Source organism: Vulpes lagopus, chromosome 5 (assembly GCF_018345385.1).
Source record: "Vulpes lagopus strain Blue_001 chromosome 5, ASM1834538v1, whole genome shotgun sequence".
In the NCBI taxonomy this organism is placed as follows: domain Eukaryota; kingdom Metazoa; phylum Chordata; class Mammalia; order Carnivora; family Canidae; genus Vulpes; species Vulpes lagopus.
Genome location: NC_054828.1, coordinates 74,685,837 through 74,830,015, shown reverse-complemented (window position 1 = coordinate 74,830,015; position 144,179 = coordinate 74,685,837). Strand labels below are relative to the sequence as shown.

The following is a 144,179-nucleotide window of genomic DNA, read 5'->3' as shown; positions in this document are numbered from 1 at the left end:
CAAGTGCAAATGATGCTGGGGTCACTGCCCCTCTACCCAAAGGGTGGAATCTGCCACAAATCCTGAGAACAGTTCTGAAGGCCTTCTCCTCAGTAAAAAGAAAACATCATGTCTCTTCCCAAGACTTATTGCCACCCACACTCTTCTTTCACGACAGACCTCCCATGGGTAAGATTTGCTAATAAGAAAGGTCCCAGATAATTAGTGGAGGGAATTGGAATCAAAGAAATAATGGAAGACACCATCCTTGTGTCCTATTTAGTAAAACTAGTATCTGAGCAGAACAATAGGTAGCTTCTGTGTGTTCTGAGAGGATATAAGAGACCAGAAAAGAGACAAAAGAGAAGGACAGGGGATTAAATAGTAGCATAGAAATTATAAAGGGTGCTTCCCAAATGACAAATCATACCACCCTCAGGCTCATACAAGGGGCCTCTGTACTCTGAGCCCTGAATCTGAAATGGCACCATTCTGACCTTCTCCTGGCTGTATCTCTCCCCATGAGATGAGAAGTCTATAGATCTGGAGACTAGCACATCCGGAGGCCAGGAACCCTTTTGAGAGCACCCTCTGGGTACCTGGGAGTCTGGATTTCCTGGTCCAAATATTCTGAGCCAGCTTCCAGGGCCTGTGTAGGCCTCTTCCCTGGCTCTTGATTCCTGAGGGTGAACACAATCAGCAACGGGCCAGTTCACCCCACACTGCCATATTCCAGGCCACAAAGCCAGGAGTTCAGTAATTCTAAGTTTGAACTTAGCCTTCCAAGTTATTATGAAAATGTATTTTTCAAGATAGGATAAAAATATTTTATCTAACAACTTGTTAGCTTTTATTATTATTTCTTAAATATTTCATTTATTTATTCATGAGAGACCCAGAGAGGCAGAGACACAGGCAGAGGGAGAAGAAGGCCCACTACGGGGAGCCTGATGTGGGACTTGATCCCAGGACCCCAGATCACGACCTGAGCCAAAGGCAGACACTCAACCACTGAGCTACCCAGGCGTCCCACTTGTTAGCTTTTAAATATTTAGACATACAGTGTATAGGTTTCTATTTGTACTCTTGCCCCAGGCCCCACAAATATCAGAGATGGGTCTATTTAAAATAAAAATACTTGGAATTAGAGAACTATATATTTAAGTGAAAATATGTGGGAGCTCCCCTCTGCTTGCTAGATGGGATGCTGCCAGATTCATGAATTGCTTAATAAAACCAATTTGACCTTCAAATTGAAAGAAAGAAAGAAAGAAAGAAAGAAAGAAAGAAAGAAAGAAAGAAAGAAAGAAAGAGAAAGAAGAAAGAAAGAAAGAAAGAAAGAAAGAAAGAAAGAAAGAAAGAAAAGAAAAAGAAGATAAAAAACATTCTGATATTGATTAAAAGCCTTGACTACTAATCTAGATTTTTATTTATAGCTACTGATCTACCTGGAAATTTTTCTCCAAAACCAAGTAGACCCCAATCAAATAATTATCTGTATCTAAAGATCACACTTTTGGGGATCCCTGGGTGACTCAGCGGTTCAGCGCCTGCCTTTGGCCCAGGGCGCGATCCTGGAGTCCCGGGGGATTGAGTCCCGCCATCAGGCTCCCGGCATGGAGCCTGCTTCTCCCTCTGCCTGTGTCTCTGCCAATCTCTCTCTATCAGTGTCTGTCATAAATAAATCAATCTTTTTTTAAAAAAAATCACACTTTTTCTTAAAAATGTTTGGTGTAACAAAATAATTGTTGGCATTTGTTGATTTCCTAGATTCCAAAGGAGGGTGTGGATCCTGGCCTCTGGTTGGGCTTCTCTGGCAGAGCTCTGTTGTCTGCTGGGGCTGCTCCTCCCCACCTCTTCTCAGCTTGGCCTCAATCTCTCTCCTCCCACTTCCATTAGCCAGCCTTCTAGTAAATGAGAATTAATACAGCTTTTAAATACATGGTTCATTTTTTAAAATATTTATTTGAGTGAGAGAGTGCACGCAGTGGGAGGAGCAGCAGGAGAGCAGACAAAGGAACTCTCTATACTGAAGGTGGAGCCTGTCAGAGGCTCAATCCTAGGATCATGACCTGAGCTGAAATCAAGAGTCAGATACTCAACCGACTGAGCCACCCAGTTGCCCCAAGTACGCTGTTTAAAAGATTTTTTATTCAACAACAAATGAATTGACTCTTTTATATTCCTTTCTCTCAAAGTAGGGGGGACCCTAATACTTTTTTTTAAGTGATGCAGATTCCCCCACCCTTTGGGTCATATACTTTAATAGAAAACACGTTCCATTTTGCTATATCGAATAGTAGTGTTTTGTTAATGTTTCAGTGTCTGATTTTTTTTTCCAACGGGGGTGAGGAGGAAGGCAGGCCAGGCCCAGGAGGGTCCTAAGGGCAGGGAGGACCTAAGTGAGGTATTTACTCACAGCAGCTGGCAGGGAATGAAGCCAGAGGGTGAGTGTAAAACTATATTTGGGGAGGTATGGCAGGGGTTAAGTATTAATCTAGAGAAGCAAAATCTTGTCATCAAGTCCAAGGGTCAAATTCAGAGCCTGAAATAGAAGATGACATCAGAGGTCAGAATTCCTTTTATTTCACTCTGTAGCACTGGACCCTTTCACCTCATACCTGCCTAAATCATTATACTGGAGTTTACCAAGTCCCAGAGCTCCCTTTTATGGGATGAGCAAACATGAGCTAAGCCCAGGTCAGGTTTAGTGAAAGAGCACATGACGGCACCAGACTGGTGGAATTCAGACTCTGGTGCTCAATAAATACTTTTCAGATGATGAAATCAATCTATTAATTTGTCGACAATATTTATGAAAAATATGTAAGACTTATTAAAATATGCACATTGCCAGCAAACTCAGCTTTTCTCAAGAGAGGCAGAAGGAGAGAAAGGTGTGAATGTGGACATTTAAAATTCACCAACATTACAAGACACAGTGGTTTCTCTAGACCTTTCTCTTACCACCAAATAGACCATTTAGCAACAACAATAGTTTCTTATCAAAAAATGAAGGAAAAAGGGGCACCTGGGTGGCTCAGTTGGTTAAGCATCTTCCTTTGGCTCAGGTCATGATCCCAGATTCCGGGGATTGAGTCCTGCATTGGGCTCCCTGCTCAGCGGGGAATCTGCTTGTCCTTCTTCCTCTACCCCCTACCCCCACTCATGCATGCTTTTGCTCACATTCTCTCTCTCTCTCAGACAAATAAATAAAAATCTTTTTTTAAAAAATGAAGAAAAATCTAGCCTCTCTGTCCCCTCACCTCCGTCCCCCTCTGTATTACTCTTCTTATTTCCCAGCCTGAGTCTGGAACTCAGAGTGGAAGTAATGATCAGGATTAGTCCACAGACTTCACCCGTGACTGCTATAAAATTGTATGCCTGAGTCTGAAAAGCAGCTGATCTAGCTGAGGGAACAATTGCAGCCCTTGGTAACTAGGATGGTCTAAAAGAGCCACATCTACTTGGGCTCACATGAGCAGAGCAAGTACTTCATGTGGCTCTCAGACCAACAATAGTACATCACTTTGAAGCCCATTAGAAATGCAGACAGTAGACTTGTGGGCATAAAGAGAACCACAGGCCATATAATGACATCACCAGGCCTCTAAAACAGACTCCGGAAACCACTAACAACAGATGAGAGACTATCCTCTGGGCAAGTAGCTTAGGAGTCACTCTCCATTTACCCTTAGGTTTATTCACCTCTCTATATCTCATTAGAGTCATCTTATATCCAATCGTATGTGTGTGTATGTGTGTATATATATATATATATTTTTTTTTAAGATTTATGTATTTATTTGAGAGAGAGGGCAGGAGTGGGAGGATCAGAGAGAGAGAAAATCTCTGGTGGACTCTGTGCTGAGCGTGGAGCCTGATGCAGGGCTCGATCTCACAACCGAGACCACGACCTGAACCAAAATCAAGATTTGGCCACCCAACTGACTACACCACCCAGACGCCCCTTATGGTATATAATTTGAAGAACCCAAAAGAAAAAAAAAATCTCAAGGTGGCCTCTTATTAAAGAGTCTGAAGAGTCTCTTATCTGAAAGACCAGAACATTCTCACGCAGCCACAGCTAAGAACATTGCAGCCACAGCTAAGAACATTAGCATCTAATAAGATTTTATTGTTTGCCATTGTTGTGGCATGATGTTTATCACAATTAAATGATAGCCGGCAGTGGGGGACTAGAAAAGACAGAGAAACTCCTCTTTCCTGGTCTGTGTTCTGAAAGCAGAATCAGGAAGTATTGACTTCAAACACTAAAAGGTATAGTAACCTGACCGAGGGACGTCAACATTTCTTACTTCTTCCTCTGCGAGTTAATGAGTGAAGACAGAATTCAACTTCTTTAGCTGAGAGCAATACTACTCCTTCCTGATTTTAATTGATGTATAGATGACATATAATATTATATTAGTTTCTATTCTTTCCTAGCTTTGACACATCAGTTAGTGCTCAGTGCCAGGGATATGAAAAGCAATTATTTCTTGATGGAGCACCACTATGTAGCATAATCACAAAAGTACTTATCGTTTCTTTTCTTTATTTTTAAAGATTTTATTTATTTATTCATGAGAGACACAGAGAGAGGCAGAGACACAGACAGACGGAAAAACAGGCTTCTTGTGGGAAGCCTGACACAGAACTGGATCCCAGAACCCCGGGATTGCGACCTGAGCCAAACAAAGGCAGATGCTCAACAACTGAGTCACCCAGGTACCCCTAAAAGCACTTTTCAAGTTGTGGAATAAATATTCCATTCCACAGGTTACGTCTAGTCTCTGTTTAGCTTTTCTGAGCACCTGAGCCCCTTCAAATACAGCCATTTTCATTTTCGTTGTTAAGGATGAGACCAGGACAAGTTATAATGCCTGAGGTAACAGTCTTTCTGGCAGGAGCCTGTCCTGATTATTGCCTCTGCACCCTGGGGAATAAAGGATCTCCCAGGCTTATGAGAGGACATTAGCTTAAATAGGAAGAGAACAATAAAGAGGATAAAGGATTTGAGTACAGGGTGATAAAGCCTAGGAACAGATGGCTTGGTGAAGAACACTAAAGAGGTTAAAGACATTGATCTATATGCTGTTTTCCATGCTCTTCACAAAAGTTAGAAAAATTATCCTTGATCTTTTGGGAGTTTAGCCTAAATGACATTATATGACAAGAATTGTAAAGACATAAATAGATTTGAAAACAAATTTCTGTAATTGAGAGATATAAATCTCTACATATGAGTGCCCTGAGGAAGAAGTGACTGACTGAAACCAAAGACTGAAATGTTTCCAGAAATCTCTCCTGGCTTCATCATGACTTCTATCTACATTTGAGCTTTATTCTCACCCAATACTGGTATCTTTCACACAAGAGGTAATAGCAACTCCAGAGCCTCCTATCTCGCAATGCTCTCCACCAGAGAGCACCTGAGACCAGCTTTCCATGTCCAAATAAAAATCCCGAGGAAGGGCTCTAACTGAACTACATTGGGTCAAGTGACCATTGCCAGACCAATAGATTATGACTAGTGTGGGGGATGGTGAATTATTATGGTTAGGTCAGCTGTCTTGCCCTGACCAATGACTCTGGCCAGAGAAATAGAGTTATATAAGAACATGGAAGCCTCCTTAAAAATTATATGGTTGGATGGGGTGCCTGGGTGGCTCAGTCAGTTAAACGTCCAACTCTTGATTTCGGCTCAGTCATGGTCTCAGGGTCCTGAGATCCAGCCCCAGGTTGGGCTCCATGCTGGGCCTGGAGCCTGCTTAAGATTTTCTCCCTCCTCCCTTCACCCCTCCCCCACTGCACATGCTCTCTCTCCGTGTCTCTCTCTTAAAAAAAATTATATGGTTGGAGAAGGAAATGTGGTCAAGAGTTTGTGTTCATACTTGGGACAAAGCAGTATAGGGAAGCAAAGCTGAGCAAGTCTAGTTACAGGGCTGCAAAGGGATCTGGAGAGCTCTGAAGCAAGTGTGGCTTTGAGTGAGACTGGAGTAAGAGCCTTCCAGTATTCTTCAAAGGGAGGAGGAAAGAACGAAGAAGACATGTTCCGCCTTTTAGAACATCTCCTTGAAGTTGCACACATTTCTGTTTTTCACCATTGGTCCAAACTTGGTCACATGACCACATCCAACTGCAAAGAAAGCATATAAATGTATTATTTAATTCAGGTGGCCACTTGCCAAGTTAAAATGAGAGATTATTTTACTAATGAATATTTAGTGAATGAATTTAGTGCAATGAATATTTATTATTTTGTCTGACTACAACAGTACTTTTTTCTTTGGGGAAATTTCTCTTTCCTACTGCAACCCTGTGATTTTGGAGGGACTTGCCACAGTGTTATTGGCAAGTCCCAATTGGGGACAATAACAATAGTTATTGGCAATTTGATACTTCTCTAGTCAAAGATGAGCTTCTGACCCAGATTGTTTCAAACATAACATCTCATCCACCTTGACCTCAGTGATTAGTTCAAAGATGACACACAAAAAAAGTGGCACATAACCCATATTTGACCTCTCAGAGCTCCTCCCTGGGATTTTCTAACTGGATTTTTCTCAGATTATGAGGTCCCAAGGATATAAACTCAGGGCTACTTAAGCCTATAGATGAGATATGTTTACAGCAATTTAAAAGATTAAAGCCAACACAGAGAGGCAGAGGAGAGAAGTATTGAGAAAGAAATGAGATTCTAGATGATAGATACCAAAGCTCATAGAGCCAGTCATCTATGAAAACAACTCTACTCCCGCCCTTTCTGTAGTTTGACAAAATGAGCCAAATATATCCCCCTTTTTGCTGAGTTCATTCCACTGGGATTTCTGTCATTTGTAATCAAAAGCATATTAATATTTGAAATTTATTTAGATTTAAGGTATTAACATTTTAAAACTTCTAGACAAAGCTATACTATGTGCATAGCCAACGTATGCCATTAATCATGTGCTGTGCTCTTGCTTAAATAATCTTTGACTTTCAGGCTTCAGATAGGTAAACCAAATGCATTGTAAATCAAATGTATTGAGTACATTCTGTATCTGATAGGCACCCCATTAGCTAGGTTCTAGCAGTAAAGATTAGGTCATTATCCCTAATTGTAAGGTGTTCATTCTCTGAAGGGGAGGCAGAGAGGAAATAAATAATGACAATACCATAGATATATGTAATAGGTAAGCCATGGCACAAAAGTAGAGTGATCAGCTCAACATTTCCAACTTTATTTACCACAGAAATTTCCTTATAATAATTAATTGGCTACTCTACTAGTATCCGTTAGTGCTAAAAGGATAAATGCCAAGAAAAAGTACATTTTCTTAAAATTCCAAATTGGAAATATTTCTTTTCTTTATTACTTCCTTATGAAATATATAAATTCCATGATATTCTATTCAATCATGGGATATTTTGAGTAGAAAAGTAAAGAAACTTTTTCAATTGATTTGGTATGTTCAGATTATTAAGATGGTTAATTAGCTAACACACGAAAAGAATTTCTCAGATGCATTTCCATAAAATTTCCTGTATGGAAAGAAAAAGAGCTTTCTGAAGTAGCCAAAATAATATATCAATACCCAAGTCACAAAACCATAATATGACATTGAATTTCTTGAGATAAGAAAATATATTAATTTATTACATAGCAGGTACTCTCCAACAATATTCATATTCTCACTAAATCAGCTATCCATAACCATTTTGCCCCAAAGAGTTAACTGTTTTAAATCAAACAGGTTTGGCAAGGCCCTACGGTACAGCTGACAATGATATCCTTAATACAATAGACAGCATAAAATAAAGCACATGGATCCAAGCAAGCATTAGCAGCTCTATATACTCCTGCTTGAACTATAATAACTACTGGATTAAATTCTATCAAGATCATTTGGCCTAATGCAAGGTTTTGTGACTCCCAAGAAAACCTGGGCAAAGCCAGATCAGAAGAAAAGTCAAGTAAAAGAAAAATTTAGGACTATATTGTTTTTATTAATTAAATTATGTATTAATAATCTTTAGTATCAGTTTTATTCAATGAATATAGTGAATAATTAATAATGATGAGTTAGGAAACTCGACTTTCTTCTCAAGTCTCAAAAGATACAAGAGAATGTATTTCTTACACAGATCATTGAATCAGACAATTTTATCAAAATTGTAGCAAGAAGCTTTCATTGATAAATTCTATGGCATGTTGAGAAGGTGACCATCCACTCACAAAGTATTGATTGATTAAACCCATTTCTCCAAGTTCTGACACTGGCAGGCTCTGGAGTGCTAACAATTGTAACTATACTTGCACAGTGACTTGAATGATGTTATTCTCAATATTCTAAAGACTTATTTCCAGCAGATTAAATAAATGCAACAAATGACTGCAGATATGATCCTATAACTCAAGGCTGCTTTAGATTTGTACTACCAACAGCTTCAGAATGAACTCACTAAAGATTCCAGAAGTTTCAATAGTTTACCCCAAAGCAAATCTAGAAACATATTTATTTGCAGCTGCCTGCAGCAGAGGTTCTTCATTCTTTCAGCCTTCACAGTCTCTGGGGACAAGCAATTTGGTGGTAGCATTCTACTGGCTTCCCATTTCTCACATAAAGAAACAGGATCAGAGAGATTTAAGTAACTTATCCTCAACCATATAGCAAGGAAGCCGTAATGGGTTCTCCAAAGCTTATGTTCTTTTTACTATACCAAATTGTCATCTCTGGATTCTTTAAGTCTAGTAATCCACAACCTGCAGCAATCTCTCATCACTCCAGCTGTCTCATAGCTGTACTCTCACCACCTGTACTCTCCACACCCGTCCCTTGCCACCAGAACCATCTCATGTTCCTAATGTCTTCATTTCCTCTGAGTCCATCAGACATTTCTCAGCAACACTTTCTTCCAGGGAGCCTGGGTCCTTGAAGGAAACTGTTGGTTCACTGGCTCCCTCTTATCCTTATTTTATATGTAATCCCTAAGAGCTAGTTTCTCTACTACTGCATTCTAAGCACAGTGGGAGTAAATTACACCTGTGGACCGATGCCAACATAAAAATTTAAATATCAACTTAAAGTTATAATTCTTTTCTGATTCCTTCAGTCACTATCCTCAACACTCACCACCATCTTCCCTTTGTCACCATCACTTTGCTCCCTCTCAGATGACCAGACTACCCACTCCACAGAGAGAATTGAGGCCATGGTATGAGTGGAAGGCATTGCCCTAACCTCCAGGCCCTGCACTTTCAAACCTAGGTACAGCTGAATCTGTCCATCTTCCCCAAGTTTCTGGTTAAAAGCCTTTCCCTCTGGGCTTACAAGAAATGCCTCTTCTACTCAAGGTTAATCCCCCTAATTCCCACCCCTGTTATTATACAAAGTCCCATCCCCTGCTGACTCCTCAGGGAACTTTTACAATTAGGATCCCGTTTCTCTTGTCTTCCATACTTTTCATTTCTCTGTTTTTCCTGGATCCCTCTATGCAGCCCCTACCACCTTCATCTAAAAGCAAACAAAACTAAAACCAGCCTCAACAAACCTTCACTGGACCCTGCATCTCCCTCACAGCTAAGCCTCTCAAAGCGTACACCTCATCTTGTGTCCCTACTTCTTCAACCTCCATTCACCCTGGAACCCATTTAACTGTGGCTTCCATTCCCACCAGGTCATGGAAACTGCTCTACCAAAGGCCACCAATATTTGCAGCTCTGTAATTGTCACCCTAGCAATTCTTACTATTGTTAATTTATGTAGTTTTTTTTTCTTTAGTGGACATAGTGGTTACTGCTCATTTAATTATTAAATTATGTGAGTTAGACTATTAGACTAGATTATTATATTATACTTCTTTATGTCTGGTGGGAAAGGAATTTTTTTACTCTTTCATTTTCAAAGTGGTCACTATTGGTAAAGAGAAACATTATATTTGTACATTGATCTTGTCAACCTGCTCCGACTGGTTTCAATAGTTTGCCCATTTGTTTTCTTTTCTATGTGGATCATCACGTCATCTTCAGATAAAGACAATTCTCTTTTTCCAGTCTGTATACCTCTTATTGTTCTCATATTACTACATTGATTTGAATTATAATAATGTTGAATAGTGCTGATGGATTCCCTTGTCTGAGAATTCTTCTAAAGTTGCACCATTAAGTATATTGTCTGCTTCTACATTAAGAACTCTTTATCAAGTTAAGCGATTTTCTCTATATTCCTTTTTTTGCTAAGGATTTTTATTATTTTTTAAAGAGTTATCATTTATTTAGTTAGTTAAAATGAGTGTAAGAGAGAGTATGAGGCAGGGGGAAGGGGAGGGAAGAGAAAGAAGCAGACTCTCCGCTGAGCAGGAAACCCTACATGGGACTCTATTCCAGAACCCTGGGATCATGACCTGAGCCAAAGGCAGACACTTAACCAACTGAGCCACCCAGGCACCCCAGGATTTTTATTATTTATGGCATTGCATTTTATCAAACCCTTTTTATCCATCTCTTAAAATGATCTTTCCCTCTTTAGTATATTAATCTATTGAATTCTATCTATAGACTTTCCAAAATCAAACCATTCTATAAACCTGGAATAAATCTTATTGGTCATGATGACTGGTCTTTGAATACAACACTGATTTTATTTGCTAATATTTCAGACACATGTGTTAATAAGTGAAGAGTTACCTATAATGTTCTTTTATGGGGTAAATCAGTATGTTTTTTTGTATCCTGGCTTTGCCAGGTTATAATGTGAGTTGGAACATTTTCTTTCTTTCTGTGCTTTTATTTGAGGCTACATTATGATTATTTCTCTGTCTTCAGTGTTGAAACATAAACTCTCTGAGGGCAGGGACCGTGTTTGTCTCATCATTTGCTATCTTTCCAGTACCTAGAACAAGTATTTAAAACCTGGCAGAGGGTCAAAGCCTTTTGGGATAAATGAAGTTCTCCCTGGGGATCCAATGTATAGCATGGTGACTATAATCAACAATACTTATTATATAGTTGAAAGTCGTCAAGAGAGTAGATCTTCAATGTTCTTACCATATGTACAAACAAATGGTAATTAGGTAAAGGAGGTGTTAAATAACCTTACTGTGGTAAGTATTTTGCAACATATGTGTATCAAATTATCACTTCATAAACCTTAAATTTGCACAATGTTTTATATCAATTATATCTCAATAAAGCTGGAAAAAATAATTAAGCCCTATCAACTTTGACTTCTCAAGGTACACAGTATTTCTTTAGTGGTAATGATCATATTCTAGTAGTCCCATATCTCCCTTACTAAGTTACCGGTGCCTTATATGATTTTTTCATTGCACATTTATGCCTAGCAAGGAGGAACCTAATGAATATTTGTTAAAGAAATTTTTAGGTGACATGAAAGTGATATATTAAATAATATTACCATATTTTAAATGAGGTATAGGGCCAGGTCCAAATAAAACTTTTCTGCAGTGACAGCTATCCGCATTGCACTCATTAACCTAGTCTTGCTGTTTCTGGCTCAATGCTCTTCTGCTGTCCCACAGAGCCTGTTACTGACGCGCTCTTTCTTCCACCTCCATAAAATGTATCTGTCCTATTTTTTTATTTCCTCGGGGCCTAAGTTTTCAGGTAGCAAATCGGACAAACCAATTTTCATTAACAGAGAACAGTAATTGGAGAAGCCAAAGAGAACACGAGCCTAGGCAATAAATCTGTGCTTTTCATAAGACATGGTGGTTTTTCTGATTATAAAATACCTGCTCTGGGCACCTGGGTGACTCAGTCGGTTAAGCATTTGCCTTCAGCTTAGGTCATGATCTCAGGGTCCTGGAATCCAGCCCCACATCAAGGGTCCCTGCTCCACGAGGAGCCTTCTTCTCCCTCCTCCTCCTTTGCCCCTCCTCCTGCTTGTGCTCTTGTACTCTTTCTCTCAAATAAATACAATCTTTAAAAAAGTACACGCTCATTAGAGAAAAATTTTAACCACAAAAAAAAGTAAAGAAAATAAAAACTATAAAAAAACTCAAACAAGTTGAAACCTTTTGGTTTTATTTTTTTATTATTATTTTTTTTAACCTTTTGGTTTTAATATAACATGACTACTGCCTCAGTTTGAATCCCACCTCTACTGCTTTTAAGTGTGTGACCTCAGGCAGATTGTTTAACCTCTCTGTGTCTCTGCTTTAACAGTTGTAAAATGGGGGGAGTGGTAGTATCTATAATTGTCCTGAGGATTAAATGAGTTAACATGTGTAAGGTGCTTAAAACAATCCCTGGCACATAGTAAGGTTTATGTGAGCTTTTGCTATTATTGTTTTGACAAATGTACTTCCAGACAATTAAGACAGACCAACCAACAGACAGGAAAGAGATATGTCTATAAACGTGCCTGCTTTAAATAAAAAAAATACTGAAATCATCCTTTACCTGTACTTTTCTTATTTGCTTTTGTCATTTTATTTTTTTAAGATTTTATTTATTCATTTGAGAGAGAGAGCATGAGAGAGAGCGAGCAGAGAGCAAAAGTGGAAAGGGATGGAGGGAGAGGGGCAGAAGGAGAGGGAGAAGCAGATTCCCTGCTAAGCAGGGAGCCAGATGTGGGACCCTGAGATCATGACCTGAGCCAAAGGCAGGCACTTAACCTACTGAGCCACCCAGGCACCCCTGCTTTTGTCACTTTAAAGTATACCATGTAGGGGTGCCTGGGTGCCTCCTTCAGTTAAGTGTCCTACTCTTGATCACAACTCAGTTCTTGATCTCAGGGTCATGAGCTCAAGTCCTGTGTTGAGCTCCACCTTGGGAGCCTACTTAATATAAATAAATAAATAGAGGCACCTGGGTGGATCAGTGGTTGGGCGTCTGCCTTCGGCTCAGGTCATGATCCTGGGGTCCTGGGATTGAATTCCCCATCCTGCTCCCCACAGGGAGCTTGCTTCTTCCTCTGCCTATGTCTCTGCCTCTCTCTGTGTCTCTCATGAATATAAATAAATAAAATCTTCAAAATATATGTATATAGGGTAGCCCAAGTGGCTCAGTGGTTTAGCGCCACCTTCAACCCAGGGCCTGATCCTGGAGATTGGGGATCGAGTCCCACATCAGGCTCCCTGCATGGAACCTGCTTCTCCCTCTGCCTGTGTCTCTACCTCTGTGTGTGTGTGTGTGTGTGTGTGTGTCTCATGAATAAATAAATAAAGTCTTTAAAAATATATTAAAAAAATAAAATTAAATAAATAAAATATATGTATATATTAATTCATGATACATGATAATTCATGTATATTTCCCCACATTTTAATATTCTCCATTTGTAGCTGTTTCTTTTTTTTTTTTTTAAGATTTTATTTATTTATTCATGACAGAGAGACAGAGACAGAGAGACAGGCAGAGGGAGAAGCAGGCTCCATGCAGGGAGCCTGATGTGGGACTCGATCCCAGGTCTCCAGGATCACACCCCAGGCCAAAGGCGGCGCTTAAACCGCTGGGCCACCAGGGCTGCCCCATTTGTAGCTGTTTCAAGCTGATAAACATGTGGGCAGAATTCAGACTTTGACTTTTGTTGACCAAAGTGGTGTTTTATAATTTGAATTGTTGTTTTTTTTTTAAGATTTTATTTATTTATTCATGAGAGACACAGAAAGAGAGAGAGGCAGAGACACAGGCAGAGGAAAAAGCAGGCTCCCTGCAGGAAGCCTGATGAGGGAATCCATCCCGGGATCCCAGGATCACACCCTGAGCCAAAGGCAGACGCCCAACCACCAAGCCACCCAGGCATCCCTATATTTGAATTGTAATGCCTTTAGCTGGAGCATGAACTCTCCAGTTTAATACAGACCACTCACTAGTTTCTTAGACTCAGATACATCGCACATTTGATTTACTGACTAAGCACTTGAAGGCATTTCAGGTATTTACCCTCAGTATGACTTTTAGTAGTTACATATTCTTTCACTCTATGACTGGGCTATACTTTACTTAAGCAATTTCTATTATTACACGTTTAACTTGTTTCTAGCTCACTATTGTAAACAATGCTGTGAAGAACATCCATAAACACAAATCTTTCTTATATATCTCTTTTCCTTAGAAAAATTTCCCCAAGATAGAAACACTGGGCCAAATTTTGAATATTTTTAAGATCATTAACACGTATTGCTAAATTGCCTGACAAAATATTATACTGCTTTAAATTCCTGCCAGCTCATTTCCTTGAATAGTTATGGGTACTGGTATTATCACCTTTTAAGCTTTTGCCCAGAAAAGGTCTACTTAACAATAATATGCATCTTTTAAATATGGCCTTTTTGAGGACAAAATACTTTTTTCCTCTGGCCATCAAACCTCATTCTTTTCCCTGCTATCCAGACAAGTAAGTGCAATAGTTGGAGGGAAGATAAAAATACTAGTTATGTCCTCAAATGATATCCAATATTACCCAAGTGACTCTATGCCTCAAAGAACTTGCTCTTGGTAAATAACAGAATAAGATATGTGATATCTTTAGTCTCTGCTAACTCCTATCATTAAGGTATAAAATTAACATTAGTGTAATTATTCTTGTAGTTGATGATAACTGCAGGAGCTATCATTCGCTGTACGCATTATTATGATTAGGCACACTTACTATGTAAGCACCTTACTCCATTAATCCTCACAGAAACCCATGAGATAAGTAGTATTATAAGTATTATAATGGACAAAACTGAGGGTCACATGGGTTAAGAAACTTGTTTCAGGTTACATGATCATCAGTGGCAAAGCCAGAATTTAAGCCTGGGCTAGTCTAAGTACAAAACCACAGCATTAAAATGTCTCTAAGCATATTATTATTTTTAAAAATTTATTTATTCATGAGAAAAGAGAAATTTATTTATTCAGAGTGAGAGGCAGAGACATAGGCTGAGGGAGAAGCAGGCTCCCTGCTGGGAGCCCGATGCAGGACTCAATCCCAAGATCCCGGGATCATGCCCTGAGCCAAAGGCAGACACTCAACCACTGAATCACCCCGGTGTTCCTCTAAGCATATTATTATTAATAATAAATCGTTCATTTAACACTTTTCATTTCTCAAAAGGCCTTCATATACATACCTTGGGGCTGATGATACTATGTCAGTGGGATTTGACAAAGAAGTATGAACAATTAATTCATAGATTAGATAACTGAAAGAGTCTGTTGAAGTCTAACAATAAACACAAAATCTCACATATCCATTGCTATCCATTAAGGTCATAACCCATATCATACTTGCAGTTGAAACTTGAAAATTACTCACATAAGCACTTTGAGTTTGATGTAGATGACAGCCCTATAGATCTCCCACACACTTACACTTCTCCTAGCTGCAGCCGGAATGCCAATTACAGAATTAAAATGGGAGTTCTGGCCTACTCCAACCCATCCTCGTTCAGCAAGTTTGTTCTTTTTCTGTTCTCCAGCTGACAGGGCTACTTTTAAAAAAGAAATCATGGCTGCAAACATTTGAAGCAGCTCATCCCTCTGGCTTTACCATAATTGGACTCTGTTAGAATAATCTAGAAATCTGTTTTCCAATGCTTGAATGCGAGTTCCTGGGTTTCTATATAAGTTTTATGGGGTTGTTATAGCATTAGATCAGGCCAAAAATGTAGATATAAATGTAGGCTTTGACTTATCAGAAATAGTATATATTAAATACTGCAGTTTTGTTGTTTTATATTTACTTTACTGCCTTTAAAAATGTCAACATGATTTAAAGTATTAATAAGATTCATAGCATAACTCATTTTAGCACCTTTCATCATAAGATCAACATGAAATAAAAGCCTCTGTTCTGGTGGTTCTCAATCTTTTTGGTCTCAGGACCCCTTTACATTAAAAAATTATTGAGGACCTCAAAGAACTTTTGATTATGAGGATTGTATCTATTAATATATGGCTTAAGAGAAGATATCTGGATTCTCTCTCCTATCTGTTTCTACAATCAATTTGTTGCGATATGTTGTTTGAAAGGTTGAAATATTTGAAGAAAATCTGGCCTCACAAAGATATGTAGTTAGAAAGAGGAGAATATTTTAATGGAATTTTCAAATAATTGTGGATATGCTTCTTTGATACTACCACAAAACTTAATAAGCAGTAGTTTTTAAAATGTTATTGCAAAGTGGAATCTGAAAGCATATCAATGAACTTTTCATACTGTTACATTAAAACCCATTAGTCCGGGGCAGCCTGAGTGGCTGAGCAGTTTAGCTCTGCCTTCAGCCCAGTGTGTGATCCTGGAGAACCAGGATGGAGTCCCATGTCAGCCTCCCTGCGGGGAGCCTGCTTCTCCCTCTGCCTGTGTCTTTGCCTCTCTCTCTTCTCTCTCTCTGTTTCTCATGAATAAATAAATAAAATCTTAAAAAAAAAAATTAGCCCAGGGGCCCCTGGGTGGCTCAGGCATTTAAGTGTCCAACTCTTGATTTCAGATCAGGTCATGATCTCAGGATTATGAGATGGAGCCTTAGCAGGAAATCAGCTTGAGGATTCTCCCCCTCCTGCTGCTTTCTCTTTCTCTCTCTCTTTTGTTCAATCTCTCTCTAAAATAAATAAATCCAGGGACACCTGGGTGGCTCAGCGATTCAGCATCTGCTTCCAGCTCAGGGCATGATACTGGAGTTCCGGGATTGAGTCCCACATCGGGCTTCCTGCATGGAGCCTGCTTCTCCTCCCTCTGCCTATGTCTCTACCTCTCTGTGTGTCTCTGATGAATAAATACATGAAATATTTAAAAATAAATAAATAAATCTTAAAAATAAAAAAAAATCATTAGTCCATCCTGCTCTTGGAATGGATCTTTTACTCATGCTTGTTTTGTAACATCATACATTGGTCCTTTCAAAAATATTGGGTCACTGAATTATGCAGATCTTCGAAATATTAACACATTTCAGTATATAATAGCAATATATTACATTAATGAATCTGATCTAATTAGAAAATCTTTAAGTACTAGGAAGCCATCAAGTTCACAATAGCAGTATGATTTTTCCAAAATTCCTATGTTTGTTTGAAAGCCCAGATTTTATCATTGGCAACAGATTTGATTAGCTGTTTACCTTGAAGTGGCAGGCTCACTTTGTTCATTTCAAGAAAACATCCACCATATACCTGTCTCAACCACAGATTCATCAGTAGTCATTTTTTTTTTTTTTATGATGGTCACAGAGAGAGAGAGGCAGAGAGAGAAGCAGGCAGAGAGAGAAGCAGGCAGAGAAGCAGGCTCCATGCACCGGGAGCCCGACGTGGGATTCGATCCCGGGCCTCCAGGATCGTGCCCTGGGCCAAAGGCAAGCGCTAAACCGCTGTGCCACCCAGGGATCCCCAGTAGTCATTTTTTCAAGTAAAAACAGCGTCCATGGTCAAAAAAGCAGCTAGTTCAGTTCACAATCCAAGCAACTGCATAAATGTTCTTCCACAAGACAACCATTATACTTTAATACACAGCAGAAGTGTTTATGTTCTTGTTTCATCCCTCAGAATATCAAAAGCACACCTACTCAGGGATCAATAATAACATAATTTTTTCTGCTTCATCAATATGTCTTAAGTGAAACTTGCCTTTCTGTTTTTTATTCTCTTCCTTCCTCCTGTCTTTCTTTCTCTCCTTCTTTCTTCTTTTTTCTTTCTTTCTTTCCTTCCTTCCTTCTTTTTTTTCTCCTTCCCCCTCCCTTTCTTTCAGCAAGTGGCTGGCAGTGAATATAATGACCACTACATAGTATAGTTTGGTGCCAACGTTTAATTTGTGTTGTGTTAAGGGACTAGTGGTTTTAGCTACCATTGCTTTTGCACCAATAGTGTGTTTTGAAAATAGTTTTTACCCTTGCACCTCTCCCTAAAAGTCCCTTACCCTTCCAGGGACCATTACTCTATTTATTGCTCAGTTCAAAAGTATTTTGCTTAAGAAATCACACACTAAAAAAAAGAAAGAAAAAAGAAATCACACACTAACTCAACACATGCTAACTTTATTGGTTATTTCATCAGAATCATTCCTAAAATCTTTTCTGATAACTGGAATCTTTTCTTTAAAAAGCCACTTTTTAAAAAAATACCAGAATATTGTCTTAAGCAACTCTCTGACCCTGCCTACATTGTCATATCTTTCTCTGACCCTCTCTTCTACCTCTATTATCCACTTTTTTTTTTCCATTATCCACTTTTAAGGACACTTAGGATTACATTGGGTCCACCCCAATGGTATTCTTGCTATCTTTTTTTTTTTTATTTTTACTTTTTCCAATTTTATTGAGATGTATTTGACATATAACATTGTATATGACATATACATTGTAAAATGACTACACAATGTAAGTCAACTAATAGATTTAGTTAACATCCATCATCTCATATAATTCCACTTCTTCCTTGTAATAAGAACTTTTAAGATATTCTCTTAGGAACTTTCAAATATATAATACAATATTTTTATTATTTCTTAAGATTTTATTTATTTATTCATGATACACATAGAGAGAGAGAGAGGCAGAGACACAGGCAGAGGGAGAAGCAGGCTCCATGCCAGAAGCCCATCGCGGGACTCCATCCCGGGACTCCAGGATCGTGCCCTGGGCCAAAAGCAGGCGCCAAACCTGAGCCACCCAGGGATCCCTGATTTCATTTATTTATTCATGAGAGACACAGAAGGAGAGAGGCAGAGACTTAAGTAGAGGGAGAAGCAGGCTCCGTGCAAGGAGCCTGCTGTGGGACTCGATTCCAAGACCCCAGGATCAGGACCTGAGCCAAAGGCAGATGCTCAACCACTGAGACACACAGGTGCCCCTGCTCTTTTCTATCTTAAAGTCAGCTGATTAGCTACCTTAATTCCATCTGCAATCTTAATTATCCTTTGCCATCTAACACGACATATTCGCAGGTTCCAAGGATCCTATTCCTAATCTGGACATCTTTTGGGACAGGGGCATTATTCTGCCTACCACGGGGAGCTTCACCCTTGAGTTATCATGTCAAAAGGAGGCAGGAACCACAGCCCAAAGGCCACTTCTGTAAAACCTTCACATGTTTTGTAATTTCTCAGTGCTTATTCTTTGTCACTCCCTAAAGTGGTTTATATTAGCATCCTTAACATAAAAAAGGCTGAGAGGAGTGAGCAATGGGGGACACAGTGTTCCAGTCCAGAGCTAATTCAGGAGGGATCAAGCTCGAGGATGTAGCATCTGGGGAGAAAAAGGCAGCCTGAATCTTTGAAGCCTGACCCCCAGAGAGAAGAACACAGGGTACAAGTGTAAGTGACATGGGTACCCTCACCTACAAAATACATTTAGAACATCCAATATCCTCTAACACAGACCTGTCAGCTGCTGGGGCTTCAGTTTCTAGAAAAGAGAAAAACAACATGCTAACTATATCCTTAGCACTGGGGCTGCCATATGTGTATATTTCTATTGTCTTCCTTTAAGGGTTAAGTCTGGTTTATGGTTGTCATTGTGATAGGTACTCAATTAACATTATCACTGTGTGCCAAGGACTGTGTTAGTTAGGGGTTTAATTCACATCTTCACAATGCACTTGCAGAGTAGCTAACAATATGCCCATTGGACAGATAGGGACCTGAAGTCTAGGGAGTCAAGCCACACAATTGGTGCAGTAGCAAACCTGAGATTGAGAACTTGCTTGCTTTGGGTCCAAAGTTAGTGTCTTTGTATGACATCACACTGCCTCTCTCATGAAATACCTTTGCCTGATACTTGCCCATCTCTTGTTCTCTTGCAAGACTTTACCATGTAACTATGTTCTCCATCATTATAACAAAGTTATAATCAATAATATAATCAATCACTTTTGTTTCGATCATAAAGCTGTGGTGAATAAAAGAAAAATTGTTTTAATGGGATGGTGCACAAGAAAAATGAATCCAGAAAGAAAAAGTATGAAATTAAGATACGGTTTAGGTGATTTTTATATTGATTAAAGTCATTAACTCATCTTAACAAATATTTGTTCCACAACAATTTAGCAATATCCACAAAACTGAAAATTTTGAGCTCATATGTCTTTAATTCCTTCCTAGAATTGAATTATTCATCAGGTAAGATATAAATGGAAGCAACGTAAACAGTGCTGTCCAGGCCTTAAAAAATAAAGGTGACCTGCTTTTCTACTGCTCCTACCCATCCTATAGACACAAACCAGAATAGGTAATTTTTAAATTTTTTTAAAATTTATTTGAAAGAGACAGAAATAGTGAGAGAGAGCACAAGCAGGGAGAAGAGGGAGAAGCAGGCTCCCCACTGAGCGGCAGCCCAATGTGGGGCTTGATCCCAGGAACCTGGGATCATGACCTGAGCCGAAGGCAGACACTTAACCAATTGAACCACCCAGGTGCCCCAGAATAGTTAATTTTTAAATAAGACATTTTCTTTAGCTATGACTATTTTCAAAAATATAAGAGAAAATAAGGGCTAGCAAAGTTAGATCAGATATGGCCCAGTCCGGGATGCCTGGTGGCTCAATGGTTGGGCATCTGCCTTCAGCCCAGGGTGTGACCTTGGAGTCCTGGGATCGAGTCCCACATTGGGCTCCCTGAATGGAGCCTACTCCTCCCTCTGCCTGTGTCTCTGCCTCTCTCTCTCTCTGTGTGTGTCTCTCATGAATAAATAAATAAAATCTTAAAAAAAAAAAAAAAAAAGATATGGCCCAGTCAGCTCAACATTTTATTTTTTTATTTTTATTTTTTAATTTATTTATGATAGTCACAGAGAGAGAGAGAGAGAGAGAGAGAGAGGCAGAGGGAGAGAAGCAGGTTCCATGCACCGGGAGCCCGGCGTCGGATTCGATCCTGGGTCTCCAGGATTGCGGCCTGGGCCAAACGCAGGCGCCAAAGCGTTGAGGGATCCCTCAACATTTTAATAATGAAAATAATCCTGCAGATTAGTTCCTAAGAAAGTATGCTAGCTGTAACCTAATAGATCTCAAAATATTCAAGAAGTAGCATGAAATGCCACCCCTCTTTTTTTTTTTTTAATAAAAGTTTTTTTATCTTATAGCTTCATCCTTAACCTGGAGCAAAAAACTGTTTATAGATGGTGGATCGAACACAATTATTTACCTTGTGTAAACTCCACTAAAGTGACAATAAAGGCTTATACCTCCAAGAACAAAAAATGGGAGAAAAGATAACAGCAACAAAAATTTGGAAGTTGGATAACAAGTATTTATTTTTGCGGACACCTTGACACTTTATCACATCGATTTCAAACTTAATCATACATTTTCCTTTTTTTTAGTTAAAAAATTACATGAATATTTGCTAATTATGGAAAAAATATGTTGGTCATAATCTGGACAGAATAGAGTTCTGAACAGTGTTCTTCTCATACTGTGACTAAAGTTGGCATCTGTATCTCTTTTATGAGCCAGATCAAATTATTGCCTCATAGTTAAGCTTAGGGTCTTTACCTAAGTATTGCTCATAAATCAGTTATTCCCCCATCCTGAGCCAACTAAACTAAGCAGAGAATTCTATATATCTACCCATTTTAAATTTTATCTGTTTTTATAAGGTGCTTTAGGTATTCTGGATACTAACCCTTTAAGATGTAAACACATACACACACCCTCAAACACGGTCCATGCAAGTGTCTTCTAGTAATTTGGCTGTCTTTCCTCTGCTTATGGTGTTTTTGTTGTAGAGAAGGTGTGATTTTAATATAGTAAAGTTAATCGTTCCTTTTCTTTAAAGTTTGTGCTTTTGGTGTTTGGTTTAAGAACCCGTCTTTGTTTTAAAAACAGATCTTCCACATTTTGAACTCAAAATTTTAAGTTTTAAGTTTTTTTTTTTTTTTAAGATCTTATTCATTTATTCACAGAGACACAGAGAAAGACACAGAGAAAGAGGCAGAGACATAGGCAGAGGGAGAAGTAGGCTTCATGCAGGGAGCCCGGTGAGGGACTCAATACCAGGACCTGGGGAATAGGCCCTGACCAAGGCAGATGCTCAACCACTGATCCACCCAGATATCCCTTAAGTTTTACTTCTTATTTTTCACATTAGGGTCTTAATTCTTTTTGCCTTAGAATACGTTGTGTAGCTTTTAATTCAGTTAGTGTTTGCCTACTGTGGTTTTTCCTATAGTTTTCCTTTGAAACATTCTGTGCTATTATTTAACATAAAATCTTTATATTTTACATGTATCTATGGTAAACATTATATAGCTCTTTTAAAAAATCTAATAAGTTAATGTGCTTTTAAATATATTTAATAGTATAAATATAATATGAAAATAATGTTTTTAAACATATGAGTTTGATTTATTTATTTTGATTTTTGTAATCACTAGTATATTTTGGTTATTTTTCCATGACTTTTTTTTTGTGCTGTTTAGACTTTTTTTCATACCATTTTTCTTTCACTTCCTGTTCTCTATTGTATGGACTGGGTTTTCCTTATTTCTTTTATCTCCTGGTTTAGTTTCTAAGTTATACATTCTATTTCCATTTTTTAAAATTGTTTTACTTAACAATTATCATGCATATCTAACTTACAAAGTCTAAAATTACCAGTGCTTTATGGCTTTTTATTTTTAAGTTTTGCTTAGGGAGGCTATTACCAGTACAAGAATAAAAATACTCTTTATTTTCTTGTAGTACTTTTATAATTTTTGTACATTTTGATTGTTAGTTCATCTGTAATTCTTTTTATATAGGCTTTTGAAGTGGGAATCTACCTTTCTTTTCTAAATGAATAGCTAATGGTCTCAACACCTCTTCTACTGTCCATTTTCCCCCCATTTGATTTAAAATATAACCTTTATGGGGTACCTGGATGGCTCAGTGGTTGAGTGTCTCCCCTTGGCTCAGGTCTTTATCCCAGAGTCCTGGGATAAAATCCTGCATCAGGCTCCCCTCAGGGAGCGTGTTTCTGCCTCTGCCTTTGTCTCTGCCTCTCTCTGGGTGTCTCTCCTGAATAAATAAACAAATAATACTTGGGGCACCTGGGTAGCTCAGTGGTTGAGCGTCTGCCTTTGGCTTAGGGCATGATCCAGAGGTTCTGGGATGGAGTCCCACGTCTGGCTCCTCATGGGGAGCCTGCCTCTCTCTCTGTGTCTCTCATGAATAAATAAATTAAATCTTTTTTAAAAATCTTTTTTAAAAAATCTGTTATAAAAATAAAATATAAACTTTATCATAGAGTACATTCCCATTTATACATCGGTTTATTTCTGTACATTCTACTCTATTCCAATCTATATGTCTTTCCTTTGCCATTACCAAACTATCTTACTTATCCTTGACAGTCTAATATTTGACAGAGCAACACATTGGAGCTTCATCTGCTACTCATTACTCTCTAAAAGAAAAAAATTTTTTTCTTAATTGTCTATTCTTGTCTAGATTCTTTCTTCAAGTCCTTACCCTCCCAAAAACTCCAATCAAGGTTTTGATGGAGATTACATCAAATTTAGAGATTAATAGGAGAGATTGACATCATTATAAAATTGAATTTTCCCATTCAAGATTTTATTATCTCTTCATTTATTCAAAATGCCTTAAATTGTCTTTCAGGAAATATTTACAGTATCTTAAATAGAAGTCATATATTTCTTGTTGGGTTTTGCTCTTGTTATTCCTATAAATGAAATTTTTTCCCACTATATTTTTTCATTAGTTATTGCTAGCATACAGGAAGATGTGATTTATTTATCTTGTATGGAACCATTTTATTTCACTCATTAATTCTAATTAGTGTTTCATTAGTTGCCTTACATTATCTAAATAGGCAATTATATTGCCTGCATATAATGATTTTTGTTTCCTCTTTTCTAGTACTTATTTCTTTTATTTCTTTATTTTTTTTTACATTGGCTAAGACTTCTAGAACACTGTTGAATAGTATAGCAGGTATAGCAGCCATTCTTGTCTTATCCATGGAAAAACTTTTAATGTTTCATAATAAAGTGTGAAGTTTAAGTTTTTAACAAATGGCCCTCAATTAAGGTAATTTCCTTTCCCTAGGTTAGAACAATTTTTATCAGGAATGGGAGTTGAGATTTATCAAAAAATCTTTCAGCATCTTACAAGATTATCTTTTTATTTTTTATTCTTCCAGTATAATGAATGTATTCCCTAATATCAACCACATATTCCACATTGCATTCCTGGAATTAAATCTATTTGGTTAATTCAATTCATTCAATTCAACAAAAATGTATGTACCTAATATATGGCAAGCACTTGACATGTGTTAGGGAACCGGCAATGATTCCTCATTGAGCTTATGGTCTAGCAGATGTCTATGATCTATTTTCCTTTCAGCCCACTGCTGAATTTAAATTGCTAATACTTGATTTAGTATTTTTATTTTTATATTCATAAATAAGATTGATGTCAGTTTTTTTGTGTGTGCTATACTTTTTCCTTTCCTTGTCTTGTGGTTAGGTTAACCTTATAGAAATATTTTGCAAATGTTTCTTTATTTTCCATGCTATAGGAATGTGTAAGACACAGATGAATTAATACCTTTCTTACAGCTTTTCTATAACCTGCCCGTAAAATCACTGAGACTTGGGGTCTTTTCTTCTCCTTAAATTTTTTTTTCAATTGTGGTAAAAAATACACAAATAAAATTTACCATCTTAACCATCTTTAAGTGTACAGTTCAATGAAGTATATTCACATCATTGTGCTCTTTTCCTTTCAAATACATTTATTTTACTATTCCTTTCACTATTCTTGTTTTAAATACATTTCTTTTACTTTCTAACTGCTTCTATGGTTAGTGGGCTATTTTGATTCTCTAACTCTTTTTTGGGGTTACCTCTGGCTTGTATTTCCCAGAAATTCCCCGATTTTAAATGTATTGCTCTAAAGCAGTACACAGTAAATTCTTATGCTTTCTAAGTCTTCACTATTTCCGTGATTATGTCCTCTTTCCATCACCACTGTTGCTTTTTTGGTTTCCTCTCCTCCATCTTTTTTTCTCTTTTCATCAGACTTTTCTGTTTTGTTGGTCTTTCCAGGAAATCAGTTTGGATACACTAATCAAGTATATGTTTGACTGTTTGTTTAAGATTTTATTTATTTATTTATTTATTTATTTATTTATTTGAGAGAGAACACAAGCAGGGGGAATGGCAGAGGGAGAGGGAGAAGCAGACTTGCCACTGAGCAGGGAGCCAGACTGGACTAGTATTTCTTTCCTAAGACCCTGGATCAAGACATAAGCCAAAGGCAGATGCTTAACCGACTGAGCCACCCAGGCACTCCAATTGTTTTTTACTTCATCATCTCTTCATTCCATAGCTCTGCTTTTTTTAGGTTTATTGTTGATGTTCTTTGCCTAGCTTATTGAGTTCAATGTTTGGTTCATTGATTAACATCAATATTTCATGTTTTCTAAGTGCATTTCTAAAGTTGAATGTTTTCTTTATAATACTACTTCCTGTACGCTGTAGGCTTTGCTATGTAATATTCTCTGTGTTGTCTTCAATTTCAATTTTTACTTTCAACCCAAAAGTTACTTATTATAAGGGTTCTGTTTACCTTGCAAGCAGATAGTATTGTAGGGTATTTTTTAGCTACTTCTTTTTGGCTATATATATATATATATATATATATCCTTCCACCCTCTCCTCACACTCATTTCCACCCAGAGATCCATTCCCCCACTTTGGAGCAAACTACTCCCAACACCTGCCCCATCTGTTGGTCTAAAGATCTGCATACCCTCTCCAGCCTGTGGACCTCACATTAATTTCACCCTGCTCTGTCTTGTAAGGGTCATTCTAAACATTTGTCTTTCTCACCAGCTGAGGCCTTTTGGGAAGGATTTCAGAGATCTGTTATACAACGTTTTGAAACAGTATTTCTCAAAGGGAGGTCCAGAGGACTTTTGCATCAGAATTATCATGTGATACTAATTAAAAGTAGAGTTTCCAGAGCTTCATCTCAGATTTATTAAGTCAGAATCTCTATTTTTAACAAGCATCCCAAGTGCATCTATTCTAGCACATTAAAGTTTAACAACTATTGCTCTATATGATACCCTGCTAAGCTTCAGCAAGTTCAGAGTATGTCAGCCAGGTAGGAAGACTCTAAGAACCATGTCATATAAAGAATATTGAAGAAATCCAGGATGTTTAAAGCTAGAAAAAAGACTTGGTGGGGGGGGCAAATGGGTGGCTCAGTGGTTGAACATCTGCCTTTGGCTTTGGTGGTGATCCTAGGGACCTGGGATTGAGTCCCACATCAGGCTACCTGCAGGGAGCCTGCTTCTCCCTCTGCCTATGTCTCTGCCTCTCTCTGTGTCTCTCATGAATAGGTGAATAAAGTCTTCTTAAAAAAAGGACTTAATGGGAAGAACACAAGAGATGCTGCTCATATGGAAGATACTTTAATTGTATTCATATAGCTTTTATTTTTAAAGATTTATTTATTTTAGAGAGAGAGAATAGGGGAAGTGACATCAGGAGAGATAGAGAGAGAATCCTCAGGCAGACTCCCCATTGAGTATGGAGCCCATCACAAGGGTCTATCCCCTAAGATCATGACTCAAGCCAAAATCAGGAGTTGGCTACTTAACCTACTGACCCTCCCAGGCACTCCTCCATATAGCTTTTAAAGGGTAAGTCCAAAGGGTAAAAATTAGACAGAGACAGATTTTGGCTCTAACATAAGGAATAGATTTTTAACAATTTGAACTCTTCAAAAATGGAATAGCCTTCTTATGGATTAGTGAGTTCGCTCCGATTTGGACATATCTAAGCAGGTAATAAATGACTTTGTGCCAGAGATGAAAGAGACTTTTATATCAGACCAGATGACTTCTACACTCCCTTTCACTTCTTAGGATTCTTAAGATTCTCTAATTTTAGGTTCATGAGCTCAGTAAGAGTTATAATCATTATAACATTTCCAAATGATACAGCAAGCCTGTTTCTTCATAGTGAAGGATCCAGAAACATTTGGTGATTTAATACAACATATACAAAAATTGGTGTGAAAAAAGAAGTCTCACACAATTATGTTTTTTTCAAATTTGAGAGTTGTTAAAGGTTTAATTTAGATCATATTTCTGCACATATATGTGATGGCTAATCTCATTCTGAGAGTTAAAAACACAAAACTTATCAAAATCAGGTGTGCAGTGACCAAAAAAACTCATTCATTGCTTACCTGAAAGTCAAGGATGTGTGGCAAAGAAAACTACTTAGAACAACCCAATATTGGATTTACCCCAAAGATTCAGATGCAATGAAACGTCGGGACACCTGCACCCCGATGTTTCTATCAGCAATGGCCACAATAGCCAAACTGTGGAAGGAGCCGCGGTGTCCATCGAAAGATGAATGGATAAAGAAGATGTGGTTTATGTATACAATGGAATATTACTCAGCAATTAGAAACGACAAATACCCACCGTTTGCTTCAACGTGGATGGAACTGGAGGGTATTATGCTGAGTGAAATAAGTCAATCGGAGAAGGACAAACAGTGTATGTTCTCATTCATTTGGGGAATATGAATAATAGTGAAAGGGAATATAAAGGAAGGGAAAATAAATGTTGGGAAATATCAGGAAGGGAGACAGAACATAAAGACTCCTAACTCGGGGAAACGAACTAGGGGTGGTGGAAGGGGAGGAGGGCGGGTGTTGGAGGGGAATGGGTGACGGGCACTGAGGTGGACACTTGACGGGATGAGCACTGGGTGTTTTTCTGTATGTTGGTAAATTGAACACCAATAAAAGTTAATTAAAAAAAAAAAAGAGAGGAAAGCTTATTCATAAAAAAAAAAAAAAAGAACAACCCAATATTACTATCTGCCTATAAAATAACTCATCTATACTCATTCCATTTTCATAAAAGGGAAAAAATGTAAGTTTAAAATTTGAAGCAGACCGGGCCAGGCACCTGGGTGGCTCAGTCAGAAGAGCTTGGGACTCTTGAAATCAGGGTGGTGAATTTAAGCCCCATGATGGGTGTAGAGATTACTTAAATAAAACTTTTATTTTATTTTTTTTTAATAAGGATTGTTTTTCTTTTATTTATTTATTTATTTATGATAGTCACAGAGAGAGAGAGAGAGAGGCAGAGACACAGGCAGAGGGAGAAGCAGGCTCCAGGCACCGGGAGCCCAACGTGGGATTCGATCCCGAGTCTCCAGGATCGCGCCCTGGGCCAAAGGCAGGCGCTAAACCGCTGCGCCACTCAGGGATCCCTAAATAAAACTTTTAATAAATAAAATTTGAAGTAGAGACAAGATGTATTAATCTGTGAAAATGGTACTTCCATTGTGTGCCTTTAAAGTGATTTTTAAAAAAGATTTTATTTATTTATTCATGAAAGACACAGAGAGAGAGGCAGAGACACAAGCAGAGAAGCACAGAGAGAGAAGCTCCATGCAGGGAGCCTGGGTGGTACTCGATCCTGGCACTGCGGGATCATGCCCCAGAGCGAAGGCAGGCATTTAACCTCTGAGCCACCCAGGCGTCGGTCCCTAAAGTGATTTTTAAAAAGAAAAAAACTCAGTATTACAATAGATAAATTATATATCACTATATTTATGTGTAGTTGTAGCTATGATTCCTTAAACAAAAATTATCCAGCAGTGCCAAGGGATATCAGTAATAACATCAAGGATTTTTAGATTCAGATTTCAAATTCTTGTCGAAAGAAGTTAACACTTGTTTTTAAACTAGCTTCTCAAAATTAGAAATATTATTCAACAGATACATACCAAAGTTGAAGGAAAGTTTTGGGAAAAGGAGACAAAACGCATTGTGAATTTTCTAGAGAATTCTGCCAATATTAGATTTAAATGTTTTATTTTTTATTTTTTTTTAGATTTAAATGTTTTAATCAGATAGTAACTTAATCGCTTTCACCTTATACCTTATATCATCTCCAATTTGTCTTGTTACAGTTCTGCCTATGTTAAGTAACAAAAAAATCTAATTATATATCTTGCATAATCAGTATGTTGTAACATTAAGATCAGACTAATAATACAAATCCACTTCACTGCTAATTTTTAAACTTCCTGCAATCCTACAGTAAGTCTTCAAGAATATAAAAATGTAAACAAAAAAGCTTTCTAGTTATTTTACAGAAGGTATAAACACCAACTACAAAGAGATATAAGGTAATTTAATTAACATGATTATAAAAGCATTTCTAATAAAGCAGAGGAAATAATTGTGTTGCTTGTAGTTTTACTCTGAGTTACTCTAGAGGCAAATCCCTATTATGGAAAAACAATAAATGCAAAGCATGTTTACCTTTTGAATATTGTTCTAGCCTTCCCCTTTCCCCAATCCAAACAACCTGTTCTTAATTCCTATAGCACGCAGGATGGATTGGAAAAGAAAGAAGCTAAAAGTTGGCTATTGCAGTGTTTTAGATGTGTGGTATATGCATGATGTAGTCACAGATGAAATGAAGAAGCAAAGGCTACTTTTCCTCAGTTAATGGCAGCTTCATCCCACCAATTGTTAAGGCTAAGTCTTGCTGAGACTCCTCTCTCACATATCCTTTATTTTAACCTCAGCTAATACTGTCACAGTCTCCAGGACCCAACCACTCCCTCGGTATTTCCATCTCCCTGGCTAAAACCTCATACGGCTCAACTGGATTATTGTAAATGCTCCTAACTAGGCTCCCTGATTTTTACCTTCACCCTCTGCAGTTTATTCTCAACCCAATAGCCAAACTGATCCTCTCCTTAAAGCTCTCCAGGGAGTTCCATCACATTCAAAATAAAAGTCAATGCCCTGACAATAGAGTCCTGAACACACCATTTCCAATAATCTATCTTTGCCCCTCACCATCTCAGCCCCAGCTATACTGGCCACTTTGAGCTTTTATGAACAGGCCACATCTACCTCAAAAGTTTTGCAATTGCTCTTCCTTTTACTTGGAAGATTCTTTATTTAGAGATCACATAGCTTATTCCTTTAACCTCCTTCAGGTTTTTGCTCAACGTCTACTTTTTTTTTCAGTGAATGATTCTCTGACTATCCTATCTATAACTGCAAATCTTACACATCCCTATAGCCACCATCTCCCTTTTTAAACCTGTTTTGCTCTTCTCTGTAGAATTTATCATTATCTAATTACCATAAATTTTACTTATTTCTTTGTCTGACTGTCCTAAGATTGTAAACTTCATGAGGTTAGGAATTTTGTCTGTTTTATTCAATGCTGTATTTTCATAACTAGCACATAGTAGGTGTTCAGAAAATGTTAGTTTAAAGAACAAATACCCTCCACAAATCTTCGATAGTAACCAGTGTTGAGAATTAGCTGCTTCCACAGATGCATCTTTTGGTGGTGGGGCTTCGTACCAGTGCTAAAGCAGATGCATGACATCGTTAGATTTATATGAATATACTGCTCCCAGAAATTGAACAAGGCACGTACAGTATGTGTATATAAAACAAGAGAATTATTTCTGTATGCAAAATCTACAACACAAGGATTTATGAACTGACGTTTTCTAGTCCATTCCCTTCATTTGAAAGACAGAGGTCTAGTAAGCTTAAATCATTTCTGAAGCTCATTCAGATATTAGTAGTAAAATATACTATAAATCAGATTACCTGGTTCTCAATTCAGTGTTCTTTTTATTCTACCATGGCAAACTTGAGTTTTCTTCTGACCAGGAATTGAATCCATCTATAGCATCTGAATTCAAATTACTATATCACCAGTAAATAAAGAGTCTAATTTCCCAAAATTATTCCTAAATTAAGCCATGGTGAGTCTGGATGTTGTTGTATTCTTTCAATAATAATTGGAAATTAAAGGAGGGAAATCACAATTTCACCATTAATTGTATATTTTGTGCCACGAACAGAGGAAATTATCATTTGCAGTATAGTATTCTGTCTAGAAGTATGGATTCTGGCTGGTGTTCACACCTCCAGATTTAAATCCCAGTTTTGTCACTTATTAGTGGAAATCTTCTTATCTCCTTAGGCTTCAATTTTCTCCTTTTTAAAAAGAGGGTAACAGCCCTACTTAGTCATTGTTTGTAAGAATAATGCAGGGAAAGTACTCAGCACATAGCCTAACACTTACATATTCATATGGACAGATCTGTCAATTGCAATCAGACATGAATAGAAGTTATAGTCAGATTTCCACCCTTCAAATTTTAGATGTGACATTATATATATCAAACAAATCTTCCAAATTGAATTCTTGTTGATTTAAACCTTACAGCTTTTGTCTAGTTCCTTAAGAAATGAAAAAAGTGGAAAGCAATTTGTGCAACAATTCAATAAGATTTAAGGCAAAAACCAGCAACATTAAACTCAACATTAAACCATTTTCTAATCTATTTTGACCAAAACAATACATTTTCCCCCAATTTTGTAGGCATCACTCAATCTGCCAGCATCAAAAGTTAAAAAGTTATAACTTCATGGTGGTCCAAGGGCGCCCTCTCTCTGACTACTGAAAAAATTCAAAGCTAAATCAAATACTTTTAGAAAGCTGATGCTTTCTCAAGTAAATACTTAACAATTTTAGGAAGTTAATTCTCTCTAATCATGGCTAGCAGGTAGAAAGAAATAAAAGTCATGTCATTTGTTATGAGAGTGCCAGAACAGTTAAGTCTACATCCCCGTAAATTTACCTGGGAATTTGGAAAGAAAATCCATTATATTTTTCCCAGAATGTATCCAATATCATTCAATAAAACTACTGGCATAAATCATCTGGATACATATTTTGATCTCTTTGTTTATACTGTCCATGTAAAACTCCACATTTTATTTAACGTGCCATTGTAGAAGTTAGCTCAGTAATGAGTATCACCAACATCAAATATTTACTGGGTAACTTCTGTGTGAAAAGGATAGAAAAAAACAACAACAACAAATCACTATCCTCAAAGAAATGACAATTGTTTCTAAAAAAGGATGTGCAGAAGGGATATGTATAAAGAAACATGGTAAAATGCCCACTGAAAAAGTTATGCTTCTCTAGGGATTTCTGGCTGGCTCAGTCAGAAAAGGATGCAACTCTTGATCTCAGAGTTTGAGTCCCCATGTGGGATGTAGAAATTACTTGAATAAATAATTTTTTTAAAAAAGATATGCTTCTCTAAACTCGCTGCTGTGTCATCTTAGAGAGGTTATTCAACTTCTCTGAACCTCAGTTTCTCTGTAACATGGAGATGATACCTCAAAGGAAAGTTGCAAAAGCTGGGATATTTGTAAAGGGGGTCGGCTAAAAGCTCAGTAAAAGGTGGGTGCTTTTCTTTATTAATATTATTATGAGATAGGGTGCCTGGGTGGCTCAGTCACTTAAGCATCCAACTCTTGATTTTGGCTTAGATCATAATCTCAGGGTCATGGGATCAAGCCCCAGAGTTGGACTCCAGGGCTCAGCTGGAGTCTGCTTGTCCCTTTCCCTTTGCTCCTCCCTCTATTCTCTCTTTCAAAAAAATAAACAAAAATTAAAAATATATATATATATAAAGAGAAATCTTGAATATCCTCCTACGTTAAATTTGTTTCAAATAGGATATTTGAATATTTATCACTAAATATTCTTTCTAGTGAAGAAAAACAAGTAATCTTGATCAAATGCTTGATCAAGTCAATAATGAGCCATTTCTAAAGGGATTATTTCGATATTAAAAATATAATTAAAATTCCTTTACCACTAATGAAATGTAAGGATTTATAAAAATATGCATTTTCTGGTATTTACTTCATATGGCTTGCCTATTCTCTTGAAACATCTAAAATGTTAAAAATAATTTCATCACATTTCATGCTCATTTATGTTTCTGACACAGTAACCCAAGAACAGAATTATGATCATAAAAGCGATCTTAGCAAAATTCTAGTTCAATCTTTTTTTTTGAAATGACTTATTATGCATTTCATTAACATTACACTTCTAAATTGATTTTGTGAATTTTAATAATTTCTTGGGAAGGCAAGCATGTGAAAATGTATTTGTTTATTGCTATTTTTTTAAAGATATTATTTGAGAGAGAGTGAGAGAGAGCACAAGCAGTGGAGCAGGCAGAGGGAGAGGGAGAAGCAGGCTCCCCGCTGAGCAGGGAGCCCCTTGCAAATCAATTATGACCTGAGCCAAAGGCAGATGCTTAGCAGACTGAACCACCCAGACGTCCTTATTCCTTTTTTTTTTTTAATTGAGGTATTATCTATCACACATTATGTTAGTTTCAGGTGTATAACATAGTAAATCAACAAGTCTATATGCTATGCTCAGTATAAGCACAGTTACCATTTCTGTGTCAAGTATTTTTATATTCAGTTTGTAATTGGGGAAACTTAAAACAGTAAAATTTAACACCATTCAAAATATTTGCTAAGAAAAAAGTAACTAAAGCTAGGCTAACAACTACATGTATTATCTCACTTAATAATGTTCATCCCAACCTGAGGTAGGTGTTATTTTCTCCATCTACAAATGAGAAACTGAAACACTGAGTGGTTATGTAACTTGCCAAAGTCCCACTGGTATTCAGCAAAATCAAGTCCAGGTTGCCTGATTCAGAGCCTGCACTCTCAACCTCTATATATCCTTCCTATTACTTAAGATTAATCCTCTTAAATATCCATGGATCTGACATAAATAAATGATTAAATAAATACACGGGAGGAAGAGTATCACTCTTTTTTACAGAAGAATACCACACAATAACTGCAGAAGAAATGAGGAAAATAATTACTATCAGGTAAACACCAATGCTTTCAGGTAGAACTAATACTGGATTCCAGTTAAAATTTGCAGGTATAACAAGTGTGATGAGAACTGGGATATTTGCAATACATCAAGGCATCTCTCCATATGATATTTTTATTTTTGCTTTAAGTATACATTTTTTAATTGAAGTATAATTAACATACAATTTTGCATTCGGGTGTACAACATTTTGATTAGACAATTCTATACATTATTCAATGCTCATAACAGTAAGTCACGGTGATGTCTGGGTGGCTCAGCGGTTTAGCGCCTGCCTTCATTCAGCCCAGGGCGTGATCCTGGAGTTCTGGGATGGAGTCCCACGTTGGGCTCCCTGCATGGAGCCTGCTTCTCCCTCTGCCTGTGTCTCTGCCTCTCTCTTTCTCTCTCTCTCTCTCTCTCTCTGTGTCTCTCATGAATAAATAAAATCTTCAAAAAAAAACAAACAAACAAACAAAAAGAGTAAGTCACCACTCACCACCATATAACATTATTATTATATTGTTAACTATATCCCTTATGTTGTACTTTTCATTTCCATGACTTATTTTATAACTGAAAGTTTTTACCTCTTAATCCTCTTTATCTGTTTTTACATATTTATTAATTACAAGGAGAAAAATAATTTTACAGAGGAGAAACCCAACAGACACCACCTAACCAAACGATCAAAGTTAACATCACCATCAGAAAGATGAAACCACCCAAACTACTGAATGTGCAGGCAGAATCCTTCATGCAAATAATCTTTTTAAAAGATTTTATTTATTTACTCATGACAGACATAGAGAGAGAGAGGCAGAGACACAGGCAGAGGGAGAAGCAGGCCCCACTCAGGAAGCCCGATGTGGGACTTGACCCCAGGACGTCCTGAGTCAAAGGCAGACAGATGCTCAACCTCTGAGCCACCCAGGCACCCAGCAAATAATTTTTCCTTTATGTTTTAAGGTAATTGTTTTTGCTACCATAAAGTTCAGTACTAAACCACCAACTGTGACAAAAGCTTAACAAACCCTGTTTGATTTGAGGTTGGGTATTCACTAAGCCTCTGAAGTAGCTTGAAGCATATTTCTCCTAAGTTTTGTCTTGGTGAAAATCGTATGGTTCACAAATTATGAAGGAGCAGCCCAATTCTTCCCATCAATACTTCTATTATTGTATAGTAATGCAAGATAAACTTCTGGAAATTATATTGGGAAACTGTAGTTTACAAATTCTGAAATTAGATTATATTTAAAATTTTTCTTGTCGAAGGGGAATAAAATGTCATATGTAAAAAATAAGCTAAAAGTTATACCTACCTTTTGATTTTAAATAATTAAAGCTGAGGGATGCCTGATTGGCTCAGTCGGTTAGGAGTCTGCCTTCAGTTCAGGTCATGATTCCAGGATCCTGGGACCAAGCCCCACATGGAGCTCTCTGCTTAGCTGGGAGCCAGCTTCTCCCTCTCTCTCTCTGTCCCGCTGCCACCCCCTCACTCATGCTCTCACTCTCTCTTGCTCTCTCTCAAATAAATAAAATATTTTTAATTAACTAATTAACTAATTAAAGCTGATATTTACTGAGCATTTAGTATGTGCCAGGCACATTTTTTCTGCACATTATTTCATTTAATTCACACAATAGGCTGGCAAACTTTAGAACTATCACAGCATCCTTTAAATCTATAACTATTTTGTACAAAATGTTTATGGAAGTATCTTATCAATGTACAAAATAACACTGCCACTGACATCAATGGAACTTCATGAGCAATGGAATAAATTACTAAGCCTTATCAAAATAGGCATTTTCCTGTTCTTCTAAAGTGTTATAATTGTCCAACTATAAATAAAAGAATGCAGTTTCTTGCCATGTATTATTTACAGGCTGACTACTGTCTAAAAAAGCACAAATTTCATAGACAAGACTTGCCTTGTTTTTTCTAAAAAAAATGCGTAAAATGGAAAAACAATCCTATACTGAAATCTAAATTATAGGTAAAAGAAAAAGACCAAGTGACACAGGAGAGTAGAGGTGAAATTTCAAATATTGATAACTTACAGGATTTCCAGGTGTTTTACTAGTTCATTTTTAATCGTAATGTATTTTAAATATGCTTTAAATTTTAAGAGAAAAAAAGATGGAGGAGAGGAAACCAAAAAAGCAACAGTGGTGATGGAAAGAGGACATAATCACGGAAATAGTGAAGACTTAGAAAGCATAAGAATTTACTGTGTACTGCTTTAGAGCAATACATTTAAAATCGGGGAATTTCTGGGAAATACAAGCCAGAGGTAACCCCAAAAAAGAGTTAGAGAATCAAAATAGCCCACTAACCATAGAAGCAGTTAGAAAGTAAAAGAAATGTATTTAAAACAAGAATAGTGAAAGGAATAGTAAAATAAATGTATTTGAAAGGAAAAGAGCACAATGATGTGAATATACTTCATTGAACTGTACACTTAAAGATGGTTAAGATGGTAAATTTTATTTGTGTATTTTTTACCACAATTGAAAAAAAAATTTAAGGAGAAGAAAAGACCCCAAGTCTCAGTGATTTTACGGGCAGGTTATAGAAAAGCTGTAAGAAAGGTATTAATTCATCTGTGTCTTACACATTCCTATAGCATGGAAAATAAAGAAACATTTGCAAAATATTTCTATAAGGTTAACCTAACCACAAGACAAGGAAAGGAAAAAGTATAGCACACACAAAAAAACTGACATCAATCTTATTTATGAATATAAAAATAAAAATACTAAATCAAGTATTAGCAATTTAAATTCAGCAGTGGGCTGAAAGGAAAATAGATCATAGACATCTGCTAGACCATAAGCTCAATGAGGAATCATTGCCGGTTCCCTAACACATGTCAAGTGCTTGCCATATATTAGGTACATACATTTTGTTGAATTGAATGAATTGAATTAACCAAATAGATTTAATTCCAGGAATGCAATGTGGAATATGTGGTTGATATTAGGGAATACATTCATTATACTGGAAGAATAAAAAATAAAAAGATAATCTTGTAAGATGCTGAAAGATTTTTTGATCTTTAAATTTTAAGTAATATTTTAAGTTAATATTAGAATTCTATACAATTACATTTTTCTCATTTATAACCACTTTAAAGTTCACATTTTTATTTTTTTTAGATTTTATTTATTTATTCATGACAGACACACAGAGAGGCAGAGGAGGCAGACCGCGGAGGCCAGCCGCCCAGGGCGCCCAACCCGGGGCCCCACCGCCTCACCCTCTCCCTCGCCCCCCCTCCAGGCCTTCGGGGGCCGACTCAGCTCCCTGCCCTGGGCGGGGTCTGGGGCCTCCCCAGAAACATCCCTCAAAGGCATTCTCTTTTGTACGCTCTTCCAACAAATATTCCCTTTCAGGAGGCCCTCGGTCTGCAGAAAACCAACTCGGGCCTCCCTTGGCAGAACTGTCCTGGCCTTGTTCACCACACGGTGAAGCCAGGAAGGGCGAATCCGACCATTACTTAGCCAACACCTTACCGAGCGGCCGGGAGCACCACACCATCCCTCTTCCCTTAATTCCTCACGGGCCACCCGAGTATTCATGGCAAATAGTGACCGCGGTCACCCTCTGCCGTTCCTGCCTCCGAGCCAGCCCTATGTCAAGTTCCTCCACCCGGCGAGCGGGTACCCTGTCCCCAAGCCAGCAGAACAGGCTTCGGCCGCAGCCGGGCACTCCGGACCCAGGCCCATAGCGGTCGGGAGCCAGGCCTCAAGACACCACCAGGCTGGGGGTGGGCATGTTTCACTTCCGAGAGGGAAGGGGGGGCGGGTCTCCGGTGGCACCGGCCCGGCGCAGCGGAACTACAACTCCCAGCACCCGAGGAGATGCCCGGATTTCCGGCAGCCGAAGCTCAGCGGGGAGGAAGCAGCTGAGAGCCGGCCAAGAGGCCCGGGGTTAATTTAGCAAGAAAAAAGGGGACCAGAAGGGCTGTGGGGCTCCGCCGTCCGTTCGCCACCATGAACGTGGTTTTTGCTGTGAAGCAGTACATTTCCAAAATGATAGAGGACAGCGGACCGGGTATGAAGGTACTTCTCATGGATAAGGAGACGGTGAGTTTGCTTTTGCTCAGTGTGTGAGGGAATCCTCCCTCCTCATAGCTACTCCCGCTCCACCGTAGGGTTTAGGATTTAACTAAGAATTTTGAAGCGAGGGTCGGTCCTGTGTGAAACTGAAAGGTTGTATGCAGCTTGTCTACTGTGTTGTCAATGTAAATGGCTCTAACTATTGCCAGAGGTTTTTCCTCCCCCGCCACCCCGCCCCCTCAACGACTTACTGGAATCAGAAGTCCTTTCCTAAATGTCTCTGCCAAAAAATAATATGTGAGACAGGGCACTTGGAAGACTTTTATTTCTACTCAGGCTTGTTTCTAAAATACAGCTGTTAGTGCTCGAGCTGAGACGATAGGCTATTATTTGTTGGTCAAAGAATTATTTTTTTAAAAAAACACTATAAGGTGATGGAAAATTTTTTTTCGAAATTTATGGATTCTCCGCGTTCAGAGAGAACATGTTTTTCATTCCGGTACAATACCTACATGTTCTGGATGCTCAGTAAATGTTATTACATATGTTAATATTTATGTTATCCAGCCAAGTATAAATGAAAAAAAATTTTAAGTCTTGAATGTTGCTGCTTGTTTATATTATTTTTGACTAGTATAATATGAGTTATTTTTCTTTACAGACTGGCATAGTGAGTATGGTCTACACACAATCAGAGATTCTTCAGAAGGAAGTTTACCTTTTTGAACGCATTGATTCTCAAAATCGAGAGATCATGAAACACCTGAAAGCAATTTGTTTTCTTCGACCTACGAAGGTACTGAGCTGTCATTTGCCCAGGCAAATACAGAACATGATGATCTGAAAGCATGAAGAAAGCAAAATAAATTTGTATTATCATTTGTGGCATCATAATTACCCTGGTTCATCAGAGTTATAACCTTGACTCCCCTTCTTTCCACATTTCAGTTTACTCCTTTCAGTCAATTTTTCCTACAAGATGCCTTCTAGGTTCTTGGCTACTTGGTTCTAACAGAGACCACATCACTTTATTCCTGGATTAACCTCCATACTATCACACTGAACACCATTGCCGCTTAATCCTATATATTTATATACTTATGTATGTACACCAATATCTTGAGTTTATATCATTTTATTCACATCTATGCACAGGAACATAATGGCTTGATTTTACTGCCATAATTAAATCAATATTTAGTAGTCCAGCCCTCGAATCCCTCCTTGAGCTGGTTTGGTCTGCCCATATGTATCCAGCCTCCTCTGTTCAATCTCTGCTCCTCTACTATAGCCAACTAGGCCTTTTTTCACCCCTCTACATGCTCAATCCTCTTCTCTATTTGTACTCTTCCCCTAATTAAAGGTTCTTTAGCCTTCTATCCATTTCATCCATCATTTTCTAAGTCTGGCTTGAGTCTTCCTGTAAAAATCCTGTACTATTTCAATCTTATTTTTGTATACTCTCTTTATATTCATGATCTTCAACTCCAATTGCACTCTTTTGACGATGCTTGTATATTACGTACTTTCTGAAATATAAATCTGACCGTGTTACCACCACTTGAAATTTGAATGACTTCTCATTGTTTTTATGCTAAAGGCAGAACTCCTTAATTATGGTTCTGTGTGATCTAGTTCCACTATTTCCACATACCTACAGCCTCATTTCAAACCATTCCCCCTTTTATTCTTAGCCACATTAATCTTTCAGTTCACTTTATTCCATCATGCTCCAGGACCTTTGCATAGGCTCTTCCCTCTGAAATTTCTTTACTTCCTTCAGCAAATCTTCCCTGGTTTTGTTGACCAAGTCAAACCCCCCTCTTATAAGTACTTATCGCACCAATATCTTCTCCCTGTTGCTTGTCATAGTTGAAGTTTTATATCATTTGATTAATGCCTATCTTACTTACTAGCAATAAGCTCAATGAGAGCAGAGATGGTATCTGTTTTTTTCACACTATTATGCCTTCTACATAGTGGACCAAAGTAAATAATTCCTGAATTAATTAACATATTAATACTGTGTTAGAGTTATTTCCAGTTTCACATTTGTGGCTCATATGAAATTTTGTTGCTGAGAGGGATCTTAGAGATTATCTATTCCAACATTTCCTAAGATTTTTTCATTAGAGAAACATCTTTCACAATTATATACATATACTCTCTCAAACTAAAAATGTGTTCCTTAAAAATTATTTTCTTTGATTATATTATAAAGTTAATTTAAATGTATTTTTTGGGATCCCTGGGTGGCGCCGCGGTTTGGCGCCTGCCTTTGGCCCAGGGCGCGATCCTGGAGACCCTGGATCGAATCCCACGTCGGGCTCCTGGTGCGTGGAGCCTGCATCTCCCTCTGCCTGTGTCTCTGCCTCTCTCTCTCTCTCTCTGTGACTATCATAAATAAATAAAAATTGAAAAAAAAAAATATTTAAATGTATTTTTTAACCTAAATGGCAATTTTAAAAACCTTTTTCCTATTTAAAAAGCAATGTGCATTGCTTAAACTACTTTTAATTCTTTAAGGAAATGTATGTATTTTTTTTAAACATTCAAAACTGTATTTCATGTTTGGACTGGGGACCAAATTCATATAGAAATTTAACTATGTGTTAATGGTACCTAAAATAGATTAAAACCTGCATTATGATCTTCTGTAATTGGAATGCTTATGTTTTGACCATATAAAAATCAACTTCTTTTTACTTCTAAATTTCACATTTTATTTTTATTCTTTTTAAAGATTTATTTATTTTATTTGAGTAAGAGAGGAAGTGTGAGTGGGGGGGGGAGGGGCAAAGAGAGAGAGAGAGAGAGAGAGAGTCTCCAGCAGAGTCCCTGCTGAGTGTGGAGCCTGACCTTGGGCTTTATCTAATAACCCATGAGATTGTGACCTTGAGCCAAAATCACGAGTAAGGCACTTAACCAAATGAGCCATCCAGGTGCCACTCATTTTTTATTTTTAAATAACTATATGAGGGCAGCTGGGATGGCTCAGTGGTTTAGCGCCACCTTCAGCCCAGGGCGTGATCCTGGAGTCCCTGGATCAAGTCCCACTTCGGGCTCCCTGCATGGAGCCTGCTTCTCCCTCGGCCTGTGTCTGCCTCTCTCTCTCTGTCACTCACTCACTCACTCATGAATGAATGAATAAATAAATAAAATATTTTTGAAAAATAAATAAATAACAATATGAAAGGTCAGCCTGCTTTTTACAGAAATCTTCATAAACATTACAGTGGTGCAGTCTTATAGGTCCTGATAAATTAAAAGCCAAAGTGAATACAATTAAGTGTATTTTCTCTTGAATATTGATTTTTTTAAGATTTTGTTTATTTAGTCATGAGAGACAACGGAGAGAGAGGCAGAGGCTCCATGTAGGGAGCCCTATGTGGGACTCAATCACAGGATCTCGCCCTGAGCTGAAGGCAGATGCTCAACCACTGAGCCACCCAGGCATCCCTGAATGTTGATTTTTTAAAGAACTAGAAATATCTAGATATTCTAAGAATTTTGATTAGATGAGTAATTTATAGACAAGCAGCCTGAGGCAAATTTATAGTTATTATCAATTTTATGTTGTACTTCAACATTTGTGTTTTTAATATTTTTACATCTTAATTTGGCCAAGGTGATGCAGCTACATAATTTTATAGATGATTCCTGATCATTATATTTAACATACCTCTTTTTCTCTGCCAGCCTTCATCCTCACAACATACATTTAAATCTAGACCTCAGCACTCCATGGACTCTCAATAAATACTTAAATAAGTCAAAAGACAATATTTATTATTCTTTCACTTAAACAATTCTCACATATTATTTGTTTATTTTTTCTAGGAGAATGTGGATTATCTGATTCAAGAGCTCCGGAGACCAAAATACAGTATATACTTTATTTGTAAGTATATTATTTCACCCATTCCATCATGTAACTGTATCCTAGCTAGTTTGTTCTATTGGGCACTACATATCATCAATAAGTTAACTGAATTCATTACTATACAATTCTGATTTCTTTATATCCTTTCAAAATATTAAAAGTCATGTGACCATTCTATTTTAGAGAACTAAGTGTGATTTTTTTTTCATTATTGATTGATTAGGTGAAAATTGCTTTTTTAAGTTTTACTTTACCTATCAAGATTCTTTGTATGTCAAAAAATTATAAGTAGCCAAATTTCACATCCTACCTCTGCAAAAAAAAAAAAAAAAGATAAAAGCATTTATTTATTTGTATTTTATACTTTTATGAACTGAGGCATAGAAGCTGATTATTTACTTGGAGGAGAATATGCTTGAATTTGTTGGAAAAGCAGAGATTTACTTACATTCCAGATGAAAACATTCCACTTCCCTTTGCCACTTTATTTAATACTTGAAAGTACAAGTCATCTGGTAGGTATCTCTTATGTATATAACTTTTTTGGGGGGGCGGGCAGAGTCCTGGAAATAAATTAGGTTTGTGGTTACTATACATTTTATATGATTTTTTTTTGATGTAATACATTCTGTTTAAGTTACATGTATTCTCCTCTAGATGTCATTATTGATCCTTATGGGATTAGTTGGTGTATTTTATTTGGTGCCATTTCCAAAACCAAGGACAAACCTTAATTCTCAGTATGGAGGGCATTTGAGAAATTTTAGTTTTTATTTTTTTTAAAGATTTATTTATTTGTTTGTTTGTTTGTTTGTTTATGAGAGAGAGAGAGAGAGAGGCAGAGACACAGGAGGAGGGAAAAGCAGGCTCCATGCCGGGAGCCTGATATGGGACTCGATTCCGGGACTCGATCCCGGGACTCCAGGATCGCATCCTGGGGCAAAGGCACATGCTAAACCACTGAGCCACCCAGAGATCCCCGCATTTGAGAAATTTTAAAGCTTACTTGAAGGCTTTGGAGTTTTAAGGTTTAGATTATACTCTAAGATATATATACTTTCTACACTATATGCCAAAATTAAATAATGGTACCAAAAATTAATATTTGTGATGAGACTATATTTCATAAAGAACTTTCTCACATATTATTTCATTCAGCCCTTAAAACAACCTCAAGAGGTAAAAATTGGCAATTTTTTTAGTTTCTGTAATCCTAGTAGGTTTTTTTTCTTTTGGCTAATAGCCATAGGCTTGCTTTTATAATTTAACTTTTTATTTTGAGACAATTGTCTAGGTTCACATTTAGTTGTAAGAAATAATACTGAGATCCCACTTATTCTTAGACCCATTTCCCCGAGTGAAGCATCTCACATAACTATAGTACAATACCATATCCAGGATATTGACACTGTTCTAGTTAGGATGCAAAACATTTCCATCTCCATAACGATCCCTCATATTGCCTTTTTATACCAGATCCACTTCCCTCCAACCCAACTCCCTCATTAATTCCTGGTAACCACTAACCTATTCTCTATTTCTATAATGTCATTTCAAGAATGTTATACAAATGGAATTATACAATATATAACCCTTTGGGATTGGCTTTTTTCACTCAGCATTCTGTAGAGATTCATCCAGGTTGTGACATGTATCAATTGTTCATTCCTTTATATTACTAAGTAGTATTCCGTGTTATGGATGTACTGCAGTTTAACTATTCAGTCATAGGAGGACATCTGTGTTTTTTTCAGTTTTGGCTACTACAAATAAAGCTGTTACAAACATTTGTGTATAGGTTTTCAAGTGAACATGAGTCTTCGTTTCTCTGTAGTTAATGTCCAGGAGAGCAATTGCTGGGCCATATGCTAGTTCCATGTTTAGTGTTTTAAGAAACTGCTAAGTGTTTTCTAGAGTGACCATACCATTTTACTTTCCACCAGCAATGTACAGGTGATCCAGTTTCTTTGTATCCTTTTTTTTTTTTTTTAAAGACTATTTATCTGACACAGAGACAGCATAAGCGGGAGGGGGTGGAAAACGGGAGAGGGAGAAGCAGGCTCTCCACAAAGTAGGGAGCTCCATGTGGGGCTCAATCCCAGGACCCTGGAATCATGACCTGAGCGAAGGCAGATGTTTGACTGAGCCACCCAAGAGCCTCAAGTTTTTTTCTATCCTTATGAGCATTTGGTGTTGCTCTTAGTTTTTATTTTAGCCATTCTGATAAGCATGTAGTCACTGAAGTATTTTTAGTCTGATCATAAGCTAGGTACTTAGAAAAATGTAGAAACTTGTACTTAGTGATATATATATACATATATATGAGAAATTCCCTGTGTTTCAAATTTAAGACATATAATGGAATCACTTCTTGTGCTGAGTCTCAGTTAAAAATTGAGTAGGTCATAAGATGAAAGACTCCTTTTTCCTCTAAAGAGAGTTCTTTGATGCAGCAGTTGAGATTAGTAACCAATAATCTAATGTTTATTCTCCTGGTTCTAAAGATTATTTGATTTGCACTATGAATCTATGAAGTAGAAGATAAAAATTATATAAAGGTAGCATTAAAGCCTAGGAAATACAGACTCTTGGAACTTGGATAAAGCAATCAATTTCACAATTTTATTTGATTAAAATAAACTAAATGAGTTTGTATGTAGTGATTTTATTCATTACAACCTTTCAGCACAACTTATATCATCACTAACCTGGCCTTCTGCAGACTTCACTTATTTATAATTTTTGTATTTTTATGTCTACTAAAAATATTGTATAATAGGCTTCTCCCTTTATTAAAAAAAGAACTCTCTATTATGGAAGTTTTCAAATGTATACAAATAGTATAATAAATCCTAATGTGCCCATCACCCAATTTCAAAAGTTACTTTGCCATGGCCTATTTTGTTTTAGCTATATTGCCACCTAATCCTCCACCAACATTATTTTGAAGATCTAAGACTTAGGAGTTCATCCCTAAATATTTCAGTATACATCTCTAAAACACAAGGACTCATTTTTTAAAATACCATTATTATAAGCAATGAATAAAATAAAATACCATTATTATATCTAAATAATAAAAAATAGTTCCTATTTTCAAATACTCAATGTTCAAATTTCAGATTCCCTTAATGTTTTTTTTGTTGTTGTTTTTGTTTTGTTTTGTTTTCTCACTGCTTTGGATTTGAATTATGATCATAATAGCCACACATCGATTGATATGTTGTTTAAGTTTCTTTAATCTTCTATAGGTGTTTTCTTTGTCTCTCTCTATCTCTCTCTCTCTCTCTCAAGTGCAATTTATTTATTGAAAAAACTATATTGTTCTGTTAAAGTTTCTCACACCCTGCCTCTTGCTGATTGCATCCCCATAGGATTGTTTAACATATTCTTTGTAGTTTAAAATACTCATGGGGCACCTGGGTGATGCAGTCCATTAAACATCAAAATATCAACTCTTGTTTTCTGCTCAGATCTTGATCTCAAGGTTATGGGATCGAGCTCCACTTCCAGCTCTGCACTCAGTGTAGAGTCTGCTTGAGATTCTCTCGCCCTCTCCCTCTGCCCTTCCTACTCATGTGCATGCAGGCTCTCTTGCTCTCTCTCTCTCTCTGAAATAAATAAATCTAATCAGTAAATAAATAAAATATTCCTCTAGCCTCTAGTTCTGTAAATTGGTACTTGGATATAGAAGCTTAATTAGATTTAGATTTGATTTCTTTTTGGCAAGAATATTTCATTGTCAGTGTTGTGTGCTTTCATTGATGGTCTCTTACTGTGATATTAGCATCAGTTGATGCTTAATGCCTAGGTTCATCCATTGATGCACTAGGGGTTGATAAAAATGATGATGTTTCAATCATCATTTTCATTCCTTCTTTGGTTTTTAGCTGGAATATTTCCATAAAGAGAAATTTCCCCTCATCTACTATTTGGTTATCTGTTGTATAGTTTTGTATATAAAAGAATAAAAGCATTATATGGTCTCATTCATTTGGGGAATTAAGAATTAGTGAAAGGGAATAAAGGGAAAGGAGAGAAAATGAGTGAAAATATCAGTCAGGGTGACAAAACATTTAAGACGCCTAACTCTGGGAAACGAACAAGAGGTAGTGGAAAGGGAGGTGGGCAGGGGGTTGGGGTGACTGGGTGATGGGCACTGAGGGGGGCACTTGATGGGATGAGCACTGGGTGTTATGCTATATGTTGGCAAATTGAACTCCAATAAAAAAAATAAATAAAATAAATAAAAGAATAAAAGCTTACTTCTTTCCTTTTATTTGCTATTTTCAATATAATGACGTGGTTCCCTGGCATCCTCCATTACCTTCACGGTGGTCTTTTTTTTAAGTATTATTTTGAACTTACAGATTTAAATATATTTGTGCTACTCATTTTATTTTGAAGGTGTTCAACTTTGACATATACCACAATGTATACATTAGGTTCTTTTATGTCTAATTGCAACAAAAGTGATCTCCTTTGAGTCAGCCACAGCTCATATGTCTGTTTCAGATTTCAGTAATGTGATCAGCAAGAGTGATGTGAAGTCATTAGCTGAAGCTGATGAACAAGAAGTTGTGGCTGAGGTTCAGGTAAACATATTGGTCCTCTAGCACATCTCTTATATTGGCCCTTTTTAAAGATTTGAGTCTAACAATTAGAAAGGTGCTGTCTCAGAAGAAGGGATCAGATATAAATTGGTCAGACATAAATGTGCATTGCACCAAACTATACTCATATTTAGAAACTCTGTAAGAAGTATCACATTGGGAACAGAATTAAAGGATTCAGTGGAAATGAGATTGGATTGGTACTGGATCCTACTTAACGGATAGGGAGGGTTTCACAGGGTTGGGAACAGAGTCAGATGTATTCTATGCTAGTTTTATGAACCACATTATAAGAATGTTCATCTACAGGGCTATGTCTGATTGGAAAAGAATAGGAAGTAAAGAATATGAATGAGGTTTGTTAAAGTTCTGTTTGTGTTTATAAAGCAGACTTTTGTCATTAGGTTAAAACTTGGTAACTCCTAAATATCCTGCATGCTATATAGTACATCACATCAGAACGTATCATGTTACCTTTTATTTCTTAAATGCTTTAGTGTTCTTGAATACATTTATATAGATGTTTGAATATATTTATCACTTAAGTGAAGAATAGGGCAGCAAATAAATAAGTTTTGGATTTTCAGAAGGATGTGCTAGATGATAAATGAATAAAAAAAGGAATGACCTATTTTAAGTCATATTCTCCCTCATGAGAATACACTGGACCAAAAAAAAAAAAAAAAAAAAAAAATACACCAGACAGCAACATTCTTTCTCATCTTTGTATAACAATGTATACCCTATAGCAGTGTCTTATTTTTACTAATTGTTAAGTGTTCACAGAGGTCTCCAGAAATGTAATATATATACTTCTACAACTTTGCTTTTTGTTTTTTAAAAGATTTATTACTATTGTTACTGTTTTAGAATTATTTTATTCCCCCACATTAACTATTGCTACTCAGTTATTAATCAATTTTTGTATGTCTTTGACACCTGTACTTCCTCAAATTTGATTATATCATATAGTATTATGTTGCATATGAAGATATTACTGTTATGATACAGCTGGAATTTATTAAATAACTGACTGATCTTGGTGCTTTGTTTGCAGGAATTTTATGGTGATTATATTGCTGTGAATCCACATTTGTTTTCCCTCAATATTTTGGGTTGCTGCCAGGTATGGAAGGAAAGGATAAAAAAAATAAGTTTATTTATCAGGTGGGAATTAATTCAGCAAGTATTGGACTTGTAAGAAAAAAATTCAAATATTTTCTCTGAATATACATTTTTAACAAAAAGGGTAGAAATTGGGATCCAGTCCAGCTATCCAGAACAACTCAAGGACTGACAGCTCTCCTTTTATCTCTGAAGAAATGTCCCATGATTCGTTATCAGCTTTCATCAGAGGCAGCAAAGAGACTTGCAGAATGTGTTAAGGTATGGCTTCCCCTATCCCCAGTACCAAAACATTAAGACCATTCATTTCCTTATCGTATTTCAGAAACTATAGCAATATTTTATCTACAACCAAGGAGGTGATGTGTTGGGTTTACTGGCAAAGAGATAGATCTTTGTAATAAAAAATCAAAAGCAACACATTAGAACTAAAATGCTTAGGCTTAACTCAGGAAACATTTGCAAGCTAAGTAAGTTAAATACTTATTTTGATCCTAACTTCTTAAACAGGATGCTACCAAACTTTGTCAAGCTTTTGAATTCTTTTCTGAAGGCCTATGAAGGTGCAAAGAACTGTTGTTAAATGTGTTTTTTATGTATTAATTTTATTATTTTTGTCTGCAACTAACTGGTTGACCAAACCATCTATCTCTCTCGTCCACAGCAAGTAATAACTAAAGAATATGAACTGTTTGAGTTCCGGCGGACTGAGGTGCCTCCATTGCTGCTTATTTTAGATCGTTGTGATGATGCCATCACCCCATTGCTAAACCAGGTGCAGAACCCTTTATTAGCATAATAGAAGCATGATTTCAAGTGGTATTCATCAAAATGCAGATGTGGAAATGAACAGTGTGGTCCACTTATTTGCCTCCTTATTTTCAGGTTTTTTGTTTTTTGTTTTTTTTTGCTTTGTATTTCCTGAGGTTTTGGTATCACTATTCTTCCAGCCACAGTCATCTTTGACTCTTTCTTCTGCCTCATCTTTCCTGTCCCTTTCTGCCACCACCTTCACCCCTATCAAGGCAACTTTTAGGTTCTGTAGCTTCTCCTTTTCTAATGTCTGCCTGCAGTTTTTCATTCTTACTGTCATTACCTCTGTGTAGACCCTAATCTCTCATAGGAATACTGAAATAGTCATCTACCAATTCCTCGTTTTTATTTTTTATTTTATTTTTATTTTTAAAAATTTTACTTATTTACTTCTTTGACAGAGAGAGAGCAGGAGGAGCCACAGGCCGAGGGAGAGGGAAAAGCAAGGCTCCCTGCTGATCAGGAAGCCCAATGTGGGGCTCAATCCCAAAACCCCAGGATTGCGACCTGAGCCAAAGGCAGACGCTTTACGACTCAGCCACCCAAGCATCCTTATTTTATTTTTTTATAAGAGAACAAATCTACACTTTTATTTGTTTACTTTTCAGTAAATTTAAATCCTTGAGTGTACAGCATCACAGGGGTTCTATGTCCAGTGGCCTTAGCAGGAAGATTGCTTCAGAATTTGACATGAGCCATGCCACTATTTATATGAGTTACCTTCTCCAGATTACTCTGGTTTGTTTTGTTTTTGTTTTGTTCAGGTTGCCACCAGGAGTCACTGTGTTACTTGCTTTGTACACATAAGCACATCTCTTGCCTAGAGAGAACTTAGTTTCATCTTGAGCATAAACACCTTCAATTTTAAAAGCTGTGTGCTCCCTCTGGTTCTGGAGATCCTGCTTATAGCCAGGAAAGATGGCCTTGAACCACAGCCTTCCAGGCATATTTATCATTTTAGCAGTCCTGTTCCCAGCAGGCCTCCACAGCTCCAAGATGGCTGAAACAGGCCTTGATTCCCCACTTTTAATTTCTTTCTATTCTAATATATTTCATACGCACAGTGTTGTCAAATCACTTTTCCTGAAGCACAGTCCTGATCTTACTACTTTTGGCTTAAAAATCTTCATTTGGGGCAGCCCCGGTGGCTCAGCTGTTTAGTGCCACCTTCAGCCCAGGGTGTGATCCTGGAGACCCCGGACTGAGTCCCACGTTGGGCTCCCTGCATGGAGCCTGCTTCTCCCCTTCTCCCTCTGCCTGTGTCTCTGCCTCTCTCTCTCTCTCTCTCTCTCTGTCATGAATAAATAAATAAATAAATAAATCTTTAAAAAAAAAAATCTTCATTTGGTTCCCATTTTCCTACTGGCTTAAATACAGATCCCTGAACTTGGCATCCAAGAGCCCTCACAGCATGGCCCAACCTTAACCTACAGCTCACTACTGTGCAGATATGCCGCATGGTTTCCAGCCATCATTTTTTTCATGTTGCAACCTCTGTCTAAATGCTGGATTGTTTGGAATACCTTCTCTCTTCACCTATCAACATTCTCCTTTAAAACCACTCAAAACATCTCCTTGAAACCTTTCATTGTTTTGGTCAGTTCTTCTTTTTTTTTTTTTTTTGCATAAAATTACTCCAGAACTTTGTGTCTCTCTTATGTCTTGTGCAGCACTTGCCATGTTGGACCTTTGATTATTTTCACACATTCCTTCAAGGTAGACTGTGTCTTACATGTGTTCTTCTGCAAGTATAAAAATAGTACCTTATACAAAGTAGAGGCTTTATTAATAGTGACTTTGAATTCATGGGGAAAGGCATAGCCTATATTTCAGTCTCTTCCTAGTTTAAAATCATGTTAATGATAGGAGAAATCTGTAGCAGTGGAGTGCAACTTTTCTATGATAGGATAGCCTTCTATTCCTAAAATACAAATTAATACATGTTTACTTAAGAAGTTTTGATAATATAAAAAAGGAAAATGATTGCTTGTAGTTCTGTTTCCCAAAGAAAAACAACCATTCATTCAACTGATTTCACTGAAGACCTATTATGTGCCAGGTATTATATTAAGTATTGGAAGTAATGTGGTGCCTGAGTGGCTCAGTCAGTTCAGCATCTGACTTATGATCTCAGCTCAGGTCGTGATTTCAGGGTTGTGAGTTCAAGTCCTGTGTTGGGCCACATACTGAGTGTTGAGCCTACTTTAAAGTATTAGAGGTAAAGGTTAAAAGATGCAATGTCTGCTCACAAAGAGCTCATGATCCAATGGGGAGAGAAGTAAACTGATCATTTTAATTATAGAGTAAGTGCTAATGCTAGAAGCATGCACAGGATCCTGTCTATGGGAGCATAACTATTTTGTTGTACTTATTTTATGTGCCCCCATGAAACTTGCTTTGTTTAAGATTTTATTTGAGAGAGAGGGTATGTGCACATGCAAGCAGAGGGAGGGGCAGAGACAGAATCTCAAGCAGACTCCTCGCTGCGCACAGCCCAATTTGGGGCTTAATCTCACAACCCATGAAATCATGACCTGAGCCAAAACCAAGAGTTGAACACTTAACTGAATGAGCTACCCACCCAGGCACCCCTGAAACTTGCTTTAAGGATTCATTTGGCAAGTATTTTAAGAAATGAAGCACCTTCTTTTGTAACCTTAAGTTCTTTCTTAGTAAATCTAGATTACTTAAGATGAAGTAAAAATATATAAAATATTTCTATCATTTACATTCTAGATTTAGAAGGTAATTTGCTGGAAAATACTTAGTTTTGTCTAATGGACCTATAACTAAAGTAACCCATTCTCCAATAAGTAGTGAGAAGGCAGAATTTGGGGTTTCTCTATTCCATTTTCACCAAATAAGTTCATATTTTATAAGAATGGGAACCAATCCTTTTTTTCATAATTCTATTAAGTAAATATATGAAATAAAACAGATTCAGAGGCAAAGCTTCTGAATATGTGTGTGTTGATCAACTCACAAGGTTGTTTCTGATAGTATTAGTGTTCCCAGGATAAATATAGCACCACTCAGATCTGCAAGAACACACTTCTCATGCTGCAGAAAACCACAGAAGTGTACAGGAAATGGTACAGCTTGTAACTGCAGTACCAATATAGCCCTATCTGTGAAGCCAAAAATATACTCTTAATTCACAGGCAAAAACTGGAGCTAATGATAGATCTAATTTGTTTTCTTTCTATCAGGAATATTAATCTTGCTGCTCTTCTTCTGAAAGTGTAAAATCTAAAAGTATTTTGACTTTTAGTTTAACCAATTACCATGAATCAGTGCTTAGTAGAACACAAAATATTAATAAAACTTGAATTAAATAAAGAACCTCTATGTAAAGAAGACTAGTTGCTAAGAATATTATCAGTTTTTGTTTTCCTGAAGATTTACTATTTCCATGCTTTGTCAGTTACCAATTTTTTTGTCATAATTCTTCATTTAGTGGACATACCAGGCCATGGTTCATGAACTACTGGGCATAAACAACAATCGGATTGATCTTTCCAGAGTGCCAGGGATCAGTAAAGACTTAAGAGAAGTGGTCCTGTCTGCTGAAAATGATGAATTCTATGCTAACGTAAGTGATTAAAGTTTTTTTTTAATTATTTTCAGTTTTTTGTTTTGTTTTTTTTTTTAATGTAAGAAGGCCAGTATTGTCTTGTTTGAATGAGAACAGGTATGGGATTTCATGTGGAAGGGTAATAGAGGCATCCTGTAGATAAACTGCATCTCAAGAGAGGGCGGAAGACTTGGATTCTGACACTTTAACAGTTTTGGGGTTTTTTCATCAAAATCACATTTTTAGCTTTGTACTTTTAGAATTAGAACCCAATGTATTTACTTCCTTCCCTTCTGTAACCATTTATGAGAATAGTAATGGTATTCATCACCAGAGTCCTGGCCAATGTCCAGATTTGGTCATTATAATGGAATTTTCTTGCCCTTCAATTCTGCCTTCAGAATTCTATTTCACTTCTTTTAAATGGTCTGAAAGTCAGACTCATTGATAGAATTGTGTTTCCACCTTCCTTTTTCACAGAATATGTACCTGAACTTTGCTGAGATTGGTAGCAATATAAAGAATCTCATGGAAGACTTTCAGAAGAAGAAACCAAAAGAACAGCAAAAACTAGAATCAATAGCAGACATGAAGGTAAATTGAACATGTTCATGGATGACTAACATGCAAGACTTTGGAACTCTTCATGTAAGCAACATTTCTGGAATATTCTCAGTCTGATTTCTGCCTTGATTCATTTTGTTTGGTTTGAGATAATTTTCTATACTATTTCTCTTTAGGAAACAATATAGTGAAAACTTCATAACAAGCCATGTGCTTCTTTCCATTCTTCAGTCACATTTGGAGTAAAGAGTCAGTCTACTGACATATACCAGTTCTTCTCCTTTTAAACATAAGCAAAATGCCATGGGATTTAAAGTTGTAGATGCCTTTGTCTGGACAGAACAATTCTTGCTTGCTTTTTCCCTTCATACATGTCTGTCCTCAGTCAAGAAATAACAGAACCCCCAATTGGTGTTTTTCCCATGGCAGGCCTTTGTTGAGAATTATCCACAGTTTAAGAAGATGTCTGGGACTGTATCAAAGCATGTGACAGTGGTTGGAGAGCTGTCTCGGTTGGTCAGTGAGCGGAATCTGCTGGAGGTTTCAGAAGTTGAGCAAGAACTGGCCTGTCAAAATGACCATTCTAGTGCTCTCCAGGTATCTATTCAGTCCAATTTGATGAGCACCTACTATGTGTAAGGCACTGTACCAGGCAGAGCAAGAGATACAAAGGCAAGTAATTCTTCTTCACCAACATGGAATTTATAATCTAACAAGGAGTTGAGACAAGAACACAGATTAATTTTATTTAAGATAGATATAAGAACCACAGGAGAAGAATAATGTGCAGTAGCAAAAGGTTCAGGCAGTTGACTATTGAGGAGGGCATCCTAGTCTGCTAGAAAGAATACTAAACTAAAATCAGAAGATCTGGATTTAACCATTTGTTACTTACTGGCTTAGTGACCTGGAGCTGTTGGCTTAATTTCTGAGCCAGTTTCCTTATCTGTAAAATAGATATAGTGACATTTATCTCATGTTGTAAGGATGATTTTAAAGATACAATATATATTAAAATGCATTATCTTAAGTTTTTTATTATTGAACACCTGCTGTTTATTCCATGAACATGTAAATGCTTGCCACGTGTACATTGTGCTATAAGGATCCAGAGGTACAAAGAAGAAGACCTCTTTTCCTTTTCCTCAAAGAGCTCACACTATAGTAAGGAAGAAAGAAATTTAAACCAGGAATTATCATGCTACAAGTGCTAATATACTAGATATATTTACAAAGGGATATGGAATACAGAGGAAGGACAGCTATTTCCCCTAAGGATGAAGCTTCTTAAAGAAGAAGACATAAGACTTAGGTCTGGACAAACAGGGAGGAATGCACTAAACAGAGTAGAGTGCACCAACCAGGGAGGAGAGGAGAAATTCTTGGCAGAGAGAATGCAGACACAGAGATGGGAGATGGGGGGGGCGGGGGCAGAGAATGAAAGGAACAGAGAATAATTTAGTGTAGCTAGTGCAGGGTACAAGATGAATGGTCTAAGATAAGCCAGAAAGACAGCCTGGGGCCTGATTATGACCGTCAAAAGGAGATTGGGCTTTAATCTTAAAATGTTGAGAGCAACCAGAGCATTTTAGAAGAGAAGAGACATAATCAGACCTTGGCCTCAAGAAATGTACAGCATTGTCAAAGCGATAAAACTAAAGCACAAGAAATACATAGGTGGTATTTCAAGGTAATATTTAATTAAGTCAAAATAACCTCAAAATAAGATTTGAGGCTATTAAGGACAGTTCCTTAGAGAAGGCGATATTAAGATGGACCACCAAGAATGAATAGAATCTGGAGGAGGATTTCAGTCAGGGATAACAGCAAAAGCAAAGAGGTAGAAATATGCAGAAAATAATAAACAGTGCGACCTGTTGGAGAGTGGGTGTGGAAGAGAAATAGGAGATAAAATTGAATTTGTAAACAGGAACCAGTTTATGAAGAAACTTGGGAGAGGAATTTGCACTTGCTGAGATAAGCAAAGAGATCCATTGTAGGGCCATATACAGAAAATCCATATAATTAAAGCAGTATTTTAGGCAATTTAATCTAGTAAGGATGCTTTAGAGGTGAAAAAACTGAAGTCAGGCCAGTAGACTCACAGTGATAGTACTAAAAATGCTCAGTAAAAGCAAATCTGAGAGTTCAAAGGGAAAAAAACAATTTAGCGACAGATTGGATATAAAGATAACAAGACAGAACAAATCTGATAATTCCAAGCTTCCTGAGAAATGGCAATGTGGTATCACTGGCAAGAAGTCACTTGGGAATGAGAGTCCTTTGAGAGGTCTACATTTCTCAGGCACTCACCATAAGAAGTACATGTCCTTATACTAGGACCCTATATTCTACAACCCAATCTCTTTCTTTCCCTCCTGCAATTCAACTTGACTTTACAAAATAAAGCCAAAATGGTATAATGGAAACAATACAGGCTTTGGAGCCAGACTGTCCTGACCTTTATTCTGTCTCTACATATCAGAATTTTGGGGGGAAAGAATTACTTATTTTGCCCAAGCCTCACAGATAAAGATTTCAAACTTTAGATTGTTACTAGGATTTAGTGAGATATGTAAAATGTTTTTTATATGATAGGTGCTCGGTAAATATTGGTTCCCTTCTTCTAAGCATAATGCTTTAAATATATGGTACAACTAAAACAAGGAAATCCACCTACCTGTGATTGCTCTAGTTATAGCAAGGTCCTTACTGGGATTTAGAGTTGCTACTTTTGAATGTTTCTTAAGATGCTGTTTGCTTTATATTTATGAAAAGGGCTTCAGTCATCACTGAATTTTATCCCTATATTCTTTAATCCTTTCAAAGAACTTTTAGGCTGATTTTATTATTTTTTCAATTGTATTGAATTCTAATTCTTTTTTTTTTTTTTTTAAGATTTATTTATTTATTCATGAGAGACACAGAGAGAGGGGCAGAGACACAGGCAGAGGGAGCAGCAGGTTCCCCACTGAGCAGGGAGCCCGATGTGGGACTCGATCCCAGGACCCTGGGATCACGCCTTGAGCCGAAGGCAGGCACTCAACCACTGAGCCACCCAGGCGTTCCTCTTATTCGTTTTTTAAAACATTTTTTATTTATTTATGGGAGAGAGAGAGAGAGAGGAAGGGAGCATGAGCAGTCGGGAAGGGCAGAGGGAGAGGGAGAAGCAGACTCCCAGCTGAGCAGAGAGCCCGATGCAGGACTTGATGTCCTAGGATGATGACCTGAACCAAAGGCAGACACTTAGACGACTGAACCACCCAGGCACCCTTGAATTCTAATTCTTAAATAGGTAATATAAGTACTTGGTGAAAGAGATATGTAGTAAAAAATGAGTCTGTTACTAGTCTCACATGCATCCTTAGTTATCCTGTATCTGCACAAGTCTGTGTGATATGTGTATCTCTCCCTTTCACTCCCTCCCCCCTCATTCTTTTTTTTTTTTAATTCAGGCAATACCATACTATACACATAGTTCTGCATTTTGCCTTGTTACTTAACCATTTATCTCAGAGACTGTTCCAGATCAGAACCTAAACACTCACTCTTTTCAGTCACTAAATAGCATTCCTTTGTAAAGATGTATCACAATCTATTTAGTGACCAACCTACTTGAAACAGTACTATTCATCACAGTTTGCAGTTGTTTTCTGGGCCCATAGAAGTATTCTTGTGAAAACTTTTTATCTTTCCCAAGAAAATTGATTTTCTTCTCTTGTTAAATAAAAACAAAATTTTATTCTGTAATTAAATGTAAATTTCCTTCTGTTTATCATTTTATTTTTCCCTTTGAAACAATAGAACCAAACTTAACCACTAGCCAGTTCCAGTATCTTTATTTGTATCTCTCTATGTATGGAAAGCAGACAAGGTTGCTATAATTCCTTGCCTGAAACCTTATTTCTGGGCAGCCCTGGTGGCACAGCGGTTTAGCGCCGCCTGCAGCCCAGGGCGTAATCCTGGAGACCCTGATCGAGTCCCACGTCAGGCTATGCATGGTGCCTGCTTCTCTCTCTGCCTGTGTCTCTGCCTCTCTCTGTGTGTGTGTCTCTATGAATAAAAAAGAAAAAAAAAAAAAGAAACCTTATTTCTTATTCACTTTAAAAGAAAAAAATAGATACTTTAAAATATGAATTCCATTTGTGATCCATTCATAGTATTTTTAAAAGTTATCCTTTGAAGGTTTTCTTGCCCATGTTAATTAGGGTTTTACAGTGAGCAATTGACTTGGACTCCCCCACCATAAAGGATTTCTTTGGCAATATGATTTAAATAGTCTATAAATGGAGCTTTTGTCTGGTAGTGAGTATGTGCCAGGGGCCTGACCCCTAGATTGGTTATAGCATTCCTTGGCCTGACCTTAGATGATAATATGTCATAAAGCAATGAATTGAGGTTTTTTAGTAGGGATGGGATTTGCTTTATTGAATAGTAACTGTATCATGGTGAAGGGAAAAAAATTCTATTGCTAAAAATTAACCTATAAATTGCTGCCACTTCTAACCAGTTACCCTACAGACTAATAAAAATCTGATTTAGAAGAATTTTCATAAGAACCAAACTGCAATGTACTATCATTAAAACCTATCCATAGCCTTGGAAAAGACTCATTTGATTAGTGAGGAATTTTTTTTTTTTTTAATGCCATGAAGAGAAATATCTTCAGAAAGTAAGCAGTTTTTTCCCCCATGTGTCATATTATAGCTTTTTGTTTGGAAAGAAGAATTCCTCTATTTTTATATACTTCTTTCCTGACCTTGGGTAAAAGACCTCAAATCGTCCTATTAATGGTATATAGTAAAGACTCAATAAATACTTGTTAGGAAAATGAAGAGAAAGAGTTCTGTTTTAAGCAGTATAGAGTAGTGGCTGAGAGTTTGGGAATTTGATGGCTTGGCTTTGAAAATTATAACCACTCTAAGTCTTAGTCTTTTTGTCTGTAAAATGGAGAAAAATCATAGTACTTAAAGATTTTTGTGAGGGTCCAGTGAGCTAGTACATGTAAAGCAATTAATATGGTACCTGGTACTTAACAACATTCAATAAGTAGAACTGTCACCATTATCTATCTGTACTATTATTTGTTAATATATTCTATTTTCTTTATGGCAACCAGGACATTGTTTTCTCATCTACTCATCACCTCGGATCTCTTTCTCCCTGATTTGAGAAGGGTTTTCTGCTTCTCATTAAAATTATAGGAAAATTGCTTGGGACACATCGAGGTGACAATTTTACTTTCACCAATTAAGAATAAAAATGATCATTTTCTCTCTAACCCAACATTTAGCCAGTGTTTCAGACAGTGTTGACCAGCAGAAGACCTACAGCAAAGCTAAGTATTTTAATTTTCTTCTTTTGACTAGTCATTAAGGAAAAGAATATGACAGATATATTTACCAGTCAATGGAATTTGGTCCTACCTACTTTCTGTCATTTTTCCTAGCTAACCTCTTAATCATTCCACAACACTTTTATTTCAAACTGTTAGATTAGACTCATTTTTTTTTATCATATCAGCATGTTGAAGGCTTCTGCCAATTTCATCCTGCTGTTCTAATCTGCTGGCTTATTATCATGCTATTCATTGATGATTTTACTACATTAATGTGATAGTACATACCAAGGTAGAGTTCTTGTTCTTCAGGTTAAATTAAAACAAAAAATAAAAACTATTTTTGGTTGCTGACTTCATCTGTAATTTATACAGTGGTGTAACTATGTCTTTATAAAAATGTGTTCTTGTTGTGCTGCTTCATCATAGTTTTGGTAGAAGAAAATAGAAAAGTAGCCCCAAACAATGAAAAGATCTTAAATATCAGAAAAAAACTATTTTTTAACTGATGTTTTTTGAGGGACCATTAGCTTCTTTTTAAAACTTGACCTTCAGAGACCTTGTGTTTGCTTTCCTTTTCCTGTTCTTTGATTAGGCCTATATGAATGTTAGAATTCATTGAATTCTGTGTTTGAATCCTATCTTCTTAAGAGGACAAGAGTTTTCTTTCACTCTACTCAGCCATTGTTATTATGTGAAGTATACTTTTCTCTTTTGAAAGTCTCAAGGTTTATGGAAAATTTATTAAGAAAATAGAAGTCTGAAGTTCATTATGTAATTCACTCATATTTCCAACACATAAGTACCGCCACGTAGCAGATACCTGCTGTGTAATTAGAAGTCCCTCAGATTGTTTTCTCCTCTTCCCTCGTTAGTACCCTGGAATTTCAATGTAATGTATGCCACTATCAATCAAGTTGATGAGTCAAGTAGCCATGAGTGAAATGTTCAAAATCAAGTCAGAGGATAATATGGGATCTAGGCAGACAAAAATGCCCTTCTTCTTCAAGAACTTACATAAAGTGAAAGAGAAGAAAGAACTTACCTTGTTACCTACGTGTTTCCTTCCATGAAGAAATAGATAAGCCTCACTGGAACACTGACCTGAGTCATGGGTTGGGTTCTAAGGGCTCAAAAGTAAGCGAAATAATCTACTCAAAGTAATCTTGGTTCACATCTGGGCCACGTCCTCAAGGGAGAGCTAAGAGTCAGACCAGGGACTCTAAATAACAAGCACCAAATCTCAAGGAAGAGAAGTGGATTCTTTAATGGGAAAGAGCCAAGAGTCAAGATGCAAGTAAAAGTAACCTACAAAGGAGGAGGGTACAGGCTTATTGCAGCAGTCTTTGTCCCTATACCAGTTCTTTTTTTTTTTTTTTTTTAAGGTTTTATTTATTTATTCATAGAGACAGAGAGAGAGAGGCAGAGACACAGGCAGAGGAAGAAGCAGGCATCATGCAGAGAGCCCGACACGGGACTCGATCCAGGGTCTCCAGGATCACGCCCTAGGCTGCAAGCGGCACTAAACCACTGCGCCACCAGGGCTGCCCACCTATACCAGTTCTGTGGTTTTTTAAATTTTTTTTTAATTTTTATTTATTTATGATAGTCACAGAGAGAGAGAGAGAGAGAGAGAGAGGCAGAGACACAGACAGAGGGAGAAACAGGCTCCATGCACCGGGAGCCTGACGTGGGATTCGATCCCGGGTCTCCAGGATCGCGCCCTGGGTCAAAGGCAGGCGCCAAACCGCTGCGCCACCCAGGGATCCCCAGTTCTGTGGTTTTTATAGTTAATTGAGAATCTCAGATTTGCTAAAAAATATAGAAATTGAGTAGATTTAAGGTAAAAGAGTGACCCCAAGGGCAGAAATTGAAACATCGTGCCCATAAAAAGAGATCCCAGATGGATGTTTTAAACTTAGGCTAAGTTGATTGAGAGACAGGAAATAGGGTGTTCTTACTTGGTAATAATTTTTACTCTGAAATTTCTTCATATTGTCCTAGAAACTAGTGGCGAATTTGAACAGATATTCTAAATAGTCTGTATTCTGTGATTGCTCTGGAAAGGGTACCACAAAAGAAAAAAAAGTAAGGAAATTCTTATGACTACAAGGCTTAAATCTATAGAAGAGAAATTTCTTCCCTTTTGATTCCTTAAAGATGATGCTAGTGAAATATTCACTTAGAAGAGCAACAATAGGAATCTTCCCCAGAGACCTTCCTACTTGAGAGCCACCTGGGAGCTTCCCCATGTCATCATAGTGCTCTTTGGTGTGAACAGAAGAGTTCTTAAACATTAGACCTGGTTGTTGTGAAGCATGAAAAGATAAGGTACAGGAAAGCATCTTGTAAGTTGGAAAGCTTCATTTGGATGTTATTATGTCCCCAGAATCCAGTGCCTTCCAAGGCTCTTGTCAGTCTTTCAATTGAACCCATTTCTTTCTCTGATTGCCATGTTCCTGGGTTTTTTTGTTTTGTTTTTAAGATTTATTTATTTATTTATTCATGAGAGACAGAGAGAGAGAGGCAGAGACACAGGCAGAGAGAGAAGCAGGCTCCATGCAGGGAGCCCGATGTGGGCCTCGATCCTGGGACTCCAGGATCACACCCTGGGCTGAAGGCAGGCACTAAACCGCTGAACCACCCAGGGATCCCTGCCATGTTCCTGTTAAGAGAGTCTCCCAGGCTAATTCCAACACTTACTGATTCTTTAGGGCCTTTTGCAAATGTCACCATCTTTATGAAATCCTTCTGGATTCCTCAGCAACCAAGTGTACTTTTCTTCCCTCTCTCCCCTTTCCCGCATTGCACTGTTTCTCAGTTTTTGTTTCTTGTTTTGTTTTTTGCAAACATGTTTCTGTTATAATACCACATATGTTTTTCTGAAAAATCTCCTATTCTGCAAAATCATGTACGAAAAATAAAAAAGTGTTATGGGAAAATAGGGTTATAAGCAGGTCACTTAAAATCTACCTAGCTAAAAAAAAATCTGTATAACTTTATACTCAGTGCCCTCATAAAAATAATGATAAGCCTAATAAAAATATTAGCACAGTTAAATCTCCATAGGCATTTGCACCCAGAAATATACTCAGTTCATCCATTGTAGCCTTCCTTGTTCCTGGTTATTCTTCAGGATGTAGGGTCACAGAAACTTTTGCTTCTCATACAAACTAGTTTCACCAAAATTAAAAATATAATATGGGGATATCCGTCCGTTTTTTGGCTGTCATTTTTTTTGCTTTTTAACTCAGAGAAATATCTTTGCATCCTTTTCGTTTGTACTTGCCCTTTACCCAGATAGCTTAATACTGTGGAAAATACAGCAGTCCTTAAAGGTATAAAACCAGCTACTAATTTTTTTTTTAAGATTTGTTTATTTATTCATGAGAGATACAGAGAGAGACAAAGACATAGGCAGAGGGAGAAGCAGGCTCCTGTCGGTGGCCTGACGTGGGACTCAATCCCAGGATCCCGGGATCATCACCTGAGCCAAAGGCAGATGCTCAATCACTGAGCTACCCAGACAACCCAAAACCAGCTACTTCTTGCAGAAAACACTGGTATAGGATTTACATCCTTTTTTCCTAACATAGTCTTAAAGCTTCCTCTTTCAAGAGGAAGCTTATCCCTATTTCCTTCTTAATACTAACGTGCTGGAAAAACTACATATAAATCAATATAGTTTGCATGTTAAACTGACACCATTCCCATATTCAATGATCTCCTGGAGTTAAAATGCATTCAAGAAATGTGCTTTGTAGCAGAATAGGCTGTAATTGTTTCATTCTCCTCACCTCCTTGTCTGTGAACTCACTGAGGACATAAACTGTGTCTAATTCACCTCCAGTGCCTGGCATGGTGCTTTATGTTTAGAGGAGGATCACAAAGTATCTCTCGGCTTGAATTAATTTGTTCTGCTGCATAATAAATATAAATACATACTCTAGGGAAGTCCCTTAATGTGAGGATTGACAGAACCTAAATGATTTTGTGTAGCAGCCTTTGCTGTCAGTACCTGTCCTCTTAAGATCATTAAGTATTCAATTTAGAGATTACATGCTTTACATACTCATATCTCTGGAAGCCATGTTGAGACATATTGTTACATCTGATGCTTCTTGGAGATTAAGCCTAGTCTTCCTACATAAAATTCTACCAACTTGTCTCCATATCTCTGGCAGTCACTAACACTAAGCAATAGTTTTACAAGTCAACAGATCAGTTCTGTTGTGTGCTGTATTGATTGAAATAGTGGAAATAATCTGTGTTCCTTGTTTTAGCAAGGAAATTGCAATCTTTTCCACATGAGACCATAGACCATCTCATCAAAGGAAAGAAAGGAGTTAAATTCATTTTTGTCCTAAAGCAATTGCAGTGGGAATTTTTTTCCTTATTTAATTCTTGTCTTAGGCAAAGGCATTTAATTTTCTGTAGCTGAAACAATTGCTAAACCTAGGACCCGTACATTGCCATAGTTGTAATCTTATTCATGAACTCAGATATATCACTGCCATTCAATAATTATTAGACCTAAGATATTATATATCACGCAGGTGAAGGGGAGAGAAATATCAGCTCTTTCTTTTTTCAGAATGTAAAGAGGCTCCTGCAGAACCCCAAAGTGACAGAGTTTGATGCTGCCCGCCTGGTGATGCTTTATGCTCTACATTATGAGCGACACAGCAGCAATAGCCTACCAGGACTAATGATGGACCTCAGGAACAAAGGTGTTTCTGAGAAGTATCGAAAGGTAATCAAATTTATATATTAATCCCACCAAACAGGTAGCAACTTTATTATTATATTCTTAGTTCTGACAAATGAGAAGTCCTGCTGTTTTTACTTACAGAAATGTATAATTCTGTCCTCTCATGTCTTAATTTCCTTAATAAGGGTATTTTCTTATGAAATTAATTTCCTGATCCCTAAGCAGTAAAAGGTGGTTTCTCTTTTTTCCTTTTAGCTCGTGTCTGCAGTAGTTGAATATGGTGGTAAACGGGTCAGAGGAAGTGACCTCTTCAGCCCCAAAGATGCTGTGGCTATTACCAAACAGTTCCTCAAAGGATTGAAGGTATGGCATGTCCCTTCTGCTTTCTTAAATGAGAAACAGTGAATAAAAATGATCTTCAAAGTAACTTTAAGATTGTTGCTGATTTAGTACTATGTCAATTAAATGAAATTAAAGCAGACATCCTCCTGATAGCTTTTTCTTCAAATGCTTTCTATATTGGAGCAGCATCAGCATTGGACCAAGCAGCTGAACAGGGAATAATGAAATATTTCCAGGAAATACCCAAGAGTAAAATGACGGACAATTCTGTTAGTCATAACTGTATTACTCCACTTGTTTATCATTTTTAAGATTTGTTTGGTAGTTTTTCTTTGAAGGAAATTAAAGATGAAGCAAACCACTCTAAATCGTTTAAAAATATTTTCTTGGGATCCCTGGGTGGCTCAGCAGTTGAGCTCCTGCCATGGGCCCAGGGCGTGATCCTGGAGACCCAGGGTCAAGTCCCATGTCGGGCTCCCTGCATGGATCCTGCTTCTCCCTCTGCCTGGGTCTCTGCCTCTCTGTGTGTCTCTCATGAATAAATAAATAAAATCTTAAAAAATAAAAATAAAAAAATAAAAAATAATAAAAATATTTTCTTAAAATAGTGAAAAAAAATAATAATAATAATTTTAATCTGCAAGCCTTTCTTATGTTTCCTGAAGTATTTCCATTTTCCTGAGTGTTTCTAGACTCCTATTCTACATGGTCTTTTCCTTTTATTTGCTCTGCGTATCATATCACATTTTCACAAAAAGAGATGATAAAGGATTTAAGCAATTCCATTTTTGAAATTCTTTTATAATAGCTAGGCTTAAATTACAAAGCATTTTTATGAGATTGGAACATTTCTCTTGATGAAAAGAAATTTTTAAATTATTTAACCAGGGCAGCCCCGGTGGCACAGCAGTTTAGCGCTGCCTGCAGCCCAGGGCGTGATCCTGGAGACCCCGGATCGAGTCCCATGTCAGGCTCTCTGTGTGGTGCCTGCTTCTCCCTCTGCCTGTGCCTCTGCCTCTCTCTCTCTGTCTCTGTCTCTATGAATAAATAAATAAATAAAAAATCTTTTAAAAAAATTATTTAACCATAAAATCCCTATTGGAATCTATCCCATGAAATCCCTGTTGAGTGCTTGTCCTTTTCTGATGAGTATCATTAACTGTTATATTGCAAATTTCCCAAAAATGATATAAGAATCATCTTCCCCTTAGGGAGTAGAAAATGTGTATACTCAGCATCAACCTTTCCTACATGAGACTCTGGACCATCTCATCAAAGGAAAGCTTAAGGAAAATTTGTATCCTTATCTAGGCCCCAGCACACTCAGAGACAGGTAAGATAACCAAGATATTAATAATAAAAACCAGAAACACTAAGAAAATGGAAATGTAGAGTGTTGTAAGAGACTACAACTAAGATTATATTGCTCTGTTATTTTAGTTCTGAGATTCTTTTGGTTTTACATGTGTCAGGATTAAATTCATCTGCTAAGCCTGAAAGATTATTTCTTTTGGAATAAAGAAACAGGTATTTTGGAGTATCCCAAATACTTGTATTCTGTCCTTTAGTTTCAGATGAGTTTACTTATGCCATATAAGGTTCGGTTCCATGGCATTTAACATTTGGAGTTTCAAACATTAAAGCCAAAAATAGATTTGCTGCTTGATTGCCATCCAGAACAGGTTGTTACTATTTTTGGTGAGGACTGGACTTTGCCAAATGTGGCCAGCATACAAACTGAGACCTAATTAACAAAGGCCATTTGTTATACAGGAGCTAAGAATGGCTCGCTTTTGGGGTATTAACCAAAGGAAGCAATTAATTTGTCATTTTAATCCAGTAGTATGTTAGTTTTAATAAAAACAAAACTCATCCAAAACAACTTACTTAGACTAACCTGAACTTTTAAATATACACAAAGTCTACTTTGTTATAAATTATTTTGTATTTTTTACTGGGACCACATATTATAAAGAGCTTAATATATGTAATGGAATGCTGTTGGATAGATTGATATGCGAATTGTTACTATTGGTAGAATTCTTCGATCATTTCAGCTAATCTTAACCTAAGAGTCTTGGAAGAAGAGTATATATTAGTATACTATAATAATATATAAATAGTATATTTATAACTGTAATAAACTTCTGAAAGGAAAAGATGGCTCTTTTACATGATAAAATGTATTTTTTTCTATTTTGTTCTTAAAAAAAAAAAAAAAACCTCTGTAATTTGGTAACAACAGAAAGAAAAAGATCTTTTTAAAAAACCCAAAGTTGTGGGATGCCTGGGTGGCTCAGCTGTTGAGAGCTTGCTTTCAGCCTAGGGCATGATCCTGGAGTCCTGGGATCAAGTCCCACTTCGGGGTCCCTGCAGGAAGCCTGCTTCCCTCTGCCTCTGTCTCTGCCTCTTTCCGTGTCTCTCATGAATAAATAAATAAAATCTTTAAAAAAAAAATCCAAGGTTGAGAGGCAGAATATCTGGGGTTAATTTCAGACAGTACATTCATTCAGATAAAATGTTTAAGGACCTTGGTATCAAGATTCAGAAATGTCAGCTTAGTGGAAACTGTGCAAACCAGCCTAAAGCTATTCACCTGCCTTAGAGGCTTTTTGAAAACCAGTGTAACTCTATTAAATGGCCTTCTAATTAGTATGATAAAAATAAAAATATTACTTTTTTATGAATTTCAATTAAGAATTATTGAACAAGGAGTTAGCTACTTATTGCTAAAGGGACACCAGAGACCACCAGAAGAGTATATTATTTATGGTTGGTTCGTAACAGCATACCTTTCTAATTTGGGTGATTCATTTCCAACAAAAGCTCAAAATGATGCTCTTCCAGCAAAATGCACATTTATCAGTTGTCAGCAATCTGTTAGCATTTGTCATTATTACCTAAGTACAAATATAGTTAATAATTCAATTGCTCTATCCTTTTATATAACAAATATTTTTTTATTGAGTGTCTTCAGTATGTCAAAAACTGTTGTAAAGGCTTGCTTTTGGGGTATTAACCAGAGGAAGCAATTAATTGTCATTTTAATCCAGTAGTCTGTTAGTCTTAACTCATCCAGAACAACTTACTTAGATCAGCTGAACTGTTAATATACACAAAAGTCTACTTTGTTATAAATTCATATGTGTTTTTACTGGGACCACATATTATAAAAACCTTAATATATGTAATGGAACGTTGTTTGGATAGATTGATATGCGAATTTGTTACTATTGGTGGTAGAAACTATCATTTTTGCTAATCTAACAGAAGAGTCTTGAAAAAATAAGTTTATATTTTGGTCACTGTTAGAGCTGGCATGATCCTGGAGTCCTGGGATCAAGTCCCACTTCGGGGTCCCTGCAGGAAGCCTGCTTCCCTCTGCCTCTGTCTCTGCCTCTTTCCGTGTCTCTCATGAATAAATAAATAAAATCTTTAAAAAAAAAATCCAAGGTTGAGAGGCAGAATATCTGGGGTTAATTTCAGACAGTACATTCATTCAGATAAAATGTTTAAGGACCTTGGTATCAAGATTCAGAAATGTCAGCTTAGTGGAAACTGTGCAAACCAGCCTAAAGCTATTCACCTGCCTTAGAGGCTTTTTGAAAACCAGTGTAACTCTATTAAATGGCCTTCTAATTAGTATGATAAAAATAAAAATATTACTTTTTTATGAATTTCAATTAAGAATTATTGAACAAGGAGTTAGCTACTTATTGCTAAAGGGACACCAGAGACCACCAGAAGAGTATATTATTTATGGTTGGTTCGTAACAGCATACCTTTCTAATTTGGGTGATTCATTTCCAACAAAAGCTCAAAATGATGCTCTTCCAGCAAAATGCACATTTATCAGTTGTCAGCAATCTGTTAGCATTTGTCATTATTACCTAAGTACAAATATAGTTAATAATTCAATTGCTCTATCCTTTTATATAACAAATATTTTTTTATTGAGTGTCTTCAGTATGTCAAAAACTGTTGTAAAGGCTTGCTTTTGGGGTATTAACCAGAGGAAGCAATTAATTGTCATTTTAATCCAGTAGTCTGTTAGTCTTAACTCATCCAGAACAACTTACTTAGATCAGCCTGAACTTTTAAATATACACAAAGTCTACTTTGTTATAAATTCTTATGTGTTTTTTACTGGGACCACATATTATAAAAAACTTAATATATGTAATGGAACGTTGTTGGATAGATTGATATGCGAATTGTTACTATTGGTAGAATTCTTCTATCATTTCAGCTAATCTTAACCTAAGAGTCTTGAAAGAATAGTATATATTAGTATACTATAATAGTATATAAATAGTATATTTATAACTGTAATAAACTTCTGAAAGGAAAAGATGGCTCTTTTACATGATAAAGGCTGGGGAAATAGAAGTAACAAGAAAGACAAGTTACCTGCCCTTAAGGAACTGACATGCTGAAGACAGTAAACAAATAAACAAAGAATAAAATTTGAAGGATATTAAGTGCTACTGAGGAAATAAATAGGGTAATAACCTACAACATAACTTTGTAGAGGTGAGGAGCATTGCTTTAAATGGAGTGAACTGAGGAAAAAATAAAACAAGACGAAATCAGGGAGGGAGACAAACCTTAAGAAACTCTTAATCATAGCAAACAAACCAAGGATCTTTGGAGGAGAGGTGGATACATTATATGTTAATTAATTGAATTTAAATGAAAAATTTTTTAAAGAAAAAAAAGTTATAGTATCAGCTAAAAAAATAATAATAAGAGAAATCCTTATTTCTTTTGAGGAAATGCTATTTAAGATGAGCTTTAAATTACAAGACAGAGGGATCCCTGGGTGGCGCAGCGGTTTGGCGCCTGCCTTTGGCCCAGGGCGCGATCCTGGAGATCCGGGATCGAATCCCACGTCGGGCTCCCGGTGTGCATGGAGCCTGCTTCTCCCTCCGCCTGTGTCTCTGCCTCTCTCTCTCTCTGTGACTATCATAAATAAATAAAAAATTAAAAAAAAAAAAAAATTACAAGACAGAGAGCAGCCCGGGTAGCTCAGGGGTTTAGCGCTGCCTTCAGCTCAGGGTGTGATCCTGGAGACCTGGGATCGAGTCCCATATCAGGCTCTCTGCATGGAGCCTGCTTCTCCTTCTGCCTGTGTCTCTACGTCTCTCTCTCTCTCTCTCTCTGTCTCTCTCATGAATAAATAAATAAATAAAATCTTTAAAAAAAAATTTACAAGACAGAGCGAATCACATAACAATTAAAATGCATCCCAAGCAAAAGGAACACCAGAGCAAAGGCCTTGAAGAAAGAGAGAACTTGGCAAGTTCATGGAACAGAAAAAAGCCCAGTGTGGTTGGGGCATAGTGAGTAAGGAGGAAATAAATTGAAAAAATAAGTAGGGACTGGATTACTTAGGGTGTTAAAGGCCCTGGTTAAGAGGGGTTTTAAATTTTAAATGTCATAGGAGACCATTGAAGAATTTAGCATGTAAGTGACATGAACTGAATTACTTATAGGATCACCTTGTGGGGAGAATGGTTTTTTGTTGGTTTTTTGTTTTGTTTTTGTTTTTGAGAATGGATTTTTGAGGGCAAAAATAGCAGGGAGACTACTTAGGAGGCAGTTGTAATAGTCTAGGTAAGGAATAAAAGAGGTTTGGTTAAGGGGCCTGAGAGAGAAAGAATCGATAGAATTGTTTAATGGATCTACTCCATTAAAGGGGGTATCTACTCTTACCCTCTTACCATAAGAGAGAAATCAAGAATAATTCTCGGGTTTGGGGGGGCAAAGTTGCAGGTGCCTATTAGATAACCAAGTAGAAATGTTAGATAATAAATGAGGAGTCAACAAGATTTTGGTGATATTTAAAGCTATGGGATATAAAATATATAAGATCACTGAAAGAAAAAAAGAAAAGAGCCCTGGACCGAGCACTGAGTAGAAGACATGGAGCCAGAAATGGAGACCGAGGAAGAGACAGAAAGGTAGAAGGAAAACCAGGGGAGCATGGTGTCATAAAGACCAAGAAACCTGTGGTAACCTGAATCTAGTCTTCTGAGAGGTAAAGGTGAAAACAGTACAGAATCAGGGCAACATGAAGGTCTTTGGTGACCTATTCCCTAGTTTCAGTGAGATTGGAAACCAAATCAGGGTTACAGGATGTAAGATAAAATAGAGATAACAAATGTATATCACACTTTTAAAGAAATTTTGCATGAAGCTGTCAGAGAAATGGGATGGTAGCTAGGAGAGAGTGTGAGCTCAAGGGAAAGAGATTCTAGAGCATATCTGATGAGACTGTAATCTGATGAGAATTACCCTAAAGAGGGATCCCTGGGTGGCGCAGCGGTTTGGCGCTTGCCTTTGGCCCAGGGCGCGATCCTGGAGACCCGGGATCGAATCCCACGTCGGGCTCCCGGTGCATGGAGCCTGCTTCTCCCTCTGCCTGTGTCTCTGCCTCTCTCTCTCTCTATCATAAATAAAAAAAAAATTAAAAAAAAATAGCCAGCTTTCCTAGTAAAGACTGGCTTTAAAAAAAAAAAAAAAAAAAAGAATTACCCTAAAGAAAGTAAAGTCAAAAATACAGAAGAGAAAGAGGAAGAGCTGCAGAAGTGAAGTCTAGGGGATCCAGATAGAAACAGAAGTACTTTTTTTTTTTTTTTTTTAAGAAGTACTTTTTTCTTTTTAACAATTTTGATGGTGAGAGTATGGGACCATCTTGTCTGATTGCTTCTATTTTCTCAGTAAAATATGATGTCAAGTTATCAGCTGAGGGAGTGGGTAAAAAGAGAAAACATTGTGAAACTGTCATCTTGCAGGCCAGGAATCAGATTTACTAGGGAAATATAATTAGGACTTCTAGCCAAATTGAGTGCCCATTAGAGTTTTATAGTCATTAATTTAAAATAGAGGGGCACCTGGGTGGCTCAGTCAGTTAAACATCTGATTTCACCTCAGGTCATGATCCCAGGGTCCTGGGATTGAGCCCTGCGTTGGGCTCCCTGCTCAGTGGAGCGCCTGCTTCTCCCTCTCCTTCTCCCCCCTGCTCGTGCTCTCTATCTCTCTCACTTCCTCTCTCTCTCAAATAAATAAAATCTTTTAAATAATAATAATAATAATAAACTAAAATAGAGGGGTGCCTGGGTGGCTCAGTTGGTTAAACGTCTGACTCTTGACTTTGGCTCAGGTCACTATTCTGGAGTCTTAAGATCGAGCCCTGTGTGGGCTCTGCACTTACCATGGAGTCTGCTTGCCCCTCTCCCTCTGTCCCTGCCCCCCACTTTCCCCCTTAAATGAATGAATGAATGAAATCTTTAAAATAGAGGTTAAGGTCTAATTGTGTGGTTTTCTCCAGCAACTTTTGGCTATACTAGATTAAATGAGGGCAAGGCTGGTAGCTAGGCCCAACCAGGATTTGGGGAATTGAAAACAGAAGGAGGGTATTGGATGGTAAATAAAGTATTTGTTTTGTGGATTGGAAGTCTTAAGTCAAAGAATTATTAAGATAGAAGTATTAGTGTAAGTGAATTAGAAATTGAGGAGGTGATTATTAGAGAAAAAGATCTTGAATTCAAGACTTCACAGTACAGATACTTATAGTAAAAAGTTTATGTTATAATTATGGATGTTGATTACGATGAATGGAAGAACAGATCATTCTGGGTGAGAAGACCAGGATGTGATATGAGTAATCCATGTTGATGTGAAAGTCACTGAAAATCCTGAAAGGAGCAGCAGTGAAAAGGACACTAAACCAGACCTAAAGTCTTTGGGAATAAGAGAGTGACCAGGAAAGGAGGTCAGGAGAAAACAGTGCAACTGCCTCATGAGTTTCTAACATAAGAAAGATGGTGAAGAAGGCAGAGAAGTTGGAACAAAACAATAGGAGGGGGCACAGAAGACCCCTACACCACCTTTTGGCCCTGCTTAACATCAGGTAGACTACAGAGGCCTTGAAAAGACCTACTGAACAATTCTGCTTCTAAAAGCTTTCTTTCTAGATATATTTGTGCAAGTCCACAAAGACATAAACAAGGATACTTACTGAAACATTTGGAGTTTTTTTTTTCAATTTTTTAAATTTTATTTAAATTCAGTTAATGTATAATGTATTATACCAATACCAATAATGTATTATTGCTTTCAGAGGTAGAGTTCAGTGATTCATCTAGAGTATATAACACACATTACATTATGTGCCCTCCTTAATGCCCATCACCCAGTTACTCCATCCCTCAACCCACCTCCCCTCCAGCAACCCTGTTTGTTTCCTATGATTAAGAGTCTCTTATGGTTTGTCTCCCTGTCTGATTTCGTCTTATTTTTTCCTCTCTTCCTCTGTGATCCTGTTTTGTTTCTCAAATTCCACATATGAGTGAAATCATATGGTAATTGTCTTTCTCTGATTGACTTATTTTGCTTAGCATAATATCCTTTAGTTCCATCTATGTCATTGCAAATGGCAAGATTTCATTGTTTTTGATGGCTGAATAGTAAGTAGTCCATCATATACATATATGTGTGTGTGTGTGTGTGTGTGTGTGTGTGTATACCACATCTTCTTTATTTATGCATCTGTCAATGGACATCTGGGCTCTCTCTATCATTTGCCTATTGTGGACATTGCTGCTATAAACACTGAGGTGCAGCTGCCCCTTTGGATCACTACATTTGTATCTTTGGGGAAAATACTCAGTAGTGCGATGGCTGGGTCATAGGGTAGCTCTATTTTCAACTTCTTGAGGAACTTCCATACTATATTCCAGAGTGGCTGCACCAGCTTGCATTCCCACTAACAGTATAAGAAGGTTCCCCTTTTTTCGCATCCTCATCCTTATCAACATCTGTCGTTTCCTGACTTGTTAATTTTAGCCATTCTGACTAGTATGCGGTGGGATCTCATTGTGGTTTTGATTTGATCAGGTTTTCCCTGATGCCGAGTGATGTTGAGCATGTTTTCATGTGGTTTATGGCCATTTGTATGTTTGCTCATGTCTTCTGCCCATTAATTGGATTGTTTGCTGAAACATTATTTGTAATAGTTTAAAAAAGAGAGAAACTAAGTGTCCATCAATAGAGGACTGGTTACTAAATTACAGTACATTGCTATTCATTCTTCTTAAAAAGTGGCATAACTTGGGGCACCTGAGTGGCTCAGTGCTTGAGCATCTATCTGCCTTTGGTTCAGGTTGTGATGCCGGGATCCTGGGATCAAGTCCCACATTGGGCTCCCCACAGGGAGTCTGCTTCTCCCTCTGCCTCTCTGTGTGTCTCTCATAAATAAGTAAAACCTTTTAAAAAAATGGTATAACTCTTCATGAGGTGATACAAAAAACTTTTTAAGATATATTGGGTAGAAAAGCAAAATGCTATAATATCCCTTTTGTGTAGAAAAAAGAACCCATATCTAAGCATAAATGTGATTATATACGTATGTGTATATAAACAAGTCTGCTTAACTATACTATATGTATATATACAATATGTGTGTAATATATATGCAAGCACATATATGCACATGTATACAATAAATATTTCAAAAAGGATAAGAAAGTGTTAATAATGGTTACCTCTAAATATTGAGACAGTAGTTAGTTAGATATATATCTGTCTTTCCCAGTAGATATTGATACTGTTTTAAGTATCATAATCTTGAAGTAAAAACTGTGTTTCATTAATACTTGGGTTTTTTACAATATTTGACACAGTGCCTTACAAATTGGTGTTGAATAGGTATCAAATTTCTTGTGTAGGCATCTATAATAGTAGATATGACAAGATTTATAGTTGGAAAATTTAAACTAGAGAATAAATTTGGTTGATGTTACCAGAAAATTTAGATTTTATAGTTTGCCGGTATCCCTCTACAATATATTGGCTTTACATCATCTTGGCCTCGCTCTCAGTTCTAGCCACTATCTTGGATCATCATACTGAGAAGAGTCATTCATTTTAATCATCTTTATGATAATTTAAGTCTTATCATGATAGGGGTCCTTGGTTTTATCATTATTAGGAAATATCAAAGGAGATGTGGCAAGAATACAACTTTGAAACCAGGAATGCTTGTAGAATTGTTTTACTCCTGAGCTATTAAATTCATGGTTAACCTGTTTGGCAGTATAGCCATATCTGAGTTTTGAGTTTTGATCTTTCCCCTGCAGATGAAACACCCCCATTTCCTATTTAGTAGGCTCATTTTTCTTTCTTGCTCCAGAATTGCTTCTTGTCTCTGATAAAAACAAGCAACTTAAAAACATTTGGTGAGAAAATGGAGCTACCTGCTCATGCATTCCACAATCAGTTCAAAAAGGAAGTACTTTTTCACATTTACACAAATTTATTGGAATCTTGTGGTAGCAATTCATTTTGTTTCTATAACCGCAGCAGTCCTTTTCCAGTGGCCTTTTTTCCTATAGTAAATGCTCATAAGATCTTTATACTCTATAAGTACTCAAAAATTTGAATTTTAGCCATAAGTGTAATGGTCCACAAAGTAGATAAAATATTGCCTCTTAAAAGTTTTTCTACTTCGTTTATTCATGTACAGAAGTAATGATTTCCAGAAATACTATATGTGAAAAATGTTTATTTTTCTAGTAAAATAATATGTAAATTGAGTTCTCAAGGTGTTCTTGTATATGTATATGCAGCATGAACTGGCTGCTGTTTTCTATCTAATGTTTGCTGCCTGCACTAATTAATGCTTTTAGTTGCTATGGTGAATTACAGAGCACTTGTATATTCCACTTAGCTTCAACCATCATATAAAAATGATTCATTGTGTATTTTCCTTTTGGCCTCATCAGAACATCTACTTTTAAAATTCGCCAGGGAAGGGAATGAAAAGGAAAAATGTCAGGGTGTTTGTTTGTTTTTTCCCCATCACTGTTCCTCCTTAAGCCAGCTTGAATAAGGAGTAGGAGGCTCAGGAAAACATTTATTAATGTTTTCATAACCAAATGTGACATAGTTATCTTTGTTAGGTACACAATTAAGTCAAGCTATAAGAGTCTATCCCAGTATCTAAGTTTTGTCCTTATATTAATATAACCTACACCCACAGTTACCATCTGTGACATTTTCTTCCCTCTCCAGTAATACTCCAGAAAATACTCTGGTACCCTGAAATTATCAGACTAAATTAGGATAGTATTCTAACGCTCTTCTAGGAGCCTGCTTGAGGGATGCCTGGTTGGCTCAGTGGTTGAGCATCTGCCTTTGGTTCGGGTTGTGATCCCGGAGTCTGGAGATCAAGTCTCACATCAGTCTCCCCTTAGGGAGCCTGCTTCTCCCTCTGCCTCTGTCTCTGCCTCTTTCTGTGTCTCTCATGAATAAATAAATAAAATCTTAAAAAAAAAAAAAAAAGTGCCTGGTTGAGTTTATTCCTTCCCAGTTCTTGCCTTTCTTTTCCACAGAGACAGGTGTACTCTTGAGGCAAATTATGGGCAGAGGGCAGCTCTAGGGAAGAAACATCTCCAGAATGATCCTTGCTTAGCTGCTTTTTCAGTTGACTTAGCAGATCAGGTGCCCAAGACAAAAATGTTACTGTCTGGTTCCTCTCGGTCACTGTACCTTTGCAAGGAAGAAACTTCCTTCCCATCTTCTTAATGAAATAATCTATGCAATTCATGAGTATTTACTCAAGATAACTGCATAACAAGTGTCAATCTAGGGTTGCCTCTCAACATAAAGAGTATTACGTATGGAATCTCACTATAAAAATAATACACATTTTCTGAGAATAGAATTTCATTTCAGCTTTGAGGATATTATTACTTCTGAACACTGCAACTGTTTTTTGTTTTTTGTTTTTTGTTTTTTGTTTTTTCCTGTTTCTACCTGGGCTGGCCTCCAGATAGTTACATAGACCAAACAATTGGCAGAATGTCTTCTGTCTCCTCGGTGGCACATTCTTATAACATTGGATTTTTTTCTCCATAGAACTCATTCTTCATCAGTATTCTTTAATGAATATTAAACCAAGTATGACAGTATTTGAGAAGCCATTATCAGCTCATTCATACTTCTAGAACCAATATAGTGGGAAGAATTAAAAATTTATATTCTTCAAAATTTGGTGTTGAAAAGAAATTGTCTATACCCATGAGGGTAATACTGTGATAAAAGTTACAGAGACTCATATCAGTATTTAAAATTATAGCCAACTGTAGTTTGGTAGATCCTTTTGGTCTATTCCTAAAGAATCTGACAAGATCTGAACTTAAGTTCCTTTCCCCCTTCTGTAGAAATATTAGTCAGAACTGAAACAATACCCTCAGTTGGAGAAAAAAGAAGAGAACTTGTATTTTTGCCTGAATATTCAGTCCTTGAAAAATGAAGAGTTCATCATACTTGGTAGCAAAATGTTACTATCATAATCATGCAGCATTTCCTAAACAAATGACCCTTCTCAACAAGAGAAAGCTGACATGTTGGGATCCCTGGGTGGCGCAGTGGTTTGGCGCCTGCCTTTGTCCCAGGGCGCGATCCTGGAGACCCGGGATCGAATCCCACGTCGGGCTCCCGGTGCATGGAGCCTGCTTCTCCCTCTGCCTGTGTCTCTGCCTCTCTCTCTCTCTCTGTGTGTGACTATCATAAATAAATAAATAAATAAATAAAAAAGAAAGAAAGCTGACATGTAACTGGAGGCAAGGACTTGAAGAAAAAAAAAATCTTGATGGTAGAGAATTTTAGTGATTCAAGTCATGCTTTCCTATAAGTTACAAAGAGCCTCTTTCCCTGCAGCCTAAAGCACTAGATTAATACTGGATTAATAACTTAGCTTTATCTACTCCATGATACTAGAGGAAATCACACAAATTATAGATTAGTGCCACTACAAACTCATTGTTTATAAACTCACTTGGGCCTTCCCGGGTACTCAGTCAAACTTTTATGCATGCTTAGTCTTTGTCTCTCTCCACAGCAGTTTTGAATGTTTTCCATTCACCAAACACCTAACCCACCCCAGCCCACAGCAGTGTTTCCTAGAGAAAAAAAATTGAATGTCAGACATTAACTCCCTCGGTGTCTAGCCCCCATAATTATTTATTCTTTCCTGTATTTATAAACTTATTTATATATACCTACCTTTATGTCCTTCCTCCATTCTAAAGGAAATACATCCTTTTTTGGTACTTAGAGCTGATCATTCTGTCAGCACTCTAGTTTTAGACTCCTACCATTTCTTCTGAAGCCTTCCTGTAATGGTTATTTGCTTGTTCCCTCTCTCTCCTTGTCTAATATATTTTCAGCTTCTCTTCATTTAAGTACTTTCCCACAGACTACAAGCATACTTGGGTTTTTCCTGTTAAACAAGCAATAAGTATAAAGCCCTTGAACCTGGGTTCTTCTCTAACCTGCGTCCTTTCTTTCACAGCCAAACTTCCTGGATGAAGCCACTGTCCTCTTCAATCCATGCACCCTGGCTTCTTACTCCACTATAATACATGAGACTTTTCTTACAAATTCATTATACAACAGCATACCCAGCGGTCTCTTTCAATCCTCATCTTATTTACCCCGCTGTGTATTTCACACTGTTAACCCTTCTGTTCTTAAAAGTCACTTGTCCCTTGGCCTCTACCGTCTGGTTCTCCTCCTACCTTTCTGACAATTTCCTTCTAAGTTGCCTTTGCTGGCTATTCATCTTGCTTATCCTGCAGCTGCTTAAAGACTCTCCAAAGCTCTGTCTTTCGATTCTCTTCTCATTCTATACAATCTCCCTAGGTTGAACTCATCTATTCCCCAGCTTCAGCTGTCACCAGTATTTGAGGAAATCATTAGGCTTAAATGTCCAGATAGATGCTTAGTGGACATCTCTGTTGGGATGTTCCACAGGTATCTCCAACACATGTTTTTGTCTTACTTTTAGGAAATCAGTCTTGCTTTTTTTTCTCAAACCTAAACCAGAAAACTTAGTTATCATGGACTCTTCCTTTATCTTCATCCTCCACATTTAATACTGAAATGTATTTCATTTCACTCCACTAAATACTCCACTAAATACTGAAGAGTCCTCATTTTTTGGGGGTGGGGGGTGGTTTGGGGGTTGGTTTGTTTGTTTGTTTGTTTGTTTTGGTCTCCTATATATACAGCCCCTCCTCTCCACTCCTGGTATTTCTTTAGTCCCATTTTTCATCTTCTCTTTCTAAAAGTCTTACAGTGTCCTTTTGTTCTCCAGCTTTTCCCACCTGTACCCCTCCCCCAATTCATTCTCACACAGCTGCCAAAATTGCCCTTCAAAAAAGCAAATCTGATCACTCTAACCTAAAACCCCTCAGTGACTCCCCCATGACCTATAAGAGTCAAGGCCTTCCATGGTCTGGCCTCTGCTTATTTCTCCCTCTCTTTCTCTCATTATGTCTCTAACTTATCTGCTTTATTCCAAAGGAGTTAGGATGACTCCAAAGTTTTTATCATAAGCAACTGAAAAGATAAACTGGCCATCAACTAAGATGGGGAAATCTATAGGTGAAATAAGCTTGGAGCAGAATTTAAACATTTGAGTTGAGAAATTTATTAAACAACCAAGTAGAAGTATCTAGTAGATAGATATTTAAGCCCAGCATTTAGGAGATAGGTCTACCTGGGCTGGAGGTAGAGATTTGGGAGTCATCAGCAGAGAGATGTGTTTAAAGCCATACAACTTGGGTGTGATCATCTAGGGATAATCAGTAAGTTTAATAGCACTTTCTACAATGATGGAAATGTACTCTATCTCTGCTATTTTATAAGGTAGTCAGTCATTAGCCATGTGACTATTGAGCACTTGAAATGTGGCTAGTTCTACTGAGGGACTGAGTATTTTATTTTAGTTTAGTTTAGTTTAGTTAATTTAAATTTACATAGCCATATGTGGCTAATGGCAACTACATTGGGCAAAGCAGATCTAGAGAGTAATTGTAGGTGAAGAAGAAAGGAAGACCAATGACTCCATCATTAAGAAGTCAGGGAGATGAGGTGAAGCCATCAAGGAACACTGAAAAAGAACAACTAATGAAGTAAGAAAATCAAGAATCTGATATCGTGGAAGCCAAGTGAAGAAAGTATATGGAAGAAGAACAAGTAATCAACTTAATCAACTTAAAAGGACCAAAAGTCTTTTTTTTTTTTTAAGATTATTTATTTATTTATTCATGAGAGACACAGAGCGAGAGAGGCACAGACACAGGCAGAGGGAGAAACAGGCTTCATGCAGGGAGCCCGATGCGGGACTGGATCCTGGGTCTCCAGGATCACACCCTGGACTGACGGTGGCGCTAAATCGCTGAGCCACCCAGGCTGCCCAAAAGGACCAAAAGTCTTGATAATACATGGTGCTGAAAGGAGGTGGAGAAATAGGCACTTTCTGAGTTGCTGGGAATGACATCTATAGAGTATCTTGGCAATATCTACCAAAATTTAAAATGCACTCTAGATCCAAGATAAGGGCAAGGAGCAGAACAATGCACATTAAATGCGTGTGTGTGCGCGCGCGCGCGCGCGCACGTGCACACACTATACATATATATGTATATGTATGCAAATATGTATATATGCATATATTTACATATATGTACACAAAGATAATATCTCTGAAAAGACACGTAAGAGACAAGTAGTAGTGTTTGCCTCTCAGGAGAAACTGAGGTGCAAGAACACTGTGGTGAGAGGGAAACTCACCCCTTTTGTATTTTATGTTATATGCAAACATTTATCTAGTCAAAAATAGTATATTTTAAAATAACAAAAATAATGATAGAATATGTAACAGTAGGTAATTCCTAAAGCATGGTAGTGCTAAATACATTGTTTCAGGTGAATTAGTCTAAAATGCTTATTTTGTCTTAAAAAGTAAGTTTGTGGAGTGCCTGGCTGGTTGGTTGGGCATCTGGCTCTTGGTTTCAGCTCAGGTTATGATCTCAGGGTTGTGGAATTAAGTGCCATGCTCAGCATGGAGCCTGCTTGGGATTCTCTCTCTTCCTTCCCCCTCACTGCTCCTGCTCATGCTCTCTCTTTAAAAAAAAAAAAAAAAGTAATGCTTAAAAGCATGATTTTAAGTTCTAGGTTCATACAGAAATGCCATGATTGACTACCTAATTCATTGCAAAATAACCACCTTTTCATCATTGGGAGCCTTTTATTGGGTAATCTGCAATTCAGAGATACTCTGAACATTTTTAATTTTTGCCGTGGTATCTGATTCTGTTTCCATGTTTCCATGAAGTGTGATAAAAACAAATACTCTCCGTTAATTCCTTTAAGGTGTTTTAGAAAGAGACAAACAAACAGAAAAGAAATGTAGGGTGGGGTTTTTTTTTCATGATTTATACATAAGCCTGTATAATTAAGGAGGTTTCTATTTAATTTTGTGCTATAACCTCCAAAATGGATGCTTCTCTTTGATACAGTTTTAAATAATGTCCAATAAGTCATTTAATAAAATTACTTACTTGCTAAGATTAAGTAATTTATCTTCTTTTGATGGCATGAGAAAAGAAAAACAGGTAAACTTTAACAGTTTTTTTTTAATTTTTTTTTTAATTTTTATTTATTTATGATAGTCACAGAGAGATAGAGAGAGAGGCAGAGATACAGGCAGAGGGAGAAGCAGGCTCCATGCACCGGGAGCCCGATGTGGGATTCGATCCTGCATCTCCAGGATCACGCCCTGGGCCAAAGGCAGGCGCCAAACCGCTGCGCCACCCAGGGATCCCACTTTAACAGTTTTGAAGTGATACGGTCTCCTTTTTTTTTTTTTTTTTTTAAGATTTTATTTATTCATTCATGAGAGACACAGAGAGAGAGAGAGAGAGAGTGGCAGAGACACAGGCAGAGGGAGAAGCAGACTCCATGCAGGGAGCCCCATGTGGGACCCCAGGACTCCAGGATCACACCCTGAGCCAAAGGCAGATACTCAACCGCTGAGCCACCCAGGCGTCCCTCCTTATTGATATCTACAGAAGGGGCCAATAGAAGGCCCTTACTTTTGTTTTGAAGCCATTTTGATAATGATTGGAACACAGTAAAACTACACAGTGCTACCCAAATGAGGCAAGTGACTGAGCTGAAGTTTAGTATGTCCAATAACAAAACTATACTCAAGAGTTTTTTGTTTGTTTTCTCAGGGTTGGTATTTTTTCCTTGGTTTATCAAAGGATTTGAGAACAAAGATTTTAAGAAGTGGAGTTCCTAGAAGTGCCATTAATTTATGTATCCCATTCTCTTTTTATACTCAAAGTACTAATGTTTCTAGTTTCCATCTATTATTTTTTTAAGTTTTTTTTTTTTTTTTAAATTCATGAGAGATACATAGAGAGGCAGAGACACAGGCAGAGGAAGAGCAGGCTCCGTGCAGGGAACCTAATGTGGGACTCGATCCCTGGTCTCCAGGATCACGCCCTGTGCTGAAGGCGGCGCTAAACTGCCGAGCCACCCGGGCTGCCCCTCCATCTTTTTTTTTTAAAAAGATTTTATTTATTTATTCATGAGAGACACAGAGAGAGGCAGAGACACAGGCAGGGGGAGAAGCCTCCGTCCTGTGGTGAACCTGATGCGGGACTCAATCCCAGGACCCTGGGATCACAACCTGAGCCAAAGGCAGGTGCTCAACCGCTGAGCCACCCAGGCATCCCTCTAGTTTCCATCTTATGGGAACACCCTAATATACTTATAGTTTCCCAAATACGTTAAGTCCTTGAACAGAGGCTATTGTAATGACACTGTATTAAGTATTTGACAAAGGACTTCTATATGAAAGGAATTGTGCAGTACAAGTATAAATTACTGCTATATTGATATCATGGCACAGTGAAGTACTTGGGCAGCCTCTCGAATATAAAAGTACATTTCTAGATTTGGTTCCAGCAAACACTATTGTGCTATTCTGAAATCCACAGCACAGAAATTATAAGACATCCGCTCATAAACAGAAAGCAAATCACTATTCAGCATTTCCTGCTCTGTTTCCTGCCAATTTCAGATAATTAAAACTTTTTTAAGCCTTTTATTCTATTCTGCTTTAATTCTGCTTCCTCCACCAAAAATGAAAGATTTAGAAATTAAAACTGCATATAATAGTAACACCAAATCTTTGCTTTTTTTCCCTTCTTATCCTCTGATGTTAACTTTCTTCATTATTGCAGACCTCAGGATATCATTGTGTTTATCATTGGAGGAGCCACCTATGAAGAGGCTCTAACAGTGTATAATCTGAACCGTACCACTCCTGGAGTGAGGATTGTCCTGGGAGGAACCACAGTGCATAACACGAAAAGGTAAGGGAGAGCAATTCAGTCCTACAACTCTGTTCCCTTTCCTAGAGGATAAAGCTTAAATTTGTAAAGCTGAACAAACTGCTGTAGACCAGTGCATCAGTTCATAGTGTAATAATAAATTGTGTGAGATGAGAGCTCTAACTCCATGAGGTTCATAAATCACCTAATTAAGGTCAAAGACCTGAAGAGTAAAGACCAGCCTGTAATATTAATCTTATAGCCACAGACTGACACTCTGAAAATACTGAAACGTAATTGAATTCTGTGAGTTTTTTCTTTTTTATTAATTACATTTATTCAGTTAGTATTTAGTAAGAAGAATACAAAGATGAGTAAGATAAAGTCCTACTTTTAGGAAGTCATTGTCTATTAGGAAAGATAGAACAGGGATCCCTGGGTGGCTTGAGGGTTTAGTGCCTGCCTTCGGCCCTGGGCGTCATCCTGGAGTCCTGGAATCGAGTCCCACATCAGGCTCCCTACATGGAGCCTGCTTCTCTGCCTGTGTCTCTGCCCCTGCTCCCCCCGCCCCGTCTCTCATGAATAAATAAATAAAATCTTAAAAAAAAAAAAGGAAAGCTAGAACATAAAAAATAACAAAATAAGTACCTGAAGAGACAGACCATAGAGCCATGGATTATCAGAGTGACTAAGAAAAATTAGTAGATGTTTCATGGAGAAGATAGTGCATATTCTGAACCTTGGGCAGAAAATAGACATAAGGAGGGAGAGCACATATTGGCAGACTTAACCACATGAACAAATTACTGAGGCTGTAGGCAACAAGCATAGAAAAAGAACAGCAAATAGTCACCCAGTTGGAATGTGCAATAATAAGTGAGAAAGTTGACTGAATGCCATCATTGTGAAATGCCTTGAATTCGAGGCTGAGGAATTTTTACTTTCTAGTGTAGAATATGAAGAATCATTGGAAGTTATTTAAGCAGTAAAATTACAAAAGGGTCACAGTATTTTGGGAAGATTAATTTGGAAACTAAGGCTAGAGAACACAGGAGAAGGAGACTGGAGAAGTGTGGCATGATAGTTGAATTTAATGATTAGAGACCCTGAGATCCATACTGAGCCATGTACACATGGATACATTGGGAGTCATTAGAGGTATTTGTGTACTTTTTCCTTTTGTATTATTACTTGGCTTTTTTTTTTTTTTTAAGATATTCATTTAAGAGAGAGCACACAAGCAGAGGTGGATGGGTAGGGGCAAAGGGGGTGGGAGAGGCAGACTCCCCATGGAGAAGGGAGCCCCACTCTGGGTTCCATCCTCGGATGCCAGGATCATGATCTGAGCTGAAGGCAGATACTTAACCGACTGAGCCACCCAGGCGCCCCTATTATTAGGCTTTTTAACATAACTTTTCCCTTTTATTATGGAAGTAATACACATTTTACTGTGTATTACTCCCTGTGGGGAGCCTGATGTGGGACTCATCCTGGACCTGGGATCACGCCCTGAGCCAAAGGCAAATGCTCAGCCACTGAGCCACCCAGGCATCCCTCTGAAATTCTTTTAATTCAGAAAATATAAAGAGAAAAAGAGCTCCCCTAATCTCATCATTGTTATACTTTGATCTTTTCAGACCTTTTTTCCTAAGTGTATAAACACTTATGTGAATGTGTCTACAGAAAGGAATCTCTTTCTTGTACATTCTGTTTTTGACCTGAATTTTGTAGTCTGTGATTAAACATAAACATCTTTTAGTGTTAAAAATGTAATCATTCATTCATTAAACAAATATTAATTTAAAAAGATTACCTGGGTTTGAATCCTGACTTTTTCTCTTACTATTTATCAATTTAGGCAAATTAGTTAATGTCTTTGTCAGTTTCCAGGGCTTACTGGAATTTATATTTTATATATTTACGTATTTGCTTTTGATTTGCCAGTTCATATTCTTTGTCCATTTTGCAATTGGAGCATTCCCCTTTTTTCCCCAATAATTTTTATTTATTACCTACATAATTAAGGATATTGACCATTTGTTACATAGTTTTACAAATATTTTTTCCTTGTTTGATGTTTTTGTTTTATATTATTCACAGTATTTTATTGTATAAAAGTTTTATTATATTTCACTTTTTACTTTTCTGTGGTCAAAATTACCAGTGATTTCTGCTTTGGTGTCATGCTTAGTTCTTTCCCAGCCAAAATTATATAAATACTAACCTCTCTTTGTCCCGTCATATTTAGGACTTGCATTTAAATAAAGTTATAGCTTTACCATCTATCAAAATTTTATTTTATTGTAAACTGTGTGGTAGTTTCCTTTTATAATTTATAGAAATACTGCATATACGTACATATTTTATTACATACAGAGAAGCATACAAATGATAAGCAGACTGTTCAATGAAATATGACAAAATAAATATATAACTATGTAACCACCACCCAAACCAAGTAGTAGAATGTTACCAGCACCTCCAGAAGTCTCCCTTTTGCCACATGTCTCCTCCTTGTCACAATTCCCACAGAGTAATCACTATTATGACTTTTGTCACTATAGATTAGTTTTACCTGCCCTTAAAAGATATTTGTTAGAAAAATGAAGAAACAGGTTAAAAGTAATCTATTTCTGCCTTTCTCACAAATAATAAAGGGATCTTGGAAGGATCCTGTGAAGGATCTGTAATCAGCTTCCTCCCAACTGACAACTTATTATTGTCCAGCATTTTGGTTCCATTTTGTTTTTATAATCTCCAAATTAGTCATCATCATTATTTTCAATTATCATTATTTGTTTAGATTTACCCATGTATTTGCCTTTTCCCCTCCCTCCTACTTTTTCACCCTCGCCCTTCTTTCTGATCCAATCTTCTTACTAAAAACATTCTTTAGTAGTTCTTACAGCTACTTGATTTTTTTTTTTTCCTAAAAATATCTTAGGGGATCCCTGGGTGGCTCAGCGGTTTAGTGCCTGCCTTCGGCCCAGGGTGTGATCCTAGAGTCCCGGGATCAAGTCCTACATCAGGCTCCCTGCATGGAGTCTGCTTCTCCCTCTGCCTGTGTCTCTGCCTCTCTCTCTCTCTGTGTCTCTCATGAATAAATAAATAAAATATTTTTTAAAAATAAAATAAAAATATCTTAGTTTATAAGTCTAGAAATCCAGGTTGATAATTTATTCTTAGCACTTAAAGGTCAGAAGACAATGGAATACTACTTTTAATTGTTGCTGTTAGGAAGTCTACTTTCAATATAATTGTCTTTTTGGGTTATAGGCAGTATATTCTTCTCTAATTCTTTTTTTTTTTAAGATTTATTTATTTATTCATGAGAGACACAGAGAGAGAGAGGCAGAGATACAGGCAGAGGGAGAAGCAGGCTCCATGCAGGGAGCCCGACATGGGACTCCATCCTGGGTCTTCAGGATCATGCCCTGGACCGAAGGCAGGCACTAAACTGCTGAGCCACCCAGGGATCCCTCTAATTCTTTTTAAGATTATCTTTTTGTCTTTGGTGTTCTGGTTTTCGTATTATGTATATAAATGTGCATTTATTTTTATTTATGCTACTTGGTATGAAAATTCATGTTTGGCATAATTACTGGAAATTTTCCAGTCATTATTTCTTTGAACATTGCTGCTTTTCTATTTCCTGTGTTCTCTCCTTCTGGAACTCCTATAAAGATATACGTTATGCCTTCATCTATTCTTTGTGTCTCTTAATCTCTCATTTATATTATCCATCCATATCTCTCTATGCTGCCTTCTGTGTAATTTTTTCAGATCAGTATTCCAGTTTAATAGTTCTGTCTCCATCTCTGTTAATTTGCCCATTCAGTTTTTAACTTCAAAAGTTATATTTTTATGCTTGTAATTTTGTTTTGCTTCTTTTTTAAGTTTGCCTGTTTTTATTAATTTCTTCTATCCTCACATTTCCAGATCCTTCATTTTTCTTTGATCACATTAATTCTATACTCTAAAACACTTTCCAGTTCCTGAGCAATTAAATAATCTTTTGTGTAAAAGGAAGAAAGTGAGGCAAAGCAAAAGCTTTAGACTAGATTCTTCCAACTAGCCAGCTTTGGTATTTCTTTGACCTAACAGTATGCTAAGCAGTACACTGAATTATGTTTGAACTGATAGCCTTAGCAATAGAGGTTTTGATAAAATCTTGGACAGGATTGTTCACTGGCCCTAACGATGAAACTTTTTTTTCTTTTTTGATGAAACTTTTTAAGAAGGAGGGAGCTACTATGGTAATTGTCACCCTGGAAAAACTTTAGTTAATGTTTGCAATACATAAATCATCCAAAATCGGGTGTTTATCATTTATTTTTATGAAGATATAACCTCCAGCAAATAAGTAAATAGTGAAATGTATCACTATCTGTAAAAAAAATTGTGCAATTTGTATTTCAGAGACAAGTTGTTGTAAAGGCTTAAGTAATCGAAAGCAACTTAGCTTCAACTTCTAATGGAAGGGCACCATTTTCATGATGAATGTAGGCTACCTTGGGCATTACTAGCATATTAAGTAAGTTCACAACTCAATATATTTTGAAATTTTAGACTCTAAGTAAAAAGATTTTTTTAAATTAGTTTTATAACTGGATTTAGTGGGGCTACTGTGAGCTAGCAAATAACCTTGATTCGGGAGAGAGAAAGTTTAATAATTTGTTTCTCTGAGTTGTTAGGGTTTAATTTTTGTGCAAGGGGTTTATTGTACAATTCCAAATTATGTAATATGTGCGTTGTTTCTTAAGGAAAAGTCCAAAGGAATAAGCGACACACAGCATTGACCCCAAGAGCTCTATAGCGCAGAAGTATTCTTTTGAGAGATTGGTGATCAGGAAACAGTATACTTTTAGATAGGAGCGTTGAGTGGCCTCCTTTCATACTTGGAATCATGTAAAATGAGATATGGGCTGCCCCCACAACAATATGGTTTAGTAGGAATATTGGATTTCCCAATAAACAGGAAAAAAAAATCACGTCTCATAGCTGGGAGTATGATGTGCTGATATAGAAACTACTATCCCGGGGATCCCTGGGTGGCGCAGCAGTTTGGCGCCTGCCTTTGGCCCAGGGTGCGATCCGGGAGACCCTGGATCGAATCCCATATCGGGCTCCCGGTGCATGGAGCCTGCTTCTCCCTCTGCCTGGGTCTCTGCCTCTCTCTCTCTCTTTCTCTGTGACTATCATAAATAAACAAAAAAAAAAAAGAAAGAAAGAAACTACTACTCTCTTAGCAACTTTCAAATATACAATGCATTATTATTAACTATAGTTGCCAGACTTTACATTATATCTCCATGATTTATTTATTTTATTAATAGAAGTTTGCACTTTTCAACTCCCTTCACCCATTTCACCCACCCCTTCACCCACTGCCTCTGGCAAGTACCAATCTGTTATCTGTATCTGTGAGCTTGGTTTTGATTTTATTTTGTTTTACTTTGTTTTAGAGTCCACGCATAAGTGAGATCATACAATATTTGTCTTTTTCTCTGATTTATTTCACTGAACACAATGCCCTCAAGGTCCATCTGTGTCTTTACAAATGGCAAGATTCCATCCTTTTTATGGCTATTATTTCATTGTATGTATATGCATCACATTTTCTTTATCCGTCCATCTGTTGATGGACTCTTCAGTTGTTTCCTTATCTTGGTAGTGAAAGTAATTCTTAATGAACATGGAGGTGTGTATATCTTTTTGAACTAGTGTTTTTATTTTCTTTGGGTAAATACCTAGAAGTCAAATTGCTGGATCCTGTGGGAGTTCTTTTTTTTTTTTTTTAAGAGATAATTTTTTTTTAAAAGAATTTTATTTTATTTATTCATAGGGACAGAGAGAGAGAGAGAGAGAGAGAGAGAGAGAGAGAGAGGCAGAGACACAGGCAGAGGGAGAAGCAGGCTCCATGCAGGGAGCCTGATGTGGGACTCGATCCTGGGACCCCAGGATCACGCCCTGGGCTGCAGGCGGCGCTAAACCACTGCACCACCAGGGCTGCCAGAGGAGTGGGAGTTCTATTTCGAATTTTTTTGAAGAACCTCCATACTTTTTCCATAGTCGCTGCACCAATTTACATTTCCTCAACAATGCACACAAATTCCCTTTTCTCCACATCCTTGCCAACACTTGTTATTTCTTGTCTTTTTGATAATAGTCATTCTAATAGCTTATCCTGGTTTTGATTTGCATTTCCCTGATGACTACTGATGTGGAAAATCTTTTCAATTACCTATTGGCTTCCTGTATGTCTTCTTTAGAAACATGTCTATTCAGATCCTCTGCTCGTTTTTAATCAGATTGTTTGTTTGTTTGTTTTTCTATTGAGTTGTAGAAGTTCTTTTTTTTTTCTTTTTTTTTAATTTAAGATTTTATTTATTTATTCATGAGAGACAGAGAACGAGGCAGAGACATAAGCAGAGGGAGAAGCAGGCTCCCTATGAGGAGCCTGAGAGGGGACTCAATCTCAGGACCCCAGGATCACTACCTGAGCCAGAGGCAGACACTCAACCAACTGAGCCACCCAGGCGTCCCACCATTGGAGTTTTGATAGGGATCTCACTGAATCTGTAAGTTTCTTCAAGTAGTATTGATATTTTAACAATACTAATTCTTCTAATACATGAGCATGGACTATCTTTCCATCTATATGTGTCTTTATTTTCTCTCATCATTATCCTGTAGTTTTGAGCATATAGGTCTTTCCCCTTCCTTTGTTAAATTTATTCCTAGGTATTTTATTCTTTTTGATACAATTATAAATGGGATTATTTTCTCAATTTCTCTTTCTGATAGTTTATTATTAGTTCATTATCATTATTATGTATACATATGCAATAGATTTCTGTATATTGATTTTGTATCTTGCAACTTTACTGAATTCATTTATCCTAATATTTTTTTGGTGAAGTCTTTAGGGTTTTCTATATATAATATCATGTTATCTGCAAATAGTGACGGTTTTACTTTTGACTTTCCCAATTTGAAAACCTTTAATTTTTTTTCTTGCTTAGTTGTTCTGGCTGAGACTTCTAATACTATGTTGAATAAAAGTGGTGAAAGTGGACATACTTGTCTTGTTCCTGAGCTTAGAGGAAAAGTTTTCAGCTTTTTACCATTGAGTGTGATGTTAGGTGTGAGCTTGTTATAGTGACCTTTATTATGTTGAAGTACATTTCCTGTGTACCTACTTTACTGAGACTTTTTACCCAAAATTGTTGTTGAATTTTGTCAAATGCTTTTTCTGCATCTAGCAAGGTAATTGATCATATAATTTTTACCTTTCATTTTGTTAATGTAGTATATGAGTATCTTCTTTCTTTAAAACAGTTCTTTTGGGGGACACCTGGGTGGCTCAGCAGTTGAGTGTCTGCCTTTGGCCAAGGGCGTGATCCCAGGGTCGTGGGATTGAGTCCCACATCGGGCGCCTGCTTCTCCTCTGCTTATGTCTCTGCCTCTCTCTCTCTCTCTCTCTCTCTCTCTGTCTTTTGTGAATAAATAAAATCATAAATAAGTAAATAAATAAACAAAACAGTTCTTTGTGATAATATTTTTCAGTGATTCCAGTATTGATTACAATGAAGCAAAGTTCTATAGGCCTTCTGTAGCTATATAATTTGTTTCTATAGGGCCTGCTCTGAGTAGGTGTAATAGTAATTATCTTTGTTTAGATTTAAACACTTTTTAAAATAGAAGACATATCCGGCAACCCCAGGTGGCTCAGAGGTTTAGCGCTGCCTTCAGCCCAGGGCGTGATCCTGGAGACCTGGGATCGAGTCCCACATCGGGTTCCCTGCATGGAGCCTGCTCCTCCCTCTGCCTGTGTCTCTGCCTCTCTCTCTGTGTGTCTCTAATGAATAAATAAATAAAATATTTTAAAAATAAAATAAATAAATAAATAAAAATAAAAATCTTTAAAAAAATTTTAAAAAATAGAAGACATGTATATACTGCAAAGACACCAAGGAATTTTGCAGAAGCTAATTACCTCCTTAGCAGCATTCCTTTTTTTTTTTTTTTTTTTAAGATTTTATTTATTTATTCATGAGAGACAGAGAGAAAGAGGGAAGCAGAGACATAGGCTGAGGGAGAAGCAGGCTCCATGCAGGGAGCCCAATGTGAGACTCAATCCCGGGACTCCAGGATCACACCCTGGGCTAAAGGCAGACGCTTAACCACCCAGGCGTCCCAACATTCTTAATAAAATTGCCTTCTGGATAAAGAGACAGTCAATATTTTCTTCTCTCCAAAGCCATATGAAGTTTAATATGAATTTTGTATTGCCTTCCCTTCTCCTTTTGTACATAATGAAACAGAAAAATGAAAAAGATATTAACCAGTCACAGAGACCTCTTTAAAGGCATAATTGTAATGCTTTTTTGATGGCAGGGAACCTGACCTGATAAAGTATCTAGGTAGTGGATTTTTTTTTTTAAGATTTTATTTATTTATTCATGAGAGACACAGAGAGAGAAAGAGAGGGGCAGAGACATAGGCAGAGGGAGAAGCAGCTCCATGCAGGAAGCCTGATGTTGGACTCGATCCCAGGACCCCAGGATCAGGCCCTGGGCTGAAGGCAGTGCTGAGCCACCTGGGCTGCCCTGGGTAGTGGATTTAGCAGGGATCTGAACACATGCCGGTGCCTGCCCTAAGTGGTTAGTCTGTTATGTCTGTGGGGTCCATGCAAGTTTGCAGTGTGGATGCTGTAGTCTCCTGTCTTAATGTTTGCCCTTCTTATGGAATTATTCCCCCCCACCCCACTTCCTTCTTCATTTATTTCATTAGTCATACTGGCCCTCAATTGCAGGGAAGGAGAGAGGAATACATCAAATTTCAACTTCTAGGAATTACATATGATGTGAGTTATTCTATCGTATGACAGATATTTTCATCAACATCTAAGTTGAAGAGTCAGAAGTCATATTGCCCAAGTTACAAATTCTGGAATACATAAATAAATATATTTGAACACATGAGAACAACATAAAGTTAATAGTTCATTAACTTAGCAAATATTTATTGACCATGGGATACCTCCATGAATAAAACAAAGATCCTAACCCTCATGAAGCTTACATTTTAATTCAGAGGGAGATGAAAATAAACAATAAACTTAAAAAATAAGTAAACTTTATAGTAATTCGAAAGGTAATAAATACTATGGAAGAAAAAAGCAGCACAAGGCAAAGGGAAATTGGTACTGAGTGGGGTTGTGGGGATAAGTTACACTACTCAGTATGAAGGCAGGAAAGACCTCACTAAGATATTTGAGGAAAGACTTGAAGGGAGTTGAGGACGTGAACCAACTAGATGGAGAGAAGACCGTCCCAGGCACAGCAGAGGCACACACAATCATGTAGTGTGGAGACCAAGAAGGAGGCTGGGAAAGGCTGGGAGACTGGAGAGGCTGGGAAAAGGAGGAGATGCAATCAGAGAGATATTGGGGGGGGGCCTCACGGTGGGAGGCTTTGTTGACTGTTGCAAGGACTGTTTGGGTTTTTTTTTAAGATTTATTTTTCATTTATTCATGAGAGACACAGAGAGAGAGGCAGAGACACAGGCAGAGGGAGAAGCAGGTGCCATGCAGGGAGCCCAATGTGGGACTCCATCCTGGGACTCCAAGATCACGCCCTGAGCCTGAGGCATACACTCCACTACTGTGCCACCCAGGCATCCCACAAGGACTGGTTTTCACTATGAGTTAGAGAGCAGTGTAGGGTGGTGGGGTTTTTTTTTAGCAGTTTTATTGAAAATATAACTTATGTTATATACAATTCATTCCTTTAAAGTGTACAATTCAGTGGTTTGGGGTATGTTTGCAGATATGTGCAAATATTACCACAGTCAGTTTTAGAATATTTTCAACAGCTCAGAAAGAATTTCCCTTCTGCCACGTCTAAGCAACCACTAATCTATTTCCTGTTTCTATAGAGTTCCCTGTTCTGAATTCTTTATGTAAATGGAACCATATAATATATAGTCTTTTGTGAGTGGTTCCTTTTACTTAGTATAATTTTTTCCAGGTTCATACATGTTGTAACCTATATCCATACTTCATTCCTTTTTAACACTGAATATATTTCATTGTATGTATACATCATATTTTGTTTATCCATTTCCAGTGATGGGCATTTGAGCTGTTTCCACCTTTTGGCTGTTATAAGTAATGCTCCTATGAACATTTATGTACAAGTTTTTGTGTTTATTGTAGATTTTTGAGCAAAATTGTGACATATGACTTATATTTTATTAGGATCACTCTGGTTATCAAAACTAATATGCTTAAAAGAAGTATTATTTCTCTTAAATGTTCAAAATAAATGTTATTATAAAAATGAAAATTCCTAGGTATATTTAAATGAATGATACCCCTTGTTTATTCACCTACAATAGACTGATCTGCTGTTCTAGTTGTGTTTCTGATGCACATGATCCTATCTTGCAAATAAATGAGCATCTCGGTTAGGGATTTGAGCTGGCTTGCCTTATCACTTCACAGGTCAATCAATATTAAAGAGTTCTAGTCCCTGCTGGCCGCAATTGACACTTTAAGTTAGCTGTTTGAGTTGAGAGGCCAAGAACCAGATCCATATGGATGAAATTGTTCTCCCAATAGAAGAAATCCCTCTGTCTTCTCAGAATTCAGGATAGAAGTGGAAGGGAAGAGGGAAGCTAGGTAGATGTATTAGCCAAAAGGGCTGCCACTGCCTGAATCCCACCTAAACTTAGGCAAAGAGAGCACTTTAGTCCCTAGTGCTATCAGTTTCGTACCTAAGAATTTTGACAAGGAGAAAGAGTACCCTGCTAGAAGGTGACCGCAGATCAACAGTCTTCTTACTGCCAGATTCCCTTTCAAAGCAGTAATAATGATTATACATAGTAGGTTCTCTGTAATAGTATTGGGTTCAATTAAATTCTCACTAGCTCTATGCCTGCAAAATAATGGTCCCATTTTTCAGTTATTTTCTCTCTAGCTAGCAAAGACGGCACCACAAGTTTTATTTTGTTTTTCACATAATTAGGATCATATTGTCTATATAGTTTTCTACTTGTTTTCTTACTTTTAATTATATTGAGAACACTTTCCCATGTTATTAAAAATGACAGCCCTGGTGGGGGCTTTTAAAATCTTTTTAAAAAATGAATTATAATAATCTCACAGGCTGTATAATTTTAATTTTAAGAATGTGTCTTTTTTTTAAGACTTTATTTATTCATGAGAGACACAGAGAGAGAGAGGCAGAGACACAGGCAGAGGGAGAAGCAGGCTCCATGCAGGGAGGCCGACGTGGGACTCCATCCTGGGTCTCCAAGATCACTCCCTGAGCCAAAGGCAGACACTCAACCACTGAGCCACCCAGGCGTCCCTAAGAATATGTCTTTAGGGATGTCGAGGATGGCTCAGTTGGTTAAGTGTCCAACTCTTGATTTGGCTCAGGTCATGATCTCAAGGTAAGGAGATCAAGCCCCATGTCAGGCTCCACACAGGGCATGGATCCTGCTTAGGATTCTCTCTCTCTCTCTGCCTCTCCCCCACCACTTACTCACATGCACTTGTGCTTTCTCTCTCTCTCTAAAAAAAAAAAAAAAAAAAAAAGTGTCTTTAACTATTACTATTAGACATTTAATTTACAGTTTTTGTTTGATATAATGTCGATAAACATCTTGTATATTGATAAACCCTTATTGCATCTCTGATTATTTTCTTAAGAGAAAAGTGCAGTGGTCAGTCTCAAATATTACTACTAGAAGTATAAATAGTATAACTTTCCTGGAAAGCAATTTGACTTTACATGTTCAAAGATGTGGGGTTGACTTCAGGGCTCTCAAGGTTGTTGAGTAGTACGCTAGTTTCCTGATTTTTTTCTGAAGCCCTGGCTTCGGTGATGGAAATGTTCTATATCTTGATTAAGGAAATGGTTACATAACTGTATACATTTGTTAAAATCATCACACAATGCCCTTGAAATTGGTAAACTTTATCATCCATAAATTATATATCAATAAGAAATTAAAAATTAAAAAAACAAAGTACTGTAGTATCAAACAGACACTTTTCCTTGCTATAGTGAAAGATGAAAAAGCACAAAGGAATAGTTTTCTTACTATGTAATTCAGTGTTTTTTAATGCCATTGCTCTAGAACTACCTGATATTAACTAGTGTTATGAGTCACATACTTGGAGAAACACTGAACAATTCCTCTAAAAAGGATGTCATGATGATACTCAGAACTAAAATTTATTTAGCACATATTATATATATGTGTGTATGTGCTAGATACTGTTTTAATACATTTTACCTGTGCTATCCAATAAGGTAGTTATTAGTCACATGTAGCTATTGAGCACCTGAAATGCAGCTAGTCTAATTTGAGGTATGCTACAAGTATAAAATATATATCAAATTGCAAAAATTTACTACCAAAAAAGGAAGTATAAAATATCTCATTAATAATTTTTTGAAATTGGTAATCTTTTGGCTATAGGGGTTAAGTCAAATATGCTAAAAATAATTTTAGCTTTCTTTTTACCTTTCTAATATAGTTTAAAACATTTAGAATTGCACAGCAGCTCACATTTGTAATTTGCTTTACGTTTCTGTTGGATTGTACTGCCTTACCCATTCAGTTTTGTTTCATTCTCATAATGCAACAAAGGAGATATTTTTATTATTATCATCAATTTCATTTTTCAGAGGAGGAGATTGAGGTTTTAGGAAAGTGAAAACCTTGTCCAAAATCATAGAGCTAATAAGTGACAAAGCTAGACTTGAACTCAGATAATCTGTTTCCAGTCTGGACACCTAAGCACTCAGTTGAAATATTTTAAGAAGATTTATTTAGCTATGATTATTTTAATCTCTCGCTTGTAAATGTCACTTATGAGGTAGGCAAAATTTGTTTTTACCAAATGGACAATATATGAAGCTTTCTGCCTACTAAGAAATATTGTAAACCAAAGGAGGGGGGAAAATAGTACAAAAGTGAGGAATCACATAGTGTGTTGTTTTAAGATTTTTGTCATCCAAATGTAATTAAGAATGAGATTTAAGACAGTGTTGCCCTTTAAATAAAAATGGTGGAGATCCCTGGGTGGCTCAGCGGTTTGGCACCTGCCTTTGGCCCAGGGCGTGATCCTGGAGTCCCGCGTCAGGCTCCCGGCATGGAGCCTGCTTCTCCCTCTCTCTCTCTCTCTCCTCTGTGTCTATCACAAATAAATAAATAAATGAATGAATGAATGAATGAATGAATGAATGAATGAAATGGTTAACTTGATTAATGAGTTGCAGCTGTTAGTTTCATCACTACCTACGTGATGCCTAAGTGTTGGTAATACTATAATCCAGACAAAGTCAGTAACAGTATAGAGAGTACAGTTTTTTGTAGAAAATACAGTTTAGGGCTTAGAAAACAGTTGGCATTTTGAATTTCTATAAATAAATTTGAAGCTGAGAAGAGGCTGATTCATATCATCAACAGGTACTTTATAGATTTCTACCTAAACGAGTAACACTAGAAACTTAGGCCTTCTCCTGTAACCACGAGTTGGTTTGATCTCTGAATTATTTACAGAAAAATTAGGATCCTGTAACAGAATTTGCATTTCAAGGGAAGAGGAATCCAGAGGACATTCTTGTTCACTTATGGGCATTTCAGGATCGGTTTTGAAATTGCTGGAATCATTACCATCTCTGTAGAGATGCTGGGGGTAGTTTACTTTCTGGCTGTGACAAGAGTGTTAGCCACCATTGAAAGAGCCATAATGGAGTGTATCACCTGTCACTGAGGAGCATTTATTGAGTGCTGATTATGTGTAAGGTTTTGTGCAAGGTGCTAGAAAGATGAAGGCATGTTCTATATTTGTAAGAATTTAAATGTTTAATGGGAAAATAGACATATAAATGAATAACTCTAACAAGATGCTTTTTTTTAAAGAACTGGATTTAACCCAAGATTCAAGTGTAGGTCTGTCTCTTGACTCCAATTTATTTGTGCATTTGGAACATATGCTTTTAAAATTAAAAATAGCTTTTCATTGCAAAATCAATACATAATACTTGTAGGAAGCATTTTAATACAGCTGAGCAAAAAGAAGGTAATAGAAATATCCACACTGCCAGCATCCCACCTTGAGAAGTGTCAACATCTTGATGTATATATAGCCTTTTAGACCTTTTTCTACTAATGTGTACACATATATTTTTAAATAAAAGGGAATATACTATATATGTACTTTTTTTTTTTTTTTACGTACTTTCGATGAAAATACTTATATAGGGCAGCCCCGGTGGTGCAGCGGTTTAGCGCCACCTGCAGTCCGGGGTATGATCCTGGGGACCTGGGATCAAGTCCCGCATTGGGCTTCCTGCATGGAGCCTGCTTCTCCTCTGCCTGTGTCTATGCCTCTCTCTCTCTGAATAAATAAATAAATAAAAATCTTTTTTTAAAAAAAAAAGAAAAGAAAATACTCATATATGTCATTTTCTAGTGACTGCATAGCATTCTGTTGTCCAGTTGTGCCCCAATTTATTCAACCAATTCTCAGTTTTTTGTTCATTCAACACTTACTGAGCACCTACTGTATTCCTGGAGCTATCTTGGGGTTAACAAAATTGGTATTAATTGTTTATAATTTTTCATTCTTCTAAATAGTGCTGCAATAAACATCCTCCTTACATACTTGTCTAGTTGCTCACTTGGGATAATAATAATTGAGCATATACTATATATGCCAGACAGTCTGGACTTCATTACATATATTTTTCTCATTTAATCATGATCCAAGAGGTAATATTGTGATTCCATTTTTCAAATGAAGAAACTGGAACATAGAAAAATGAAGTAATTTGTCTTAGGTCATACAGCAAGGAAGTACAAAGCTAGAATTCAAGTTCAAATTTGTGTGATCCTAAATTCATGCACTGCTAGCAATGTTGAGATGAAATTACTGCCTCAGAAAGCATAAAGATGGGATCCCTGGGTGGCGCAGCGGTTTGGCGCCTGCCTTTGGCCCAGGGCGCGATCCTGGAGACCCGGGATCGAATCCCACGTCGGGCTCCCGGTGCATGGAGCCTGCTTCTCCCTCTGCCTGTGTCTCTGCCTCTCTCTCTCTCTCTCTCTCTCTCTCTCTCTCTCTCTGTGTGTGACTATCATAAATTAAAAAAAAAAAGAAAGAAAGAAAGAAAGAAAGCATAAAGATCTTTTTTTTAAGTAGGTTCAACCCAATGTGGGGCTTTAACTCACAACCCAAGATCAAGAATTACAGATAATAAACATTTTTAAGATGCTGAATTACTAATTTGCCAGCCAGAAAAGTTTTACCAGTTTCAACCTTTACACCATACCCTTACAACACTGAGGTCAGCTGCTCCTGATTCTTAAAAATAAACCTAAAAACTTAAAAAATCATCAATGTATATGGAAAAGGTTGATAACAACAAAAAAAAAGAACATTTTATTTCAATTCAAATGCAGAGAAAAAAGAAAGAAGCAGTGTGAAGCTGAGAGACAAGTAAATAGACACAGAGACAAGAGAAGTCAGAGGTAGATATTGTCTGGTCACAGAGCAGTACTCCTCTCCTTCCCATGTTGCTTTAGTTCACACCCAGGCCCCAATACACCTTTTTCCTTTGCATGAACTTGGTTAAATAGTTTGTTTCTTGTAGCTAGAAGGTTGCATTTTAGGAAAATGTTCTCAACCTCTTATAGGTTTATAGGATGTGCCTTTTTGTGTAGTATGTAAGACTCAATACATATTTGCATATTTATTTCAGGCTTTCTTAGGTTAAACAAGAAAAGGTTAAAAGTGGAAGGAAAAATTCAAAATAACTCTGTGAGTGACATAAGAGTGACTTGTTTACTTCCTATATTAGCTACATTTCTGTTTCTCATAATAAAAAATACTAAAATGTTCTACAGATTTTTAAAAGTCACCAATTTGATGTCATTGGGATTATTAAGTACTAAAGTATTTGGTTATCCTCAGCACAATCCTGAGTTGTCATTTCTCCACCAAAACTGTATTACCTTCCCCAACTGAGTGATATATCCATCAGGACAGCTGTTCATTCACTAGGATTATCATGAGAACTTCTGGGCTTGAGTGGGACCTGTAACTTACAAATCACCTTTTGGTACCCTTTGGTCTTTCTTTTTTTTTAATATATTTTTTAAAATTTAAATTTAATTAATTAACACATAGTGTATTATTAGCTTCAGAGGTAGAATTCAGTAATTCATCAGTTGCATATGACTCCCAGTGTTTATCACGTCACATGCCCTCCTTAATGCTCATCACCCAAGTACCCCATCCCCCCACCCACCTTCCCTCTAGCAACCCTCAGTTTGTTTCCTAGAGTTAGGAGTCTCATATGGTTTTTCTCCCTCTGATTTTATTCTTCCCTCCCTTGTCCTATGATCCTCTGTCTTGTTTCTTAACTTCACATATGAGTGAAATCATATAATTATCTTTCTCTGATTAACTCATTTCACTTAGCATAATACCCTCTAGTTCCATCCATGGAGTTGTAAATGATAAGATTCCATATTTTTGATGGCTGAATAATATTCCATTATGCATTATATACCACATCTTTATCCATTTATTTGTCAATGGACATCTGTGCTCTTTCCATAGTTTGGCTATTGTGGACATTGCTGCTGTATCAGCAAAGAAGTCAAACTTTCACTCTCTTCACAGATGACATGATACTCTTTGGTATTTTTTTTTTAATATTTTATTTATTTATTCATGAGAGACCGAGAGAGAGAGGCAGAGACACAGGCAGAGGGAGAAGCAGGCTCCATGCAGGGAGCCCGATGCAGTACTCGACCCCAGGTCCCCAGGACCACGCCCCGGGCCAAAGGCGGCACTGAGCCACTCGAGCTGCCCTCTTTGGTCTTTTAAAAGGCAGTGTAGTATAGCGGTTAAAAGCATGGGTTCCAGCGCCAGACTACCTTTTTTATTTATTTTTATTTTTATTTTTTTTCAGCCTACCTTTTTTAAATCCCACCTTTGCCATGTGTCCACTTGTATGACTTCACGCAAACCATTTAACTTTTTGCACCTCAGTTTCTCAACTGTAAAATACAGGTCATAATAGCTCTTTCATATCATTGTTGTGGTGACTGGATAATAGAATATATATAAAATGCTTGGAGGAGAATCTGGCACAGGGTAAGCATTCTATTGCTGCCACTGGTACTATTTACTGCTGTTATATTTGGGGGACATAAAGTGAAAGGGACCTTGGATATTATTCATCATCACCACCTCTGTCATAACCCACACTTACAAGTCACTTGTTTTGAAAATGATCAACATAATTCAAGAGCAGAATTATATTATTATCCCAAGGAGGAATATAGTGGGGCAGTGATACAGTTTACTATGAAGGTAACCAATGCCGGACGATCTTTGTGGTCTATGAGGACAAAAATGTTTAGTAGCTCAAGTTCCATTTGTGCGCACTTCAGATGTCCCCTTTGAAGCTTCCAGAGTCAGCATCTCTGTAATTAATCAGCCTGCAGAGTCTTCAGCAGCCACGCTTGCTACAGGTAGGTTATTTGGGGCTTTGTTTCTTGTATTTTTTTATGGTGGTCACCATTCTACTCCTGTAGTTGTGGTCTCTCTAACAAGTTATATCGTCTTGAATGTTCTCAGTGCTGAGAAAATACATATCTAGCTCTCTTTGTTTTCAGATGATAACTTCCTTTCAAACCTCTGTATAACTGATATTACAAGCAGTTCTGTCCCTGAGAAGTCCATCTTTCATCCCATGGACTAAGAGGGTAATCCTATGCTGAGGGCTCCTTTTTATTTGTTTTTTTGCTTTGCTTCTTGTTTTATTTTGTTTTCATATGTCAGGTGTCCAGTGGTAAGGTGGGAATTGGGAAAGTAGCTACATTTTTTAATAGACAGTTATACTGTTTGTAAGAAAGTGTTATAGGATAAAGTAGCCTCAGTGGAATTGGTTATAATCAAGGAAATATTTTATGTCTTAATTCAGTGTTTCCCAAGTCTGTCCTATAGAAAATGTATTTGGCTTGGTATTTGTTAGGTACTGATAGATAGTCTGATAAAAAAAGGTTCTATAGCTGCCTAAATTTAGAAAGTACTGCATCCTTTTCTTGAAAAGTCACAATTTACATTAGTATGTTAAAGATTCTGAGAAACTCCAGAGTAAAGAAACCCATTCAGCTTTTTCCCCCTTTATTGTATTTTAATATATTTTTTTAAATTTATAAATGAATATATGTAACATACAAATTAGAAAGTATAATATAATGAACACCCTTGAATCCTTCCCCTAACCCAAAGACTAGAAAATTGCCAATAACAGAGGTCTGTTTGTTCCTCTCCAATTTTATCCCTTACCTCCCTACAACAGGTAAGCACTATGCTACATTTTGTGTTTAGTTCTCTTCCTTTGGTGAGAGATTTTTATCACTGATCCATATATTTCTTTTTTTTTTTCTTTTTTTTTTTTTTAAATTTATGATAGGCACACAGTGAGAGAGAGAGAGGCAGAGACACAGGCAGAGGGAGAAGCAGGCTCCATGCACCGGGAGCCCGACGTGGGATTCGATCCCGGGTCTCCAGGATCGCGCCCTGGGCCAAAGGCAGGCGCCAAACCGCTGCGCCACCCAGGGATCCCTGATCCATATATTTCTAAACAATGCACTATTTAGCCTTGCTTGTTTTTGGGCTTTATAAAAAATGGTTTCATACTTTTTTCATTGAACACTGCTTCTAAGATTCATCTTTATTGTACCATGTAACCTTTGTTCACTCCTTTTTCAGTGCTGGGTAACATTTTATTGCATGAATATACCACAGTTTACTTCTCCATTCACCTGTCCATCTACATTTGAGTTGGCTTTTTGTTTAGTCTAGTGTTGTCCTGTTTACTATTATTGCTTCTATCTAAGAGCAGCAAGAAGAAATGTGAGTCAAAGATATTGACAGATGTTATGATTATATTGTTTTGGAACAAGAGGGAAAATATGTACTGAGTCACTGCTTTATACAAGATACTACTCAAGGGGATCCCTGGGTGGCGCAGCGGTTTGGCGCCTGCCTTTGGCCCAGGGCGTGATCCTGGAGACCCGGGATCGAATCCCACGTCGGGCTCCTGGTGCATGGAGCCTGCTTCTCCCTCTGCCTGTGTCTCTACCTCTCTCTCTCTCTGTGACTATCATAAATTAAAAAAAAAAAAAAAAGATAGACTTTGACTCAAGTCAAAGTCTAAAATACAAACAAGAGGGACACACCTGGGTGGCTCAGCGGTTTGGCGCCTGCCTTTGGCCCAGGATCGAGTCCCATGTCAGGTTCCCTGCATGGAGCCTGCTTCTCTCTCTCTCTCTCTGCCTGTGTCTCTGCCTCTCTGTATCTCTCATGAATAAATAAATAAAATATTTAAAAAAAATAAAATACAAACATGGGACGCCTGGGTGGCTCAGCAGTTGAGCATCTGCCTTTGGTTCAGGCTGTGATCCCAGAGTCCTGGTATCGAGTCCCACATTGGGCTCCCTGCATGGAGCCTGCTTCTCCTCCCTCTTCCCATGTCTCTGCCTCTCTCTCTCTCTCTGTCTCTCAGGAATAAATAAGTAATCTTTTTAAAAAGTAAATAAATAAAAATAAAATATAAATAAAATAAGATGTCCTTATCTTCAATGATTGTATGGTCCAGTGACTGGAGATCAAAAAAATTTGTATTTCTCAAATCAGGATATAATTAATCCTGGGACACAAAAAGGCACAAAATAAATGATATATCTTTTGGATTTTCTTATAATTTGAGGAGATGTTCAGAGGTAGAATTAAATAACTGAGAAGTACCTTAAAATATGTTTACACCAAAATTTAAAAGATCCTTTTATGAAAAATAAAATTTTTATGGAGTTTTCAAACAACATATCGGACCTCAATGAAAGCTGTAAGGTGGTAAACCAATTTGGACTATACCCTCAAGACCTACTAAATTCAGGGGTGCCTGGCTGGCTCAGTTGGTAGAGCATGTAGCTCTTGAACTCAGGATCATGAGTTCAAGCCCCACACTGAGCGTGGAGCCTACTTTAAAAAATAATAATAATAATAAATTCATTATCTTCTGTTGTTAGAGGTTTTCAGGCACAAAAATGTGAGAAGTGTTCATGTATGTAACTTAAGTAAAATGTGCCCTAAATAGAAATGATTAATTCAGGCAAAGTAATCAGGAAATGCTTCACAGAAGAGATAGCATTTTTTTTTTTCATTTGTCAGAGAAAGAAAGAGAGCACACACACAAGCAGGGAGAGGGGCAGGCAGAGGGAGAAGCAGGCTCCCTGCCAAGCAAGGAGCCCGATGTGGGACTCGACCCAAGCTGAAGGCAGACACCTAACCAACTGAGCCACCCAGGTATCCCAAGAAGATAGCATTTGAGCTAGACGTTAAGAAATAAGTTGATTTCCATAGGAAGAGCAGTCAGGACAGAGGGAACAGCATAGTTAAAGACAGGAACTTAAAAAAAAAAAAAAGGAATGGCACATTCAAGAAATAATAAGTTCTTTATGGGTAAATTATATATGCAGTGAAGAGCTGTATATAAGATTCCTATGATTTTCAGACATCGGTGCTGAATGTCATGTGGTTTTCCTTGCTCCTGATAAAATTGCTGTTGGATATTTAGGAAATGTTTAGCATGACAGGTAATATTTAAGATGAAGTCTTAACTTTTTTAAAAAATATGAATCAGGGGTACCTGGGTGAGTCACACTTAAGCGTCTACTTTCGGCTCAGGTCATGATCTCTGAGTCCCACCTTGGGTTCCCTGCTCAGTGGAAAGCCTGTTTCTCCCTCTCCCTCTGCCACTCCCCCTGCCTGTGCTCTCTCACTTGTGCTTTCTCTCTCTCGCTCTCTTTTTCTCTCTCTCAAATAAAAATGAATCTGATTCAGGTATTTACTCAGCAAACTCTTAATTCAGCTATTTTTTACTGCGGATACACAGATCAAAAAGATATTAGTCAAGATGTACATTAACTGGTAACAGAAACCATTAGAACTCCCCCAAACTCTCACAGCCACCACCCCTTCTGCTATCTGTCCCATCCGCTGTGACCAGTGTTCATAGCCTAGCTCAGCCCCCATGTGGGCACCAATTCTTATCCCTCACCTACTCCAGGATATCCCTTCAAACTGATTCCTCTCTCCTCATTCAGTTTTACCCATGCTAGTGGATCATTCATAGAAGCATAGAAACATACTTTCCCCCCACCTTTAAAACCCTCTATTAGCCTATCTCTTTCCAGGTTCTGTATCATTCTGTCATTCCCCTTGTTCTTTTTTATAGCAAAAATTCTTCAAGAACCATTTCTAATTATTGTCTCTGATTCTTCTTCCTACATATTCTCTTAAATCCACATACTCTTAAAACTCACTGTATTCAGGCTTTCACCCCCATCACCCTGGAATTGTTCTTACTATGGTTCCCAGGGACCTCCACATGCTAAATCCAGAGTCAACTTTTAGCGCTCATTTTATTTAACCTATCAGCAGCTTTCGACACAGTTGATCAGTCCCTTCATCTGGAAGCACCTTTTTCTCTTAGCTTCCAGGAACTATAGTCTCCCAGTCTTCCTACCTTATTGGCCATTTCTTCTCTGTCACTTTTGTTCATTTCTCCTATTTCTGGAATCCCTGGAACTCTGTCCTTAGACCACCTCTCTTCTCTGTCTATATTCACTTCCTTGGCAATCTCATTCAGGCTCATGGCTTTAAAATCTGTCTGCTACTGACTCCTAAATTTATATCTCTCATCCAAAGTTTTTCAATGTCAGCGCTATTAGTGTTTAGGACCAGATAATTCTTTGTTGGGTGAACTGTCCTGTGTGTTATAGGATGTTCAGCAACATCCCTGGCCTTTACACACTGGACGCCAGTGGCATTCCATCAGCTATGACAACCAGAAATGTTCCAGACATTGCCAGATGTCCCTTGCAGACAATATCACATCTCTCTCACACCCCTCCCCATTAAGAACCACTGTTTCTAGCCTGAACTTCTCCCCCAAACTCCAGATTTGTATATTCAGCTAATTGACACTTCTATTTGAATGTCTATCCATATTTAATATGATCAGGACCAAGCTTCTGATATCTTTCTAAACACAATCCTCCCTCAGACTTTCCATCTCAATTAATTGCATATTATCCTTCTAGTTGCTTTGGCCAAAAATGTTGGTGGTTTCTTGACTCCCCTCTTTCTCTCAAACCTACATCCAATTCATCAGTAAATCTTATGATCCTGGGATCCCTGGGTGGCGCAGTGGTTTGGCGCCTGCCTTTGGCCCAGGGCGCGATCCTGGAGACCCGGGATCGAATCCCACGTCAGGCTCCCGGTGCATGGAGCCTGCTTCTCCCTCTGCCTGTGTCTCTGCCTCTCTCTCTCTCTCTGTGTGTGACTATCATAAATAAATAAAAAATTAAAAAAATTAAAAAAAATTAAAAAAAAATCTTATGATCCTTTCCTTCAAAATATGTTTAGAATCTGAAACCCATCATTTCCTACCTGGATTGTTACAACTGCCTCACCCTTAACCCTACAGTCTTCTCTGCATCACTAGAGTAACCCTATGAAAATTCATAATTCAGGGCGTGTCTCATCTCTGCACAAAAACCTCCAGCTGTTACTCATCTCACTCAAAGTAAAAATCAAAATCCTTATAGTAAGCTACCAGGCCTCCTGTGATCTCATCTTCATATTCCCCTCCCTCCCCTTTCTTAACATCTCCAGTCTTAATCTCTTATTACCAATACCTTATTTACTTCACTCCAGCTGCACCAGCCTCCTCTCTGTTCCCTGAGCACACCAGGCTTTGGTCCCTTTGTCTTTGCCCTTCCCCCAGATATGTTCCCCTGGCCTCGTTCAGGTCTTGGCTTAGATGTCAGTTTCTCAGTGAGGCCTTCCTTGGCCACAGGATTTAAAGTCTGAGACCACCACCACCACCTCCAACTCTTTTTCAAACCTGCTGTATTTTTTCTCCACAGCACTTTCTTCATATTACAGATGGTAGAGAGGCAGTGCTGCATCATGCTTAGGACAAACTCTAAAGGCAGATTGCCTGGGTTTGTATCCTAACTCTTTCACTTTCAACATATAAGGCCTTGGCTTCTCTGTGCCTCAATTTCTTTATAAAGTGGAGTCGTTTTTACCTCATGAGACTCTCATGTACAGTGATAGTTCATTATTATTACTGTTGTGTTATTATTATATTTTATTTATGAATTTCATTTATCTTCTCCTTCTCCCATTGGAATGTAAACCTCATAAGGGAAGTTTTTTGTTTTGTTTTTTTACTTTGCTTATTGCTCTATCTTCAGCTTCTAGAACAGTGCCTGGCACATAGTAGGCAATTAATAAATATCTGTTAATCACGTTGTTAACCTCTGGAAAGAGTAATGAGGAAAAGAAGGATCCAGAAGGACTACAGTTCTGTGTGTACTATTTAAAACTTTTACCGAAAGAATGTATTCATGATTTACTTGTGTCCTCAAAAAGCTTATAGGCTTATGTGGAAAAAAGACATGTAGACAAATGAATTCCTAAAGGATTGATGTGAGATTGAATTGTAACAGATGCACAGTTCAGATAAAGTACAAGAGGGATGGGACAGTCTTACAGGCAGAGGGAATAGTATGTGCAAAAGCAAAGAGGTCTGAAACAGAATAGCAGCTCTGACAGATTTAAGCAGTGGAAATTGAGAGGACTTGTCAATGTTCTAGGCTAGTAACTGCTCCATCATCCTTTTATCTCACCCACTCCTCTATTCCAGCATATTCAGCTAAGTGTTTGGCTGTAATTAGAAGATTATTACTCCATTAAGGCAAATGTTTGTGGGGGTTTTTTCTCATTATTTTCCAGAAAGTCTTCTTCTAGGTTCCTGCTTTCCATAAATTCCATTCATTTTGTTTCATTATGCCACTTCACATTTGATTCTGGCTTGCTTTTGTGTCTTTGCTTTTTTGTTATGAAGAAACTCACATATAACTTCTATTTGTGGAATTACAAAAAAAAAAAAAAAAAGGAAGTTAGGGCACCTGGGTGGCTTGGTCTGTTGAGTATCTGCCTTCGGCTCGGGTTGTGATCCCGGAGTCCTGGGATCGAGTCCCTGTGTCGGGCACTCTGCTCAGTGGGTAGTCTGCCTTTCCCTTTCCCTCTCCCCCTCCCCACTGCTCTTGCTCTTTCTCTCACTGTGTCTCTCAAAATCTTTTAAAAAGAAGTTTTTTAAAAGGAGGAAGACATAGATACTAGATAGATAAATAGTCTTGTTATATAGCTTTGTTTAGGAGCACAGTTGTTCAACTCAATGACTTTATTAATTAAAATCTAAAATCCTTTAAGTGTTAGTCTCTACTTCCTTACCAAAGACTGAAAAGTTTTTTTTTCAATGTGTGATGTAAGAGTTTTTGAGGTTGACTTTTTTTTTTAAGATTTATTTATATATTTGAGAGAGTGAGAATGTGTGCGCGTGGGCGCAAGTTGGGGGAAGGGCAGTGGAAGGAGGAAAGAATCTCAAGCGGACTCCTGCTGAGTGCACAGCTAGACCAAGGCTCAATCTCATGACCCATAAGATCATGACCTGAGCCAAAACCATGAGTCAGATGCTTCACCAACTGAGCCACCCAGGCACCCCTTGAGGTTGACTTTTTAAATTCAGGGCTTTGGCGGTTCCTGGGTGGCCCAGTTGGTGAAGCAGCAGCTGACTCTTGATTTCGGCTTAGGTCATGATCACAGGGTTGTGAGATCAAACCCCACGTCGGGTTCTGTGCTGGGTACCTGCTTAAGATTCTCTCTCTCTCCCTTTCCTTCTGCCCTTCCCCATCTCTAAATTAATTAATTAATAAAATCGGGGCTTTATTCCTGCCCACTTTGCTTCTCTTCATAAAGTTAGGAATGATGACAGCACACATCCCCTAGGTTAGTTCCTCCTACCATCTTTGTTTACATCTTGTCTCACACTGAGTTGTAACTGTGTATCTGCTCCTAAGAGTCCCTTACAGGTAGGAATCATAATAAGTGCACCTAGCTCAGTGTCTGCTTGGTAATCGATGCTCAGTAAAACACTTGTTAAATTGAATTGAAGTGAACTGAATTGAATTAGATTATGATATCACAGGAGAAGGGAATTTTTGAGTTTGCTTTTCAAGTGAAATTGATCTAAAACAAAGCTAGAAAAGAAAAATCATTATTTTGTTATTGTTTTTATACATAGTCTAAATTTGGGGTATAGATACCAATATGTTCATCACCCATAATTTTTAAAGCATTCTGCAGTGACTCATCAAAGTCCTCAAATAGATCCTTTTTAAAAGTCACAATAGCCCTAGGAAACAAAATTAGACTTGGCAAATATAAATAGTATTTTCTCTTTTCAGTTAAGAATGTGGGGTCCTGTTGATACACAGAGGAGGATCTTTAAGTATAATTTCAGTTAAGTTACTTCTTTTCTTTGCACTGGTAGCAGAGTCTGAAGTGAAGCAGAGATCACCTGATAAATTCCTGTAGGCTTTCCCAGCACATCTGTTTCATTCTTACTGTAAGTCACTAATCAAGGAGTTCTTGTGTTATCTTTCAAAAAAGCAATGCTACCTCATTTCCTGACACTTGTTCTCCGCCCTCTGAGTGTTTCCAGTCCAACTGGCCAAGAAACAAGGCCAGACAGAGGTGCCTGTCTTTTAGTAGGAGAATAAATAAATTTAGCTTCTACTCCTCTCCTTCTACTTCATTTTGTTTCTTTTGCAAAGGAATTTGGAATTTAAATCCTCTGAGTCTAGAATTGGCAAGGTCTAAAGCTGTAAAACAATGGTGATACTAGGGTGCCTGGTCATCCCTCCAGCCCTCTGCTACAGACCCGTCTCCTGAGAGAGGGTAGCACACTTAACAAATACTGTCCCAGAACTCCTGTGTGATAGCAAAGACTATCCCCCTTGCCAACATGTAATTATTTCATCTTTTTTTTTCTTTTTAAGATTTTATTTTATTTGAGGGAGGGAGAATGAGAGAGAATCTGAAGCAGACTCTGAGCTGAGCACAGAGCCTGGCTTGGGGCTTGATCCCACGATTGCAAGATCATGACCTGAGCCAAAACCAAGAATTGGATACTTAACCGACTGAGCCACCCAGGTGCCCCAAAGTGTAGCTCTTTTAGTGAGTTCATTTATTCAGTATACCTTCACTGGGTCCCTACCAGATACCAGCCTAGGTTCTATAAGCCCTAGAAATCCAAGCTGAAAAGTCCTAGACCTGCCCTAAGTAGTTCACAGTCTAGTGTGGCAGCAATAAAATGGAGAGTACCTAATGAATAATAATAATAATAGAGCTAAAATAGCACTAGAACAAAGAGATTTATAGCCATGGGAGGGATCTGTCCAACCTGAAGGAGTTTGAGAAGGCTTCACAGAAAAGGTGATTTTTAATCCTCAGCCTTAAGGAATAAAAAGGATTTCATCAGACAGAGAAGGGCTGTTTGTCATTTCAGACACAGGACATAAGAACAAAAGCATACAGGTGGGAAAGCTCAGGAGGTGTTCAGGGGAGAGCAAGGGGCTGGACACTGCTAGGTGGCATGGTGGGAGGTGGAGCCAGAGCACTCTGTGTGGTGCCCAGGGGTGCAGGTTCCAGAGCCTGGGTTTGAATCCCAGCTAAGCCGATTATTGGCTGTAGTGAACTTAGCAAGTCACTTGACCTCTGTAGCTTGGTTTCATCATCTTTCAAATGAGGATAATAGCATCTATCTCACATATATATACATAAACATGTAGCTTAAAACAGTTCTCAGAACAAAATAAATACAAGTATTAGTTACTATGAGAATACATTATGAAGGCCTTGAATTTTAATCTATACGTTGTTCTGTAAGCATAAGAAAGGCTTTAAAGTAGAAGAGGCAAAAGTATGCAATAGGGTATCATCTGTGTTATAGAAAATCAACTCTGGTGCCACTTTGCAAAAGTTCCCTGGCTAAAGAGGAGACTAGAGGCACAGTCCAAGTTCTGAGGCCATTTCAAGAGTACAAATAAGAGAGGTACTGATGTAACCTGGTTCAGTTAATGCAGTAGCCTTGCATTCTAGGTTCCAGGTAACCTCGGTGGCTCAGTCCGTTAAGCATTGGACTCTTGATTTCAGCTCAGGTCATGACCTCAAGGTCATGAGATCAAGCCTCACATTGGGCTCCACACTCAGCATGGAGTCAGCTTGAGACTTTTCCCCTTCCCTCTCCTCCTCTGCCTGCTGTTCATGTTCTCTCTCTCTCTCCAAAATAGATAGGGGCGGGGCACCTGGCTGGCTCAGCAGTTGAGTGGCTGCCTTTGGCTCAGGTCATGGTCCTGGGATCGAGTCCCACATCGGGATCCGCAGGGAGCCTGCTTCTCCCTCTGCCTGTGTCTCTGCCTCTCTGTGTCTCTCATGAATAAATGGATAAAATGTTTAAAATAAATAAATAAAATAGATAGGGGCACCTGGATGGCTCAGTTGGTTAAGTGTCTACCTTCAGCTCAGGTCATGATCTTGGGGTCCTGGGATGGAGCCCCACGTAGGGCTCCCTGCTCAGCCAGGAGTCTGCTTCTCCCTCTTTCTCTGCCCCTCCCCCAACTCATGCTTTCTCACACACAAATAAAATCTTTAAAAATAATAATAAAATAAAATAGATAATTTTTTTAAATTCTGGGTTCTGAACTAAAAATTTCAAATTGGAAATCTGAGTCTTGACTGATCTTACAGGTTTAGTGCTAAAAATCACAGTGAGAACCCCGGGAAGATCACGAAGGGGTGCTCCTAGTCCAGATGTTTGAGGGTTCAACTGATGCTTCTCTGCTGCACCCAAATATCAGACCAGTAGTTCTTGCATACTAATCATGATACCCTTTATCCAGTTAAATGTCATGGGCAAGATATTCTATTTTTGGAGATGGTCTTTTTTTTTTTTTTTTTCCCTTTGAGTAACCTCAAATCTATTCAGTTTCCTAGAGGAAGTTCTGGCCTCTGGACTACACAGCCGAAGCAAGGAGAGCTCTCAAGTTACATCAAAGCCAGCAAGCAGAAGATGAAATGGTGATGGCAAGGTGAAGAGAATGGCTCAGCTTCCCTTCTAGCCTTGCTGCGGGCTTCCCCGCTGACCAGAGGTACTGGAGAAGAGCCTTGGGTTTTGTGCTTGTCTTATATAACCCATCTCCAAGTAGCCTGCTAATTCCCAAACTGTTGGCACAGACACCAAGACTCTGAGCAATGATGAGTTGAGAATAAGTCTGTGCCCATCCCAATCCATTTTTCTCATGGTTTCCTTATCGGATAAACCTTGTATTCCTTGTACTTGGCAGCACAATCACTTTAGTTTCTGATGAATTTTGTTGGGATCTTACTTGAGAAAAGAGTTATCAGAGCTCAGAGAAGTTTAAAAAGTAATCATTTGATACACATGCTACACATCCTCTCTTCTCTTGACCACTTTTACTTTTCATTAACCACATTCCTGAACACCTCATTTTTGAGAACTCATCATGTTTCTGTAAGGAACCATCCAAAAATTGTTCCTACATTGCACTTTTCTGTGGCACTGAGAAACCATGTATGACTACAATAAAAATCCATTTTGTGAAAAGACACAAGTTTGTATTTCTTTGGGGTTAATAACTATTTATGGGAATTCATGAGGCAAGCATGAGCTGGCTTTACACCAAATGTAGAGAAGGCATTGCTTCTATCCAAAGGATATTTAAAGTATGTCAAGGCAAACAATAGATTCTGGTGTCAATTTCTATTCTCTTAAAAGCAGTGGAAAGTGGTGATATCACTAATGCCAGGAAGTTATGGCATCCTCAAATCATAGCAAAAACACCACAGCACCATCCCTCTGTGGTTCTTTGTAAGCCCTTTATATATTTTTTAACCTTCCTTTTATGTTGAACATAAAATATTCTCTAGCCTATAGCCTAGGCTCAAATCTGTCACAGTTATTAGGCTCTGGGAATGTTACTTAGTCTCTTTGTGGCTCAGTGTTCTCATCTGTAAAATAAGAGTTATAGGGTTGCCTGGGTGGCTCAGTTAGTTAAGCATCGAACTCTTGATTTTGGCTCAGGTCATGATCTCAGGGTCCTGAGATCGAGCCCTATATCAGGCTCCCTGCTCAGGGGGACTCTCCTCCTTCTACACCCCTTATCCCCCCAGCTTGTATTATCACACTTGCTCTTTCTCTCAAAACAAAATCTTAAAAAAATAAAAACAGAGACTTTCAGGTCGCCTGGGTGGCTAAGTCGGTTAAGTGACCAACTCTTGATTTCAGCTTAGGTCATGATCTCAGGGTTGAGGCATTGAACCCAGAGTTGGGACTCCTCGCACTCTGGGAGTCTGCTTGAGAGTCTCTGCTTCTCCCTCTGCCTCTACCCTCCTCCTGCATGCACTCTCTTTCTCTATCTCTCTAAAATAAATAAATATTTTTTTAACAAAAAGGAAGAGACTTTTCTTACATTTCTCCTATTATTTGCCTGCTTCCATTAAGCCTCTTCAACTAACAATACCAAGAAGTCTAAAAAATGAGCCTTACCCTCAGTGTGTGATGCCAGAAGCTGGCCTTTCTTTATTAAGGATCAAAGCCTTACATATATTTTTTATAATTTAAAAAAATTTTTTTACAGAGAGAACATATGCACATGCGAGTGAGTTGGGAGGAGGGGCAGAGGGAGAGGGAGAGACAGCATCCCAGGCAGGCTCTATGCCCAGCACAGAGCCCAATCAGGGCGCAATTTCATGACACAGGTCTCAACCTGACCTGAAGTCAAGAGTCCAACATTTAACCAACTGAGCCACCCAGATGCCTCAAGACTGGCATTTTTATTTAGGACTTGCAGAGCTGATTACATTATTAGTGGCCCTTTATTTTTACCCTTTATTCCCCAAAGATTTTATTTATTTATTCATGAGAGTGAGAGAGAGACAGAGACACAGGCAGAGGGAGAAGCAGGCTCCATGCAGGGAACCTGACGTGGGACTCGATCCCAGGTCTCCAAGATCACGTCCTGGGCTGTAGGCGGCGCTAAACCGCTGAGCCACCCAGGGTGCCCAATTTTTACCCTTTAAAAACAGTATTTTAGTTAAAGTTTCATGTGGTTTTAATGACCTCTCTTCCATAGATTAAAATGTCCTAGTCAAATGTCCCATTTACTCTACAAAAGCCGAGGCACTTTTTTACCAAAACAACTGTTTGACCTCAGTAAACTTGCAGGCAGCAACTCAGTCCTTATCACTGATAGCTCCTTTCTTCCTCAAGTTTAGTGGCTTATAAAACAGCTGAAGAATAAAGTTACTGGCAGTTGTGTCTTATCCATGGTGATGCTGTTAGGGAGGTAACCCCATCACAAGTCCTCCCAGTATCTTATCTCCACCAAAGAGAGGAATTGGCTTGAGTCATTTTTGTGATTTGTGTGAATAGTGGTGTCAAGCTCACTCAGGAGACAGTGCTGTGAAACGTGTAAGAGAACCCATAAATTCTCACTGAGATTTCTCACTTAAGAATTGGTCTTTGGGGCAGCCCCAGTGGCGCAGTGGTTTAGCACTGCCCTGCAGCCTGGAGTGTGATCTTGGAGACCCGGGATCGAGTCCCACGTCAGGCTCCCTGCATGGAGCCTGCTTCTCCCTCTGCCTGTGTCTCGTGTCTCTGTCTCTGTCTCTCTCTCTCTCTCTCTCTGTCTCTATGAATAAATAAAATCTTAAAAAAAAAAAAAAAAAAAGAATTGGTCTTTGGAAACAGTCCTAAGTCAAAGATCCCAATTCAGGTGCCATGAAGTTCACCTGGTGAGAGAGAAATCAGTTGAAGAATAGGCCCAAGAAGAGTATGGCACAGGCAGAGATGTAACAGACAAAGGGAGGCAAAGTGAGGGAAGGTAGGGGCAAGATAGTAAGATAAGGCAGTACAAGGGTGCAGGTTAGTGAAAGAGAAAAGCCCAGAGATTTATATAACATCTTAAGGAGCAAATAGGCAGGAAAGGTTCTCCAGCCCACATGCATCTGTTCTGGAATCTGAAAATTACTTTGGAGGGTTTTGATTTTTTAGCAGTCCCTCTGCCTGATGTTCCACAAAGCTCCTGTGCAAGGACCCCACTACCTTGCATACAGAAGACACTCAAATATTTGTTGACTTTTAAGAGGAGGGGAAAGAAAGATGAGGCAGATCATAAATTGTTTCCCATAAACCATAATCTATTTAAACTATGACTCCAAACCACTCTGATCTGCCTGGCCAGCAGATCATGCAGGCTAATTTTTCCTCCCCAGTATACTGGGACATTCTGCTTCCTCATTTATGAAGATACCTTCGATTTTTACTTCTTTTTAAAGCACTTTTTAAGCAGAAAGTGAGAAAGAGAGAGGTGTGTGTGTGTGTGTGTGTGTGTGTGTGTGTGTGTGTACGCAAAGCCTAAACAGTAGACTGGAGTCAGAACACCTGGATTCTAAGCCATTTAGCCAGTAACTTGCTGTGTAAACTTGGACAAGTCAATTGATTTGCCATAAAGTTTACTCATTTTCCAAGTGGGAATAATATTATATACACCTCACAAGGTGGCACTAAAGATTTCAAGAAATGATATACAAGAGCATTTTGAAAGGATAGATTTCTATAATAGGGGAATTAATTACTATAGTAAATGAAAAGAGGTTAAAAGTAGTATTGTTGAATTAGGAGGAAAGGGGGTGTCTGGGAAAGAAGGAGAAAAGCCCCTCTGCCATTTGACAGATGCCAGAAAAAGCCAAGACCACCCCATTCCTGAAACCACAAAATTGGGGAAAACTCTATCTTAAGACGTCTCCAGAAAAAAGAGTTCTCTTTTCCTGCTCGTGTGCCAGGAATTTGTATTCATTATGTGGCTATTGCATGTCTATCATATGCTAGGCAATGTGTTTGTTAGCTTATTACTGTTCAATAATTAGCACTGGAAGGTAATACTTGTGTATTTTCATAGGACTTTCATAGGTCATCTCCTGTATTCTGCTAACCTTCCTCGTTGATGGAATCGGCAGTTCATCCCTCACCGTTTAATATTGTATGTGGAGAAACAGAGTCCTAAAGAAATTCAGTGACTTGGGGCGCCTGAGTGGCTCAGTCTGTTAAGTGCCCACCTGGACTCTGGGTTTCATCTCAGGTCATGATGCCATGGTCGTAAGATGGAGCCCCACCTGGGCTCTACATTCAGTGTAGAGTCTGCTTTCCCTTTCCCTCTGCTCCTCCCTCTCTCAAATAAATAATATCTAGAAAAGAGAGAGAGAAAGAAAAAGAAATTCAGTGACTTGACCAAAGGCCACAAAGTAGTGATGATGAAACTATTCCCCCAATCTGGGTTTCCTGACTCCCCTCCTTCCGTTAAATATGTACTGGGGAAAAAAATGAAGTCACTAAAATGTTGGTCTGCAAGCTGTGAGGCGGATCTGGTGTAGGAGGCATGAGCAGAGGTTCCTCGGGTCAGGGCAACCCCCAGCCATTGACCCCTTCCCTTCACTGGACTCGAATCAGATGTTTCCACGGATCGGATGTTTCCACCTCCATGCAGCAGGAAGAGCCACGCAGGTAAGAGGAAGTTTAAGCCTCACCTGAAGCTTCTATTGAAAGCCACATGGTCCTCTGGACAAGGCCTCTGGCGACAGAGAAATCCACTCCTGCCAGTACTTACCGTGTGTGTCTGTTTATCTCTCAGCCATCCTGAGTCTCACTTTTCTCTGTGCAATGGAGAGAGCACACTACCCACCTCGTACTTAGGAGGCTCCAAGAAGGCCCGAGGCTTTGTAAATGGGTAGAAACGTGTATTATCATTAACTCCACGTCCCCCGCGACCCCCTGCACACACCTAAAACTTTTCTCCAACACGACCCACCCAGGCCACGGTCTCTACCACCCGGGGCGTGTGCGTCCCAGATGCCCGCTGTCGGTGAGGCGGGCGCCCTCCCACCTCCCGCTCTTGTTTTTGTTTGTTTGGGAGGGAGCCGATCTCGATCTAGGTGATCTCGGTCTTCCGCAATCTCTCTCCGCTATCCGCTCCCGCCGCCTCCGCCGGCCGTCGGGGTCGCGGGCTCCGCCCCCGGCTCCGGCCGCAGGTGCGCGCGCGGGCCCAGCGCCCCGCGCCCCCGCCCCGGGGAGCCGCTCTCCGGCGGGCGTTAGGTCTGTCTCCCTCACCCTCCTCGAGTCGGAAACAAAGGAGGGGGGTGGGGGAGCGCACCATCTCCGGCTCCGCGATTCGCCCTTTATTCTGAACTCGCAACGTCAGCGGGCCGTGGATGGAGGCGCGGGGCGCGGGCCGGGAGGCGGCGGCGGGGGCGCGCGGGGGCCCGGGCCGCGTGGGCGCCGGCATGGAGGGCGCCGAGGGGCGGGGAGCGGGCGTGCGTGCGAGTGCGAGTGAGTGCGAGTGCGAGTGGAGGGAGGGAGGCCGGCCTTTAGTGTAACCGGAGCTACAAAGAAGGGGAGAGTCCGGGCGAGGGAGGGCGGAGCGGCGGCGGCGGCGGCGGCGGGGGCAGCTCCGCCGGCCGGGCCCCTTCCCCGCGCCCGCGCCCGCGCCCGCGCCCGCGCCTCCGGGAACGATGAAGAAGAACCATCCCACCAAGAGGGTGAGTGTGCCCGCCGCGCCCGGGACCCCGGGCCGGCCCCTCGAGCTGTTGTGCGTCGCCTCGGGCCGGGGGCTCGCACTTGGCTGAGTTTGCTGCCTCCCCCCGGCCCCGGCCCCGGCCCCGGCCCCGGCCCCGGCCCCGGCCCCGGCCGCCTGCGGGCGCGCTGCAGCGGCCGGGAGACAATGAGGAATCCAGGGAGCTGCCTCGGATGCCGGCGCGGCGGGACCGGGGCCGCGGGAGGGGGCGGGGGCCGGGCGGGCGAGGCCACCGCGCCCGGGCCGCGGCCGGGACCCGTCGGTCGTGCGGAGGGCGAGGCCGGCGGGGCAGGGGGCCCGGGGTGGCAACCTCGGGGGCGCGGGCAGCGGACGCCGGGGCGCCGGGAGCGCAGCCTCGCTCGGGGGGACGGTCACGAGGACCGCGGGGACCGGGCCGCCGAGGGGGGTCGTGAGGGCCGGATCGACGCGGGCGGATAGCGGCAGCCGCTGACGGCCGGTTGTGCTCTCGCCCGGGGCAGGGGCTTCAGGATGGCAGCCACCCGTGCGCTCCGCCGGAGAAGGTCGGCTGGGTCCGGAAATTCTGCGGGAAAGGGATTTTCAGGGAGATTTGGAAAAACCGTTATGTGGTGCTGAAGGGGGACCAGCTGTACATCTCGGAGAAGGAGGTAGGTGCCCTTCGCCTCCCGTCTCCGTTTCCTCCTGTTCCCGTGCTGTCCCTCCACAGGGGACCTGCCTGCCTCCGTGTCCCCCTGCCCTCACCCCTCCCCCATTTTGTGCAGAAGCAAGTTCAGCAGTTCAGCTGGTCTCTGCCCCTGTCGCATCTGCAGAGAAAGGTCACCCTTTATCCAGAATTCCAAGTTGAGTGTCCATCTTATTTAATGATTTTTCTCGGCCAACACCTTTCTGACAAGGATGATAACCCCCCTCCCAGGATGTCCCAAAAGTTCTAAGTGTCCCCTGCTGCCCCCTACTCTATCCTGGCAAGCTAGCTGGAGGTAGGGGGTTTTTTTTTTTCTTTGCCAGAGCTGCTGAAAAACTCTATTGGGTTTCTTCTCCACCTCTTCCCGCTCCCCTACCCCAAGCCAGCTAACCTCTTTCCTGTCTCTAGCCCGGGGCAGATGCAGGCCATATTGCAAGTACAGCTGCCCCAATCACAGAAAACACATACACAGCCCTGGGTCAGTCTCCTATGGCCTCAGGCAGAGTGTCTGTGAGTGGCAGTTATTTCTGTTGAAGCCAATGATCCTAACCAGTAGCTTCCCACTCCATTAAAAGAAGAAGAAGGAGAAGCAAGGAACTCATTCACCACCCTCTTCATAACTTCTCCCATTTGTATCAGAAAGGAGACAAATGGAGTCACCAACCCCTTATCTGTCTCTGGGTAATTAAAATGAAAACCACAGTCTACATTCAGAACCTGAGCCCAGATCGTTGAATCCACACTCTTCTCCCTTTTCTCTCTTATTTCTGGAGCTCGGTTAACACTTGAGAAACTGACATTGGCCTCCATGAGGTGAAAGACATTCAGTCCCTCTTTCTGAGATGCTGTCAACACTAGCTTGGAGACTGTCCTGTGCTCCCCGGGTGGCACGGCCCCTCCTGCCCCGTGTTCCCTCACCCCAGAGCTAACTGGGAAGTCCACCCTGAGCTCTAACCTCTTCTGCTTTCTGCAATAGACTATATTGAGGTAAATAAATCCTTTTATGGTATTGAAACAGACACAGACACAGCCCTAGAGAAAGTAATCATCTCAACAGAACATGTAGCTAGGCAAGTAGGTAAGAACTAAGCCATGCCAGGGCCAGAGCAATCCGTCTTCGGGGTGTTTCGACCTGACTGTTGACACCAGGCGGGAACTTGGTGATGGTAGGTGGTGAGAGAAGCCTTTGATAGGATTCATTTTTAAGGGCTACCTCCACCCAACCCCAAATCCTGTAGAAGGTTTTCCAATTTTCTGGCTTTCCAATTTAAAAATAATAATAATAACAACAAGCAAGTGTCAAAGCGTATCTCCTGTCTTCCCCGAACTTCATAATGGCAGGAAACTCTGGTGAGCAATTGGAGAGAACTTCCCATATGTCAACAGTGAAAGGGTAGAAGGAACAAGAGATCTTTTCTCATTTGTATTTGTCCAGAGAACAGAGTCTGGAGCAAAAGTGTGCTTGCTCCTTGTTTGTGGAGGAGAGAGTACAGAGACTGGGGGAAGGATGAATGACCTCAGCCTCCGAGGCCTGGTGTCCTATGAGTCAGGAGCATCTGACCAGTCATGGGGCCCGCTGCCCCCTGCCGAGAGGGGTGCAGGAGCAGTGGGCACAGGCCTACCCTTACTTCTCTTCTTTGGAGCCCGTCCCCCTGCTCAGGCAGCCCTGGACTAAGGATGAAGCTACTGGAGGACTCTCTGCTCTATTCTCTTCACTTCCCACAAGCTCTAGAGCTAACAGATTCAAAATTTTTTTTAATTTAATTTAATATTTTTAAGTTTTTATTTATTTATTCATGAGAGATGCAGGCAAAGGGAGAAGCAGGCTCCCCACAGGGAGCCCAATGCAGGACTCGATCCCAGGACCCAGGGATCACACCCTGAGCTGAAGGCAAATGCTCAACCACTGAGCCGCCCAGGCGTCCCTCAAGATATTTTTTTTAATGCAAAGTATGATGTTTGTAATTTATGTAGTAATGCAAGAACATCCCTAACCCATGGGACACCTGGATGGCTCAGCGGTTGAGCATCTGCCTTTGGCTCAGGGCATGATCTTGGGGTCCCAGGATCGAGTCCTACATCGGGCTCCCTATGGGGAGCCTCCTTCTCCCTCTACCTATGTCTCTGCCTCTCTCTGTGTGTCTCTTATGAATAAACAAAATCTTTAAAAAAAAGAATATTCGTAACCCTCTCCCCTCAAATTTTCTTTGTTGCTTCTCCATATAAAGCCAGGCTCTCCCACCCATCAAAGAAATCCTCCTGTATTTTTTGTTATTAATCATTTTCCTCATTCTCAAAGGGTACCTTATGATCATGAGGTTGATGTGTTGGAACAGAAACTTGATCTTCTGGAGATCTGGTAGAGGAAATTGGGCATCTTTCTTGGCAAGGGAAAAGCTCTGTCTGTGGGCCAGCAGAGGGTGGGGTTAGCTTTGGAAAATGGGTAGTTATAAATGAGGCTTTGGGAATTTGGTGGAGGAAAAACCATACAGTGGAGAGCAAAGGTCTCAGAGTTGTGTACCTTCCATGGGAATTGGAATCTACCAGTCCTGCTGCCTGTCTTGCCCCTGCCCTATCAAGGCCTAACCTCTGTCCCTGCCTCCTCCTTCCTTGTCACCCGTGTCCAGGGCAGAATGCCCCCTTCCTTCACTTCCCTTCCTGTAAGGAAAACAGAACAAGGACCTCTCCTTCCCTGGCCGCGCACACACACCCAGCACTTTCCTCTCTTAAGAGTTCTGGCATCTGCTGATAGTCTCAAGCCTGAGGAAGGAGGACGGGAGGATACAGCACATCATCCTCCCTCCCTGCCCCCATGCTTCTGGGAATTGTCCTCAGATACCCCTTGCCGACATCTTCTCTGCTTCCATCCCCAGTCCTGCCTGGCCCAGAGCCGGGGAGCCCCGGAAGGGGAAGGGCCCTGGAGGAGGCCGGTCGTGCCAGAGCAGATGGGCAGATGGGCAGATGGATGGGCAGCCATCGACCCACACGAGGCTGTGTGATCAGCCTTCCTCCTCTGTGTCTGCCTCTGGGCCCAGCAGCCCGTCCGAAGAACATAGAGACGCCAGACCAGAGATGGGCTGGGGGTGGAAGAGAAAAGCGCTCCTCTACTTCACGGCTGGGGAGAGCCAAGAGAATAGATGAAGCCACCTGGGCACCCAGTTCCCGCTGTGGCGCTTGGGAAGTAATTCCAGTCGGGGAGGGTGGGTGACTTCCAAGTAGACACGAGACTACTTTTATCTGCTTGTTTAGCTTTAACAAGACAGGCACTGGTGCTTTTCATCACTCGTCCCAGGAAAGCACAAGCAGTGCGTTCCCAGGGTCCTTGGAGGCGGCAGAGGGCCAGAGGGCTTGCGGATGTCAGGCTGCTGGTGTCTGAGGCCCTCTCTTCCTGTGAGCCAGCACAGTCCGGGTGTCACAGCCTCCCAACACCCCCAGTCCCAGTCCGGGGATGGCGGGGGGTCACCTTAGTGGGGAGGACAAACAACTGAGAGATTTCAAAAAGACCTCGGCAGAAATCTTACTGGAATTTGCTTTGCGGCGCTCAGCATAGGCTGGTGGGCGTCAGGGGATGTAGACAGAATCAGGGTCTCCGGTGAGACACTGAGCAAGAGGGTGAGGGCCCAAGTGCCGGCTGAAGCTGGGAAGGGCAGCACCAGGTGCGGGGGAGGCACCAGGGCAGGGGAGGGCCACGCTTAGACAGAACTTCAAGCAGGAAGGGGCTTCGGCTCTCACTGGAACCGTGCAAGGAAGTAGCAGGGCGCAGATCTGATCCTCCGTCCTCCAGGGACAGAATAAGTGCATCTTTGTCAAGGGAGAGGTGGATGGATGCCCTCAGTGGCCTTCGAGGCCTGCAGAGGCGAGGCTGGGTTGTCCCGGTTCCTGGGAGGGAGGAAGGAGAGTAAGAAGTACAGGCATGTTTCTCGGCCTTTTCTGAACAAATTCAACACATGGATCCAGGGAACTGCTGTTTTTGTGATGCTGAAGTTCCTGAAATGAAGGAGGTAGATGACTCTTTTTGATAGTATATATTTGAGGAGGGAGTCAGGTCAGGTAAGAAAGCCCAGCTGGCCCAGCCAGTGGAGTAGGCAACGCTTCATCTTGGGGTTCTAAGTTCGAGCCCCACATTGGGTGTAGAGATTACTTTAAAAAATAATAAATAAATAACCAACACGTTTAATAAGATGGGGGAGACCTTTGCCTCAAGACATCCCCCAGTACTGACGGTGCTTTTATTTCCTCCCTTGGGAGATCAACAGCAGTCCAGGGATGATGATAGGATTAACCTGTTAGCCATGTAAGCCTTGTCTTTTGAAGGACATAATGGGGGTCATAAGGAAGAGAGACATCCTGGGGCTCTGGAAACAGTAGCTTAGCTGGAGAGCATGTGGATAGGGTTTACATGGAAGCCCACCTGAGGAGTCCGGGGTTTGAGGGCTGCCCCAGGGCTGTGTCCCTGTCTGGCCTGTGTGGGCCTTGGGTGAGACAGCTCTCCTATCCTGTTCTCCCTCCCCTCTTCTTAGGCTTATCCTGCTTCCCAAGACCGGTCCAAATCAACAGTCTGAGGGAAGGCATGAAGTAATTTTATCCTCAGCACCTCACATCTAACCCTCCCTTAGGTAAAAGATGAGAAAAATATTCAAGAGGTGTTTGACCTGAGTGACTATGAGAAGTGTGAAGAGCTCCGGAAATCCAAAAGCAGGAGCAAGAAAAATCATAGCAAGTTTACTCTTGCCCACTCCAAACAGCCCGGCAACACGGTAGGTTTGTCCTGCCTCCTTGGCCACTAGAACATTGCCGCTTGCATGGGTTGGGGGAGTGCTGGGGGTGAAGAACACCGTCCCCCTGTGGGTTCCATCCCCCATTCCTGGCTCAGATGGCCTTGCTCTTCTACCAGCTTTTGTTATTTAACCTGAGAATATTGTGGCCATTTCCTTCCCTGCAGGCAAAGCAGCTTTTAAACTGTCCAGTCACAAAGATCATCTCTCTCGCTCGCTCTCTCACATACACGCACATATACATCACACATCTCTTGGAAGAAAATCACTTTTCCCTGTACCTGATAGATGGTTGAAGTTCTGAACCCAGTTTCTCTTGTCTGAGAAAATTCAGGGGAAGATCCTGTTACATTCTGTTTACTGAGACATTAAAGATCTTTATTTTAGTCTCTGTCCTTTATTATTTATCAAACCTCCTTATAATTATCTCCAGTGACAGATGTATATCCATTACCCTTCTTAGCTCGTCCTTGGTCATTTCTAAAGGAACCTCTAAGCTGTGGCATCTTCTAGGAATAGGGGCCAGTTTTCTTAGTTCTGTGGGTGACTCTGGAAGCAGAAACTCTCCTACGAGCTGAGTCTAAGAGAATGAGATGATAATTCCTTATTTCTTTACTGTCCTAGTGAGGCACCCACCCTAAAACCCTGGCTGAACCAAGAATCTTCCCCTCACAGGCTCCCAACCTGATCTTCCTAGCAGTGAGTCCAGAAGAGAAGGAATCATGGATCAATGCCCTCAACTCTGCTATCACCCGAGCCAAGAACCGCATCTTGGATGAGGTCAGGGGGGCTCATTTGGGGAGGAGGAACAGCAGGGCAGAGGCAGTAACCATGACTCACTAAAGGGACAGATTATGGGTGGACCACACTTAACCTGCTACCCCCACGAGCTACACTTCTTTAGCTCCCTTTGCAAACCCCATTCTCCCACCTTTTACGTCTTTCTGCCAACTCTTTCTGTGCTTTGGATGCATGGGGCCAGCCTTGGAACCCCCCCCACACCACACACACACACACCCCACTGCCCCTCACAGGCGCCATAAAGGCTTTGTCTTTGAATTTTCTCAGAAGCAGTTAATGGGTGGGTTTATTTCCCAGTCGAGGACTCAGGGGCTGCTTCACATGGGTCTGTGAAGAACACCCATGACTCATCACAGTGCATCTCTTCAGGTCACCGTGGAGGAGGATAGCTATCTCGTCCACCCCACTCGAGACAGGGCAAAAATCCAACACTCCCGCCGCCCCCCAACTCGAGGACACCTGATGGCCGTGGTATGTAAGATTGTAAGGGTGTAAAACTTATTGAAGGGCCAACTCCACATTAGTCTGTCTCACACAAGACTATCTGAGACGGCCCACCAGAGGCATTTGCCATACCAAGGTCAAAGGCTAGGGAAGCCCCTTCACCCCGTCCCCCAGCCCAATTCCTCCAAGCAGAAATATTTATTTAGTACCTACTATGAGTTCAAAAGTCCTTGCCCTCTATCAGTTTATCATCCCCTGTGGGAAATGAGATCTACCCACAAGGAAAGTGAAAAATAGCAGCAGTGATTGCTGTGCCGTGGGGCCTGTTACTGTGCATTGGCCGGCTGTCCTGAGGGGGAACAGCACGAGGCTCTGCACCATGCAGCCCCGTGACAAGCCAAGTGCTGGTCCCTTTCACTGTCCAAGTGCTCAGTCTCTAGGGAGGCAGGCAGATGGGTAGAGTGGAAAGAATATAGGCTTTGGAAACAGACAGAACCAGGTTGGAACCCAGCTTTGCAATCTCTTCTCCCTGTGATTCCCTGAGGCTCTATGTCTTCAGCAGTAGAGTAGAGCAGTCATCATGCCCACCTTGAAGGGCTGCTGGGAGGAATGAACGACTCAAGCCACATATGTACGAGGATGCATGAGGGGCTGAATAATACCCGTATTATTTTTTTTATTACGGTATTCTGGAAGTAGAACAAGTTTTCCTGTAAGGCAAGGGGTTGTGGCTCTTTAGAGCAGAGGCGGTTGAGGTGTGTGGCTGGGAGGGCACCGATTACTGTGTGCTGTGGAGCATCCCGTGTGTGCCAGACCCCAAAAGATGCTCAGAGTCCACGAGATGGAGGAGAAAGGCACTCTTGGGGAGGTCTGTAGGAAAGTGGAGAACATGGGAAACAAGCAGAAGTTACTTTAAGACACAGAAGAATAAGAGAAAAGTTCAAATCACTATCAAAGGAATAAGAAATCATAAAAACAAGTCAGAAAGTTGTTAGGGGGATCCCTGGGTGGCGCAGTGGTTTGGCGCTTGCCTTTGGCCCAGGGCGCGATCCTGGAGACCTGGGGTCGAATCCCACATCAGGCTCCCGGTGCATGGAGCCTGCTTCTCCCTCTGCCTATGTCTCTGCCTCTCTCTCTCTCTCTCTCTGTGACTATCATAAATAAATAAAAATTAAAAAAAAAAAAAAAAGAAGAAAGTTGTTAGGATGGAGCAGTTCTCATTTAGGGGAAGCGCGTTGAGGGGGAAATGGCCAGTTTGTGCGCGTGCGTGTGTGTGTGTGTGTGTGTGTGTGTGTCTATCTCTCTCTCTCTCTCTCTCTCTCTCTCTGGCAGTCACTCCCAACAGGCCCCCTATGGCAGTCCACCCCCTTCATTCCCATCCTCTTCCCCCTCTAGGCCTCCACCTCTACCTCGGATGGGATGCTGACCTTGGACTTGATCCAGGAGGAGGAGCCTTCCCCCGAGGAGCGCACCTCCTGCGCCGACAGCTTCAGGGTGGACCTGGACAAGTCAGCGGCCCAGCTAGCGGGCAGCCGGCGGAGAGCAGACTCGGACCACGTCCAGCCCTCCTCGGAGCGGGCTGGCGGCCTTCCCCGGTCTTGGGAGAAGCCGGACAAAGGGGCCACCTATACCCCTCAGGCACCCAAGAAGCTGACCCCTACAGAGAAAGGCCGCTGTGCCTCCCTGGAGGAGATCCTGTCCCGGCGGGACGCTGTCCCCCCCTGCACCCTCCCGCTGCCCGAGGACCCCCCCACCCACCTCCCGCCCCACCCGGCCGAGCTGTCCCGGATCCAGGACCTGGTAGCCAGGAAACTGGAAAAGACTCAGGAGCTGCTGGCAGAGGTTCAGGGCCTGGGAGACGGGAAGCGGAAGGCCAAGGACCCCCCTTGGTCTCCCCCTGATTCCGAGTCGGAACAGCTGCTGCTAGAGACAGAGCGGCTGCTGGGAGAGGCGTCGTCGAACTGGAGCCAGGCGAAGAGGGTGCTGCAGGAGGTCCGGGAGCTGAGGGACCTGTACAGACAGATGGACCTGCACAGCCCCGACTCCCACCTCAGACCAGCTGCTCAGCACAGTCAGTACCGCAAGAGCCTCATGTGAAGGAAGGGGCTGGCATCTGGAACTCGGGGGGCTCGGACTCTTACCTCCAAGTGTTGCAGGATAAAGCTTTTTTATTTACCTCAGTCAAAAAAAGGAAAAACACACAACTCGTTGCTCTTGCTGCTCCCCAATCCTCCTCCCATCCTCCTTTCCTGCCCTCCTCACCTCCCTTTTCCGGGTCTGTCTCTCTGACACCTAAATTGCCTCAGATTTGGGGAGGTGACCCCTATAGTGGTGGTAAGAAGCTTTCACCTAGATGAAGAGAGAAGGGAATAAAGGCATAGTCTAGCCATTTAGACATGGCAGGGAATGTCCTGCTGTTCCCCAGGACCCAAGGACGTGGATAAGCTAAGTTTGGGGGGAAGGCTTTTGCTCTGAGGTCCCAGTCCAGGTTTTCAGTCTGAGGGTGCAATTTCAGCTGCCCAGCTCTAGTCCTAGGGATATAGAAACCATAGCCACTTGCCTGTGTACACAGAAGTGACATCCATCCCGGCCCAGAGTGGGAGTTGTGGGATCCCACAAGGTGCACCAGCTTCTTGCTCATCCTCTGAATGACATCGAGCGGCCTGGATTTCTTACTTGCCGCGTTTCATCCCTCGTTTCCCACATCTCTCCCAACCCTGACTCAGAGATATGGTGCTGGACAGTTGGGGTTGGCCTGGTCCCTAGGTGAGGGGGCCCGGTGCAGGGGAACTTCGGGCATACTTACTAAGAACGAAACTAATTTGCAATGCAAGCTGGGCAAGATTGGGGGGAAACCAAACATGTGCCCAGGTTCCTCTTTTGGCCAAGCTAGGGTTTCCTGTAGCCTCTCCCTCTCCTTCCTCAGACCTCTCCCAATACTCATCAAGCCCCAACTTAAGCAAAACATCTTTTATGCTCGAACCACCACCCTCCTGGCCAGGTTCCCTTGCATTCTTGTCAATGGCAGATCTCACACTATTTTGTTGGCTTCTTCCCTCTGAACTTCCTGAGAACAGGTTAGCAACAGTGACATGGTCCAGAGAAAAGTTGTGAAGGCAAGAGCAGAGTAGGTTTTGACAAGGAGACAGAGAGTCTTATGTCAACTAACAGGGTTAGAAACCACTTGGAAGTATATGCACCTCTTCCCACCCCTTGGCCCCTTCCCTAGCTCTCCACTTGCCTCCAACAGCCAAGCCCTGGCACTTCTCTTGGGGTGAGAGGGGAGATGGGGGAGACCATGGGGACAGACTGTGTGGGCACTGGCAGTGAGGCTGCCCTCATGGGACATTCAGGAAGATACAGTAGGAGGGAGAGAAGGGAAATCCTCTGGGTGAAGCGCCGACCCTTCACCTCCCATTCTTCTGCTCTGCTGTTACTTCCACATCCCAAATAAGCGAGATGGGCAATGTCTCCACGTTAAAGGGTCTGCATGGAAGGGAGGTGCTGCGTTTTCTGTAGCCCTGCATGCGGCCCTGAGGATTGTCCCTAGAGCTAGCCCGTAGTTCTCTAAACAACTCTCCTCACTGAGGAATACATACCCCAGTACCCCACCCAAGAGGGAGAGGCCACCTGAGTGTCCTCCCAGGGTTTCCTGGGGTGGCAGGTGAAGAAATCTGGGTCTGCAGACTTCTCCTCTCCTGCGCTCAGCATGGTCAGCACACCCACCCATTGCCAAATCATGAAAATCCAGGTTAAAATAGTTACTTTCTTTGTAGAAGTCCCCATCTTTGTATTTTATTTTACCAGCATTTTCCCTCTTTTTATTCCTTTCTGCTCCACGTGATAAAAGACAAAAGTTTAAGGACACATATATCCCAACGTGCCAAGTATCTGTGGCTGCCGGGGGAGCTAGAGGACAGAGGGAGGCGCTGGGAGGAGAGGTGGGTGAGGGGAGCAGAAAAGAAAGATCAGGCCCCTGGGAGATGGAGGGCCAGGCACTGGGCTCCTGCGGCCTCCTGGGCACCAGAAGCAGGCCACAGGGCAGTAAAATGAGCCCCACTTTGGAACCAGACAGATGCGGGTTCAGATTTACTTTCGAGGCCCTGGGCGAGGCACCAGCTTTCTGCGCGTTGGTTTTCTCATCTGCAAAATGGAGAGTTCTCCTTGGGCAGATGACAGACAGATGCCTGAAGGCCAGGAGATCAGTAAAGGGCTGCTGGCACTTCCCGGGGCCTGGCCACGTGGCTGCGGCCGCTGTGATCAGCGGCAGGCCGGGGCAGTGAGGCCTCCGGAACCAGGCCGGGGCCCCCACCACCATGCTCCAGCGTGGGAGCCGCGACCACACCCCACACGCAGGGCCCACACCCTTGCTCTGAGGACAGCGGGCACCAGGGATGCGCTGAGGCCCGGGACAGAGGAGCAGCACAAGGTCTCCGGTCTCCGGGAGCTGCAGTCTTCCCTCGAGGACACCAGCCAAGGACACCAGCTGCAAGCTTACCCCAAAGGTGTGTGGCCAGCACGGCTCAGGAAAGGAGGGGGCCCCACCCCAGGCAGCAGCAGGATGGGAGGCAGGCAGGGACCCACAGCATGGGAGCCCAGCCTCCCCTCTCCCAGATCTCTCCCCTCCTTCCAGCATCCCAGTTTCTCTACCTGCCATATTGCCTCCACTCCTGCCCAGTTGCTGGGTTCTGGGGTAAACAGGTAGCTCGAGTAGGGGGACAGGAGCCAACTTGCTTACTACCCCGTTGCCAGTACACCTGTATCTGTGTGTGTTTTCCTCCTCCCTTGGTCTCTCCCATCAATTGTGCTATCTTCTTTTCTTACACAAATGCACTGGAGAAGGGAGAATCTTTGGGGAGGCCCTAGGATGGGGAGATGAGGAGCTCCAGGACGCGCAGTTGAAAGGGTCAGGAGTGGAGACAGGTGAAGAACTCAATGCCTGAAATTCCATATTTCAGTGACATTTTTACCCACTTTGCCTGTTCTTCCCCACCCACTCGGTAAGTAGGGGTTTGGGGAACAGGAGGCCAATGTCTGAAGTGTTGACCTGAAGTGCTGACGGCTTCCTAGGCATGCTGTTCCGCACAGCCGGTAGGCGGTTTAGGGTGAGAAGAGGAGAAGCCCACGAGTTTCTCTGACTCCGGCTCCAGCCTTCCAAAAGCATTGCCATGCTGAGCCTGGAGCTCTGACCCTAGTCCCAGCCCCTCTGTCAACGTATATTTTACCATATTCTCCCCAGAAACCAGCCCCCCCCCATCACTCCTCCTCTACCCCGCCCAGGCAAGTGGACACAGCCCTGTAGCACAGCCCTAGAAGCCCAGCTCCAGCCTCCTCCCCTTCTCACCCCCAGCCCCTGCGTGGTTCGTTTCCCTTCCTCCTTTCTTCCAAGCTCCCAGTCTCCCAACCGCAGCAGCCAATCCCCAGCCTGCTCTGGAGCCACACCATATAAGGAGAGGTTGGAAAGAAACCGGAGTAAAAGCGAGAGCAAACACACACACACACACACACACACACACACACACACACACACACACTCTCTCTCGCATGCATGCGCACACACCCAAGAGTTTGAGCACCTCTCTGCACATGACCCTGTGTCTGTTCGACCATGTGTATGACACCAGTCCCACCGTTCCCTGTCCCAGGCTCACCCCACCCACAGAACCAGGAACCTGTTTGCTCTTCCTCGCCTTTATTCACGCCCCCTGAGACCATCACTCCCAACCAGTTGCCTCTGACCCAGATTTTCTGCACTAATTACAAGCCTAACGAGATCTAACAAACACCCAACTTAGAACAGCTGAGACCCTTGAGGTCAATTAGTACAACCCAGCTCAGCTCAGGAAGTGAGAGATGAGCCAGAAACTCTTGTACTTGCCTCACCCCAACCCCAACCCAACCCTGGTCCTGGAAGCAGGCAGGGGGAGAATGCAAAAATTAGCAGAACCAGTTTAAAAATAGGATCTTGGAGAGTTAACAAATGTGTGGAAAACTGCGTTAAGGTTGGAAAGAATACAGCATCTCCTAAGTTATCAGTTGGGTAGGGGCTGGTGCAGTAACAGAAATGAGGGACATAAGGCAGTTTTCCTTTTCTCAAGGACAAAATGGAGAAGAGTAACTCGTGGAAGAGGGGGCAGCACTAGAATCTGGATCTGCACCTCAGTCTCCAACTCTTATTTTTTTTTTAATTTTTTTTTTAATTTTTTATTTATTTATGATAGTCACAGAGAGAGAAAGAGAGAGAGGCAGAGACATAGGCAGAGGGAGAAGCAGGCTCCATGCACCGGGAGCCTGATGTGGGATTCCCGGGTCTCCAGGATCGCGCCCTGGGCCAAAGGCAGGCGCCAAACCGCTGCGCCACCCAGGGATCCCCAGTCTCCAACTCTTAATGCCTCTTCCTCTTTGCCTCCTGCTTTGGACAAGTTGGGGTTGTCTCCCCTGTCTTTCCTGATGGTTTGGAATAACTCTGAAATCACTTCTTTCTTTCAGAAATGCTAGCTTCAGCCTCATTTCTTGCTTTTCCTTCTTCCAGATATTAAAACAATGAGAGGGAACAGATCCTTCTTCCCAAGAAACACAAAAAAGTGTAGAATAAAGGTGATCAGGTGTGGGTTAACCAAGTATTGCAATGATGCCCACATGACTGTCTTCTAGATGAAGACTAAGAAGAAATAGAAGTGGTAGCAGCTGGTTGCTTTTGCAGCTTTCCTACCTGGCAGCAACTGCAACACAACAGAAAGAAGATGGAGCAGGGCAGCGTGCTTCTCATTTTCCGGAGTTCCCATCTTTAGGTGGCAAAACAAGGCAGATTCTAGAATGGTTTCCTGTCCTACATCCCCCGACATGCAGGCCAGTTGTCCTAACCTCATCCCTAGCACTTGTGACACTGTTGAGGTGGGAAGGGAAGGAGAAGGCTGGCGAAGTGCTCTCTGCCCTAGCGGGGAACGCGACCTGGAGCCGCTGCAAGACCAAGAAGGAAGGTCTCTCCTCCCCCAGCCTCCAGCCTCCTGGCTGTGGTGGGCTGCACCCTGCTGGCACCCTGCCTCCACCACAGCCCAGACACGCAGTAGCCAGGAGCCTGGTGGACAGGACAACTCAAGAAGCATCACAGCAACCCGGCGAGGACTCCCAAATGTACTTTCCAGCCCCAACCCACCTCTGAGATCAAGGCACTTACAGCATGTGGCTGTACTTCAGTGTCTAAGAGGCATCTTAGATAAATGTGGAAAATCCTTAAGTAACGGTCCTCAATCTCTCAGCCTCCCCGCAAGCTCCTTTGCAAGGTGAGTTTACTGTTCCTCCACTCAAGAGGCATCTCTGTATCTCCAACTGCCATTTGAATCTCGGTTTGCCTCGTAACTTGCTTTGATCGATATGATGTGCTGTTGTGTAAGTTGCAGAGCTTAGACCCTAAAAGGTCCTGCAGTCCCGTCACCGCATGTAAGAAGCCCACGCTTCTTCAAATTCAGTTATATACAAGAAGCTTGGACTAGCATTCTTGAGGATGTGAGACCACATGGGGAAAGAGGTCCTGAAACCACACAGAATCTTCCCAGCATCCAAGCCTCCACACAAACACTGGCTAAACGTAGGACACCATGCAAGACCCGAAGGCCAACTGTCTGGTCAACCCACAGAATTGTGAGAAATTCATAAATTATTGTTGTCCTAAGCCGCTAAGTTCTGGGGTGATTTGCCATTCAGCAATACATACTGAGCAGAAATTGGTATGTGGAAGTGGGACACTGCCATAATTAAAACCTAAAACACATGGCAATGGCCCTGGGACCTGGGAGCAAACAGAGACGAAAAAGGCAGGTAACAAGAAGACTATTAGTACAAGTTGGTTGAGCAGGGAGAAAACCACTTTTGGATGCTTACAGAATAGCGTCATCTGTGTTATGCAGCAGTGGAATCATTTATGAAACCATTACCTGTGGTACTTGGAAAATAGAAAATGTACGTAACAAACTTATTGGAGGTGGCTTAGGGGAATTCCAAACAGAATGCTAACAATATCAATGTGTTTCTTAGCTGTAAATATTAAGGTATTGAAAAAGAAAGGAACTAAAGAAGGAATCAGTTTGCAAGCAACATTTGAGGAAAAAATAATAAAGAGGAACAGTCTCCATCCAGAAGACACTGGGGAAATTGAAACCCCTGTGCACGGTTGGTAGGAATGTAAAATGGTGCATCCACTATGGAAAACAACATGGCGGTTCCTCCAAAAAATAAAAGTAGGATCACCACATGATTCAGCAGTCCTACTCCCAGTATACAGTCAAAAGAACTGAAAGCAAGATCTTGAGATAACTGCTCACCCAGGTCCATAACAGCATTATTCACAATGAGCCAGGGATGGAAGTAACTCAAGTGTCCATCAAAGGATAAATGGATAAACAAAATGTACTATATACATATGATGAAACAGTATTCAGCCTAAAAACAGAAGGAAATCTGTCACATATCACAACATGAATGAACCTTAAGGACATTTTATTTTATTTTTTTTTTAAGTAGACTGCACACCTAGTATAGAGCCCATCACAGGAACCTTGACTTGAGGACATTATGTTAAGTCACCTACCATATGATTCCACTTATTTTTTTTAAGATTTTATTTATTTATTCATGAGAGACACAGAGAGGGATAGAGAGAGGCAGAGGGAGAAGCAGGCTCCATGCAGGGAGCCCGACGTGGGATTCAATCCCAGGTCTCCAGGATCACGCCCTGGGCCAAAGGCAGGCGCTAAACCGCTGAGCCACCCAGGCTGCCCCATATGATTCCACTTATATGAAGTATCTAAAGTAGTCAAATTCATAGAAACAGAAAGCATAATGGTGGTTTCCAGGGCCTGGGAGAAGGGGGAAAAGGGGGGTTGTTGTTTAATGGGTACAGAGTTTCACTATTACAAGATGAGAAAGTTTTAGAGCTGGGCTGCACAACATTGTGGCTATACTTGACGCTACTAAGCTGCACACTTAAAAATGAGTAACACGACAAATTCCATTATAGGTCTTTTAACCACAGTTAAATATAAAAAATTTTTTAAAGACTTATTTATTTATTCATGAAAGACACAGAGAAAGAGACAGGCAGAGACACAAGCAGAGGAAGAAACAGACTCCTTGCAGGAGCCCCCATTCAGCAGCAGGAGCCTGATGTGGGACTCGATTCTGGATCCCAGGATCATGACCTGAGCCGAAGGCAGCCGCCCAGCCACTGAGCCACCCACCCAGATGTCCCTAAATTTTTTAAAGACACTTAAAAAATGTCATGATCCCTTGCCCAGTTCCTACACCCGAAATTGTTTTCAGACCTGAAAAGTATTGAATGAAAAAGGGGGTGAGTCACCAAGAGGAATTCCTCCAGTCCTTCTCCCAAAGGGACTTATAGCCATTTACTTGAATACCTGTAAGCTAGAGGAGGGCAGGTATCCTGTGTGACATGAAGCCTGAAATGATACTGATACTGAGACCTGAAATGTCATCGTGGACATGGACTACTCTGTGGATTAGAGTTGATGGACTACCGGCCCATCAAAATGGAGTCCCGGCTGAAGTCCATCCTAAGGTGCTCCACGGGCCCATGGCCCCACCTGGTGGTCACTGCCCCAATTCCTGAATGTGAATGTGTAACTGGAACTGACGATATAGCTGGCTGTTAGGAAAGCCCCTACATTGGATCATTGGTTTATCTGATAAGAGCTGTCACAGTGGGGAAGCTTCTGAAATTGTGCCTCTCCCCCGCACTGTCACATCTCTAAGGCAAGATGGTAAATAAAAAGCAACATCCCAGGGCAGCCCCGGGGGCTCAGCAGTTTAGCGCCACCTTCAGCCAAGGATGTGATCCTGGAGACAGAGGATCGAGTCCCATGTCAGGCTCCCTGCATGGAGCCTGCCTCTCCCTCTGCCTGTGTCTCTGCCTCTCTCTCTCTCATGAACAAATAAAATCTTAAAAAAAAAAAAAAAAAGGCAATATCCCAGAATAAACTGGTGGTTGCCAGAGAGGAGGAGAGTGGGAGGGATGGGCAAAAAGAGTGAAGGGGAGTTGTGTGGGGCAGGGTTGGTATAGGCTTCCAATTATGGAATGAGTAAGTCATGGGGCTGAAAGGTACAGCATAGAGAATATAGTCAATGGTATTGTGTTTTATGGTGACAGATGGTAGCTACACTTGCGACGAGCATAACATACATATAGAGTTGTGGAATCACTATGTTGTATACTGAAACACTGGTGTCAAATGTACTTCAATTTAAAATATATATTTAATTTTGGAGGGAAGACAGAAATCAGGACTACCTTTAAGGATCTCAAGGGATAGTGGTCTCTATCATACCTCTGTTTGATTATCCAGTCTGGTTCCTACAAAAAACAGATAGATCCTGGAGAATGGTAGACTACAGCCAGCTCCATTCAAGCCTTGATTGCAGCCACCACACAGGATGTGGTCTCATGGCTACAGCATATAAATATGGCTTCAAGTACATGACATGTGGCCATAGATTTTTTTTTTAAAGATTTTTAAAATTTTATTTGAGAGTGAGAGAGAGAGAGCTAGTACAGGCAGCGGGGAGGGACAGAGGGAGAAGAAGCAGACTTCCCACTGAGCAGGGAGCCTGATGGGGAGCTTGATCCCAAGACCCTGGGACCATGGCCTGAGTTGCTTAACCGGCTAAGCCACCCAGGTGCCCAAGTGGCCAATGATTTCATATATGCATTCTTCTTTTTCCCAATCAGGAAACAGAAGCAGCATTCACATGGACTGAACAGCATTTATTTACCTTTTCCCCCAGGCTATTACACCTCTCCCAATCTATGTCATGATATATTCAGAAAAGATCTAGCCCATGTGGACATCCCAGAGAACTCTGTATTGATCCACTGCATCAATGACATTATGCTGATTGGCGAGAACAAGCAAGAGGTGGCTAGCATCTGAAAGCCTTGGTAAGACACACTCACTCAAGACGGTGCTGTATAAACTCTACGAAAAAAATAAATAAAATAAAATAAAATAAACTCTACGAAGATTCTAAGGACCTCCTCCTGTCAGTAGTTTGGGGGATCCAGCAGTCAGAGGCATGCTAGGATACCTCCTAGGAAGAAAAGACAAACTGCTGTATATTGCATCCACAAAGGAAACACAATACCTCGTGGACTTCTTTGTTCTGGAAATGACATGTTCATCATGGCCCATATCCTGGGTGACACACAAAGTTGCAGCTTCGAGTGGGGACTGAGTGAGACTCCTCAACATCTGCTTCTCAGAGGATGCAACCAGCACACCTTGTGTCCTCCTGCCCTCCCCAGCACCACCATCTACTCCATCGGCAAGGTGTTTGGCTCTACTTAAAAGCATATCTAATATCTGACCATTTCTCTAGCTCTCCTCTGCCAGACCCTCACCTGAATAACTGCATCCTCTCTTCTTTGCTTCAACTCCTTCCCATTCAGCAGCTGGAATGTCTTCTTAAAGCAATTCATGTAACTTGCCTACTTAAAATCGTCTAAGCTTCATCACTTTTAAATAAAATAAAAAATCCCACCTCAGGCCCTTTGCCCTTGCTATTTTTCTGCCCGAACAACACTCTAGTTCTCTTCCTGAAAATATTTATTCAAATGTCAGTTCCTCTGAGAGCTCTTTACTGGTCACTCTGTCTCTTCCAGTGGAAGCACCCCTTCCGATTGCTTCCTGACATATCACTATTTGCCTCCTTCAAGTCCTTCCAACAGTTACCACAGCCTAATCATTTTCCACTTTTGCCTTTTCCTTCTCTCTCTCTGCCTGAGTAGAATATGGGAACCACAGGGGCAGGGCCTTGACTCACTCACAGTTGTCTCCCTAGCATTCTGCACACAATATACAAACAAAATGATTATCCGTGTGGAATGAATGATTGAATAATCTTCCTATCCCATCCACACCTCTGCTACAGTCATCCCCACCATTTACTTCCATTGTAGTAATATTAATAGATCTTGATGGCCCATCATGATATTTAAATAGCATATTATTTTACTCACATTAAGAATTAACCCCGTGAGGAAAACAGAAGAGTTAAGGGTAAAAAAAAAAAAAAAAAAAAAAAAACCACCCTGAAGCTGACAGAAGTAATCAAGCTAGAGAGTGCCCGAATCTAAATCTAAAATCAGGTTTTGGGAAACGCCATGATGTCTGACACCAGTTACCACAGGTAGACTAAAATTCATAGGTTAAGGGCACAGTCCCCACAAGGCTGCCCTCACTTCAGTCACAAGTTCAGGGGTCCCACTGCCTCCTGAAGTTTGATAATTTGCCAAAACTATTCATAGAACCCAGGAAAGCATTCTACTTACAATTAAGGGGGGGGGGGTTGTAAGACTTTATTTATTTATTTGAGAGAGAGAGAGCATGTGTGCGTGCATGAGTAGGGGGAGGGGCAGAAGGAGAGGGAGAAGAAGAAGCAGTGGAGCCCCACTGAGCAGGGAGCCCAACACAGGGCTCCATCCGGGGACCCTGAGATCATGACCTGAGCCGAAGGCAGATGCTTAACCAACTGAGCCACCCAGGCGTCCCATAGTTAAAGTTTTATTATAACAAAAAATATAAATCAGAACCAGCCAAAAGAAAAGACAGATGAGGTGAAATCTGGGAGGGGCCCAAACACAAAGCTTCTCATCACCTCCTTTGGAGTCCTGGATGGCATTACCTCCTCCTGGTTACAATGTGTGGCAATACTCAAGTGTTGCCAACCAGTGACACTTATCCAAGTCTTTGGTGTCCAAAGTTTTTATTGGGGCTCTATCTCACACCGCCCACACTGCTGACCCATAGTCTCCAGCTCCTCTATTCCAGAGCCATCACAAATCACACTGTCCAGTGGCCAATCCCACCCCAAGAGCAAACAAAGACACCCTTATGAAGTAGGACATTCTAGGTGCCTAGAGATCACCTCCCAGTAGCAGAAGGCAAAAGCCATACCTCTGCTTCAACTCTTCCCTTTACTTTGGGTAAAGTTAATTCTTCACTATACAGGGGAGTTTTGCTCTTCTTTTTTAAAATTCCAAATCTAGTGCACTAAAGGTACTGTTCTGTCTAATCTTTTTTTTTTTTTTTTTTTTTTTTAAGATTTTGTTTATCCATGAGAGACACAGAGAGAGAGAGAGGCAGAGACACAGGCAGAGGGAGAAGCAGGCTCCATGCAGGAGCCCAATGTGGGACTCCATCCTGGGTCTCCAGGATCACGCCCTGGGCTGAAGGCGGCGCTAAACCACTAAGCCAACGGGGCTGCCCAAGTAAGTCTTTATTATCAAGCAAGAAATATGCTGTTTACAAAGGAAATTATTACAAATTCTCTTTTATCACATGATGTTGTGATATCTGTTAGCAAGGATAAGACCAAAACAATGCTGGGCAGTGACATCAAAGTAACATAATACTGTAATCTACTTGACATTCTCTGATGATACGCTACAGCACTGCAGTCTAAAATCTCCTACAGGGGATCCCTGGGTGGTGCAGCGGTTTAGCGCCTGCCTTGGGCCCAGGGCGCGATCCTGGAGACCCAGGATTGAATCCCAAGTCGGGCTCCCGGTGCATGGAACCTGCTTCTCCCTCTGCCTCTCTCTCTCTCTCTCTCTCTCTCTCTCTCTGTGTGACTATCATAAATAAAAAAATAAAAAATAAAAATAAAAATCTCCTACAGATTAACATGCCAAGAAAATGCCAGTTACTTACTGGAATGTAAAATTCAGATGATTTTCACTGATGGGGCAGGGGGCTATGCATCACACACATGAGTATGTATGTGTGTGGCTTCTTTCTCACACTTATTTTTTCTTTTTTTTAAGATTTTATTTATTTATTCATGAGAGACACAGAGAGAGAGAGAGAGGCAGAGACACAGGCAGAGGGAGAAGCAGGATCCATGCAGGGAGCCCAACATGGGACTCCATCTCGGGTCTCCAGGATTACACCCTGGGCTGAAGGCAGCGGCACTAAACCACTGAGCCACTGGGCTGCCCCTTTCTCCCACTTTTTACAAAAGTCAATTGTGATTATTACCTTTTGAGAAAAAACTATCACCATGTATCATTAAAAACCATTTATTAAATCTCCAAATTTCAAAATGTTTTATCTTTGATTGTAACTGTTTATTTACTTTGTTCCCAACTTGATGCTGAGTAGTTTACAAAAGTGCTCAATAAATGTTTTGTAATAAATGTCTACACAAGGTTATCTAATTTGAATTTCAGAAAAAGATAGTCACAAAGACATAATAAAAGCCTAATAACAATAATGAAAGTATAAAAAAAGGCATTGATACCGTTGACCAAAAAGCCAGGTTCCTGTTCTGGCTCTGTTCCTTACTGGGTGTTTAACCTTGGGAAGGTCTCATTTCCTAAATCTATTTCCTCATCCGCAAAGTGGAATTACTCCTATTTGCTCTGCTTACCTCACAGCATTATTGTCAAGAATCAAACGAGTCCATGGATTTTAAGGTGTTTTGCAAACTGTAAAATATCTTGCCAATAGTATTTATTTTTTCAATGAAAATTTGTTTTGAAAGTAACATGCAGGGGCACCTGGATGGCTCAGTCAGTTGAGCATCTGCCTGTGGCTCAGGTCATGATCCCAGTCTCCTGGGACTGAGCACCACATCAGGCTCCCTGCAGAGGAGGCTTCTCCTTCTCCCTCTGCCTGCTGCTCCCCCCTTCTTGTATGCTCGCTCTCTCTCCTTCTGTCAAATAAATAAAATCTTTTTTTTAAGTGACAGGCATTTTACTAGGATGTAAAATATGATTGGAGAAAATTGGGGAAGCAGACACTAGCATTGCTAGCCTAGGCAGATTGAGAGCAGGGCAGTTATCTCTCACCTCATCAGTCCTGTAAGTAGTCTAGAGAGGACCTATTCCTGCTCTCTGCTGTTTATTATTTCTGTCTTCTCTGAGTCTCAGTTTCTTTGTATCAACCTCTCTGAGCCTATTATACCACCTGTTACCTGGGACTTATACACGTCTTACTTACCCTGGACAGTTTGCTGGGAGGCTTATATTAGATCACTGTTGCTAAGGTCTTTTTGCCAGTCACAAAGTGATATGCAATTATAAAGAAATTTGGTAATATTTTCCTAAAGGCAGTGAATTTTCAGGAGTAGTTTAAATAAAGTACACAAGGTGAGGGTATGAGAGGATTACACTGGCCCCTGGCAGGCACATCCCAGAAAAGAACAGATTATGCCTTGCTGTCTTGGATTGGATCACATATTGCCTTACAAATTCCATTCTGTGAAGGCCTTGGGAAAAATAAAATAAGCCCTTCCATATCCATTAGCTTATTCAACCTTCCCAGTACTTGTGCCAATCAGGAATTATTATGCCCATTTTATTGATAGGGGAACTGAAGCTTAGAGATGTTGGCACATCCCCAGAATCATGCAACTGGTAAATGAGTGCATCTGGAATGGACTCTTCCCACAGCAGTGGGAGAGGACAAATGTGCTTAGATGAAAGGAGGTGGCCTCACACAAATGGCCCATTTGTCATTCTTCCCTGACATAACTTTCTATTCACGCCATCAAGCCTATTTTCTGTCTTTTACAAATACTTCGTGTTTCTCACTATGGCTGGGGTGCCCAGAGAAACAATTATGATACCAGGCAGATTTAGAATGCAATGAGGTGACAGCTAAGGATGGGCAACAAGGCATTTCTACAGGAGGGGAATACAGTCAGTGTCCACACCTCCTCCCCTGAAAGACCTTTAACTGGTGAAGAAGTGCGTACTGTTAGAATGCCCAGCTCTTAAGTCACATTCCAATTCTACACATAGACTTGAAGGTCTGCATAAACACCACTGCACTCCCACCTCCACCCTCATAAATCTGTCATCTTAAGGCTTAGGCAAGTCAAGAACAGCTCCTTGGTCACAAAAATGCTAGGAGGTCCCTGTTTATGTATAAACCTCTTTTCACTATGAATTCTTCCTTCATTATGTGTCTGCTCGTATTTAAAATCTAATTCAAATATTAAAAATTGGAAACCGCCCTGAAGTCCATAAGTTTGGAGTCCAATATAAGTAAATTATGATAACACGTTAATTCAATGGACCATTAAGGAATCATTCAAAAGAATAAAGTAGATGTGGCAAAACTGCCACAATATAATGCTTGGGTGAATTCGTAAAGGGAAGAGCAAGGTGCATAGTATGTTCCCATTTTATAAAAATAGAAATATTAAATGTTTTAATATTCATTTTAATATGAATAAATATTACTTTTGCAAAAATACTAGAAATAACAGGCATACCTCGTTTTATTGTGCTTTGCAAATATTGCCTATTTTACAAATTGAAGGTTTGTGGCAACCCTGCATCAAGCAAGTCTATAGGCACCATCATTCCAGCAGCATTGCTCACTTTACATCTCTATCACACTTTGGTAATCCTCATAATATTTCAAACTTTTTCATTATTATTCTATTTATTATGGTGATCTGTGTTCAGTGATTACAATTTTCTGAAAGCTCAGATAGCATTTTTTTAGCAGGAAAGTATTTCTTAATTAAAACATGTACAATTTATTTTAGACACAATGCTATTGCACATTTAATAGATTACAGTTTAGTGTAAACATAATTTTTAGATGCACTGGGAAACCAAAAAATTCATTTGATTTGCTTCATTGCAGTGACCTGGAACCAAACCCACAATATCTCTGAAGTATGCCTGTTAGAGTAGCCAGCTAGTTAGGTTGTAACAGGATGCCTGGAAGTCAGCAATGAGGAAATCATGGGCAGCTATCAGGAAGGTGAGAGGCCTGTCCTGGCAGCATCCAACAGCTGAATCAAAACAGGCCCATGATGGCAGATGCTATGACAGAAAACCCCTGCTTCCCACTCCAAGTAGTAAATATTCTGTCCCCTAGTTTGTTTGTTTTTTAAGATTTATTTATTTATTCATGAGAGACACAGAGAGACAGATAGACAGACAGGCAGAGGGAGAAGCAGGCTCCATACAGGGAGCCCGATGTGGGGACTCGATCCTGGGACTCCAGGAACATGCCCTGGGCCAAAGGCAGGCATTAAACTGCTGAGCCACCCAGGTGTCCCTGAACATTCTAAAATTTAAATGATACTAATATTCTCCATTGCCTTTGAGGTAAAATCTACTTTCTTTTCCTTTCTTTTCTTTTTTTCTTTTTTATTTCTCTTTATTTGCAAAGGCTTCGGAATCATACTTAAGGATATACATTTCTTCATGTATGTCCCCCAGCAGCACAGAACAGAGACCAGATTTCTCTGGTTCTTTTGTAATGTCCACACCACACCCATTCCTCAAAATCTGTCATCCATCCAGATAACTCCAATTAACAATGAACTCTCCCCATATGCGATGGCAACTGATTATTCAATTGACGCTTAATTAGGGACACCTGGGTGGCTCAGTGTTTGAGCATCTGCCTTTGGCTCAGGTCATGATCCCTGGGTCCTGGGATTGAGTCCCGCATTAGGCTCCCCACAGGGAGCCTGCTTCTCCCTCTGCCTAATGTCTCTGCCTCTCTCTCCATGTCTCTCATGAATAAATAAATAAAATCTTAAAATTTTACAGCTAATTATTCTCTGAATTGTTCTCTAACAGCTACAAAGCACTTTAAACAAAAGGTGAATGGAAAAATACCAAGCTGGGAGTAAAAAGATTTAGCTTCCAGAGAGTCAAGAATCTGCCACGAACTCTCCGTGTAATCAAGAGCAAATCACCTTTCTGGGCCTCAGTAATCCCTGCAGAATAAGGGTGGAGTACTGATCTCTGAGGATCTTCCAGTCTGTGAGTCTATGACTGAGCTCCTCAAAGTTCAGGAGCACAGGCCACATCCTTTCCCAAGACACATAATGGAAGCTCTATTAAGACTTGAATGAAAGCCATTGATGAAGAGATTGCCTGGCCCCAGCCCTTCGATACCAAACCAACATGCTACAGATGACTGTATCTTCCTTGAAGGGCTGTCTACGTTTACAAATGAGTACAGCTTCACTGATACAAACCTAATAACTCTTAGTATCTTGTTCCACTGGAAAGTTATTTCTTAAAACAAACTTAAATCTCTCCACATCAACCTTCAAGGGAACTGAGAAACTATCAATAATGGTTTAAATCATCACCTTCAGATTTGCCTTATGTCCCCCCCACTGTGGTACTCCTTTTTGCTTGCAGCCCTTAGACTCTGACTCAGAAAACAAATACTAGACCACTGATTTGTCAGAGACATGCCTTACTGCCCAGACTCCCACTGTTCTCACCAGGTAAGCCACATGATTATGTAAATCATTGACAACACCCAAAGGTCAAAGATAAACAAAAACAAACACGTTTTCAGGAATTTCACCTAGAAAACCACTTATAATGGCAAAAAAAAAAAAAGAAAAAGAAAGAAAGAAAAATACCCATACACAGAAAAACAGAAAAAAAAAACCACCTAATTTTTTAAGCTTTGGGAGATGTTGGAGGCGTGGAAGTCTCAAGAGCTGGTTTCCGAAGGGCAGTGAATACCAGACAATATGGTACAAGAGACTCCCGGCTGTTGTGTCAATGAAGCCTTTCAGACCTTCCACACTACTTCACTTGTTCCCCTAAAGTAGCGCTTTCTGGAAGCTCAGCTCTCAGCTGGCGAGAACAGTGAACCTTGTGCTATTTGTCCATCAACTTCTTTAAAAAGAAAAACCTCCTGTACAGCTGTCTTGTTTTGCATTTTCTATTCTGTACTTCAGGACACATAATGACAAACAGTGGAGGCAAGGGGCTCTTTAAAAACTGTGAAGAAAGAAGAAATGAAAAAGTACCCAGAAGTCTCTGTTTTCAGCTATTGGAGAAAAGTCTGCAACCCACTAATTAAAACCAGCACTAATTAAAAAAGAAAGAAAGAAAGTCAGTCCCTGAGCACTGGGAATTAACAATAAAGCACTCTTCAGGTTTTGAGATACAAAAACAAAACAAAACAAAAGGTGCATAGCCCATCCATCCTTTCCACATCAAACAATACAACTTTCCAAAATTTGAATCTAAAAATCTTTTCATATGTAAATTGCATCTCAATAAATTAATTTTTTAAAAATCTTCACATGCAACCAACTCTGAAGAGTTGAAGATAACCCAAAGTAAATATTCCCAAACGCATTTTTTTTCCAAAAGCATTTTTTCCTACATTTTTTTGTAGAAATTGGGCCCACATCCATTGACCATATAAGAAAGCAGTTCAAAAGAGCACCTAAAAGCACTGAAATGGGTAGGAAATATCAGAAAGGGAGACAGAACATGAAGACGCCTAACTCTGGGAAACGAACTAGGGGTGGTGGAAGGGGGGAGGATGGCGGGGGGGGGGGGGGGGGGGGGGGGTGTGAAGGGGTGATGGGCACTGGGGGGGGCACTTGACGGATGAGCACTGGGTGTTATTCTGTATTTTGCAAATTGAACACCAATAAAAAACAAATTTATTATTAAAAAAATAAAAAATAAAAGCATTGAAACTAAATGTTTTCTTCAAATAATATTTTTTTAAAAACCTTAATGTTGAAAATTGGTGTTTAAAGGAATATTAAAGGAACTATCAACACTATTCATTTAAAAAATTAACAATGTCTTACTTAATACATAAGAACTCAAACTGATAAGAAAAACCTGAAAAAAAAAAGAAAAAAAAAGAAAAACCCAAGAAAATAGCAAAGTAAATTATAATATAAATAGAAAATAGCCATAAATATCAGGAAATGTTCATACTGAATAATAGTGACCAAAGAATTGATATTAAAACAATAACATTTTTGTCCCTCAATTTAGAAAAAAAAAAGAGTACTTCAGTGCTGGTGACTGTCATGAAATGGGCCCTTTCACATACGATGAATTGTAAATGGGACAAACCCTTCTAGTATGCAATTTGTCAAAATATATCAGGAACCTTGTTTGTATTCGGGATCCCTGGGTGGCGCAGCAGTTTAGCGCCTGCCTTTGGCCCAGGGCGCGATCCTGGAGACCAGGGATCGAATCCCACGTCGGGCTCCCGGTGCATGGAGCCTGCTTCTCCCTCTGCCTGTGTCTCTGCCTCTCTCTCTCTCTCTCTCTGTGACTATCATAAATAAATAAAAAAAAAATGTTTGTATTCTTCAGAATGGCAGTTCCATTTGCAGGAACTCAATCTAAAGAAAATAATCTTGCTCTGGAAAACATTGTAGAGGTTCCTCAAAAAAGTTAAAAACGGAAATACCCTACCATCCAGCAATTGCACTACTTACGAGGTATTTACCCAAAGAACACAAAAACACTGATTCAAAGGGGCACATGCATCCAATGTTTATAGCAGCACTAACAATAACAGTCAAATTATGGAAAGAGCCTAAATGTCCATCGATTGATGAATGGATCAAGAAGAGGTGGTATAGGGGCACCTGGGTGACTCAACTGGTTGAGCAGCAGACTTTGGATTTGGGCTCAGGTCATGTTCTGAGGTGGTGGGATCAAGTCTCATGTTGGCTCTGCACTCAATGTGGAGTGTGCTTATCTCTCTCCCTCTGCTTCTTCCCTCCCTCTCCCCACACTAGGTCTAAAATAAATAAATAATAATTGTAAAAAAAAAAAAAAGGATGTGGTATACACACACACAAGAATATTACTCAGCCATCAAAATAAACCCTTGGGCACCTGGGTGGCTCAATGGTTGAGTGTCTGCCTTCGGCTCTGGGTGTGATCGTGGAGTCCTAGGGTCTAGTCCCAAATTGGGCTCCTTGCCAGGAGCCTGCTTCTCCCTCTGCCTGTGTCTCTCTGCCTCTGTGTGTGTGTGTCTCTCATGAATAAATAAATAAATCTTAAAAAAAAAAAAAAAAAAGAAACCTTGCCATTTGCAATGATGTGGATAGAGCTAGAGTGTATTATTATTATGCTAAGTGAAATAAGTCAGCCAGAGAAAGACAAATATCATACAATGTCACTCATGTGGAATTTAAGGGGGAAAAAAATAAACAGAAGAACATAGGGGAAGGGAAGAAAGAAAGAGAAAAGCAAACCATAAGAAACTCTTCACTATAGACAACAGAGGGTTGATGGAGGGAGGTGGGCTAAATTGGTGATGGATATTAAGGAGGGCACTTGTGATGAGCACTGGGGTGTTATATGTGAATGATGAATTCACCAAATTCTACACCTGAAAACACTTTTACCATATATATTAACTAACTAGAATTTCTAAAATGAAATCGAATATTTTTATTAAAAAAAATAGAGCATAGAACCCCCCAAAAAAGAAATAGAAAAAATAATCCTGAATATGAAAAAAGATGGCCACTGAAGCATCAAATTCCGGCATACCTCATTTTTATTGCACTTCACTTTATTAAGCTTCAAAGATACTTTATTTTTTACAATTGTAGAATTTGTGGCAACTCTACATTGAACAAGTCTATTGGCATCATTTTCTCAACAGCATTTGCTCACTTCATATCTCTGTCATATTTTGGCAATTCACACAATGTTTCAAACTTTTTCAGTATTATTATTTTTCTTAAAGTGATCTGTGATGTTACTATTGTAATTGTTTTAGGGTGCCATAAGCCATGCCCATGTAAGATGGCAAACCTAATTATAAATGTTGCAGGTGTTCTGACCACTCCACTGACCAACCATCCACCTGCCTCTCTCCCTCTCATTGGACCTCCCCATTCCCTGAGACACAATAAAATTAAAATTAGACCAATCAATAACTCTTCGATGGCCCCTCAGTACTTATAAGAAAGGAAGAGTCACATGTCTCTCACTCTAAATCAAAAGCTAGAAATGAGTGAACTTAGTAAGGAAAGCATAGCAAAAGCCAAGATAGGCCAGAAGCTAAGTCTCTAGAGCCAAGTTAGTTAGCCAACTTGTGAATGCAAAGGAAAAGTTCTTGAAGGAGGGACGCCTGGGTGGCTCAGTGGTTGAGCGTCTTCTGCCTTTGGAATTCCTTTAAGAATTTGTCAGCAAAAAAAAAAAAGAAGAATTTGTCTGCAAGGATGCCTGGGTGGCTCAGTGGTTGAGCACCTGCCTTCAGCTCAGGTCGTGATTCTGGGGTCCCAGGATCAAATCCCACATCAGGCTCCCTGCATGGAGCCTGCTTCTTCTTCTGCCTACATCTCTGCCTCTCTCTGTGTCTCTCATGAATAAATAAAATCTTTAAAAAAAAAAAAAAGTTCTTGAAGAAAATTAAAAGTGCTACTGCAGTGAGCACATGAATGATAAAAAAGCAAAACTGCCTATTTGTTCATATGGACAAAGTGGTAGTCTGTCTGTAGTCTGGATAGATCAAACCAGCCACAATATTCCCTTAAACCAAAGCCTGATCCAGAGCGAAGCCCTAACTCTATTCATTCCTGTGAAGTCTGAGAGAGGTGAGGAAGCTGCCAAAGAGTTTAAAGCTAGCAGACGTTGGTTCATGAGATTTAAGGAAAGAAGCTGTTTCCATAACATAAAAGTGTAAGATAAAGTAGGAAGTGCTGATGTCAAAGCTGCAAAGTTATCCAGATGATCTAGCTAAGATCATCAATGAAGGTGGCTACACTAAACAGGTTTTCAATGTAGATGGAACAGCCTTGTGTTAGAAGACTTCACCTAGATTTTTCATAGCTAGAAAGCAGAAGTCACTGCAAGCAGAAGCCATCAAGGCTTCAAAGCTTCCAAAGATAAGCTGACTCTCTTGTTAGAGGCGAATACAGTTGGTGACTTACAGTTGAAGCCGATGCTCATTTACCAATTCTGAAAATCCTAGAACTTTAAGGATTATGCTAAATCTACTCTGCCCATCCTCTAGAATGAAACAAAGCCCACCTTTTGAGAACTACCGGTCATAAAATGGATTCCTTTCAAATATTACTGCTCATTGAAAATGCTCCTGCTCACCCAAGAGCTTTGATGGAGATGTACAATGAGATTAATATTGTCTTCATGCCTGCTAACACAACA

General features: G+C 39.9%; 2 protein-coding genes and 1 long non-coding RNA gene across 10 annotated transcripts; 2 read left to right on the top strand and 1 right to left on the bottom strand.

Annotated features, from left to right (window-relative positions):
- Positions 1–34,052: 34,052 nt before the first annotated feature.
- LOC121490480 lies at positions 34,053–37,460 on the bottom strand. The gene is made up of 2 exons (XR_005987692.1): positions 37,167–37,460; positions 34,053–34,097 (listed from the first exon to the last, which is right to left on the bottom strand). It is a non-coding gene; the product is annotated as an uncharacterized LOC121490480 (long non-coding RNA).
- A 66-nt stretch (positions 37,461–37,526) lies between these two features.
- VPS45 (vacuolar protein sorting 45 homolog) lies at positions 37,527–109,518 on the top strand. 8 transcript variants are annotated; one of them, XR_005987783.1, is made up of 17 exons: positions 37,527–37,739; positions 38,374–38,508; positions 41,553–41,613; positions 46,111–46,190; positions 47,266–47,334; positions 47,457–47,594; positions 47,998–48,108; positions 51,604–51,738; positions 52,201–52,314; positions 52,714–52,881; positions 62,217–62,375; positions 62,589–62,696; positions 63,887–64,008; positions 80,783–80,914; positions 98,360–98,440; positions 98,585–98,674; positions 108,880–109,518. XR_005987783.1 is itself a non-coding variant. In XM_041754924.1 (16 exons), exons 1-16 carry the CDS (start codon positions 37,647–37,649, stop codon positions 108,965–108,967), a joined length of 1,818 nt encoding a protein of 605 aa, XP_041610858.1. In that variant the 5' UTR covers positions 37,527–37,646; the 3' UTR covers positions 108,968–109,518. The 8 variants fall into 8 exon arrangements, 4 of the variants coding, with proteins under 4 accessions (XP_041610858.1, XP_041610857.1, XP_041610859.1 ...); XR_005987782.1 differs by lacking the exon at positions 98,360–98,440 and adding an exon at positions 87,277–87,453; XR_005987785.1 differs by lacking the exon at positions 98,360–98,440.
- A 4,761-nt stretch (positions 109,519–114,279) lies between these two features.
- On the top strand, positions 114,280–123,426 carry PLEKHO1 (pleckstrin homology domain containing O1). Its single transcript, XM_041757197.1, has 6 exons — positions 114,280–114,506; positions 115,021–115,167; positions 119,819–119,959; positions 120,653–120,757; positions 121,148–121,249; positions 122,618–123,426. The coding sequence occupies exons 1-6, from the start codon at positions 114,480–114,482 to the stop codon at positions 123,317–123,319; spliced, it is 1,224 nt and encodes a 407-aa protein (XP_041613131.1). The 5' UTR covers positions 114,280–114,479; the 3' UTR covers positions 123,320–123,426.
- The last annotated feature ends 20,753 nt before the right edge of the window (positions 123,427–144,179 follow it).

What these genes read in the sequence shown, in the direction of transcription:
- PLEKHO1 (XM_041757197.1), top strand. Translation starts at nt 114,480, where the DNA reads ATGAAGAAGAACCATCCCACCAAGAGG. An exon ending in CCAAACAGCCCGGCAACACG is followed by an intron (nt 119,960 to 120,652) that starts GTAGGTTTGTCC and finishes TTCCCCTCACAG; the next exon opens with GCTCCCAACCTGATCTTCCT. An exon ending in GAGGACACCTGATGGCCGTG is followed by an intron (nt 121,250 to 122,617) that starts GTATGTAAGATT and finishes TTCCCCCTCTAG; the next exon opens with GCCTCCACCTCTACCTCGGA.
- VPS45 (XM_041754923.1), top strand. Translation starts at nt 37,647, where the DNA reads ATGAACGTGGTTTTTGCTGTGAAGCAGTACATTTCCAAAATGATAGAG. An exon ending in AAGTTGTGGCTGAGGTTCAG is followed by an intron (nt 46,191 to 47,265) that starts GTAAACATATTG and finishes CTTTGTTTGCAG; the next exon opens with GAATTTTATGGTGATTATAT. An exon ending in ATGATGAATTCTATGCTAAC is followed by an intron (nt 51,739 to 52,200) that starts GTAAGTGATTAA and finishes CCTTTTTCACAG; the next exon opens with AATATGTACCTGAACTTTGC.